A 144179-nucleotide genomic window follows, 5' to 3' on the forward strand; every position below is an offset into this window, starting at 1 on the left:
TGGTAAAGAGTGGTTTTACTCTTTTTATTCTTTAAGTGCCACTTCATTGTAATTATTGCTGCTGGTGTAAGTTGCATTTTAACCACAAGAGGCTGCAATTCGGTCACAAATGAGCCAGGGGGTGTCTTTTTATTCTGCAGAGAGTTCAGTTGTTATTCTTTTTCATTGAATGGTCGACCCTTTACACTAATTCAAACACAAACTCACAATAAAATAGAACAAACACGCACATAAACATACATAAACTGGTTCGGTTGTTAAGTATGTGTCATCTTTAGTGGACCTTAATAATCCAGTTTTATATATAACCCTTTACTTTTCTGTTATTGAAGTTTAGAGATCACTTTAATACATGTTTAATAAACTTGTAGGGCTTTTGGGTCTTACTTCCTGTGGAATTTACTTCCTCTATTACTCTCCTGTGGTGTCATTAAATGTTCTTATAGGATACAGGTATTAATCATTTTCTCTGGTATTTATAGAGTTTGCTTTGAAAAGGTATAATGAGATCACTATGGACTCTGCTCACTGGGGCTCATAACAGCATGCGCAAGTGGGGTGAGTAAGCAGCAAAGGCAGCATGTTAAATGAGACAAAGTTTGACTCGTTTCAAGTGGTTTATGGCAGCGGGATGGACCATAAAGATGGAAACATAACATAGCAGTATAAGTAAATACAATAATGTATATTAATGATAAGCAATGCTGCCTCTGTAGAAACTAAGCCACAATGACACAGAGGCCATGTCTGATGTTGACATTTGACATTATACTTACACATGATAATACAAATATCATGTAGTGAGATAATAAGTATAGAAAATCTGACTAATAAATATTAAAATGCAGATCACAAAATGGCATTGTATGTCAGGTTTAAACTAGATTTAACTTTCTGGCTACTGACTACTACTACCAGCTATTTTATTTATGCTATTTTTTTATTTAAATAGATATTTCCTTAATCATTCAAACCACCACAAACTATCCTTCTTATGTTTTTACAATGTGCTTTAAATTAACATAACACATGTCTGTTTTAATAATTACAAATACATTAATTGAAAATGATTTGGTTTGGGACAAGCTCATATATAAGCTCATATATCAAAACATGCTCTAAACTGTGTGAAATCATGTCCAAAGTTGCCTATACATAGCCTAAAGCCTACATGTTGTAAAAATGTAGCTTATGCAAATAAATTGCCCCACCGGGGCTCTAACTCATCCCCAGCCAAAAGGCAAAAAGGGGGGACATAAACATGCGAGGGGACCTCCTTTGTTCGACGTTTAGTCACCTCTGTGGCCCCTGGAAAACCATTAAACGAGGAGGACTTCTCCCAGGAGCCCGGCATTCTTCAGATTCCTCCGGTCTGATGTCAGAGCAGGGGACGGCGCTCCAGAGGCATCTGGACCCGCTGATGCCTTCGCGGTCCCCGTCACGGCTACGATATCTGAGCTCTGTTTGCATGTAAGCACACTCCCACTATTAAATCATTTAATTATCAAGTTTATATTCCCTTAGTTAAAAAAAAGAAGCTATGTTTTGTTTATGTGTAATTGTGTAACAGTACAAATATGTATTCAATTAATAATTAGACATTTCAGTGAACATGTTTATTGCCAAGAGTTAGATGAATTAATTGAGACAACTTTAATTCATGTCTGACAGCCAGCAACCAGTAACCCTTTAGTCTAATATAACAGCTAGTGTGGCTCTTTAGGAAACAATATCTGCTGACCAGCACCTGTAAATCTTAAACATGAACACATAATGTCTTTATATCTTTATTGTTAAAGGCAATTTGCACAGAAAAAAAAATCCAAAATATGAACTGAGAGCTGACTTCTATTTGTTTTATTTAAATAATCTGTGGACTTGAAAATCAGCTAACAAAAATTTAATGCAGACTAAACTACCCTTTCAATAATGTCATGACCCCTTAGACCCCTTAGATTTTTTAATCATAATCCAGTGATTCGTTTAATGTTTTAAATTGTTTTCAAATTTGCTGTTTTAATGATTTTAAATGACATTCTGATGTTTTTAATTAAATTTACTTCTCTTTTTCATTTTTTATTTCTATTGCTATTGCTTGTCTTAATGTCAAATGTTTTTCCTTGCCTCTGTAAAGCACTATGAATTGCCTTGTGTACGAATTGTGCTATACAAATAAACTTGCCTTGCCTAGATTCATCTTTCGAACCATTTTGACGGCCCCCGAACCATCGCTTTACACCTCCTAGTTGGAGGAGGCGGGGGGGGGGAGTTCAACATAAAACTCGTGATTCCAATATTTTGCGCAGCTTGTGAATGCATCATGTGCTCCTCTCTCCCCCTGTCCTGAACGGCTCCATTGGACTAGAGGGACCACTACTATAAACATACCAAGAGTCCCTGCGAGGGAGAGGGAGACAGAGAGAGAGAGAGGGAGAGGACCACGTCGTTGTTAATCACGGCCAAGTTTGCGAACTTTTTCTGACTGTTTTTATGTTTTTTGGTTCTGCGTGAAAAACTAAAAAAAAAAACACAAAATCTGGGACTTTAAGCAGCTCCAGGACTTTTTCTTTTTTTTGTTGGGAGTTTTGCGGCTGCTTTTTTTTTTTTTTTGCGACTTTTTGTCCTCAAAGTTGCGCTCATATGATTCAAGTCTCTCTCTTGAAGAGTCTTAAATTAATTTACAGAAATATTCACATATATATAAATAAATAAAACTCCATGAGGATTATCGATTCGCTGTGAGGTTCAACGCCGTCGAGTAAAGAAGAGTTTCTCCGGCGGGGAGCAGAAAAAAACGGCATGTAGCGCAGGAACAAGGGTGAGTTATCCTTACAAAGAAAAAAAAAAAAAAGAAATCATCGCAAGGGGAGTTTTTGCTTTTGCTTTTTGTTGTTTCCAAAACGTCTGTGCGCTCTTAAAGCAGAGAGGGGAAACTCTTTTAGACTCCCAGGCAGCAAGCAGTGAGCAAATGTAGGCCAAATGGCTTGGCCACGTAGGGCAGGCAGGGGATCCCAATATGTTCACCACCACCTCCCCCTCCATCCAACACAACCACCACCACCATAAACATACATTAAAACACAGACAGAGACCTTAAATCCTCCTCTACACCTGATAACATGTGGACTACTTCTCTGGGAGTGATTATATAAGGAGCTGGAGATAACTGCAAACACCTCTAATCTCCACACTTAATGAGGTTATATTGAATTTATATGAATACATATAGCTGAAATGACTTTATGGAGCCATCTGCAGGACCTCCTCCTCCACTTTGGACATGTTTCTGGGAGGCAAAATGGCACATGGCAGACAGGAGTTTTACACCACCTGGATCATCCAGATCCTACTCTGTTATCACACCAAGGAAAGTCATTTTTACACTGAAAACAGCCTGCATTAACAGACCTGTTGACTTTAGTGGACATTTCATGGAGTCATCCAGCAGACATGGGTTAAATGAGCTTGGATGACATGCTATTGTGTGTGTTTTTGTGTGTGTGTGTGTGTACGTCCCTTCTTTAACCCCGGCGATGATGACATTATCACTTTGTTGTCGAACGCCGTGTCACTGTGCATACATGTTTGTGTGAGAGTGTGTTAAATGATGTGTTTGGACACGCACTTTGGATTACCAACGTTACTGTAAAAAAAAAAGGGGAGAGTTCTGTTAAAGGCAAATATAGCATAGCTGCAGGAGGCGTAGGCCGCACACACACACACACAGACACACACACACACACACACACATCTGGCTGTCTTTATAAGCTCAAAGGCATGCTGTGTAAATTATATGGTGCCAGAGCAAGTGGCTTGGGAGTACACAGCACTTTTAAAACACTGGTGGAGAATTTAAAGGACCAAAAGTCAGAGTAGTAGCCTCCATCCATGCATCTCATCACTTTATGATCAAGCTTGTTTAGAAACACAATATCTACATTTAATATCTAATATATGTGTTCATGATTACTTCCATAAAGGCACTTTTTGTATGCCCTTCCTCTGCATCCTTCCTCATATTTCAAAACAAAAAGTTTCAAGGTGCTGCTTGAAATGTTAAATTCCAAAGGCATGTTTTGTTTAAGGTCAGCGTGCCATCATAATAGGTGTTTACTGCACAATGTGAGCCTGCATGTCAAAAGGAAAAGTGGCCATTGTTTGTGTAGCCAGTGGTCATTTGAGTCTAAAGGCCATTTGATTGCTATGTGGGGCGAACATACCTGTAATTTTGGTCAAGCGCTCATGCTGTAGCGCAGCGAGAGAGAAAGATATTGTTGTTGTTGTAAAGGCAAAGAAATGCAAAGACGCATTCCTTCAGACTCATCTTGTGGTTCGCTTGTTATTCCGCAAGAAGTGGCCAAAATGAAAACAGTGGAAGAGGCTGTGACCTCTTTCTATTTCTCAGAAATTGAATGACCGCGTGAAGACGCTGTGATGGAGGTTGAGGCTTTCTGAATTAATGATTTATTTCTCATACTTTATATCCTAAAATCTCTCTGTTAACACGTGCTTTGGCAGGATAAGAGATGTGGTTTGCTTGCTTTTTTTTTTTTTACCAATACTAGATTAAGTCATTTATCAAACAAAAGTGCCCAAATATGAGTATTTTCTTCTCTTATCATCAAACATGAAATATGTTTTGGTTTTTGACTGTTAGTCAGACAAAACAAGCAACTTAAAGATCTCATCTTTGGTTGTAGGAAATCATGACGTCTCTATCTATGGACATTTTATAGACTAACTGATCAGTCAAGTGGATCATCAGTGGACCTGAGGCAGACTGAACGAAGCCTCGTGGCTCAATGTCAATCAAAGTGGCCACGCTGTTAATCCTGCATAACTTTAAGCCTTAATATAATTTGAACAGGTGACTTGTATATAAATTCACCCTCAGTACAGTTGTCATGCCAAAACAGTTTTTTGTACCAGGCTGTAAACATGTTTATTTCTGCTGTGAAGTTGAACATTTTAACATGGGGAAATTACATTGTTCTGTAGCCAGCCTCAAGTGGACGTTTGAGGAACTGCAGTTTTTGGCACATCCACATTGATTTCATTTCACAGCCAGAGGTTGCTGTTTGGTTTATGAATTATGATGAATTATGAGTTATTATGATGTAAGCTTTAGTCTCATGTAAATAAAACAAAATAAGACAGTTCATAAAAAGACTATTATTATTATAATATTATGTTCATGTATGTGACTGTGAGCAGTAACTTGTATGTGTGTGTGTGTGTGGTGAGTGTATTCAGACTTGCAGAGATGCTTTTGAGGATCTGTGTGTTGTGTAAGTGCTGCGCTCTCTGGCAGACAACAACAGAGCAGAGAGCGTGCTCCGACCTGCCCAACTCTCCCACACTCCACCTTAGGCACCTTCCAGGTGCTACGGGTGAAGCTGTCAATCACTACTGCTGGCCTCGCCCCCCACCACCAGGGCAGGTCATAGCCCCTCTCTGCATGATCATCCCGACAGTTTACAAAGTTGGACTTTTCTACATAGTTTTTAAGGGTAATTTGTGAGGAAGTGTGCATGTAATTTAGCCCGCTTCTAACTGAGCATCAAGCGGGGATGTTTTCCATTTGATCTCACGTGTAAAAACCTGTGAATTTTCCTTTCCTCTGAGCCGTTATGCGTGTTAGATACAACCGGATGTGAGCAGTAGCAGACCCCAAAGTGTTGCTGCTTTCATAGGCCTGTAAACTCAGTGCTGCTGAGTTAGTCCCTGTTAGTGTTAGTGCCTTCGGGTTCAGCTGTGAGAAAAAACAAAGTGGTGGCTTTCTGGTGATTGAGCATGTGTGTATGTGTGTGTGTGTGTGTGTGTGTGCTGTTGTATTTGTGTGTGAGTGTGATGTGGTTCCCAGGAGGAGGAGGAGGAGGGGGAGGAGGAGGAGGGGGGTGGACATGGAAAATGTGAACAGCACCGTGGTTTGCCTGGAACAGACATGGTGGCTGATGGTCCCATGTTTCTGTTGTTGAGGTGGAGGGCCGCCTGCTATCAGCTTCACTGTCCGTGTTTACTCACTCCTTCCCTCATCTCCTGACCAACTGTACCAACATGATAAGAGCCTGAGAGCGGGGTCACATCTCCTTTTGTCTTTTTTTTAAATGTCCTGTTCTCTGTATCCTCACTTATCTTTACTTTCTCATTCAGGTCTGGCAGTCACAGATGCTTTGTGCAGCATTTACAAGACACTTGCAGCACTCTTTCTCTCAGTCCTATCTCCGAACTCAACCCCCAGATATTACTGCCACAGGATGAGTCTGCAGAGCTACGTCATTGTTGGTTTGGAAAACCAGTCTCTGGCCAGTGTTAGGCTGCATCTCTCTTTGATCCTCCCCCCTCTTCATGTTCTAGTGACAGTGTTTAGATGGCTATGCCAGCGCAAAACACTGGACATTCCCGATCTATTACTGTCAACTGTGGCACAGTGCTGCACGTTTCTTCTGTTTTTCATCTTTAGGTGTACATGTGCCGTCAGTGATTCGCTATCAATAATGTGGTGGTGGAAAATCACATGATTTGAGTGGAGTTTGTTCTTTTGCTAATCCTCCAAAATTCATACGTCTACAGTCTGAAATACAAAATGTGTCTTGTGGTCCAAAGCAGCTTATTTTTTATAGATTTTTTCGGTGATTTGCAGTGATTTTTCTGTGGTGACAGTCGTCCTCGCTCATTATCATGTCTCCTCCTCCTGTCTACATTCATAACTCAGAAACTACAAAGTTGTACAAGTTGAAAGTAGGTGCCGTTGTGAAATATCTGGATGCACGGACTCAGACACTAAAAATGTGGCCGGATGCCTCTTATTGCACAGGATGGTACAAGGAATTTGCACACATGCACAAAGACTTGAATCTGGATTTCAGGCCATCTTAATGTCTGTAAATGGAAGATATTATCTGCGTTTTCAGAGCTGTGAAAGCAATTTTCAAATTGGACCTGGTGTTGCACTGCCTGATGAAATGCTCTTAAACTCAGCTGCTAAATTCCCCAGAACTGAACTCCCAAATTTTTTTGAAGTTCTGAAGTTTTTGAAATCACCTTTAGGATTTTCATCCTTTCATCTATGCACAAGTGTGTGATAGAGTGAGAGGGAAGGAAAGAGAGTGTGTGTGTGATCGCGCAAGGCTACAGATGAGACTCCATCGCCGTCTGGATGTCACCTCTGTGCGAACGCTCTTTGCTCTGTATGTTTGTCACCGTCGCTGTGCTCTCATGTAGTAGAAAGAATGTGTGTCTGTGTCTTTGTCTCAGAAATGGAGCTCGAGAGCGAGAGGAAAAAAAAAAGAGAGCTAGAAAGTGAAAAAGCAGATGTGCTTGTTAGAAACACACTGTCTGGCCGCCTGTTTGCAGCTGCTAATGTTTGTGTGTGACAGACAGTATATTTGTGTGTGTGTGAGTGTGAGTGTGTGTGTGTGCAAGCAAGCATACAGTATAAATTGTTGAATGTATTTTACTTAAATTCTTTTAAAGGTGAGAAAACGTAACAGCCAATGTTCTGCGTTGTTTTTTACGTATGAAAGTACACACACACACACACACACACACACACACACACAGTCCTCTTGGTCAGACAGAAACACACATGGCCAAAGTGTCAGATAACAAAGAAGGCCTTGGTGGTGTGTCCCTGCTGTCCCTCAGGCATGCTGGGAGAACAATTGCTGCGTAGTGTGCGTGCTCCTTCACTGTATCTGCCTTTGTTTTTCATACAGCAAAAGACGACACAGTTTAACTGCCAGAAGGATAAAGTCTGATCCGGGGTCAGCCATCCAGTAGCTGCTGTTACTCAGATAAACTTGAGTAAAGCGTCCAGGAATGTGTGTTTCCCCAAAACATCTCACTACTGTGCTTGTCTTAGCTCCACGGTGAGCCAGTGGGCCAAAAGAGAATCAGAGTCCTGAAAAGATTTTGAGAAACATCAGACCGAATCGGGCTGTTTTGGAGCAGACGCTGGAATATTACTATTTTACAAATTGTTATGTGTTACTCATGCTTGGAGTAGCAGATGGCTTAGTTACCAGATAGGACAATACAGCAAGTTGTTAGACAGATTGCTCTGCTGACTTCCGGCTCTCTGATTTGACACGATTATTCAGTGAATTGATTAAACAAGAATTTTGATAGTGGATTAAATGTTCAAGTCACCACATTCTGTGGTTCCTGTTTCTTAAATGTACTTTGCACTTTAATAATGTTATTTTAACTCATTTTAAACATGTTATAGACTAAAATGACTGATCTAGGAAATAAATATTGAAAACTGGCAGAAAATGTACCGGTTCCAGTCTTTCAGATGTCAGCAGTTGCTTGTTTTCTTAGCTTTCTATGATTTCTTCTTGTCCTTAGAGACTTTTAAACAATTAAACAGTACTAAATATAATAATTTGTTGCAGCTAGGGCTGAACTAAATTCAAATTGCAGTAGCTACAGATAAAATTATCATTCCAACTAAACGTGCAGGCCAGGACTAATCGATTCATCATTGTAGTCGAGATTATTCCAAATATAACAGAAGCAGGAGTATCCAGATAAAGCAAAAAACACACTATATGGGGATATTTTTCTCATCCTGTGTAAATATGTCTTGATTTGTCCTGCACCTCTGCATCATCCAGACCTGTCTCAGGCTCATAGACCAAACTGTAAAAAGAGTACGCTGGAGGAAGAGCAGTTACGAGCTGTGAAGCACTTAACCTGTTTGTTTTGGTACAGTGCTCATGTGTAGCAGGAGGGGTGGAGAGGGGAGGTGGGTGGCGTTGGTATTTCAGACAGAGACAAACAACAGAGATCAGATTGATTGAGTTACACACGCTACACTTGCATCCTCGGCTCTTGGCGGCCTGCGTCTAATGGTCTTAGCAGTAGGCTACAAAGTGCTGTTTTGTTCACGCTATTGTGTGGATGTGAATGGAGCAAAGCGACAGACGGGTCTGCTCCGAGACAGAGGGGAGACGGATCACACACTGCACCCAGCGCAGCAGATGCTTGGGGATTTTCTCTTTGTGTTAATAATAAAAGTAATTATTAAAGTAAAATCTAATAGTGTAATTGTTCCCTATGACTTCCTGTGGTGCTTTTGGCCTGCAGATGAGCAATAGCCTGGCTGTGGCTTGGTTGTGTAATGCTGCCTGGCAGGCTGTGGTGTTTGTCGCGGCTTGTTTCTCAGGTGGCCTCCATGTGCTGAATCAACACCTGAGAAATGACTGGCAGCAAAACATCCCGCCCCGAGGGGGAATCCCGTGTCAGCATTGTGTTTTTGAACAGACTTTATATCTTTCTTTTGTCAGCTGTTCACACATATTATCATCTGACTGTTCCCAGTAAATCCTGCCCACGTTAGTTACTGTTGTTACAGTTCATAATAATAACAAGGGGAAGAATTACCATTCACACCACGCAGGCTTCTCTTTTCCAGCCAGTCGCTGTCTGAAATGACAACTGGTGCAGATGGTCTTTATAATCACTTGACAGATACATAGGCCTACATGATCTAATACTGAGGGACTGAGGTTAAAGCTAAATGTTCCAGGCAAAAAGAAGATCTGGGAATAAAGACACAGCTATATGATTGAGGATTGAAGATAAACTCATTTTTGCTCTTGTATGTTTGGTTTTTCTATATTGGTCTCAGAACAAAACAAGAAATGCAAACAAGCTTGACAGGCCTCAAAAGTTAAGATATGATTAAACAGCTGCTGTTTGGGGTAAGGGTCAGTCATGGATAACATTTTGCAGGGGTTGTAACGTTTAAGAAATCTTTTTAGCTCCCATTTTATAGATGTTTCTTTCACAATGTAGGTCTATGGGGAAAAGTATTTTTGGAGTCGTCATTACACGTTTAGGCCAAACTTGCTTCAAAGCTCAGCACGCTACTCCATTTCTCTGACGACTGACTTCTCTTTGTGGCATTTCAGATCGCCAACTACGACATTGTTGGTATAATCAGTCAGCCATCTTTGTTAAAATTTCTCTTGTTGACTTTTCGTGACGCGCAAGCACAAAAATGCTTGATAAAATGAATCTGACGCCAGCTCGAAGGAGCACACGGCGCCGTTTGACTGTCTGACTGCATATGGGAGCACACAGAACTTTATTAATGTAGTGTTCGGTTAAAAAGGTTGCATCTCGATCTCATATTTTCTAACTTGCTCTTTTTTATCTTGACTGATTCATAAAAAAAAAAAGCATCTGCAAACAGAGCTTAAGAAAGGATATACTTGTGGTTATGTGGTTTTAAACACACACAGAAGAGAGAAAAAAAAGAAGATTTTTTTCACCTTTTTGCCCCTCACCACACCAGTCTAAGGGGATAAAGAAAAAACACAACAAAAGATGGGAATGGTTTCATATATATTTAGCCAAAGCTTGCTACCCTGAAAAAGAAAAACAACCCTCTTCCCTCAGTTTTCCCTCTCGTTTTCTCCACGCCACAAAATTACAATGTGCAAATTCATAAACGTATACGCTGTTTTTGCACGCTGGAAATAAACACGACGGTCGGGAGAGAATGTTGCTGCAGCGCTGTAGCGGCGTTGAAGCAGCGTTTTTTTGTGTCGAGGAGTGGGTTCGGTCCCAAGCTATTGTCTGTCTGTCTGTCTGGCTTTACTCAACCACACACTCCCAACCATGCCACTGATTACTAGTTTAGAGTTGCACTAACTGCTGTCTGGTCCTTTGGCTAACCTCTGAAGAACCTGGTGTGTGTGTGTGTGTGTGTGTGTGTGTGTGTGTGTGTGTGTGTGTGTGTGTGTGTGTGTGTATGTGATCCTATGTGTGTGTTTGTGGTATTCCCTGTTCATGCATGTCTATGTTTGTACACTACACAGTGAAAGTATGTGTCTTTATTTGTGTCTTTGTGTGTTTATCTGCGTCTGTATACTTGTTGACAGTGATCTTGCATGGCCTTGTGTGCTCGGGAATATTTCTTGAGGCATTTTGGGGAGGTTTTACCGTCAACCTGTGATGTCACTTCCCCTAAGCTCAAGTCAGGGGAAGCGAGGGGGGGGGGCGTCAGAGGGGCTGCGGTTCAGGTCGGGTCACAGTGGCCCACATATCCCAAAGCAAAGCTGATTTACCCACCCATTGTAGCCTAATTATCCACTCGCTTGGTGCATGTTGGCAATACAAAAAAGATGATGCCAAACTATAGTGAGCTGCCTCAGATGGATTCAGGGGTAAGGAATGTGTTATGGCTCCCAGAGAGGTATGGCTGTTACAAAAGCGTGAAGCGAGGGTGATTCAATTCGTACTAAACAACACAGCTATAAGTCAGCAGTTTGTAGCTTACCGGCCTCTCTCATTCAAGACTCCCTTCCCACTTGTGTCTTTCTCTCCTGCTCACTCAGCCTTGTCTCACACACACACACACACATGCACACACACACTTTCCTTCCTTGTGGTGCATACTTGTGTCAGGTGTGCTCTGTTTTTCCAGTCAGGGTAAAGAGGAATCTGGGCCGGGGTCCAAGCTGACTATCAACAGCACATTGCCAGAGCCCGGGACAAGAAGCAACACATCCACTCCATCTTTTTACTCCTCCTCCTCCTCCCTCTCCCTCTCTGCTCTTCCTCCTCCTCCTCCTCCCTCTCCCTCTCTCTGCTCTTCCTCCTCCTCCTACCTCTCCTCTCCTGATCGCATGCCGTATTTTGGTCTTTTAATTCTTCTGTTTGTGTGTTTTTACATCCAATCTTTAAATTTTAATTAATTCATCTGTCTCTCTGTTTTCATGCACAAGTCAAGTGTTTGAAATGCCGGTTTTGTCAGTGTTTTGTATGGAGGAGAAGTTGTTACTTCCCCTGTTTAGAAGGTGTGGAGTATTTTTTTTTTTTGTGGTCTGGTTCCAGTCTAACAAGGCTGCAAAGTGGCCACCACCCTTGAAATGACACCTCTTTTAGCTATTGGAATTAATTCCTGTTGACAACACCGGCATTATCCTATAAAAGAAATCACTTGGTGACTACATCGCCCAAGTTAAAGCGTTTTTTTTTTTTTTTTTTGTAGTTTTGCCTCCCACTGTCACATACAGCATGGTGTGAATATTCAGTATGTATATGTATTTAAGTAAATACACTTGTGTTTGTGTGTGCTGTGCGCTACTTCAAAGCTCTTTTCTCGTCACAGACATGAAAGCTAAGAATGATGATTAACTCAAAGATTTGTTCCCCAAAGACCCGTCTCAACCTTGAAACCACAAGTGGTTGTGTGTGTGTGTGTGTGTGTGTGTGTGTGCGCGCGTTTGCTTGTCTTCCTCACAATAATGCAGTTTTATGAGTTTCTTATTGACAACATGGATTCATGTTTTCTGTTTTGTGGCCATAGCTGATAAAAAAGTTAGTCTGTGGAAGCACATCTGCCACCACCGCATGTGTGTGATCTTAACACTCTACTACACTGTACGCTACAATGTCTGGCACTGTACAGCAGCCGGGCAGAGAGGGAGAGAGAGAGAGAGAGAGAGAGAGAACGAGGGGAGATAAAAAGGAAAGGAAAGGCCTCCCACACAGCCAGATATGAGACTTAGAAGCTCCATTAGTTCCTCAAAGCCAGCTGCCGGCTTCAGATGGATGTCTGCGCTCGGCTGTTTGATGTCCATTCAGCCGTAGCCTTACATCTCTGCCTCTGTCTCCCAGCTTTGCCCGACGCTGGGCCTCATGGGACTGGAGAAAGCGCAGCTGCCATAACTATAGGATAAAGCCGCCCGCTACCGTGCGATTCCTGCCTCTGCTAACATCGTGGCACTGCTGCTGCTGCTGCTGCTGCTGGTGCTGCTGTTATCGCTGGTGATTCTGCTTGGCTCATCTGTTTTTTGTTTCTGGGAGGCTGATAATACGGGGAAATATGGCGTGGGGGTGTTTGATAGGACCAATGTTTACTGTTTGGAGTACCATGTAGTTTTTGCATTCCTGTGACCTCAAAAGTTTGAAAAAATCCACAAATCATCTCTGTAAATATTTCTCAAGAGTTTCTTGTTATTGACAAATTTTTTTCATGTCTCCCTACAGCACCCCCGTTCACCCTTCTCCTCCTCATCGTCCTCCTCCACCTCTCCAGACATCTTTGGGAATGGGCCAGCGCCTTGCCAGGGTGCATCTTTCCACCCTGTGGTGTGGCTGGCGTCGTGCGAGAGTGAGGAGGGCAGCGGCCAGGTCATAGAGCCCGCCCAACTCTCCTCTCTCCGCTTGCTTGCTCCCAACTGACTTTTGACCTTTCGACTCACTCGTGACCTCCAGCCAGCCATGCCCTTCCGGCTGAAGCTGCGGCGTACGCGGCGCTACAACGTCCTGAGCAAGAACTACTTTGTGACACGGATTCGTCTGCTGGACAGCAATGCGATTGAATGCACTCTGTCGGTGGAGAGTACGGGACAGGAATGTCTGGAGGCGGTGGCCCAAAGGCTGGAGCTACGAGAGGTGAATAGAAGTCTTTATTTTGTGACTCGAGTACATGCTCGTGCTCGACTCATGTCAGCTGAGATTTGGCTTTTTAGAGGTTTGACCTCAATCTCACCAAAAAACAATCATGTGGATTTTTCTCTCTCATGTTTTGCAGCTTCATTTAAATGTTCTTTTTTAATGTCGCAGATGCATTCATCAAAGTTTTAATGCTTTTTCGGAGGTTACCAAGAATCTTGTGTCATTCTGAGGGCATACAATCATAGTCATGTAATCGTATAGGTATTGGATATCGAGATAAAATTAGCTCTCATCAGTTTTCAAACCTAAATATTAGCATTAGTATAGGTTGGCAATATGGAAATCACTTTATATGTAGGTTTATATCACAATATTTTGACACATTGTTCTGGAAAATCAGTTGATATTGATCACAAACAGATCACATAGTTAACACCAATATTGCCAGATAGTTAATGTTTTGTTGTGCAACACTAATGCTCTCTGATAATTGATAGTTCATCTTCGTTCTTCCGTCTACTATTGTCACACATATCAAACTAAAACATAGACTCGCACACTCTCCCACTTTTATGAATGCATCATCAGATTGTGTGTGTGCGCGTGTGTGTGATTGCCACGTGTCTCTCCCCACACCCTGTGCGTGTCTCCCTGCCCTCTGTTGTCTCTCTCCTGCAGGGTCCTTGTCTGTCTCTAACGAAGCGTGGCTACCTCTGTCCTCTTTTCACGGCAGAAGAAAGAGATACAGCCCCGTCCCCCCCTGTCCCACTTCACCCCTCCTGTCCACACTTTCTCTCTGCGTTGTCCCTCCTCTTCTTCTTCTTCTTCTTCTTCTTCTGCTCCCCAATTTTTATTACATTTCCCTTCATCCAGACTCTCACTAGGGAGCTGAATCCCACCCTCTTCCCTTGTGACCAGCATTGTTTCTAACGTGGAGTTGTTTTGTGTGTGACAGGGCAGTCTGTTTCGCAGATCAGAGAAAGAATGTGTCTGTTTGGCTGACAACTGATTGAGTTTGATGAATACGTGTGTTGGGACTGTGTGTGTGTGTGCGCCCGCTGGAGCTGCTGACAAAGTGAGAGAGAGAGGGGTGGTGTACTTGTGCGTACTCACATAGTGTTGTGGTATTTGCCAGGTGTCAGCGATGTTATAAATAAGGCGGTGTGACGCCTGAGCTTCAGCCACAGTCTGCCCCCGTGCATGCACGCTATCCCAGGACTCTGTATGTATGTGCGTGTCCGTCTGGATGTGTTGTTTTTTACCTGAGGCCTTCAGAGTGCGTTTGCACGTGAGGAAGGAGAGTTTGCAGCTGCAGCTTTACGACGTCCTTACAGTACAGTACACGCAGAGGAAACAGGTGTGCTTACCTGTTGTGATATGAATGACACACGCACGAAACCAATGAAACATGGGTGTGTTTTTCTGAATTGCATTACTCAAACGGCGGTCAAGACTGTGAGAAACCCAGTGAGATCTTTATTTAGACTGATGCAGGTCATGAGCCCGTTAAAGCCATTTGTCAGCGCTGCGTACACACAGATTGCAAATGGTAGCTGCATCATGTTTCACAAATGACACTCTCCTCCATGTTGCCTTACGGGGAAATGTTTATTTTGATTAGCCAAAACGTGACAGGAAATTATCTGCAAATATCAGCATGTTGAAACCTGCCCCAGATCTTCTATAGGATTTATTACATGTGTCAGGTATATGAGAAACATCAATTGTCAAGAAGCCATCCCAAAGATATATTCAAAGTTGAGATAATGGCTGGATGTTTTGCAGTCTGAACTGGTCTGCTGCACGACCGAGCTCATCTGCTTAACCACTCACTCTTGTCTGGAGCACATGTTTTAGATGAAAGTTCGCCAGCTTTAATGAGTTGATCACATCACTTGGAAAAAAAAAGACCCCTTTGTCGTTATTTCTGAATGCTGCTTTTTCTGTTTGCACAGCTGGATTGTGTTTCATTTTCACATAGCATATGAATCTCCAGATAAAATAATGGGAAAGAGACTTAGTTTTCATTTTGATTTAGCCAGATAGGATCGTTGCCTATTTCTTTTCTCCCAGGACAATCTTAACTGGCAGTGGGCCTGGTTTATTATGTATGTTTAATAGAGTTACGCTGCTGACGTCAAAGGTTTGATCAGATTTGAAGGAGAAATATGTGCTTGTTGTATTTCATCTGCGTATTAATCTTCTCTCTGCTCTTCTCAGTTGTCCCCAAAGCATTTCTCAACTAATTTACAATCTCCCTCCTAAACCAATCCCAACAAACCCCTATTTCCCTTCCTAATATTTTGTCTCTTTCATTTAGCACCATTTCCTCAATCACCCCCCAGGCTGTCAGAGTCATTTCCTCCCCCTCTTTCTCCCTCTCTCTCTCTTCATCCAGCTTACACAACTCATCTTTGACTTCCTCCACTCTTTTCTTTCCTTTATTTTGTCCTGCTTCCATTCCCTTCGTCTCCATCCCTTGACCTCATGCTCCACACTGACCCTTTTTAACCGTCTCTCTCTCTCCGGTTTCAGACCCATTATTTTGGGCTGTGGTTCCAAGGGAAGACCCAGGCCCCGGCCCATCGCTGGGTGGAGCTGGAGAAACCCCTCAAGAAGCAGCTGGACAAGTTTGGCAATGAGCCACTTCTCTTCTTCGGAGTCATGTTCTACGTGCCCAGTGTTTCCCGACTGGAGCAAGAAGCCACCAGGTAAAGAATCACCAAACACCACTTACACATCAGACTCTCACATGTGAAGCTACATCTTCTTCTATGTGACTGACTGTACATCAAAAATAGTCACTGTCATGTGTGCTCCTTGATAAACTCGTAACATTAGTCTGTCTACAAAGAAGCCAGATACAGTGAGTCTCCAAATGCAACATCTTTCCTATTATTTACTTTAATAGATAATCTGACAGTTTGAAGCATGTTGAATTATTTAAGTGCACCTTGTTGTAGCCAAAGCCAATATGTCCCAGCTGTAAATTACACTGTGCACCTTCTGAATTCAAGTTTTTTCTTTCACCAAACTAACATTAGCTTAATCGCCTTGTTAATTAATTGTAAAACACACTTTATTCAAACTCAACTAAAACAAACTAAAACTAAAAAAAAAACCATCTTGGGTAGTCTTTGTCTCATCAATCATCTTCTCTGGTTTGGTTGAAATAAACTCTTAATTTATAGACACACTGTTTTTCTCTGCTGTTGCTGGCCTCTTTGTGTTCGATAGCTCAGCGAAGAACAGTCAAGTGCTGCCGGTCTCACTTGTTCTTTAAAGAAGCAAAATAAAATGACAAAAAAATCCCCCCAGGAAACTACCGGCGATGAACTTGAAAGCCGATATATTCGTCCAGTCACTCAATCCTGTATATTTGCATCATAAACAGTCACTATTTTCGCTGTAAAATAGCACAGTGTGTGTGTGTGTGTGTGACTATTTTCGCTGTAAAATAGCACAGTGTGTGTGTGTGTGTGTGTACATGTACATGTGTGTGAGAGAGAGAGAGTGTGTGAATGAGCACCTTCAGCTAGCTGTGAAAAGGGCATTCAGGGGTCACTGTGTAGTGGACAGTCTGACATCTCAGATTCCTTCTCACACACACACACACACACACACACTCGGCAGGTCTGCCTCGCACTGAGCTGGTGAATTTGCGGCTTCTGCTTCGCTGGATGTGGGAAAGGTCGATTTCAGGTCACAGCTTGACGCTGTGATGCTCCAGTTACTTTTAAGATGTGTGTGTGTGTGTGTGTGTGTGTGTGCATGTGTGTGTGTGTGTGAACCATTTATGATGTTGAATTTCCTGGGAATTTTTGGTGAGGCAGGATTAGACATCTAAAATAATGAAATCATCATGTATCACTGATCGGCCTGATACACTTGCTGTGTGTGTGTTGTGCAGGAGCTGCTCTGGTGAAGGGATGGTATTCCAGGAAACTCCTGCAGGCTTTTATGGTGTGTGTGTGTGTGTGTGTGTGTGTGTGTGTGTGTGTGTGTGTGTGTGTGTATGGGGGTTATGGGGTTGAAGGGGTTATGATGGGGCCTGAGGGGCAATTTAGGGAACAATGGCCGCCTCTTTTTCTCAAGCCTCCTCTCTTTCTCTGACAATTCCTGTACATAGTGTCACCCCTACTCCTTTTTTTATCAAGAGCAGATCTCCACATCACTCTAGTCCTACATTTTTAATCTCTTTCTCTCGGTCCCTTCGTCCTCCTTTTTTTTTTTCTTTCTCCCCCCCTCTTTCTCCTTTTCTGTTCAGCCAGGAATGTTGGCAAAGCCATCCAGCGTAGGAGGCGGACCACACATTCCTCCCAGCAGAAGTGCTGGGGGTAAAAGGGGAGGGTGGTGGGGGATGTCTGGTTTACAAAACACACACACACACACACACACACATATGCTCACACACACACACTCTCACCTCGCACACCTCGCACACTCCCCCAAGAATCCTCTCAGAAGCCAGCTGCAGCCCTGTCAGAAGAGTTAGTCACAATACAGCACATTGTAAGAACATACACGCTCCTCCAGGCGAGCTTTTCTAAAAGCCCCGTCCCATTTTTCTTTTTTCTTCATGTCGAGTTGAAAACAATCTTCACAACTTTTTTTTTTTCCAACTTCAAAACACTTTTTAAAAATTTTTTATTACCAAGACTTAATCAAGGGTTTACCAAATGTTTAAACGCATGTTTTGTTCTCATAACTGTCTGTACTTTCCTTTGAGGTCTCCATCAATCAGTGTGAGCATGAACAGTTACAGCCCTCTTTTTAAAAAAATGTCGATAATTTATTGACTTACACTTGATTTGGGTCGATCCAGTGAGAAGAAAAAAGTCTTTGTTGTGTGTGTGTGTGTGTGTGTGTGTTTTTTTTTCTCCACACCTGGTCTGATGATGGAGGGGGGAGGGCAGGATTGAAAAGAATGACAGAGGCAAAGAGGAAGACAAGTGGGGACAGAGAAAGTAAAATCTTGGCGGCGAGCCTTTGGCTTTGGGTTTGTACCTTGTTATTTATGTGGTTTTAGCTCGCAAGCCTGCGTGTGCTTTTGCTGGAACATATACATATTTATGTGTCCACATAGACACACATGGTTTGTGCTTGTGTGTAAAAACAGAGTAGGAGTGAGTGGATTTGGTTTTTGGGACATTGCTGCTTTGATTTACAGTTGTACTTTTTTTTTTTTTTTTTTTTTTTGGAGGAAAGCTGCTTTAAAATGTTAGAATATTACATCCAACTTTGTGACCTTAAAATATATGCAGTTAAATTTGAGATGTAGGTCATTTTTCTAAAATTCTCTGTTCATTTAAGCAGCAGCATTTAGCCTGCGAGAGAATAACAGATTACAATGTTTTCAAGAGACACGGAGTGTTGAGTCTCTGTCTCGTCTGAGTAAATAAGATTTACTGACAAAGTAATGTGAGTTTTATAATGTGGTCAGGTCTTTGAAGTTCAGCGTTTGACTGATGTGTAACCTGATGCTTGATCTCCCTCTCTTCCCGTCCATCCATTCATCTGTTTCTCCTTCCCTCTCTCTTCCTCCCTCCATGCAGCTGTGAAAATTACCCAGAGCAGGAGGCTAAAGTATGCATGCACATGTGTGTGTGTGTGTGTGTGTGTGTGTATGTGCATATTCACACTAATAATTAAATTATGAAGCAATTAAAGCAGCAATGCAAGAAAGGTGGAGCCCGTGTAAACATTCCCTCTTATTTATGCTCATCGTTTCCGTTATTGCTGTAAGATGCCATTTACAGTCAGATTATGTAATTGTAAAAACCTTTTTTAAAGCCATGTTTTGTAACACTTTGCATGCCAAAGTCAAGACTCTTTCCATGTTTCGTCATCTCCAAACACTCAACACAACTCTCCGCGTTTGAAGTAGCGATCCTCGCCAATTTTGGCAAAAAAAACCCATCTTTTGCATGCTCATGTTGAAGCTAATAAAAACAAAACAACAATGCGTACAGAGCAGCATTCACACCAAGATGGCCACAGGGAGAAACCACAGTAGCAGTAGAAGATTTGGTTTGAAGTCGAACACTGGAGGATTATTAGTCAGAATGGCCCATGTAAACAGATAAATCAAAGTAATGCCTTACTCACATTACTGGTCAGAGCCAAGTGTTTTAGAGTGTTTTGTTGTCGGCGAATACCTTGTTTCATTTGTGAAGAGACAGTGTGTGTGTGTGTGTGTGTGTGTTCAACCCCTGAACAGCTTCTTGCACTAATCCCAAACTACCTACTATATATTACTCACTTGTAACTAGATATCTCGTGCCACCTCTTTCTGTTTTTTTTTTACTTTTCTTCCTGGAAAACACACATCTTGCAGAAGGTGTGTGTGGTTAAAGCCGTCTGTCTCCTCACTGATATGAAGTGTGGAGTAGAGAGCGAGAGAGAGAGAGAGAGAAGAGAGAGAAAGTGTGGAACCTAAACAGAGAGCTGTTGACCGGAGCGAGGCCAGCTGGCCCCCAACAGCCCCCAAGGCTAACAGCACCAACAGCCTTGAAATCCTAGCTTTGTTCAGCTAGTTATCTCTAACACACACACACACACACACACACACACACACACACACACACACACACACACACAGCTGTACTCTGTTGTGCCCCCTTGCTGATTCAACACATTTCAAAGTGAAGTGACCTCCCACACAAGCCGTCTGGACCCATCCAGGGTTGAGGGGGTGGTCAGGGTCATACCACTGCAGAGGTGGAGGGGGTAGAGGAGGCATATGTACGCACACATACACACACACACACATTCATGCATGCATGCACATATGCTCGCGGGCTTGTTGTCCAGGCTGCTTGGACATCTGGCAGCATGTCTTGAGCGAGGCTTGAACATGCGTGGGCATATAAAGGGCTCTTTGTGCCTGTGTGGCTGCCTGGAGTGCCAGCAGAGCACTCTGCCATGGTGGAAGTCACAAGTAACTCTTAGTGAGGAAAGCTCTACCTCACGTCTAAGTATGTATGTTCACCTGTTATTACAGTGCAGTGATGTCATTCTGACATACGTGCCAGGTGTGTGCCGCCATAATGACAAACTTTGTGGACATACGAGTAACAACACGAATGCACTGTAACATGTATTATGAGTGTTTTCACTTCATAATATTTTATTTACTTTAACTTGGGATGGATTCACCCAGATTACATATAACACATGTTGGAGCTTTCCCATCCTAATACAATTAAGGCAAATGGAATTTCGTTTGTGGTGCTCGCAGCACTGAAAAATGGCTTATGGAAATCTGTCTTTCCAGAAACAACATTGCTCTGGATACTCTACAGACCTCAATGTGACAGTTTTCAGTGTAACTGCTTCCTGCGGATGAAATAGTCCCATAAAAACTTTTGACATTGTGTTCTGTGGATCATACAGAGTAATGGGGACACTGTTTCTGAAGAAATAAGTAATTGTGTATTAAATAACTAAAATTTAAACGAGACAGTACACCCCGCTAGAGAATAGCAGCTTTAACTTTACAAGCAGAACTTGTGATCATCGTCTACAAAGTATGAACATATTTGAGGACAGGATTATCCTGTTAATGTTGAGTGGTTTCTCTTCAAATGTTGGATCTGTTCGTCGTCGTATCGTTCAGTGTGCAGCATGTTTGATTTATATGTGAGGATGATTTTAAACACAAACATTTTCCAGAAGTCTGACAGTGTTGTTTTACGTCTCACTCTCTACTCAAAGATCACATGGCTTTACGTCGAACTTAAACAGAACGTATTATTAGGACCGAACACTATGAATCTACTAATGATCTGAAGAACTTCCTCATTTTGCAGTCTGTGAACTGACAGGTGCTACAGCAAATAATGGCGTCTAACCAGAAGCTCAACCAATAAAATCAACCAACAGCCCTGTATATATAATTGTCATTTAATTTATAGTTTTATTAAATAGTAAATTTGATCATTCATCTTGCCAATAAACCAGATAAATGGCAACAGAATCGAGTGTTGTTAAATGCTTTAGTTAAGATACATGTTCAAGATTTTGAGACTTATACAAATATCTTAGAGAGGCAACTATTTCAAGTATTTTAACTGTATTAACACACCTTATTTATGACAAAGGGAGTGCTCTTCAACACTTCATGTAATCTTCGAGACTCCTCAGTCACCTTTGAGTTTGTTAAACTTAACTTTGAGTTTGTTAGGAACTGTGATATCTTCAAATAGATTCCTTAGTCCTAGTCCGATACAAAGAAGTGAAATTTTGGCAGGTTTTTCTTGTGAAGTATTGGATAATTTTGATCTCTTTGGCCTGAAAGGTGTTCAGATAAAACAAACTGAGATATAATAATCACCTTTTGGCTGAACTGGTCACAACCTGCAGCTTGTTGTACAGCGTTCACAAGCAGACGCAGGTTTGTTTAAAGGATCGAAAAGGTTTTGAACCACTGTTCTGTGATGAGATGTTGTGTGGCTCGCTCTGAGACTTCCCTTCACTGCCTCTCACTGTCACGCTTTCACTTGTTCATACTTATTTCAACAGTTTACCGTCCGCCTCTCCACCGCTGGCCTCGCATATGTATAAACACCATCATGTTACCATTGAACCTCAGAATGAGAACCAACCACTGTCAACCTCAACATTTCCCAGAGACCCCATACGGAGAGCGCTGGGAAAACATGGAGAGTCTGTAAAAACAAAGTCCACAATCATTTGAAGGGTTTTGTGTCCCGCGAGGCTCCTCCCCTCCAGACCGCATCAAGCTCCTCCCCCTCCTCCACCTCCTCCTCCTCCGATGCAGCCACGGCGGTTGGGGTTGGCTAATTAGAGGGTTGCCACGGGAACGGAATGGCAGCTTAGCCAACGGGTGTAATGACAGGGTGAGGGAGGAGGGCGGGGTCAGATTATAGGCCCGGGAGTATGCTGAGTGGAGCTCAAAAAAGAAAAGGACGACAAGAAGAAGAAGAAGAAGTGGGGGGGGAGAATGTGAAGAATATGAAAGATGTGCGGAGGTAAAGGAGCTGAAACTGTGAGGGTGGATTCAGAGTACAGATCAAGGCGGGGACGAAAGCAATTAAAGAATCAACTAAGTGACTAAGCATGTATCGCTCAGCGGTTTCCACATAGACGTTTGTCTACTCTGGCATAGACTGTCACATGTACGCTTCCACTGAGGGCCCTTTCCTGTGTGTGTGTTTGTGTGTGTGTGTGTGTGTGTGTGCACATCAGAAAAAGGTGTCTCACAGCAGCCCACATTGGAAAGACTCCTCTCTGCTCTCGCAGGTCACCATGGCAACAAACAGGAAACGGCATTGCGAGTTTTTATGCAGCCGAGCCCGGTCACCCTGACAGTTCTCTCTCTCTCTTTTTCCTCCTGTGTGGCCACTCCATTCTTCAAAAGACAAACATCCAGTTGGACCACAGCTAAAAGTGGACAAAAGGAGCTCAGGAAACTTAAGGAGCTCAGTGTATTTCGGCTTCTCTTGTTTTTTTTTTTTTTGGGGGGGGGGGGACTTTTACCACATTATGTGAAGCGGTGTCATCATATCAGCTTACATTTGGCAAAACCACAACTGCCTAAAACCACAGTGCAGTCACAAGTTTGCCTCACATTCACACAGCGATCACAATTCTCCTCTTTTGTCCAGCTTGTGTTACTTCAGATTAAACTTATTAGCGCCAGCTCCGTGTTAAGCTGAAGATTTACAGACCTATAACGCATAATGTTTGGCCCCTACTGGTATACATTTGGCATTCCTCTAAAGTCAGAAATGAGTCACTTGGTATTTGAAATAGAGGTGATTCACTCATTCCTCACTTGGATTCTGTAACAGCCTTCTCTGGCATTGTTTTAACCAGCTAATGCTGTTGCCAATACTGTCTTGACGCATACTTTCTGTTGCACAAACCAGAAGCAGAAGAATACGTCTCTCTGTGGTGTCTCAGTGGATGTTTGCAATCCTTTCGGTTGCTAAAGTGCAACACCGTGAGCGCGGCTCTACTTCTCCTTTCTTTGGAGGAACGTGTCGAACTGAAACCCTTCCATGTTTTCCAACTCGAAGAGACAGCGTGGCTAGTTGGAAAAAATAACATTAACCACCGACAAAATTCTGGTGAAATTTCTGAAAACTAATATGCTACCACCCACTTAGTCGGATTCTTTTTTGCACTGTTTAACTGCTAGAAAGGCTGTGCTGTGCAATTTTGACCTGACCTACAATTAATCCAGATGGGGGGACATGGATGTCTGCACCAAACAGCACAGCAATCCCTCCAAATAGTTGAGGCTGTTCACTAAGGAACAAAAATGTCAACTTCAAGGTGGTGCTAGAGGGAAAAAAAAAATAACCTCCATACTCTGGACACCACAAATGTCTACACAAAATGACATCCAATAATTGTTGAGATATTTCCAACCAACTTATGGACAAATATTTCCATCCCTAGAGCCTTCTAGTTACTAGTGTGTGCTAAATATATTAATTTCTTAGTTTCCAACACTCTTGATATCAAAGAATAACGGTTTCTTTCTCCATCCCTTCCTTATTTTGTCCGTTCCAGGTATCAGTATTACCTGCAGGTGAAGAAGGAGGTGTTGGATGGACGTCTCCACTGCACAGTAGAGCAGGGCATCAGACTAGCTGGCCTAGCAGTGCAAGGTAAGACACACACACACACACACACACACACACACACACACACACACACACACACACATGCATGCACAAACATCCCGTGTGAATAATTGACCTGGAGGGATACAGGCAAGCACAAGAGAGAAAGAGTGAGCACAAACTCACACTTTCTCAGGTCATCTTGACTTCACTACCTAATATGGCTGCATACCACTGGGAGAGCCCAGTCCACTTGAGTTCCTATGGTATCAGTCTTAAAACACACACACACACACACACACACACACACACACACACACACACACACACACACACACACACACACACACACACACACACAAGCTCACTCCATCTCCTTGGTCTTGTTACTGGGTGCTGTCTCTGTCTCAGGGGGGAATGTAAACAGACAGTTAGCCTATCACTAGTTCCAAGGTTAGTCTTAGTAGCATCAGGAAGAGCCTTATCTGTTCGGGAGACGAGGATCCTGCTCTGCGCTTCCTTTCCAGACAGCAGAGCAGCACTAAGTATGCTCTCAGAGGCCCTATCAGGAGGCCTGAACACGGAGATGGTGTGCAGGTGCGCTGTTATTTCTGCAACATTTAACAATAAGGTGTGGGAAATTCCTGTGTAGTTACAAGGAACGAGGAATTAGGGAGTAACTAATTAGTTAGCTGTGAAATGTCTTCTGGTTACTTTGAAGGTTATTAGCAGAAGTATTCTGCATGTTGTCTTTAGCTACATAAAACAAAAAACAGTTTAACAACAGATTTGATATCAAAATATGTTTTTTTTATTATTATTTTCTGCTGGAATACAGGCACGTTTTGTTATTTTATGGTAAAATGTGTTAAATGGAAAAACTGTTTTTATCCAGACATGTTATCTTATTGTGTTGGCATCTTTGGCATACAGATTCCTCTGGCAATTAATCTGGTTTTGCCTTAAACCTTTTCAGATCAACTAACAAATGCATCGTCTGTTCGTCCCATCTGGACTGTGAATGTCAAGTTTTGACACCTAAAAACACTACGTCATTCAAGGATTCAAGGAGTTTTATTGTCATTACAGCACATGTAAAAACATGGGATGAAATGAAATTGGTTTCCCCTGGTCCCGGAGCAGCCTGATATCAAATATAAAATATAAAAAATCTCATATGTAATGTCATTGTAAATAAGCATGAAAAGGGCCTCACATTGTTGTTTAAGGTTATGCATTTCTGTGTTTTCTAGCTGACTTTGGAAACTTCACTCAGTTCATGTCTCAGGACTTCCTCAGGGAGTATGTGCTCTTCCCGGTGGTAAGTCCTCAAACCTTCACTGTTCAAATATGTGTGTGTGTGTGTGTGTGTGTGAGCCTCTGTTTGTTGCCTGAAGGCGCACATTCTTGTGTTACCTGTGTACCTCCTCCCTCTGCATACCTGATTGACAGACAGAAAACAGAAAAAGAACAAGCAAGATAAAGATGTAGTGAATAACTGTATCACATTAACGAAACATTCAATGTGTGTGTGTGACACTCTGGGTCAGCTGTAATACTGTTTGACAGCGTGTTGGAGAAAGAGCAAGTGTTTGCCATCTCTCTTGTCATTAATCCTCCATCACATTCTCCTCCACCTCCTTTTTACTCTCAGAACTGGCCTAATGGAGAGGAGGTGCTGGAGGACTGGACCCAGAAAGTCGCTGAGGAGCACAAGAGTCACTGGTACTGTCGGCTTTGTTTTAAACTGTTTTACACATGTGTGCATGTGTGAAAAAGAGACAGTGAGATACCTAATACTCAATACTCTGTCTTTACCTTCCAGTGGAATGCAGATTGCTGAAGCAGAGCTGCTGTACATCAAGGAGGTGGAGAAACTGGACGGCTTTGGCCAGGAGAGCTTTCCTGCTAAGGTAGATGAATTATACACACACACACACACACACACACACACACACACACACACACCTATATTTAAGATACTATGAGAAGATTGTACATATAATAATAATTCTTCTTTCGCAGGACAACTACACCAACGATATTTTCATTGGTGTGTCCTTCATTGGGGTGTTTGTCAAACACAGAAATGGCAGATCTATCATGCTGCACAAGTAAGACCCCCCCCCCCCTCGAATCTTTATCTATTTGTGTAGCATGTATGATCTGTGGTCATGAGGTAGTGAGAATAATACAAATGCGAGTAAATATTGTGAATTTTGTGTGGGAAAAATAACCCCTTGCATTCATTTGTGTACGCGTGTTTCCGTGCGACAGGTGGAAGGACATTGGCACCATAGCACACAACAAGTCAGCCATCACAGTGGAGATAACGAGCAGAGACGACACCATCATTTTTCACATGGTGAGTGTTGTGTCTGCAGGTGGTCTCAGCACACACACACACAAATGCACACACACACACACGCACACACACACACACATATGCTTCATACAAGGTTTCGAGTGGGAAGTTAAACAAAAACCTGCAAAAAACACATTCCCACATATCTCTGCACAAAGACAAACAAAGGGGCAAATTCCTTCTTGATTTTTCTATAAATACGACCGTGTTAATTTGAAGTATCAATGTTTTTCTCTCTATGTTTGTATCTACAAGGAGGATATGGAAATGGCCAAGTACATCGCTCGTCTTTTCACGGCCAGACACAAATTCTACAAACAGAACAAGATCTGTGCAGAGTGAGTCTGGAGGCCAGCCGAAGGCCGTTAAAACACCAGTTTTATCTGTCATTCAAGTTTTTAAATAGAGAGTTCACTGACCTTTTTCAAGGTTATGTAAAAAAAAATGAAACACCAGAACAAATTGTGTAACGCTGATCTTAAAATGGTGATATAGATGTTCTGGTACTTTTACATTGTCAATGATCACCCAGCCTGCTGATGAATCATCTCCTGTGCTGGCACCTAATGCTCTTCTTTCTCTTTAGGCCCACTCACTCACCTGCACCGATCAGGAGGAGACCCACCTGGAGCCACCGCCCATCTCTGGTACCATCAGATGCACTTGCTTGTTTTTGTTCTGTATAATATTGCTCAGTGTTTTTTTTTTTTTACACAATCTTGTGTATTATTGCCTCTTATAAAGAAGAAGAAGCCAGGAGACAGAGGGAGAATTTGGTAGGGAAGACAGAAACGGCCGTGGTTAGAGATTTGACCCTGCTCTCCCACTCAGGCCAGCTCTTAATTGTGCCATGGAGCCTTGGTTTTAACATGCGTTGGTGGTGTGGTGGGTGTTGTTGGAAAGTTTGCAAGGGTGTTGCTTGGTCTGATTTCCGGTGCGACAATGAAGGCAGTGATTTGTGCGTCTCCCTCCCTGCTGGCCAGACAATGGCTCGGCTAAATGTGGCACAATAGCTGTTCAGTCAGTTCACTGGAGTGCTCGGATGTCTGTATGGGGAACCGCAGGCATTGGTGTTTGACAGCTCCAGGCCATAAAGTAGATCTGAGTCGGTCACAGTCACCTGTTGTACCATAGTTATTATAACTTATTTCCATTAATATTATGTTTTACTTGCTTACATGCTAATTTACTTATATAAAACTATTATTATTTATACAGCTTATCACTATCCTTTTACACCTTTATATGGATATTATTATACAAAATTGAATTGATATGTAAGGCGGAAAGAAAGTGAAGTAATGGTTTTACTTTGAAATGCAAAGAATTATGAAGGATTGCAGTCTAAAATTTTAATGTTGTTTAATTGTGTGCAGATCATGATAAAGTGCATAACTTATAACAATTAAATGCATCTTCTTTACTGTTTTTCTTCATTCAGCCGCGGCCTCAGTCCTGTAACTTCAAGTCAATGCATTCCCAGTATGGAGAGCATTACCAGGACACACAGAGCTCTCAAGGTAAAAATACACACAAACACATTCAGAGTAAATTTCAAACCCTTTCAGCCTCACTGCTTTGACCACAGCGGGATTTAAGATTTTTAGCCACCCTGATAATAACTGAAGCATTTGAATGGAGCTAATTGTGTCTTTCCCATCAGGCGTGTGACTCACAGCCCGCTTTGTATTTTAACAATCTCCCAGCCAATTAGAGCCCAACGTTTGGGGTGCCGAGCGGTGACCTCATTTGTGTGCTTCACTCTTTCATTGACTTGTTCGCACACTCGGTCCGCCTTATAATCCAAAAGAGCTTCACTCGCCTCGCCACGACAGTAAAACGGAGCGAGTGGAAAAAACATTTTGGGTGTGCTACTATGCGTGGGTGTGAGATCATTCTGTAGTGTGACCTCAGGCAGCACACGCCGTTTGTGTGGATGGAGATTATGTATGTCTGCCTGCTCGTGGGTTTGAGATAGTTTCACACGAGAGAACGCTCTGTTTGTTGAATAAAGAGGAATAACATGCATACCGCTGTCTCCTTCATTATGGTGGGAAGAAAATATTCCAAATGTATGCTGTTCCAAGTTGGTACTACTACTACTACTACTACTACTGGGAGGATATTTTCAGGATTTTTTCCATGGTGCTTGGTACTGCAGTGCAACCGGACCTATACAATTGTAATGCTGGTGACTCTTAGTTAGTTTCAGGCTGTGGGTCATGAGCTCACCACTGACCAACAATGTGATACATCACACCAAAGTTTAACTTCATATCACTCTGCCAATCTTAACAATCAATTATATTACTTATATTACGGGCAAGGGACACCATTAAATATAGTTCCTTTTCTAAATAATACTCTGTTGATCATTAAGTTGTAATCAAATATTTACATTACCTCTTCTCATAAAATGATTGTGACAGTGTGATTTATTCTTGATAGATAAAGTGTATCTTCCCAAAACTTTATTGATCAATCTCTTCCAAACACATCACAGTAAAAATTAAACTACGACTAACCTGATGTGTATAAATAGGAATAAATAGAGAAATGTGTCTGACTTCATGGCGCAACAGTGTGTCACAAAATACAAATAGTTATCATTAATTAATTAATTATATCAATTATCTAACTAAACCTAATATGGTAATGTGTAAAATAAATCTAATCTTACACAATGATCATTGTTGGACCATCAAAAACATTTTGTTGCATCATAGAATTTATTTATTTAATTTATGTACTTTCCTATTGATTATTAGTTGAGAGGTGTGTAATGATAACCTTTTCTATCCTCTTTCAATCTTTAGACAGTATCTTCCATGACGACCAGTACTACAAGTCGGAGACCAGTCTGGATCGCTGCCCGGTGGACTTTCCTTTCCGTAATGGTACTGTGCCCAATGGGAGCATGTACAGCAGCCCCAGCCTGAGCTCCCTCAATCATTCCCAGACTTTCGTCCCGCCCTCACCCATGTCCTCCAACCTCAGCATCCCTGGCAGTGAGCTCATGCGCCCTGACTACATCCCCAGCCACCGCCACAGCGCCATCATCGCTCCGTCCTACCGGCCCACGCCTGAGTATGATGCTGTCATGAGGCAGAAGCGGCGCATGCTCCCCGCTCACCATGACCTCCACAGCCAATCGTTGCGCAGTCTGAACATCAGTAATGCGTGTGCTTATCGACAGCCTGAGGCCTTGGTGTACAGCCAGCCAGAGATGAGGGAGAGGGGCCCTTATCATGGCCTGGGGCCTAGCCCGGGACAGTACACACCACAGGTAGAGGTGGATGCTTTATGTTTGAATTAACTTTTTTTTGTTATTTTTTACATCTCACACTGTTTTTCTGTGAATGTTCACCTTGCAGATCAGTTACAGTAAGCCTGTGTCACATGGACCTCATCAGGGAGGACCAGCCAGCAACCAGGGCCCTTGTCATTCACCCTGCGTTAATGGAGGCGGAGGCAGTGGCGGGGTTGGAGGTGTAGGAAGCTCTATTTCTCACACTGTCAGCACACCTGAGCTGGCAAATACTAAACAACAGGGGAACAATGCAGGAAGCTATGCAGCTACAGCGAACATGCTGAGAAACCACATGTCGCGACCTCCTCCGCCTTACCCTTCCAGCTCCTTCCGCCCGGCAACCAGCACCCCGGACCTGGCAAGCCACCGTCACCGCTGCATCGGGGGCAGCAGTCCAGAGTTGGTCACCCGCATGGTGCAGCTGTCGGTCAAGACCTTCCAACCGGACAGCTCGGCTGTGGTGCACCAGTCCCTGCAGGAGGTTAGTGAACCATTAATAGCAGCTGCTAAGCACCGCTCCACCCTTGGCAAAAGACACAGCATGGAGGTGATCAGCAGCATGAGAGGAGGTGGAGGAGGAGGCATGGAGGGCATGGTGATGAAGGGCATGAATGCTCCCCTTCATCGGAGGAATACACTCAGAGAACACGTAATGCCCCCTCAGCCCCAGTCCATTCCTCAGCCCCAAACTCCTCAGCCACAACCCCAGCCGCAGCCTCAGCCTCAGCCTCCACCTCCACCTCCACCTCAGCAGTCGCAGGAGTTGCCCAAGCAGATACCTGTCCAGAAATCTCCTGAGCCATCTGTGGCACAAACTGGCCCAGTGGCCTACCAGCATCAAAAGACTCTCTCCAATGCTACGATGCTCATACACAGTAGTGAGAGTGAAGAAGAGGAGGAAGAGGAAGAGGAGAGGCCTGAGCTGGATGTTCAGATCCCAGGTCTCAACGAGGACATCAGCATCAGCGCCCAGCTCCAGGCTGCTCTGGCCAAGCTGCCCAACAAACCCCCTCCAGAGTACCCTGGTCCTCCAAGACCTCCTAGCAATGCTCAAATTCGCACCCACACCCACAATCACAACCACACACACCACCACAACCATAATCAAGGACCCCAGAGCAACCAGGGACCAATGGACTCAAACCAAGCCCAGGGCCGAGCACTCAAAACTGGGCAGAGCCCTAATGGGCCTGGAGGTGGTGGTAGTGGAAGTGGTGGCAGTGGTGCAGGTGGTGGTGGTGGTGGCGGTGGTGGGACACTGACCCGAGGGGACCAGAGTGGGGTGAACGGAGCGGTTTTAGGTCCGTCCATTTCAGAACCGGACCTGACCAGCGTGAAGGAGAGGGTGAGGAAGGAGCCGGTCAAAGAGAGGCCGGTGTCGGAGATGTTCTCCTTAGAAGACAGCATCGTGGAGAGAGAGATCGCTCAGAGGGTAAGACATCTGTCATTTAGTGCCTTCATAAACCTGATGAATGTTTGATTAGATGATTAAATTGATATATTGATTAGTCAATCAGCAGCTATGTCGACAGTTATTTATCAAACTGGCAAACATGGGTGCTTTTTAGATGCGAAGATTTGCTGCTTCTCTCTGTAGTACACGATTTAGATTATGCACTTTTGTAAATGTCTTAGTGTTTCTGACCGAATTTGAAGATATCAGCTCATTTTCATAGACTTAATAATTGATCATGTTTAGTTAAAAGTCATTTAATTTAATCGAGTAAAAATAATCAACAGGTTAATTGATACAATTCATTAAAATAACTGTTAGTTCCATCTTTTTTATATGAAAATATTACAGTCTATAAGCATTAATTCAATTTATTAATCAGCATAAACAAAGTATCAATAACAGGCTTGATCATGTCATAATCATGGAGTGTCAAATAGCTTTAAATAAGATGTCAAATCGTGACATATAAAAGTGAAAACAGAAAGACAACATGGTATCTAGTACTGGACAAAACACGCTCGCCATACTGGTACTGTTTTAAATATTTCAGTCCGTTGTTTGCTAGCTAGTTTCATAGCTCCTGATTAGTAGTAATCCGGGGTTCAGCACCTGAGAGGGTAGCACTAGGCTCTGAGTTCCCCCAGGCAGCTAAAACCTTTATAAATCCCTCAGATTATTCTGGAGGTTAGGGTGTTTTCTGTGTAGGTCGGCTCTCTTGTTAAGACACAAACATTTGACACAACACCAGAATCCAGTTGTAAGTTAAATCATATAATCGCCTCACTTGCGATAAACCTCTCTGTTTAAGTGTGACCCGGAGTGGCCGGCAATGAAAATTCATACTATTTTAGCGATACGTCCTTTCATCTCAAACACCAGAGCTGGTGTCCGTTATTTAAACCATCTGGTTTATCTCATACCTAGAAGGGACCCCTAGTGACCCCCAAGCTGTTGTTTTGACTGTCCCGCTGGGGGATGAAGGAGGAGGAAGGGTGAAGGGTGGAGCTGTCTTAAAGGTTTAATAGCATCAGCGATTAGGAGAGGTAATCCATGGAGGAAGGAGGGACCGCGCAATGTGGGTCAGAGTTTGGCTAGTGTGCTAGAGAGGGGAAAAAAAAGACAGAGTGACACAGCGAGTGTGTGTTCTGTAAGGAAAAGGAGGCCAAAGAGGTAGGTGGGAATAAACAAAGGACTGAAAGAATGAAAAATATGTGAGGAAGGACACAACGAGGATGAAAGCATCGAAACAAGTGAGATGGATAAGAAGCTGCAAGCCTACTCTTAATCGGCTTTGCATACGGGGCTTGTTAGTTCACACCTTTGGACCGAATACAAGGGGACTGGTACGGCCAGGTTTTGCCCTGCAAACAGGAAACACATGACACAGATTCTCCCCGCCCACTTCCACACACTTCTGCACATGTGCACGCTCACTGTTTTGAGGCCAGTGCGGGTCAGCCAGTTTTGCAATGCTGCCGGTACCTGTTACCATGACACCGGGATTTTCCTCTCTCTTGAAGACGCTGGAAAGACAAAAGATGTCCGTGGACTCCATGAAGAGGCCGCTGATGATGGCCGCCCTCAATGGGCTCTACGTGGCCCGGATGCCTGTCCCAGAGAGTCCCGCGGAAGATGGTGCCAAGGCTGCCACCGATGAACGGGTAAGATGTTCTCTCCTGATATATGAGTGGAGTTTTTTACGAATTTCTACCTTTAACTGGGTATCGGGGAGTATTTCTGAAAGATCTAGCAGATGTAGGGTTAGGGTTTGCTGCTGCTTACTCTATTCAGATCTTCTCAGATGCACTATGATGTGAAAATGATCGATTTATTTGATTAAATTCTTACATGAATTTTGTGGTACAGATACTAAAAAAGCTTTTTAAAGCTTCCTTTTCATTTATAATTGCTCATATGTATAGAAAATATAGTCACAGCACAATTATACTCCTACTATCCTGGATTAAGACTTGTTTATTCAAGAGAAATAAAAAAAACAAGTACATTTTACAATGATAGGGCGATTATAATGTCTAACTTACAGGTTGGTCAAGTGACAGTCTGTGATAATCACACTATTTCATGCATTTCATGGCACAAATACTGTCCGTTGGCTTCTTTTTTGAGTGTAGAGGTGTGAAACCCAGCCTTTGTCCCCGACTGTTGCTAAGCTAACGGGGGCAAGCCCTAAGTGGGCTGTGGAACGCGTGGCATGATGGTGCTTATCGCCTCTAGGCCTGTTGGTATGTTAAGAATGTGACCCGAGAGCAAGCAAGCGAGCCACACAGAAAGAGTGATAGAAAGAGAGAGGGCCAGAGACAGAGATGCTGCCCTCTCAAACATGACTTGCCTAATAAACATGAACCCCCACCAGGATAAATACCACCACTGCATACTCTGCTCTTCTGCAGCTGTGTTGATGCATTATGCATACTTTTAAGTTGTTTGATATTGAAGTCCGTATTCAGCTGTGAGTGATGACGAGCGTTTAGAAATGTGGACGTATATTATAATGAGATTTCTGGATTCTCCTGCACTGAATAGTCTCTTAGGTATGGTGGAATGTAAACGATTAAAAGCCTTTTGGGGACTGAAAGAGAAACCACTGAATAATGTGCTGCTTGGAATTGAATGACTAACACCTCCCCCCCTCCCCTCTCCCTCTCTCTCTCTTTCTTTCTCTCCCTGTCTTTTCAGTGTAAGACCTTGGAGTTGAAGCTGGAAGAGGAGCGGGTCTTCACTGAGTATGAACAGGTTCCCAAGAAGAGGGCAGACTGTGTTCTCACCACAGCAACTCTGCCTGAAAACACAGAGCGCAACCGTTTCCGTGACGTCGTTCCGTACGAAGAGAATCGGGTCGAGCTTGTACCAAACAAGGAGAACAACACGGGCTACATCAATGCCTCACATATCAAGGTACACTCGAGGTGGTCGAGAGTGAAAGTGTAAAAGGAATGAGACACATTTAGCACCAGAAAGGAGAATCTATGTTTTACACAATCATCAGTGAACAGTTGAATATTTTAAATTGGATTGTAAGAGAAAGTAGATATGCAGATAAAAAATAAAAACATGCATTTTTATTTACCCACCACTGACATAGACATGCACATTTAAATTTCTAAACAGTTCTAATGACGAACCTCTATTCCTATTCATGTCCACCTCAGCTGGTAAACCATCAATAGCAAGGCTAGTCGCCATCTGATACTGTCCTTGAATCAAAACTCAAAACATTATTTATACAAACCTATCCTTTTTCCTCCTTCCTACATACATGATGTAACAAAACATGTAAAAACATCTTTTCATTGGTCAGTCTGACCCTGTATCTACAGGACTGTTCATGAGCTAGATAAAAAGCCTTTTACTTGTCTTTGTGATGATACATTTTTCAGGAAATCTGTTTTAAATGGTTTATTTAGCTTCAGTGGGCTAAATCTATGAAGAAACGCTTGATGGTTCAGTGTTTCTGAAAATGTATAAATCACCAACATATGATATATATATATAGTGTACTAGTATATATTCATTATGTTGGTTTCCAACCAAATGTAACGGAAATTTTAACCCAATATCTAGAAAATTTGTGAAAAGAAAATGAGAATGGATGTGCTTTTTTACCCACCACTGAGATAAATAATTGGTTGCCATTAAACAACTGCAGAAGAAGAGAGGCAAATGAAATTACGTAATTAAAAAAGCTGAAACAACATGATGGAAATATGGCGTTTATGTTTCATGTGGAACATTAGTTTTCTCTTCACTCCACGCAGAGCCGGTATTTTCGTCTGCCATTATTTCTCCTCTCATCCGTGAGATGTTAATCTGAGGCAAGGCACTTCGGTCGCTTTATGGGCATTATAATTTTATTAACTATCTCATTTTCATTTTGTCGGATTTTGCTTTTAGCCACAACATTTCCACCTCAGCCACGGTAATAAAAAGAGTCAGATGGGACGGCACCTATAGGTTGAAAACATCACACAACAGTGGATGTTAGTGTCAGACAGACAGATCATCTGTCAGTTCATTGAGTGTGAACTCATTTAGAAGGGAAGAATGATTCTGACTGGTAAAGCAGTCAAATTAAGTAACAGAATATTTCATAAAGTGCTTTATAAGATTTAAGTTTATGTGTATGGCTCTTAATCACAGTTGCAGTCTCAAAGTCCTTTGCAACACCCACATCATACAACATCATTTCAAACAAAGAGCATAAACTTGATACATTCAGCTCTCTGCTAGTCTTTGTTGTGGTCATTCCTAAAGCAGCGGAGGAAAGGATGAAAGGCAGCTGTTGAAGGCTGTTTGGGCCTTAAAGCTCACAGAGCTTGTGGAATTCCCAAAGAATGTGCTCCAAACTCCAAACCCTCTTAAGTCAACCTGAGCTGCTCTCACTAGCCCCTCTATTCACGCTCAGTGTGCGCGCACAAGCTTGTGTGTGTATGCATGAGTTTGCATTTTCGTGCGTACGCTTAATTGCGGGCTGGCGCGCGAGTGTGTGCACGATCTGAGTCGCTGCCTATCACGGTGTAACCCTCTTACTTCCCCTGTCATTTAAGGTAGCTGCCGCAGAACAAAAGGCCTTGTTTGTTCCCCCATCCATCTCTTAATACAGTGTTTACAGTCACAAGGTGGCCTGAGGAATTAGCTGCGCGTTATGTAATGGCACTCTGAAGTCTGGAGTGGCTTGAAGATGAGAGGTTTTTCAGTGCTGTGTGATGCTTTATGATTATTAATGAGGGAAAGCAAAGGAAAACTAAAGAAGAGGGCTTGATAGTTTTATAAATGAGAAAAAGGACTCAAACTGTGGATGTAAACGTTGTTTATACTGCCCTCCGGTGGTGGATAAGATGACTGTGAATGTGTGTAAATTAGATGTTCACATTTAATATATTCCTTTAGTATGTATTCATCAATTTCTGGCTTACATGTGAGTCTTTATTTCATCAGATTGTAGTTGTTGGTAACTTGTTTATTTACCCACGTATAGGCTGATCCTTGTTTGTAATCTCCATGTGCACTAATTGATTCTTTGTGTGTGTTTTCCCAGGTGATGATCAGAGGGGAGGAGTGGCACTACATTGCCACCCAGGGCCCGCTAGCCAACACCTGTGCCGACTTCTGGCAGATGGTCTGGGAGCAGGGGGTCAACGTCATCGCCATGGTTACAGCCGAGGAGGTACACTCACACACATATGCACACACATGGCGCACGCAGATGTGGATATTTTTCAACGCCCGACAGCTGGCGTCTGTCTGTGTGTGTGTGAGAAATAGGACGGTAGTGAGAGTGTGCGCGCGTGTGTGTGTAGGAGCTCATGGTGTATGTCTTATTTTCCCTCATCCCCTTCTTCTCTTTTTTCCCCCCCTCCTCCAATCACCAAATCCATCGTCATCCTCTAAATCAGGAGGGCGGCAGGTCCAAGAGTCACCGCTACTGGCCCAAACTGGGCTCCAAACACAACTCAGCCACTCACGGCAAGTTCAAGGTGACCACCAAATTCCGCACCGACTCCGGCTGCTACGCCACCACGGGGTTAAAGGTCAAACACCTGCTGTCTGGCCAGGAGAGGACGGTCTGGCACCTGCAGTACACCGACTGGCCTGAGCAGGGCTGTCCCGAATATGTCCAGGGATTCCTCTGTGAGTGTGTCGTCATAATCAGTTTGCGTGATCCTGATATCCCACCCATGTCTGTATGCTAAACATAAAGCCAGAGCCAGGAAGTGCTTAGCTTAGCATAAAGGCTGGGAGCAGGGGTGATATACTATCCTGACTTTCCAGTGGTTACAAAAATACTACCAGCATCAGCAGTTAACATGTTTTTTAGGTTGTTTAATCCATACAGAAACCAAAATATAAGATACAAATGTAAGACCAGCTGTTTCCCTTTCCCTAGCTTAATATTTATCTGAAATATATATGAAAGGGAGTGAAATTCTTATCTAACTTTTGGCAAGAAAGCAAAAAATTGTGATTGTGATTCCTGCAAAAGAAGCCACACACTCTGAAAAGATGTTATATCAAGCCCACATCATTTTACTCCTTCTTCCCTGCAGCCTACCTAGAGGAGATCCAGTCTGTGAGGAGACACACTAACTCCATGCTGGACACCTCAAAGAGCCTCAACCCGCCTGTGGTGGTGCACTGTAGTGCCGGCGTGGGTCGCACCGGAGTGGTCATCCTCACTGAGCTCATGATCAGCTGCCTGGAGCACAATGAGGTGTGTGAACACTGGGCTTTGCAGGGTCAGGGAGTCTGACTGTGACACGGGGTGTAATTAAGTTTTTGTCATTTTTAGGATCACAGTTTGTTTTTGACCAAATTAGAATATGTGTATCACAAATACAAACGTTAATTGATGCACAGCTCAATTGTTTGAATGAAAAACATTTATACAGGTGTTTTATTTAGTAAAACAGGCCGTGTGGGCTTTAAAAGAACAAACTGCATTTGCAAAACATCACGTACACTTTCTCATCGAATTATGCAGGCCACGTAATTGGTATCACCTCTTTATTATTTCATGCAGAATTATTTCTGTAGTGAGAAAATGCAAATACGTGTGGTGGGAGAGGAGGCACCGTAATGCACTTTTAATGTAACTTTACTTTCTTTTTTGTCTCTTCAGCCAGTGGAGGTTCCCGCCATGTTGTCAGGGCTGAGGCAGCAGAGGATGCTGATGGTGCAGACCATTTCCCAGTACAAGTTTGTCTACCAGGTCCTCATCCAGTTCCTCAAGAACTCCCGCCTCATCTGAGCCTGGGATCTTGACTTTTGACCTTACATGACGTTGGCACCAGATAACGGTACTTCAAGTTAGCACGAGGACTGTAAAGCAGATACATTATAACTGATAGCTGGTTGGAAGCAGATGCAGAGATTCATGTTGAGTTTTCTAAGTGGCAGTTTATGGAAATTCTAGTGGATTTTCATACAAACTCACCTCAAGGGAGGAAAGGAGTCGTGTGGGCCTGTATAGAAATTGACCATTTCTACTAATCATGTTGTTCTTTTTCCTCCCCCTTGGGTTTTACTCCTGGTCCATGTGTGAAGAATGCATTTTCTTCATGCTGGTCAGGTGAATAAGCAGCTTATGTTACCTGCAGGTGTGAATGTGTTTGTCTGTCCCCGCGTGTTCTTGAGATTCCTTAAGAAAATACCTTGAGAAATCAAAATCTTGAGTTTGGATAGATCGCCTGCCTGCTACATTTCTCATTCATTATTTAGCCGTTACTAGAAATGGCACTATGCTGCATGAACAGTAGGTGGCAGCAGTATTATTATTATTTTCTGTACTCTGAAAGAGTTTGCCAAACAAAAGTATTCTTTAAAAATCACTGTTCTAAAATGTTCCTTTATTTTTAACAGAGTATTGATTAATACAGCAGATATTTACTTCAACATTTTAACAAATGTTTTTATTTATTTCTATCAAGATTGTGGCCACCTTTGCCTTTTTTTTTTTTCAACTTTTGAACTTGTCTTAATTTTTCTGTACGTTTCAAAAAGCCTTCCTTGTCATTGTCAAAAAGAATGGCTCCCATTTTGGGAAAATAGGACTCAAAGAGACACAAATTACATTTGTCTCATCACATTTCTTGTCTAAAAGCATTTCAAAAGTCTAAAAATTGTTTGTCCAATTAATTTGAGATAATCAATGAATATCATTTCAGTGTTTATTTTACATACGCAGTGTCCTTATACAGCAAATACTGTATATACTGTATCATTGTGCCTTATTGAAGCGTGACACAAGGAGAAGCCGCCTGTCCTTGTTGAAGGATGGGTGTGATAAACTAAATTCCCCTTTTTCTTTCCTGCAAAGATTAAATCTATATCAGTATTTAATAGTTTATGTTTTGTTATAAGAACAACTTTAACATTTCATATCATTTACCTAACTCTCAGGTAAGAATTTGGCAGTAGGATAATGCTGATGTCTTGGTTTATTTTTGAAGGATAATAGTGACATAACTGACTTTGCCAAAAAAAAAAAAAAAACAGGCAGTCATTTCTAATAATCTGATCCGAACCCAATAGATGAACATGTTCCTGGTAAATTACATCCTGAAGAATTTCATTTTACATGTTACATTAGATATACTTTTTTATTTTTCTGAATCGTAATGAAAAAGCCAGTCATGTCCAAAGTAACTTTGTACATAATGGGCATGCAAGAGAAGATTTTTACAAATGTTTTATATAGTTTTCTTTCTTTTTTTTTTCTTTTTTTTGACTTGGTACCCTAAAAATACCGCAACATAATAAACTATGCATGCGTTTTTATATTTCAATGTATATATTCTCAAGTAAGTATAAGCTGTATGCTCTCTTGACATATAAGTGTTTTGTTGCACTTCTGTTCTCTTTGTGACAGTATTTTCTCACACGGCATTCCACTCTTTGTTTATATTTAATTTTTCCCCTTCATTTTATTTTTTTTGGCAAAACTCCCAAATACCTTTCAAAGTATGTGTACATATGTTTTGTACATGCGTTTTCAGTGCATCAAGTCTTTTGTTTTTCTCTCCCCAGACATGTATGAAGCTGTCGTACTTGCTTATTATGCAATAAAGCCTTATTTTCTTTAAGACTGTGGCCACAAATTTATTTATTTGGAATTTTCATTTAGCTTGGTAACACTGTACATGTGTTGGAGAGTGTCTCTCACAAAGTCCCGGAGACATTAATCACAGCAGAACACTCATGCAAGATGTTAAAGCAAAACACAGTCCTCCCTCCATTGTGACTCAGACACATTCTGCAGTATTAATAAGCCCCTTGTGGCGAGGCGGCTTTCCTGATTGGTTGACGGGCATTTTGTTGCATTGACCTCCTACACACATATGTAAACAACTTGACTGATGGATGTCCAGCTGATGTCGGTCACAAGCCAAAACAAATATGAAATCATTATCAAACACATTATGGTAGATGAGTTAAAAAGCAGCTTTACTCTATAACTGATTATCAAATACATGTGTTGTACAAAAGTATCCCGCATTCAACAAACTAACAGGTTATTGCATACACAACACTGATGTAAAAAGTTCCAAAAATATTTTATTTTCCATAAAAACACCTTCCATAAAATACCTTCAGTTCTGTAAAGCCTCAATCAAAGGAGTGTATGCAGTCCTCAGGGATCATCCGTTTTATGTCATTTCTTTCCTTTCTCTTTATTTTTTCTTTATCTCTTTGCGCAACTCTGTCAAGTACAAGTGATTCTTCCCATGAGCCACCTCCATTATGGCCATTGCCTGTGAAAACAAATATAATGTTACAACATTTTCCAGCATGCAAGTATGTACATGATTTCTAGGTCTGGGTTTATTAAACTTTTTTTGGTAACAACTGAAATGTGTCTGTAGTATTGCTCGGTCCAGTGCATGGTCAAACTTGTATTCATTACGTATTAGATAGTTTCCATTAAAGTTATTGAATGGCTCCTTGTGTTTAGACAACAGAGACTTTTTTGTTCAATGTAAGCATCTTAATATACCTCTAAGAAATGTACTGTAAGAGTTTGCTGTTGTTCACTTGGTTAAAAATACACTGAAGCTGCTGTGTTTCAGTATGAGAGCCTGATGTAAAAGCTCAGCAGGTCATGTTACCTTCTTGAGAGTGCTGATGCCCGCTGAGTGCTTCTCTAGCCCCATGTACAGCCTGCCCAACTTCAGGTACATGGAGGACACATTCAAAGAGTAGGGTGGATACAGCTTGCTACAATGGAAAGAGAATTACCCATTTTAGAAACTAATAAAAACAATACATGAAAAACCTACTCATTTGTGCTGCTACGATCTATAGTTTCTGATCTTGATCAAGAGTATAACATGATTTTGAGGTCTTGGTACCTGTAAGGTTTGATAATCTTCTCGCCATAACTGATGGCTCCCTCTGGGTCCTCCATGTAGAGACAAATCCCCATGGCCTGGTACATCATGTGGAGCATGTAGATGTTGGAGTCGTCAAAGACAGCTCCCATATGATCCAGGCTCTGTTCACACATCTCCAGCAACTCACTAGGGGGTGCCACAGAGTCAAGGCTGCATCACTACAAGTGACTGGAATGTCACTCTGATCATATAATCAGATGTTTTTAGAGAATCTGGAAAAGTACTTAGTCTGAAATGAGTAAGTTAGTTCTGTTGTTCCAGAATCAAAAATCACAACTTTGCATTGTGCAACACAGGAGAGAGTGTTATTTATTGACATTAAAGGATATTTTTTATATTTTTATGGGCCCGGAACTCTCTGATGGTTTTCCTGGCATAGCGCACCATGTTGTTGATGACCTCTGGCTCGAAGGGGTCACTCTGCTTACGCACTTTCAACTTTGCCTTATCCTGAAAGGTGGAGACAGGACACACAAGCATGATAGCCAATTAAACCATAAAGTGCAGTTTCTTACTTTATATATGAATTACAATGGCAGTAGAATGACCAAGCAGCAACTTTTGTGGCTGCGAAGTAAAACCAAAGCCCAAATGCCAAAAACTACGGTCCCCTGAACAATCACATGAGGCTGGCTACAAAAAGAGTCTAAATATTAAAATGCCCAACTGCACAGCAGAAAAAAACATGTTTACAGCCTGGTACAAAAACACTTTTGGTCTCTATAACTACTACTACTTCTTTTTTTACGCGCCTGTTAAAAATTATATTAAGCCTTAAAAGTATGCATAATTAAGAGCGTGGGCATTTTGACTGACAGGTGGGTGGCATCACAGGTGGCTTGTTTGAGCAACCAGGCTTCATTAAGCCCACCTCAGCTCCACCCATGATCCATGTCTTTGCCCATTTTTTGGATTAGTGTAGAGGCAGATGCAGGAAAGCCAAGGTGGTGAATATCAGAACCACCACACTCTGACCAGCTCCTCAGAAACCAACAGGTGTTGTCATGGATACTACGTCCACGTATGACTTATGTGACATACAGTGTTTCACAAAAATGATCCCTGCTGGTGTTTAATTAATCCACTTCATTTCATTAATTTGCTCTTTTTTTAGCTCAGTTTTCTTACGGTGTCTTACCATGGACCTGCTTTTACATTCCTGGCACTCACAGGTGAAGTAATAGGACTCTCTCAGCCTGTTGTTGCGGTCGTCTGTTGGATAGAGGAGGTCTATGTAGCTGATTAGCACCTGGAGGTGGAAATAACATACAGCACATGACAATCCTAAAAATGTGCACCCGCCATCCTTTTTCCTTTTCTTTGAATGCCTCAACTGGCTTGCCAGAGAGCTCCTAAACTGCAGGTCAGGTCGTTCTAAAAATAGCCCCAACAGCCTCTTTAATCAGCTGCTGCATCCCTTTAACCACAGACACTCTTCTTCAACAGCGCTGCCTTGACACACTGACAAGTAAACTGTGACCGGGCCTGCTTTTCTTATGCCAAAGCCTTCACACTTTACACACTTTAATCTCACGATGTCTCAAGGGTTATTCCATTTTCAAGACACCTTGATTTTTACTTTATTATATTTTGTAAGGATAAAACAATTCTTGGCTTAAAAAAAAAAAAACAAGCTGATCAATTCCTATATGTTATGTTTTTGTTTATGTGTAACATGTCATATCATTTACAGGTCTTTACTACTGTAACTCTTCCTTTGGTTTCGGTGCAGATTGATCCATCAAAGTGAACTCACAGATGGACAAATGCTTCACACACTCTGCCCTCTCGTAATAAACATGGCTGCCTTCTCACCTCACACAACCACACACACACACGCACACGCACACACGCACACACACACACACACACACACACACACACACACACACACAGGAAAAAAAAGAAAACTGAACAGGACCCCAACCCCCTCTAATGGCAGCTGTCGCATTTCCTCACTTCATCTCCAGGCTTCATGTCCTTCACTGCACGAATGTCTGCTGACGTCCCGTCATATGTGACTATAACGCTGGGAAGACAGCTGTGGTTTATCAGTGCCACACTGTGGAGAGATAAACAGAAAGGAAAAGAAAACAGATGAGAATAAATAAAGCTCTCTACTTTCTTGGAACGGGTGAAGCGGGAACAAAAGAGCCACCTTATTATTGCTCATACTGTAGCAATGACATAACAGTGACATAAACCCTTTATTTTAGGAGGTATCAGCACTGTGCTACAACTGTGCATACACAGAGGTCTTGAGTGTCCCTGAAATATGTTAGTGACCTTGCTATTACCTGGGTGGCAGCCTGGAAATAGCTAAAAAAGGAGCTGAGAGGGCAAATTCACCTTCACACAATCAGCCAACTTAACAGCCTCAGCCACAGCAGGGAGAGGATTTTACCACCAAATGACCAACTGGAGAAGGAAAGTTGCCTTGCTAGGAAAATGTCTGGCCTCTTTGGATATCTGTTACATGCTGCTCTGAATACTAACCTTTAAAACATAAACAAATACTGCTGATTGTAGCATTCAGCATGGCATGCCCGTGCGGTTGGTTATGTCTTTGTTTGTTACTGTGTACTGCATTATATACTCTACCTTTACATGTGTACAGAATGAAAATGAGATTGTAGGTATGCATGTGAGTTTTCCTTCTTACTCTGGGTAGATTGCAGTACCAATGTGGGACAGTTCATCATCCTCTATAGTGAAACCATTACAGGCAACCTGTTGAATAAAAGACAAAGACATAAATGTCTTGATAAAAACAGCAATAATCTATACGTAGTCATTTTCTGTGTGTGTGTGTGTACCTGGGAGAACAGTGTGAGCAGGTCTTTATGGTCGGGTATTTCCAAATGTTTGGAGTAAAAACGATGCAGTCCGGCAACATCAACCTCAGTCATCTCCCTTTTCTCATTATCTACATCTTCCACGTCTGTTATAGGAAGAAGGAAAAATGCATCTGATTGATAAAGTGTGTATTTCATAATCTGTATTTAGCCAGGGCAGCATGCAAACTCTTGTGTGTCTGGTGTTTATTTTAAGCTATGATTTATGATATCGTTTAATATATAACTAGAGGGACACTGTGTCAAGGCTGTGTCTCAGCTTTTTCACAACTATCTCTCTACCTGCTTCTTATTAATCATTTCCTCTTTAAGTTAAACCGACCAAATTTTGCGGCAATTTCCATCAGTCAATCATGTTGCAACAAAGGGAAGTCCACTAAGCTGTTATTGCAGAGCAACCCTTCTTCACCCCATTCACCGCCTGTTCATCATATCCAGTGCTCAGGTTACGCTCATGAGAAGTCCACTCTCCGTCACACTCTCAGATCTTTAGCGTTCTCTTCATTCACCATCACTCTCAGGGGGGTCTCCTGTACTAATTACAGCTTCACCAACTCTTCTAAACATGATAATGTTACGATGAGACTTTCACATTTCTCATGTTTATTATGCAAATAGATCATAATGACCATTCAAAATGCTTTCTGTGGCCTAAAAAACTAAAAAAGAAAAGTTGTGTTCTACAGTGTTTTTGGGACAAGACTGTCAGTATGTGTAGGTACAATTGTTTCTGTCTAATGATTTCTATTATCAAGAGAGTGTATTTTTCCAACTGATTTTGAACTTAACTCTTCATATAATTCTCTTAAACAACAACACAATTAACGCAATCTGATACAACTGAACGTTTAGTGACACTGATATGTTAGTCTAAAGTGCTCCTGCTTCCCATTGAAGTTGTTACACTTGTTAAGTTGTCTAATGGCCATATGGCCAACATCTATAGGATATATATAGGTGTGTTTCTCTTCGTCTAATCTGAATGAGTTGTGCTTTTTTAAGAGGGATATCTCTAGACACTTAGGACTGAAGTACAGACTCTATAGAGTCTATATATGAACAGACATTGTCCAGGAGTTATAAGGGTTATCTCTAAAGAGCAATCAATGTCACACAAAAATCATGTGTGTTGTTTCACACAAGTGTTAAATGAGCGAATACTCACGCGATTGCACGTCACCTATGAGCAAGATCTTCTCTGAAACACATCTTTCTTTCTGTGTTTTCTGTGGAAAACAAGCATAATGAACAAAAATGACCTCAATGAACTGCAGCATGTGCCAGACAACACTCCAAAAAGGACACTGTGTCTTTTATTAACTGTCCAACCTTCTTGGCGAGGATCCGGGCCACCAGGCGGGACATCTCTGATGGGCACCAGTTCTCTCCAAATGCAGTCATTGCAGAGCACTCCAGCTTGTGCATGGCCCAGTCCGCTTTCTCCACACACACACACACACACACACACACACACACACACACACACACACACACACACACACACACAAATATTATAGTAGCTTGCAAAAGAGCAACCCTGTTGTTTAAAGTCGATTCATCTATTTAGGTCCCACCACAACAAAAGGCCTAACAGTTAGCATGTATGGCCCCTGAGTTACACTATCAGCTGAAGCATTACGCAGCATGGTGGAATGTGACTTCACACTGTGTTAATGCAATGTTACCCATTTACCCCTCCGTATGCAAACTGACCCATTCATTGACTCTGTATTCCTCTCTGATTATTATTATAATCAAGTCAGGGCAGGTTTATCACACATATTGCTTTACTGTATATATCTCATCATGTACATACTTTACTATGCCATGTTATACAGACATATGCAGGTACATAACATACATGTCATATACATCCTGAACTACACTCTCAACTGCGGCAACAGCAGAAATTCCTATCCACTATGCTGCAGTTATTCAACCCAGATATAATGAAAATAACTCCCATTAAAATGCATTTAAAGTGACACTTTAAAAACTAAAAAGATAGTCCATTATCTCACACCACATCCCTATACAGTAACCACTTATACAGGAATCATTACAGAGTAACTGTGTCCCCAAACTGTTTCCTACCTGGCATTTCACGTTGCAGTAGAAGGCTTTCTTGCACTTCCCACATTTTGCCAAGCCTTCTTTCCTATAAATGACAAAAAATCAGGGGTCTCTTAGCTTTTAGTATAGTTACTGAAAGAGCCTCACACATCTGTGTATGATGCACTTTCCCAGACACACAAACAAACAGACATCAGAGCTCAGAGGATAGTGGAATCCCTTATTATATGTCTAGTGGAGTATCTAGTTGTACGTGAGTATCTAGCTGCATCAGTATGTGAAGAAACAGCAGTGGCTAGTGGCCTGTTGTAACTGATAGGAACGAAGGGCTTTAAAATATTCTGTGGTATTAATAGAGATGACCTTGTTGACAGACCAGCTGTCTCTCTACAACACTGAAAAGTAGCCCCACTCACATTTTTTGAAGACACTTACAATTGGTAGTGATGCCATGTACAACGAGCTCAAGGCGAATATGACAGGCTGAAGCTGGGAACACACAGCCTGATGTAAAGTACAGGTGTAACCCTCAGTTTCACCATGATGACTGATTTTTACAGTCATACAGAGTCTGCACTCTACTCTGCACATACAGTGGCCAATTAAAGTGAGTTAAAGTGAGCTATGTCAAACATATTCTATGATCCAATGATGTCTGTCTTGTCTGTAAAAGTCTTCTTGGCTCCCAGCTCCCTCTACACTTGGCAAGGAGCAATGTCCGATATTAATAAAGTCAAGGTCTATTTATGTGAGACTAAGATTACATTTAAGGTAGGTTAGCATGGATTGCTTCAGGATAAAAAGGAGGTCACAACTAGTTTGGATTGGGGGAAGAACATCATCTAAGATTTCCAAAATAAATAAAAAAAACCCACTAACTTCACAATATTGTGAAGTCACAAGCTGATTGACTTTGTGGATGATAAAGAATGCATGTTGGAAAACATGATTTATGATTAAACTATTGATGCTGCTGTGTCAAAAGAACAATATGCACTTATATTTATGATTACCTTACTCGGTGATTATGATCAAATGGTATGTGTCTGTGCAGTAGATGATACATTATACATTAAAACACTGTAATATTTAATGGCATATTTTACGGTCTTTTACTGATGTGGTTTGGCAGTTTTTCACCGTAAAATCTACAGACCTTTTAAAATATGGAATAAAACACCAAACATGAAATCAATAATACTCATATCTAATATAATATAATATTAGAATATTATTATTTTTACCCACAGTGTGATATTATAAGGTGTCGAACGATTAATGGTATTTTTTAACAGTTCAGAGAAGTTGCTGCATAACAGAAGTTACCTGGCTAACTGACTAATCCTGCTTGTTGCAAGACCCCCACCTGGACTCTCTGGTTCCTGAAAGGTCTGAACTGATGGACATTGTAAATCAAAGTTGACATTAACTGCACGTTCCCATGGATCGTGGAGTATTATGTATGACCTGTGGACAAATGGGCACTTCTTCCAGTGTGAAGTAATTGGTGGCTTGCAAAGCTATGCTTCGAAAGTACACTGAGAACATATTGTTCAGCATTCATGTGTGGGACAAAGATGGTATGTGGAACAGGACATGCAGAAATCACCATTCAGGAAGATGAGCCACAAAACCAAAATAGATTTTATGAAGTGGCATTTATATGACAAATTGATGGTATGTGGTGGTCAAGACTGATCAGTAAAGAGCTGATTAGGTAAAGAGATTACCATCTTATTTCTTATATTGTATATAGATCTAATATTGGATCTTATCCAGATCCAATAAGAAATAAATCATATGAAATGAGGTCAGACACATCATGTCAGACATCATCACACAGATTATTACACAGGCTTAAGTGCTCAAAGGAGATTATTTATTAACTGTATCATGTATCACATAGCCAGTCACTTGCCTGGTAAAGCAGCACTCACAGAAGCAGCCTCTCTCCTTCACTGTCAGTACATAAGAGTAAGCCGGGCAGGAAAACAGCAGCTCCCCAACTTTAAAGGGTTTGGTAACGCGGAGACCTCGTCCTTTTCCCGGACTGTCAAACCTCTCAACTCCCTTGATGCTTTCGGTCATCGTGCCTCCTTTTTCCAAAAATGACTGACGAGGACAAGGGAGAGAAGAGAAGTGGGATGTGGCACCCCGGCTTTAACCTTTGGGGCGTCACCCTCACCCTGCCCTAATAATAGTTCACGGTGGCAGCCAAAACACGGTGCGAGCCCATACACACATAAAATAAACATTATAAAGATTTTTTTTATTGTATTGGACGAACTTTAATAACTAATTTAAATCCTTTTAGGGTGATTTTATTAAATATTAAATAACATAACTGTTGTGGCGGTTGGTTGGTTGGTTGGAGGCTCTAAAGGTGGCTCGTGTTTCCATGGCAACAAAACTAGGACGTCTCAAAAGTGCAGTGGCGACTCTGTAACTGTGCAAAATACCTCGCGTTATCACTGTAACTCAAACATTATTTTTTAATTTTTTATTATTATTTTTTTAATTGTTTTACTTTTGTCACGTGAGTAGCAATTCTTATTTGTTGTCTTCTCAAACACAGGTTGAGTTTCCTTAACTGCGCCGCTAGCGGCTGGTGAAAGTTAGCAACTTCATGTGGTCAGAAAGTCAACAAACAAACAAAAAGTATTATCAGACAGTTGAATGCCACTGCGAGACAGTGAACACGTGGATGGAAAATAAACCCTTCAGTGAACTGTGAGGCCGGTCATAGTCTGGTTTTCACAGCAAAACAATTGTAGTTTACCGTGTTGCTGTTGCTAAGGACTTCAGCTACGTCTTAGCTAGCTGGCAGTGATGGAGAGACAACCACAGCAACAAGTGCAGTTCACCACCACGTCACCCACTGAAAGGAGCTGCGAATAATGTGAGTCAGATAAAAACACCTGCTTTCTACCTACTGCTACATCTGTATGTCTCTGACTGTGTGTGTATTTAACTATATTTTGTGCAAAGTTAGTTGTTATATGTCTTTTTTTAAATAGACAGCTGTAGGGGGCTTTGAGTAATTTCCCCAATTTTGCATTGGTGTTCAGTCACCTGCTGTTGATGTTTTTGTAAATGAGCCTGTGGAGATCTGACAGTTGCTTGTGAGAGCTTTATCTGTGCTGTGTATTGAGTCATTATACTGTAGGTAATAGAGGTTATTTGTATGCCAATAAGAAAAGTGTGCAAGGCATATGGTTGTTATGCTTTGATACCTTTGGATGTGAACAAAGGCTTTTTAATCTGTGTGTTGTCTTCTGTGTCTGTTTCAAGTTGATAAATGACTCACGCACTGTTGTATATTTATGATGAGTACATTGCTTCTTTTCTGAGGTTATTGTTGAATTTCAGCACACTTGAAGAATACTACAAATCTGACTTTGGTCACTTTATCAAACAAAATGAAAAGATTTTTGCACAGATTTGACTTTGAGGGTGCTTTTTTCATTTTGTTTGATAGCTCCAGCGCCTCTACTAAGTCTGATCCTGGGTCAGCTGTGTGTTTTTTTTTCTCTGTTTTTAGTACCACATGGTGCGACTTAATTGTATCTCTGTGCTTTCTGAAGCACTCCACTTCTTTTAAGAGTTAATTCAAATTGCCACTCTCCAAGAAAGGCCCCAGTCTGGCCCCTGTGATTTAAATAGTTCAGAACCGCTGCTGTATGGACATGACAGACTTTAGATGTGCTATTTCACAGGAAATGTAACTTTATATCATGATATTGATATATATCATGATTGTGATATTGTCTGGAAAATCTTTGGTTAATGTAATGGATTAAATACCCGACAAATCACAGCGTTTCATCACATTGATGATGATTTTTGAGGCTATTAAAAATTCAATATAATCCAGATATATAGACATGGATATTTTTTATGCGCAGCTTGTGTCAAAAACCAACCAACAAAAAACCATAAACATACATGGCATAGCATGAATAGCACACAGTTCATCTCCATAGTGATGGTACTTTTTTTTTTTTTTTTTTACTGCAGTTCAATAAGGCCACCTGGTGGTGAAGGCCAAGAATTTCTTGCCTGCTGTATTGTACAATTTCACCTTCGTGTTGAGGCAGCTGTGTGTTCGTAGATACGTTCAATAAATACATTCATAAAGTTGAATATTAAACTGTAACAACTGGCCTTGATTGCATTATGCATTATATACTTAAATCATCATGGAAAACAGAGCAAGCCAGATTAATAGAAAGTGCCTTCAGGTTCCCAGCTGGTGTCCACTTTTGTCATATTGTGCCATCATGTGGGTGTTAATTGCAAGTGCAGATCATAACAGTTCACCAGCCACCTTAGATACAGACAGATAATCCAGCAACACTGAGTGAGTTCTAGTTGTACACAGAGGTAGACAGGAAGAGCTCAGGTCAGGGACGTGATCTTGAGTAAATTGAAATATTTCATAAGCAACCATTCAAACATATTACACGAACACGCACTTGCTCTCTCTCTCTCACACACACACACATAAACGCACGAACCGCTGTGAAGATTTGTCCCTCATCTGTATCTGAAGGATTTATCCAACCTTGCCCCAGTTTCCCCCGATTTATTATAATTCCATTTTTCCAGTCTTTCAATCTAAAGATTTGTTTCTCCTCATTTTTTAATAATGCACAAGCAAGTGAGGCATGTCCCTGGGAGATTATCGTCGTCTTTGGCGTCTCGTCTTGATTACATCAGAGGAACCTGATTTGATTAGGAAGAAACCCCCTGTTTCACCACACGTTCTCTGTAGACCTTTAGACTGATTTCTTGCTTTGTCAGAGGGGATGATCTTGATGAATATGATCTGAAATAGAGGGAGGGAAAGGGGGGATTAGGTGAGAGGATTATAATTTCCAGTGATGAGAAATAATAAGAAACAATAAATCCTAAGTAGATTTAGTTCTCAAGGAAACCCTGTTAGGGGAAAATGAACAGAATAAGAGACAGGGCAGAAAAGAAACAGGACAGAGGTATTAAATAGATACAGTCGGCCTGACCTGGACTTCTTTTTGTCTTACAAAGTCAGATTTAATGGATCCTGCCATGACATTTGTATCAGTTCGAAATAAAATGTTTTAAACACCAGTTATTGATTTTAGATTTCAACAAGAATTCATTCAACACTGATAGTTTGAACATATTGGCTTATGTTCTTAGTATGACTGCTCTTATTGTGTTGATTAGCTGATTGGAAAATTAATCAACAGCTTTTTTGATGATGCAATAATTGGTTCAGCAGTTTCAGCACTGAGGATTCAGCTCTGAGGATTAGTGGCGTTTCACATTATGTCAATATGTTTTAGACTTTTGATCAGACAGCATACGATGTGTGAGGCCTTCACCTCAGGCCATGGGTAAATGTGATGAACACTTTCTCCCAGCATGGACATTTCAACAGACCAAACAGATGACAAAAAAAATGCAGATAATTCAACAGTTTAAATAAACACAAGATAGATGAAGCCAAGTCCTTTACCCCAAATAAGTTTGATTTGTCAATTGACAGAATAATAATTAGCAATTATTTTAATAATCCATTAATCATGACTTTACAATTTTCAATTTTACACTCAGCTCAGTTGTGAAAAATGCTTTTCTTTGTTTTATTTGTTTGTAAACTTCAAGAAGAAACATGTCACCTTGGGCTGTCAATAATTGTGATGATTTTTCTGACATTTCATAGAGCAGATTCATTGATTATTCTAGAAAAAAAATCAGCAGACTAACAGGTAATGTAAATATAGGTTGTTGGTTCCTTAACAGGTTACTCTGCATGCAGAGATAAGGACACATTTTAAGTTTAAACATGTGTATTGTGTATGCCTCTTATGCATGAAGGTTTCTCTCTTTTCTTCATAACTGAACTGTGAGAATCTTGAATCTACAAATTCAATTTCATGTGTTCAAGGGTTAATGTAATGTAGTGGTGTTTTCTTGTCTTGTTCCCTGAGCATGGTGGGAAAGGCCGCAGGTGACCAAGACAACAGTGAATCAGATCAATCAATCAAAATTATTTCAATTCTAAATTATTATATTTTCAGTCCTTGTATAAAAGATCAATGAAAATGTCTTCATATTTAGTACATAATGCTGAAAACAAAAGCAGATGTGGCTGTCAGACCCAGAACCATAGTACTTCAATAGGGGGCACCATACTGTACAGACTGGGTCATTAAACTTATGACAGTAGAGTGGTGTGCTTCTGCTCTTTGTACAGATTGAGGTGGGAAGACTGTTTATCATTAAAAATCAGTGGAAACATGTAATGGTTTACTGTGGCAGTTTTCCACTCATTAAAGGGATTTCTGATCCAAACAGAGCATATTTAAAGAGAATAATTAAGTACAACGCTGCATCACTGGCACAGTACAACCACAGTCACAATCAATGAAACAATGAGAGGTGGATGACATTTGATGGATTTCATTGTCGGTCAGGATCAGTGTCATATTTAGCAATATATCCATATGACATATATCATAAAATTATAGGAATGTAGGAATACAGAAGTTCTACGGTGAGTGCCAAAGAAAAAAAGCACTCTGCTTCTGTGCTGAGATCCCTGCCTGCTTCTTCAAACCGTGGGCGTGCTCACCGCTGTCTACTGTTTGTAGTACACTGACTGTGCATAAGTACCTTAAACAACCCCACTTGAAAATATCCAAGCTATCCCTTTAAACCTGTCATTTGAGATACCTGTCATTCCCCACCTGCCCTGTAGTTGCCCTCGGCGCATTATCATCATTCCCAGTCACCTGATCCTCTCACTCACCAGCACAACTGTTCTCCATTCCCTCATCAGTCCTCTTCCCCTCTGTCATTTGCCAGACTGTCTTATGAACTACCCAGTCTTAGTGTTTCACCTTCATTCCTGCCACTTTGCCCGCTTTGCTTGCGCTTGCTGACTTTTTTTACCTGTTGCTGTGTTGTAAACAGATTTGATTGGCTTTCAACTGCTCTGGGTCCACATCACTGTGTGCTTCATCGTTACAGTTTTACTATCTCGTAATTTATCTGCACGTCGTCAGAGCTCTCTTCACCCTGTACCTCTTCAAGGATCACACTACATAAGCACTCCTGCTGTTTTTACACCCTTAAACACACTGTATGTATAACTTATGGCCATATTGTTGATGGATATATGCAGTACGTTGTCACATTGGGGACCTCGTAAAATGGCAGCTGTTAATGCCTCTCTACCGCGAGGTCGCGGAAATCCAGTGCAGTTAAAGACCTTTGCTACTCACCGTCCTGTTGCAGTGGTGGACGGAGGCCTCCTAACTTCATACTCATGACCTTGTCATCGCATGTCGTTCGCAGGCTGCTGTGCTAACTAGGGGTCATCAGCAGGGCACAGCTTGGGAGATGGACTGTGCTGTGTGTTGGAGTCCAGTGGCGAGAGTGGGGACAGAGTAATTGGTAATTCTGGGTTGTGCTTAAAGGGGTGAGTACATGCCAAGACCCAATGTAATCGTTCCTTTATTCTCTTGAGCTGAGCCTGGGCAATATACCATAAATCCACATTCCTCCTGATGAACTCAATGACTGAGACAATGTCTAGCATCCTGCCTTGTCCCTTGTCAACCAGTTAGGGAGCAAGCCTTAAGCCTTAACCCCCCCGTCTCTACTCCTGGCTGGAGGGGTGGGTGGATGTGACGCCTGCCTGCCTGCTTGCCTGCTCGTCCGTCTTAGCCCCGTGGGCTTTGCAGGCGCGGAGCCTCATCTCCCACTGTTTATCCATGTGTCTTTACTTTGGCTCAGACCCTACGCTGTAGGCCACTGTGGGCTGAGTGGGGTCCACTGCCCTGTGTCACCCACCTAAGCTCTGCTTTCACTGGAGGGCTTAGCGCCTCACCCCTTGGCTGCTTTATGAGCAGACAGCTGGACTAATCTGTCTCCCTCTTCCCTCCTCTGTCTCTCTCTTTCTTTCTCCTTGGGTCTTTCATCATTTCTTCTTTTGGCTCTTATGATTATCTATTTGTCTGTCTGCTGTTTTTGAAAAAAGCTTGAGAGTATGACAGGAGAAAAGTCAAGGTTTGGTCCTGGACTCATCAGGATACATCTGGTTCCAGCACTTGAGCAACAACTGAAACAACTTTACAGAACTTGCAATTCATCTTCATGGAGTTTAGTTGACTTTGACTCATTAATAATGGATTTAACTCTTTTGAAAAAGACATGGCAACAATTTTGGTTAGTTGTGTTTGTGATAGGTGTGTTGTGTGTACAGTATTTAACATACTATACACCTGCCAGGCTGACAACCTTGGTAGACTTGAGTCAGTCTCAGAGCATCTTCCAAGAGACCGATCAGTTATAAACTTTGAATCTGGGGACTTGTAAGACCTTGAATGAAACAGAATAATGCAGAATTTACATACATTTAAGGGATTTTTCAAGCAAAAATAAGCTTAAGGATGTGACACTTAGCGTGGTCATACATGATGGTGAAGTGAATATGTTTGTGTTTTTGTCAGACAAAGCAAGAAGACGACACTATTAGGCTGTGAAGAATTTAATCTTTTATCTTTAAAAAAAAAAGAATTAATAATGAAAATAATTATTAGTTTCAGCCCTAAAAAACTCATCTTTATAGACTTCTTCATCAGGTCTGTGTTTTCAGGTGTTCAAGAAGGTTATGAGAATAATTAACATACCTTATTAGTCAAACAGACAGTCATAATTGCAGTTTATATATCCTTATTTTTTTCCTTAAGTTTGTAATAGAATACAACTCATCTGCAGTAAATGACTAGAAACATTGAGTTTTTCCTTATTGAAATGACTTCACTCTGCATTCTTTCCATCTTCCATTTGCATCGGTTTTTATCTTCGAGGCTTCATCGTCCCGTCTTCCTCACACCATCTCTCCCTGACCACCCGCCCACTGTCCTCCATCGTTCTCTCCTCCTCCTCGTCCTCCTCCTCCGCCTGCCTTCCCTCCTCCTTCTTCTCTTCACTGTCCTCTTCAGCCGTCCAGCTAAACTTAGAAGTGACAACAGTTGCAGGGTGACACCAAGGGCTAAATAAGACCAGAACAATAGCTTTCCCCCTCGTCTCCTCTTCTCACCCCCTCATCTCCCCCCTTAATAGACTGCCATTGTTCTCTCCCTTCACTGTTGCTCTTTCAGGGAGTTTGTTAGCTATGCTAATGAAGGTTGGGCTTGTGTGGATTTAGCGAGTGGGGATTTGATGCTCTTTAACTGGGCACTTTTAGAAAGGAGAGGCGATCATAAGTGTGGCCGGGCCGCTATTTACCACCAATCAAATGTCACAGGCGTGTGGATGCAGTACGGCAGTGGAAGAGATCTGTTACATTCCTCATGCACTTGCTTCAATTTGATATCTGTACACTGCAACTTTCATAACCAGAGCAGTCAGCAAAATGGATAAAAGAAGGTATTATGCAAGAATATGTACCACTGCCGCTCTAATGCACAATGTACTGTATGTGTCAGCATGTCGGAGTCCTTGCAGAAAAAAGGAGTCGAGTAAGACAAGATGCAGAGACTACAGTAAGTATAGTGCAGTCAGTCATCCAATCAGTCAGTCAGTCTGTAAATAGCCTGGCCGGTGGCTCCTTTGAGCTTTCCTCTAAGAGGAATTCTCTTTCTCCTTGGTGTATTAATAGTGCCTGTGCATTGTTTCCTACAGCAGCACTACTGCAATCAAAGGAAGTTGGCCTGCTAAGTATACAGATATTTTCCTTTGTCCCTATGTTTAGCAGGCATGGAGGAGTCAGATGTGTGTGCGTGTGTTTGTGTGTGTGTGTGTGTGCACAGGCGTGGGTGCGTGTCTGTGTGACTGTACCAACAAGAGTGTGCATGCTCATCGGTATTATGTCAGGTTGTATGTTTATTTATGTGTGTAATCGTATATGTACAGTGATACATCCTTTAATTGTTTGTGTGTGTGTCCCTAAGCCACTTATTGACAATGTGACCTTTTATTCGAGAGGTCATGTGCCTTCACGGGTTGTCGGCGCATTGCTGTTCTTTTTCCATGAACGAATATTAATCTACTGTACAACCTGCTACTGTTGTGGCACATTTAGGATTTATCTTTCTGTTTTTTCTCGTCTAGGTAAATGATTTAAACAAAACTCCTGGTTATAACGCTGTGAGTGTCTTTAATGTGTAAAAAAAGTAACCTCTTGCTATCATTAGAATAATTATTCACGTTTAATCTTCTATTCATTGAACAAGGGCATTATAATCAGATTTGTTTGATTGCTTTATAAATGCTTTTGATGAAAATGAGATATTGGAGCCCACCTTTCACTAAAATAATTAGCTCTGTTTGAATGGAAACCATTACATGTTAATGCTCTCCTTGGCCCAATATTTTTAGCGTAATTGAGGGTGTCAGCCAAAATATGATTGCCTGACATTTTAAATGTCACAAAGACTGATTTAATAGTATGTCAAAGCCTTGACCTGTCATTCTCTGGAGTTACGCTGTGCCTCAAATTCCCCTTAATTGGGAATTCAAAGACCTCGGCCCATGCAGTGTACCGTAATCTCTCTCACACTCTCTCTCTCACACACATACATACACACACACACACACACACACACACACACACGTATACTCACACGAGAGTAAAGCAGGTTGTTTGTCTAGTTGAAATATCATTACAAGCACACACTCGCATGCTCAAAGATATTAAAATACACAAGGTACTCGTCTGACAGACACACACAGATACAATATAAGACACACACAGTTACACTGAGTGAAGCAGGTTGGGCGTCCGGCGACCAAGCGGTGGCGTTGAGGCATCACCGGTCACTTGGAGTCTGCCAGTGACTCACCAAGGGCACAATGGAATTAGTGAGATTCTCCGCAATGTGACAGCTTGCTCTGGCTAAATGGTGTAATAATCTACCCCTCCTCTCACAAACCTCCAGCAGTATGCACACATACCCCCACACACACACACACATACACACACACACACACACACTCTCATTCACACCACCCTCCTCCTCCTCCTCCTCCTCCTCCCGTTTGCCCTCCCCATACCAACTGGCACAGATAACATTGTCTTAAGCTATAAAAAAAAGATTTTTTCCCTCCCTCCATTGCGGTAATTATTGAATTAATGCAGATGGAGAGAGACATCTGCATGTTAAAGTGTTGGCCTCTCTCTTATGCACAGCAGATGTTCCCCTGTCATTTACTCAAATTATGCTGCTTAGATACACGAAGGGAAAGAGAGAGAGAGAGAGAGAGAGAGATAGAAAGAGAGAGAGAGAGAGAGAGAGACAGAGACAGAGAGAGACAGAGACAGAGAGGGGGGAGAAAGAGAAAGTTACTCACCAAGGCGACATTGTCTTACAGCCCTCAGAGTGTCAGCTACCAAATTCAGTTTCTGTCCTTCAAGTAAACCCCTACTTTCTTCCCTTGAGGTGTCCCTCAATGACAGTTATGCTATTTTATTTACTTTATTGTTATTATCTAACTGTTTAATTATAAAGGCAAGGCAAGTTAGTGTGTACCCTTCATATACAGAGGCAACCCTACAGTTTTACGTGGACTAAAGAACAACATTTAAAAGCATAATGACCAGAAAACTCAAAGCATTTAAAAGCAATAAAATGAAATTACATACAAATAGACAAATATAAAAGACAATAAATGCAGTTTCAGTGCAGTTCTAAGTTGCCCATAAATAAAGTATTTAAAGTTGACTTTAATGCTTTGGTTTATTCTTAAAAAGAAAAGCACTGGGTGAGTTATTATTAACTCAGCTGAAATCAAATACTGGATCCTCGCCAACAAATAACCATTCCCTTGTCCAAATAATAATGTAGTATCGTGTCAAAGATATGATGTTAACAACCTGACCTCTCAGTGATATCGCAACCCTGCAGTTGACCTCTAGACCCTTTATGCTGATGGGACGTTACAGTAAAGATGAGACAACATCCTCTTGAAGATTATCTGTCAATTATTTGAAGCAAGGAGGACGAGACACACAGAGAGACACTGTATATGAGTGTCCCAGATGACCGATAACCAGGAGACCGTCTCCTTGGGATTATTTTCCAGGTTGGTTTGTCCTCATCTCTCCGGATTATGTTGATAAAAACATTCTTGTATTATATTTTCGGTGCTTATTGTATTAATACTCTCAGGCGGTTTCCAGAAAAAGCTTTGTGGCGTGCTTGCTTTGAGGTAATCTTCTTCCACTTGAGCTTTTAAAATGTGTTTTTTTTGGGGGGGTTGGCTGTCTTTGTACATATTCTCTCCTACTCTTGAGGCTATATTTAACCCCGTCTTTGACACAATCGCTCTATCATATCATTTCACAAGGTAAATTATATATCTTATGAAAAATATGTGGATCTGGGCTGTGCCAGACTGGACTTGTTCAGTCAGTGTACCCACTAAAGGTTAAGGTTTTGTAGGCACATGGATGCCCTAGAGGTATGATTTACTCTACTGTGAGAAGAAAAAGACATTGCTTTAGATCCAGATGTGTCTCCAGGATGTCTTATTGTAGTACTCTCATGAGGATTTACCTGTGCCTTGACTTTCGCAGCAATAACCTAGTATTGTCACGTGTCGAAGTCTATTATGTTCTTTCACCAAAATGGGACTTTTGTGATTCAACCTGCAGTGTGAGTGCTTGAGTCTGGTATAGGGTGGAAACCAATGAGTTTTTACATTACGGAGTAATCTGCTGATTGTTTTTTCAATTAACTAATTAATTAATTAACTAATTAACTAATTTTATTGTCTATAAAATGTCAGGAAATAGTGGAAAATTCACATCACAATTGAGAGTCAAAACAGAGAAGGTTTAGGATTTTTGAGTGAAACGATCAAATCAAATTGCCAATTCATTATCTGACGATCGATATCGAACCAAGTGAATGTTTCAGCTGGTGTTAGTTTGATCTATCTCTCCTTTAGTGCACAGAAAGTGATACATCTTTCCTCCTACACGGTTGTGTAGCTGCTGCTTGAGATTAAATAGTAAAATGCCACATTCCAGACTATAAAGTTTGAAAATTGACTCTCTCAAATGTGCTGTGACCAAGTTACAACTTGTAAATTTCATGATCCCTAACCCCAAGGCAAGGTGGTCAGTCTTAGACAAACATGGCAGCGTGAAGGGGAAGGTGAACTATCAGAAATAAACAATGATATAAAGACATTTTAAATGCATGAGTCAGACGGCACATTTATAAAACCTTTTTTGCTTAAGGAGGAAGTTGTACACCTACAAAACAAAACAAACCTCATCTCATCTGTTTAAGCCATTTTCTTTGTTTATGCATCATCTCCTATAGCTTGTGGCACTGGAAGGCACTTTTTTTTCCAGCATCAAGTAAAAATTCACATCGGATCTTGGAACGGTCAAAGGAACTTACAGTATATCCACAACAATGGCTTAAAGCAAAATTATGTAACTTTTCTACCTTAAAATAACAGCTTCAAAAATATTTATATACCTACCTGTAATCAGGTGAATGGTGCCTCTTTCATTTCCCCTCATAGCTGGAGCTGTATAACGGGCGGTAGCCTGCACATACTGGCAGAGGTGAAGAGGCTGAAGAGGACGTTGATGAAGGATGAAGGAAGCTAAAAAGAGAAACAGAGACAAGAAGATGTCTGACGAGTAAATCTGGGACTGACTTTTAGTTGTTAGTGAGAACTTTGTGAAATAAAAGGCTGAAAGACGGACAGCCTAGGTGGGCTTCTTGCTGTTGGACTAATGAGTCATATTAGTTGTCTGCTATATCTTGTGTTGTTGGACTTGACTGATGTTTGTCTGTTTAAAGTTGTTTAACAAATGCACATTTACAGCTGTCCATATTTACAACAGCGGAGGATAAGAAAATTGTAATCGGGGATGCCAAATCACAAAAAAATACCAAACCTTCTACAATGTTGCTTTAAAAAGTTCAACTGAACAGAAAATTAAACCTCATCGCCTAAAAAAAAAAACATTACACATTAATGAAGTAATTTAGTCAAACATGCTGAAATAAATTCAAACCACTTTAACAAGCAGTTCCTGTAAAGTCTGAAATGTTTTTGGGCCATTCTTCTCTGGCAGTCACTGCTGTACACCACATTACACATCCTACTGTACAATACACAGAAGTGATAGTGTTGGAGCTGAAACAATTAGTAAATTAATCAATTAGTCATTTGACAGAAGATTAATCAGCAACTATTTTGATAATGGATTAATTGTTTAAGCTACTTACTGAGCACACATGTCAAACATGCTGGCACCAGCTTTTCTTGTTTTATGTTTTTATAAATTGACCGTCTTATGGGATTTAGGCTGCTGGAGTCAAAAAATAAAAATCCAATTTTAAGATGCATTTCGGATTCTGGGAATTTGTAATAGGCAATTTTTCACATTTTATAGTCAAAATGATTAATTAATAAACCTAGCTGCAGCCCTAGAGGATCTGGTTTTGCATGGTCTGCCAGGCTTATTACTCTGTTTTGACCTGGTTGAGCATGAACATCCGACTGCTCGTTCTCCCTGATACAACTTGTACCTCATTTTCCTAAGAAGCATTCTATGATTCAGCCCATCCACACACATTTACCCACACACAAACACACACACACACACACACACACATACACGCACACGCACACATACATGCTTCCTCAACCTCTCCACAAAACCCAACAATCCAGTGAAATCCGTACTGCTTCCTTCTGTTCTCAAACCAAAAGCCTTAAAGCCAACAGATGCTTTCGCGTTATCAATGCCAGTTATCACTCTTAGCTCCCTCTGATAAGACTTTACTTTCTGACCCAGATGTTAAGGAGTTCAATTTACCAGATGCACCAGAAGAGCGGACAGGGAGGTGGAGGGATGAGTGAGCATTGCAAATACCCGCAGGCTTGAGAGATGAGACGTAATATGCCATTTTTTATTTTTTATTTTTTGGCCCGGTGTTGTTTCTGAAGCGGCGTTAGTGCAGTAAGGAGCTCAGTGTCTAAAGAGGCTTTGGTATAGGGGGAAAGATGGGCCATATTACAGCGAGGCCAGAAGCCTGCTTGATTAATGGGCCAGGATAATCACCTCATCAAATCACTCTCACTTATTAAATCTTGTTTAATATCGTAATGAGGGCCCTCCTGATCTGCTTTGGTAAATTCCCCCTGTCTCTCCATCGCACTCGCTTTCCCTCTTCTGCCTTTTCGTTTTAACAGGAAGACTAATGATGCCAAGTTCCTCTCTGTCCTCTTCTTCCTCTCTCTGTCTCTCTTTGCTTTCTCTTTTTCTTTTCTGTCCCTTGCCTTTGCGTTTCACCTTGTTCCATCCTAGAGTCTCATGTCTTTTTAGTTTGTAGACCACACAGCGGCGCAGTAGTTTTGGAGGGTGGAATTACTATATACACAGCCTCTACAGTCTATTCATTTAATCTTCCTTATTTATGATGGATGATGTGCTAGATTGTATCATCATAAATCACTGTGTGTGTGGGTCAGGACCTGCTTGAATAGTGATACCACTTCCCAAGGCTTTGGTACACTGGAGTTTATGGAAACACTTCAGGTGAGGTAATATCTCCCCTGTCTCCTTCTGTATGATTTGTGATCTCTATCTGTAGTATCACGACATACCCGAGTGTTACTTCCCTGTGTGCATGTGTGCTGTGTGTGTGTGTAAGGCTTCTGGGATGGGCTTGCATCTCCTTCACTTGACCTCCAGGCGACTACACAATGTGCCTGAGAAGAAAACAACATGCCATTGTCTTATTTATGGTCTTCCATGTGTCGCTCGGTACCATCTTGGTAGCACAGGCGTGACTGCTCGCTTCTTCCAAGGAAGGGAAAAATATTTCTGCTGTCCCCTTTTGTCACGCGCCTCTCTCTCTGCCTCACCATTTTTATTGTGATTTTATTTCAATGGCCACCCCCTTCCACCACCCTCATCCCAAAGTTGGACCCAATCCTTTGTCGTCTCTGAAGGCAGCCGGGCAGGCAACAACTGGCTCAAGGTGACCAGTTCAGGCTTGAGAGGGAGGTTAGGGCTGCATCTTCCCCCTGAGTGCCTCCCATTTTTTGCCTTTATTGTTAGGGAGCAGCTGTTGTGTACCTGGACCCCATGAGTGGCGCCTATGCTGGGTATCTTGGCAGCCAGGCTCCATAGGCTTTGGATACCAGAGTGAATCAATTCTTAAAGATGACTGTCTGCGTGCCGTGTCACATGGACAGGCCCAGAGTGAAGGGCTTAGGGGGCTCTGGAGCTGGAATGCTCTTTGATGGAGGGGCTGGAGAATGAGGAGGGAGGGGAGGAAAGGAAAATACGGGGGAGGAGATGGTCCTATTGTTGTGCCAAGGAATGCCCTTGACGGAGATAGAGGGGTATTGTTTTTATGCCCGTGAACTCTTTTGGTCTTGAGGACTTAAAGATGATGGAGCCAGAAGGATGATGGACATCTTGGCGTCTTCGCTATTTTCATAAATGCCACGAGATGCTCAGCTGTATGTTGTCAGTTCCTCCTTTATGCTGTTAACTATGTGTTGAAAGTTGCTCTAAGACATGGCATGCGCAAGCAGCTTAGCGTCAAGTAGCTCTGAGAACGTGTAAAGGTTGGGCAATTATTGGGAGGCTGATATAGCCCCTCTGTCGTAATACCCACAAAACCGAACTCATTCCCGGCAGGATTGACAACCGCTGAGCGGGATGTTGATGACCTCCCGGGCTCACAGGCCTAACCTGCCTAATGTCCACTGAGAAACTTGAGAAAATGAAGATCATAAAGGATGACAAAAACAGATTGGCACGTAAGCTAACCTCCCTCCCTCCCACACTCTCTTTCTCGTTCTCTTTTTTTTTCTTACACCCCTTCAGAGAACAATACCCATTGGACCCCCTCCCTACATCTCTACCTTGGAAAAAGCAGGTTTATTAATAGTTAAGAGCAGGGCGCTTGGGGCAAGCTCTATGAGAAGGTTAAGGATGAGAGGAGTTAACAATCTGGGCTCAGCAACCAGCAGCCACAACATCAGCAGTAGCAGCTTCTTTTTTGGAAAAAGAGCCTCATGGTCGTCCCGTGTCCGTATCCATTTCATGACAAATGAAATACCAAAGGCCCTGGCCAGAAACAATAGCTTGTTTGGCTGGCTGGAGGCGGTACGGGAGGTGGTGGTGGTGGGGGCTAAGACTGGCTTCCAGCCCCTGCAGCTGTCCCGGTTGTCACCCCTTGTCTTAAGGCTCACTCCTGGCTCAACGACGCATGTGTTTGTGTGTGCGCGTGAATCCCCAGCCTCGAGAGACAGCGCGAGGCGATTCTCAGTACTCAACGGCGTCTGAAAAACGCTCCAGACACAAAAGGCAAGTTGAACGGTGTTAAGACCCCTTCGGTATGGAGCAGACCCCAGGCATGAGGTCATCATCCTCGGTTTAGCAGCCTTTGTCCTACAGCCTGATTGACGGGAGGGGTGGCTATCAAAGACAATTGTGGGATCAGTTACAGCCATGAATGTCACTCAAGATACAGCAGGTCTCCAATAAAAAACTACTTGTGATAGACTGGAAATACTGATTTTTCAAAAATAAGAACATGGGATCGAAAAACATGTCTGGCACGAATGTAAACTACATACCAATACACAGTGGTATCTAAACTCGGTAATCCTTTCGCACCTTGACTCTGAGGGCCTCACCTTAATATGTCTGTGAATCTTTTAATCTGCGTTGATAACAGGTGATAAACTTTAATACACCACTAATATTCCACAAGTAAGCCTACGTGTGTGTGTGTGTGTTTCAAAGGAGAAAGACTCTTCCCGCCTCTCTCTCTCTCTATCTCTCTCTCTCTCTCTCCCTTATGTCTCAGAGATTAGCCTTTGCTCAAACACCTCCTGTTCATCTAAGTAATTAAAACATTAGAATTACTGGATTATAAACTGCTTTCGATTTAATCCAGCACTCGATGCTCCCACCATCTTGCCAAATGGGTCAATAGGAAATATAATGGGCCTCTGTGATTTCTGATTCAGGGATCTGGAAGAGGCAAAGGATGCCAATAATGGCTATTAAAAGAGATGTGTGTGTGTGTGTGTGTGTGTGTGTGTGTGTGTGTGTGTGTATAAGAGAGACAGAGAGCCCAGACCGGCTTTGCCCTGAGTGCCATCTGTCTTGGACCCACTAGACCCAGTTTAGACTGGAAGAAGCCAAACCAGTTCAGTCTCTATCTCTGCCCCCAATGCACTGTTATGTGCACACGCACACACACACACGCACACACACACTCCCTGTGACTACTTCCTCTCTTGACGTGAGCGTTTTTTTTTTGCGTTGTAGGCTTTGATCTTTCTTTGAGAAATGTACCATGCACAGGCCTCGCTGCAGTGTATTTTCCGTGTGTGTGTGTGTGTGTGTGTGCACTTCATAAGACCCTATAACAGGTGTTTGCCCCTGGGGTCCCTAGTGCACTTTAAAGGCCTTGTATCAATGGGTGTCCTGATATCATTTCTATGATTTATCCTGCCATTGTCTACCTTTAACACAAGTTCTCACATGTGCACACATTCACAAACCTTCACTTTCATTCACTTTTAAGTTCCTCCCTCCTCACTTTGCCCACCCTCTTCACCTTTCTTGGCAGTCAACATGAAGTTGTTCTGTGGGGATCCACTGCTGCCGTCCTCTCACCTATACTGTCCATACTAATTTTGGAGTATCCGTATGTTCTTGGCATGATGTGCTTGTGTACGTGCGTTTACACAGACACACTGCGTGCAGTCTTTTTTTTTTTTTCCTTTTTTACGAGTGTGTGAGCGATGTCCTCTGCAGCATGTGTCTGCCTGTGCGTGTAGGTTTTGTGTGTGTGTGTGTGTGTGTGTGTGTGTGTGTGTGTGTGTTCATTATGGTTTGTGTTTGTGTTACTCGCAACAAGGGGTCCAAGTTGACACAGTGACAGTTCCTCGCAGAGCGACAGAGGGGCCCTGCCATCCAACAACAGAGGCTTTGTCGCTCTGCTCCTCTTGGCTTGTTATGGACTTCCTTCTCTCTCTCTCTCTCTTGCGCGTTCTCTCCCTTTTTTAGTGAGCCCATTTTCTTGTCTGAAGTCTTAATTTGGGGCGATGGCCAGTGGGGAGAGGGAAGAGAGGCGAGGGGACCAAGGGAGGGAAGAACGGCGGGGGTGGGTGGGCGGTTGGGGGTGCAGAGTGGCGATGGCTGCAGACGGACGGCCCTTTGTTCCTCCTTTCCCAGGCTCCTCTCTTGAGCCTCCGAGGCTCCAGTTGCGTTGGAGCCTTCCAGAGAGAGAGGGAGAAAAAGGGGGCACAATGATCTGTCCAAGTGGAATCTTCCAATTTCACAAAACAAATGCACACACACATGCAAGTGATGTGGAGGAAGGAGGGGGGAGTTAGGAAAAAACAACAACAAATTAATCAAAAGATAATGAAGAACTGGACAAACACAAAGATGGCAAAGAATGCATAAGGATGATAAGAAGAAGACACACAGAGTGTGTGTGTGAGCTGCACATACTGACCACTAGGTGTCCCCATCACTGATGCAAAATGTGGGCAACCCAGAGTTAATCCCACACTGTGCCAGTGGCTCTGGAGCATAAGACCAGTGTGTTGCTCCATCCACAATAGATGAAATCCAGTGTTTAATTACGAACACATGCAGGATGAATCCATCAATCTGTGCAATGTGGAAATCTGTTTTCATGGTTTTTTGATTTGAAACTGGAGTCGTTTCTGTGTGAAATGTTTAATTCTATGTGGAATGATGGAATAAATGCACTGTTGAGCAAATAAAAAGCAGATGCACACATACATACAGATTGCCAGTCTTCTGGTGGAGAAAAAACTTCAATAGTAGTATTCTGCTGTTTTAGTTTCAAGCCCACAGTCATTTTGCAGGTGTAGGTGTCAAAACGGTTCAAACAGTGGAACAGCTCATATTGGTCGCTGGTAGGAGGATCGCACAGAGAAGAAATCGAAATGAGGTCCTTGTGTTTCTTCGTCACAGCATGGGGAGTTACATCAGTGCCTGTGTGTGGTGATATTTACCAAAGAATGTTCTGTTTGTTGTTGGGTTGGCGTGCTGTAAATCCTCCACTTCTGCCAAGTCATAAAACACACTTTGCACTCAATGTAATGTGAAAGCTTGAAGAAACAATTATAGCAAAAAGACAACAAAAAAAATCCTACTCTCTCTCTTAACTCTTAATGGAAAATGTTCTTGAACCTGAGCGTGTGATAACAGGCGACCACGAAGGGAGGGAGGGGGGGACTTGGAGAGGGACCTTGGGGACTGTGTCAACGTTTTCTGTGCCGGAGCAGGGACAAACATTAGACAAACATTGGGAAAGGCTGGCAGCCTTTGAGATAGTGGGCCGTTGATCTAAGACTGAGGAACTAAATCCACTATCTCCTGTCTGATACAGCAGCCAAGGTCTTGCTGACATACAGAGCCACAGAACAAACATGGATATACCTGAAGACAATGACCTTTGAACTCCCAGCGGGAGAGGTGGAAAAAACAGGAAGTGGTGAAAGTGACTCCAGAGGACTTCCTTTCTGCAGGCCAAGAATGAATCAGGTGGAATGATTGTAAGTACACGGGTCATTGTACATAAAAAGCGCGCACACACACATTGTTCAAGAGTGGGAGGCACAGATGTGGTGTGTGTGTGTATGTGCATGTGTGTGCCCACATGCATGCATGCGCGCGCGCGCGTGTGTGTGTGTAATGGAGGAAGCGAGAGAGTGAGTCTTCAGATGTAGCGACAGATGGTATTTGATTACAGAGCAGACGGTCGGTGTTGTACAAAGATGCTGTCTCAGCCCAACCTAAGGAGCTGTAGCCTCCGGTTAAGGCAAGCGGAGGGAGGCAGGCGGAGGACGAGAGGGAAAAGGAACACGGGAAAGAGAGAGAGAGAATGAGAGAGAGAGAGAGAGAGAAGAATAAAAGCAAGCAAGCAGGAAAGACACAAAAGAAGCAACTCCAAAAATGAGCATCAAAGCAAAAAAGAGTGAAAAGCAGTCAGGCAAGAACAAAAGGAAGAAAAGGAACAGAGCAATGGGCAGGCGTGGTGGAAAGTACAACAGAGGTCATGATAAGAAAACAGAGCGAGAACACACCAAGCCTTTTAAAACAGTATTTTTCTCAAAAGACTCAAACTCATCAAAGAACATATGTGTACGTATATATCTAAAATATGTGGGAATGTGTCTTTATAAAAATGTTACTACACAACTTCACACACAAAGACATACACAATTTATAGGTTTAAACTTTGGCTGCTTCTGTTAGTTGATGGATAATTAATTATTGTAATCGTAAGTGAAAATGCGAAACATTTTCTGCTTCCAGCTTCTAAATTTTGTTAGAAATCTGATGTAAACAGAATAACTTTGGATTTTGAGCGCTTCATTGAATAAAACAAGCAATCTAAATACATCTACTGAGGTTGTGGGACATTTTAACATTAACAAAACTGTTAATCAAGGAAATTAATCAAGCTGATTAATCATTAATGAAAATAATCGTTAATTGCAGATCTAGTGAGAACAAACCCAAAAATCTTAAGCATTTATTAACTTTTAACTATGAACTTTTTAGTCTGTTTATTTTTTTTTAGCTTTTTGTTTGTAAGTGGATGGGGTTCACGTACGTTTGTGTCCCAGGGTATGGCGATTGTTGCATTTAGCCCGATGAGGCGGCATCTGCAGTCGTCTGTGGAGACAGGCTGAGAGGTTGGTGCTTTGCTGCCAAAGCCCTCATTAGTGCATTGAATCACTCAGAGGGCAAAGCAGCACTGATCCATTCACACAGCACTATACAGTAAATACATACATTGTAGTCAGTGATTATGTAGTGTACTGGTAAATAAAAAAGTTCATAAACAAGATGGGAGATACCCGAGATAAGACCCAGCAATAGACATGGGTCTGATATCTCTAAGTCAAGCATAACTTATAGAATCTATCTGAGGACATCCTGGGCTCTCTTTTGATGCCCCGGTTGTGGGGGTGTGGCCAACATGGCACATACACTGTCTTTTCAAAATAGCATACATTTTAACATCCATGTTTTACAACAACAAGAGAGATAAGTCAACAATTTTTTGCAGTTATCATGTTTCTATTGTTAAAAATCAAGTTTTTTCTTAAATATCAAAGTCTTTACTTCAATTTAGTAAAATTTTTAGAAAGGCACAGTAATTTTAACCCTTTCAAAACACAACTTTTATGTAATGTCCTTTGTAGTGGACATCAGGACTTACTAACCCCCATTTTAATACATCAGGGAGCAGAAGGCTAAGAAAAAGAGAGAATTGTGGAGGGAGATTCAGATTTAGAGCAGCCTGAAGATGAGATGAGTTTAAATTCTTGTTCCAATGTTTACTGTGGGAAGTACCAGTAAGGATATACCAGTAAATATGTGTTTATTTTGGCGCCATGTTTAACTAACCCTGTTTGGTAGTTTGAAGAGTTTGAATGTCAGAATTTGAATTAATTTTGTTAAAAGACAACATGTTCTGTCCTTTAGGATTACATTGTAGCCCTGATTGCTAGCTGGCATCTTTAAATCTTTCATCTTTTCAGAACATTGACAAATTGCGTTAGTAAAGGTCAGACAGAAATGTGCTGATTTCCTCCCTCATGTAAAATGATATCCACAGAATATAATATAAAATAGCCAGAGCATTCAGAAGTGTATTCTAAAAAAGAAATCCACACGAAAATGAATTTAGTATTATAACATTACATCATTACATTCTGTATAAAAAAAACCCCAATGTCCACTACAAGGGACAGTCCATAAAAAATAATGTTTTTGGAAAAAAAAAATAGCTGCAATACGTTTCTTTCAACTACAATACTTAAATTATCATAAAAATATCCAAAAAGCAAAACTTATTTTTCCTCTGGGTCTCAGGAGGATATCTTTTTATAACTAAATCGCTTTCTCCTACCCATCACACACACACACACACACACACACACACACACACACACACACACGGAGGTGATATAAATAAAACAACAGACATTTTCTACTCTCTTTTTCATTTTTATTTCCATTTTTTATTCATTTTGCACAAGCTTGCATATATACTGCACATACATTCAGTTCATAGAGGGTGAAGGCACGAAAGGCAATTTGACTACTGGTTGTTTTTGGGCTGGGCCAAAGCAATACAGGGGAAATAATCTCAAGAGAAAATACAAAACTGCTTCCAACCTAGTTTCAGCTTTCTAGGCAATCCTTGGCCCTGTCCTGGAACAAGAAAACATAACAACCTTTGTTTGTATTTTTAAACTGTCCAGTTCCATTTAGCTGCCAAGGTCTCCATTTTTATCATTTCTCTCAATTGAATGATCACGCTAGAATACAAATTTTTAAAATTCGATTTTTGGATAGATAACGATTAAAATCTTTTAAGTGGGTTCTACTCAATGAAATGCAGTACAGCCTTCCCTGTTTGAAAAACAAAAGAAAATAACATCAAATAAATTAGGATAAATTAAACCAATAAATTACACAAAATCTGCAAGACAAATAGACACCAATAACAGAAAAAAAAGCAGCCATGTCACGAGTTTTATTTTACAACCTGTGTGTAACTATTCAGACTGTATTTGAAACATGGCTGTTCCAGTTGGAATTACTGCACTAGAATCGAATAATAATGTCATACAAAAAGCATCAACAAAACACTATTTACATAACATATTGCTAAGTTACACAAAGGCAGTATTTATCACTGTAAGTCCACATCATTGATATTTACAAAAAAAGAGGAGCAATGTAATAATATTTTTAAAAAAAAGAAAAAAAAAAAAAAAGAATTACTACCGAAAGCATTGAGAAACAAAAACCCCTTTCAAACAGGTCAGAAAACAGATCAGAGGAAATTATCGCAACACACACACACACACACACACACACACACACACCAAACACACGTTGCCAACGCTTAATGAGAATCATTTACATGTCAGGATGGTACTCCCAGGGGTGGGGGAGGGGCCACAGTGTTGAGAATTGTGTCACTCACTGGTTCACAGGTTCTCATAATCGGTCTTTTCTCTCACACAGACATACTCATATACATTCACACACACACACACACACACACAATGCAAAGCCTACAGAAACTCCACAGAGTCCAAACTTTTTCCAACTGTTTGAACCCGGTAAAAAAAGGGTATAAATCGCTTTTTTTTTTTTTTTTTTTTTAAACTGTCTGCAGTCTCTTTTTAAACTGTTACTGTACAACATGTGCCCCCTCCATGACACTACTCCTCTGATGACAATGAGTTCCTGTCTCTCTCTCCCGGGTCATATCTGGAGCTACGTCGGCGGGAGTCTGCCCTTGTTTTTTTGGGACGAGACCAGGTCTAAAGACTGCCAACGGGCCACTCTGTGACATCATCTTTACCCGAACGTTAGCCTAACGCATCGTTCTGTCAGCAAAAATTAAAGAAACGGATGCTGGTGCAACTTCAAGGGCACTGCCGACGGGAAACAGACCCCCGTTAAAGGCATGGCAGGGAAAAAAACAACAAAAAAAAACAACAAAAATCTCTCCTCTGTTTTTTTTTTTTTTTTTTTTTTGGAAGAGTGGTAACAAGTCCAGTTGGAGGGAGCGGGTCATCCCTCTTTTTTTATTTCATCCTTCTTTTTTTAACCACTCTCGCCCCTCTCTAGCACTCTGTGATGATAGAAAAAACTGTACAGCTATTCTTTGTTTCATCCTGACCGTATTTACAGTAGCAACAACAATATTTCATTACTCTGAAAACATATTCCAAGTTTATTTTTCTGATCTCAAGAAGACAGCCATTCAGCACAATACAAAAAGTAAAAGAAACCAAAAAGGAAAAAAGTGGTCACAAAACCTGCAAAAAAAAACTACAACTATTGCTCCTAATCTACCAACAACTCACTTATTCAGAATACAGATTTAAACAAAGCCGTCACTAAAAATACCCTCAAGCTTTCTTTTATGAAACATTTCCTAACAGTGCCTTCCAAAGATCTTCCACTACTGTATATATTTTTTCCCATAGATTTATCCTTTACAACTCTTAAAAAAGGCTATATACTGTATGTATTTCAATAATGTTATCCTTACAATCAAATAACCCCAGAATAGGAAAACTTGACAAAAATATTCTCAACGCTGTATTAAGGTCTTGCTAATTCTTTTTTTTTTTTTTTTTTTTTGTACATAAGTCTTCATTATCCTGAATTAATCTTTTTAGGCGCAGGAACTCTTTAACTTTAGGGCGGGGTTGCAGGAAGGGGGTGGGTGGAGAGCGATAATAATCTGTGCATCAGATAAAAGTGTCCTTTCCTTTCTCCTTTGTTTGTGGCGCTTTAGAGCCCTTAGCTAGTGCTTTGAGACTCTGAGACATGCAGGGCCTAGCCCATCCTTCAGTGAGAAATATGTGCGAGTCGCTCTCTCAGGACTCCGGATCTTAAGAAGAACACTGTCCGGGGAGAAGGGTGGAGGGTGGGGTGGGGGGGACATAATGAAGGGAGTAGCTCTCCGTCTTTCTCTGCCTCCTTTTGTCAGGTGCTTTGTCTCGCTTAGACAAGTCAGCAGGTTAAGCAACCTGCCCCTTTTGATCTTTTGTGACACACACACACACACACACACACACTATAAGCCAATGTCGCCAAGGTGAGATCAACAGCTAGCTCGCACGCACTCGAGAAGGCATTCAAGTCCTCTCATTGCTTCAAACTTACCTCCTCAAAAAAAGGGTAGCTAACACCTAACCACTTCTTTAAAATTCTTTAAAAGCCTGAGAGGGCGGATAAAATTAATAAACCGCTAGATATACATGTACAACTCAAGTGGAAAATCTGGGATTGGTATCTCAGGTAAAAGTGAAAGGAATGGCATTTAACAAACCGGGCACAGTGGCTTCAACAGAATCTCACTTTGGGTCTTTAAAAGCTGCCAGTTTGGGACGGAGGGACAGAGTAGAGGGTTTCAGGTGCGTGTCGCTCTTCGCTCTGTGCCTTTGTCCCCGCTCTTTGTAGTGATGAGAGCTTCTCCGTCTACCCCTGGGGTGAGTGCTCACCTCTGACCTCGTATTGTTGCAGTGAGAGAGGAGCTAGATCACTCAAAGGCAGGTGAACATGGAGGGAAGGAGCGGTGTGTGTGCGTGTGTGCGTGTGTGTGTGTGTGTGTGTGTGTGTGTGTGTGTGTGTGTGCGTGCGCGCTTGTATACGTGTTGTTTGTGGGGGAAGTTCCACTTGAAGCAGAATTAATGAACGCTTGTGTTTCAGCTTATATTCACCTCTCTCCTTGCCCTCCTTGAATTATCTTCCTCTCTGTGATGCTTCTATTCATATGTATTCAATTATCTATTGTTTCAGCGACACTGTACTTTAGATTGCCACAGTATTCTGATATATTCAAGTATCAACTGCTATTGAAATAACTTCATAATGTAATTTACACCTTGTATAGGCTAATCACAATAAAAGCCTGTCATATAAACAGGCCAACTTCATCTCACACATGAGCTATTCAGTGAACACTGCTATAAAAAGACATAAAACTATGCAGTTATTATTGCGTATATTTACCAATCGTGAAGAGATAATTAGATGAATAAGATTTATTTGATAGCTGAACAAATGGCTCGTTTAGTGGGAGCAGTTATCAAAGCTGGAGTGGCTATGGAAATGTAGCCGTTTTAAAAACAGCAAGTCACGCACCAAAAGGCCACACTTCTTCTGCATATTTCTATACGTATGCACCGTTTACTTCATGTGTTTCTGCAGCCTAAACCCCTTTTCCAGCATTGTTGCCAGACTGGTCCTGTGGAGAATAGACTAGTCACTACAGACATATAGAGAAGCCCCACTCTGATGGCCCTCCATTAAAACCTCCCGACCCCGAAGACCCCCCTCCCCACCCCCAAACGAAATAAACAAAACCAAAGTCCACTTCAGAGATGGACAAACAAAAACATAAGTAAGGAGAGGGATGGGAGTGGGGGTAAAATATTTCAGAATCTAAACTCTTGTGGAATAATATTAATAGCAATAATTTATTTTTTTTTCTGCATCGGCATCAAGGGACAAACAAATCTCGAAGTGCCAATCTTCAGCAAGCAGTGATGACAAATAATAATAATCATAAACAACAACAATAATAATAATAATCAAAATAATAATGTACAGCCAATAAACACAATGCCCAATTTGCAGGGAAAACACACTTCAAAACATGGTAGAGCTCAGTAGCTATTTGAAACCAGTCCAAGTCCCACAGACTAGTATAGACCAGTACAATGAGTCCAGTCTTACTCCTGTCATTAACCTCACTAGGCCTTGTTTGTTTGTTTGTGTGTGTGTACATGTGTGTGTGTGTATGTGTGAGTGTCCTGTAGGGGACATCTTCAGTAGCACAGTCTATTGGGCACCCGCCTCGTGGGGACAGTTCATTTGGACACCCACTGGATTGGAGGGACACCCCTGGGTGTCGTGAATAAAGTCTTTAGGGAACCCGGCCTACGTTCTTAGTTGTGTAAAATGGGAATTCCTTCCACACACTGAGGACTTAGTTAATGTTGATCATAAAACAGGCCGAAAAATGGATGAGGGTTCACACGGTCCAAAAAACACCCAGTAAGATTAGAGTCTCTTCAGTTCAGAATCATAGAAAAACAAAACAAATAATAACCATCATGATAATTATCATATAAGAACAACAACACAATAGCTAGGTCATTTAGGAACTGCCACAGAGGCTTCAGATTGGGAATGCTACTTCATAACTTTCATACATTCAAAAAGAAAAAAAAGAAAAACAGGAAATCAAAAGTAAAGTTGGGGAAAATGAAAGAAAACAAAAGAGAATATCATTTTGAAATTCTATGAATTCAGAGAAAATAAAAAATAAAAAAAAGCGCAAAGCGTCGAGCGAGGAGGAGGAGGAGGAGAAATTTACTCGTGTAGAAGCTCTTGGAGACAGTTGGGGGACTTGAAGACCTCGGGGACCTCGCTGTCCAGTTTGCAGATGACCTTGTAGATGGCCTTCTTCCAGGACGGGTCCACGTCTTTTCCAGCCACGATGGCATTGAAAAACTCCCTCAGTGTGATCTCGGCCACCTCCAGGAAGCGATCAGGAACCTTTGCAGACACAGAAGGGAAAGAAGCGGTTACTCATCGATGGACGTAAACTGCAGAGAAAAGATTTGGAGGAGAGCACAACACTCTCTCAACTCTTAGTGCTGCAGTCATGATCACGCGTTCTCTTGCTTCTGAGTCCAATCTCGCAATTTCAGTTTTATTAACGATTATTTTTCCTAGAATGGTTCTGATCATTTTCTCTGTTACAATTATTAATAAAAACAGAAAAAACTCAATCTTCCACTCACTGTTAATGATACAAACATCATAGTTTTAAGCACAAGGATTGGATATTTTTCTGAAATGCTCCTTAGGTGTCTTAATTACCTTCTTATTTTCTTACATACTTCTTACTATACACCTTCAAAATGCTCCATCTGGAACCCTGAATCCCCGAAAGAACTCCTTCCCCTTCACACCTCACTCACTTTGCAGCAGTGTTTGCTTGCATTATGCTCAACGCCGCCATCTTCTCCACTGTAGAATATGTTCATATTTTTACAGTGGATGTAAAACCATAAATCTCTTGAGTATCTACTTCCTTAAAAAGCCAACTGAGGTGTCAGCCTGAGAAAAGTCACTTCTTGTGAATTCTCAGGTTCCTCACATCTCCCACTTCCCTCCCCACAACACGGTGAGCGTGACATCTTTATGAGTCCCACTGTAAATCTGTGACCAAACAAGAAAGCGGAGCTGAGTGAAGAGCAGCAGAGAGGTGCTGGCGAAAGAGGAAGTACTAAATGCTTTGGGAACGGGGAGACACGCCGCCTCTTTAGTGTCCCTGACAGCAGCGCTCACCGACACCATGGAGATGATTAGTCTGGCAAAGATCTGTGACACCTTCCCCCAAGCCAACACTCTGTCACACACACACTCATACAGGCGTGAGCACACACACCAGTGAACACACCTCCTTGTGCCAAGGAGATGACACATCCTGTACTGTTACAGAGCTCTACATAATGCTCGCTACACATACACACACACACATACACTAGCTACCCTGGTGTATTTGGCTGAGTCTCTTTCCTCGACTCAAAGCTCCAGGGCGACGCAGCCTTCAGGGGTCACCTGCTTGGATAATGCTGACTGTCTCCCTGCCCGCCTCCCTTGATGCTTGCATACACACAAACACACACTGTCTCACACACACAGATACACACACACACACACACACACACGTACAGCAGCTTGCCCAAATGCCTGACAGTGCGCACTCCGCTCCGCTCCTCTCCTACAGTGTCCTGCAGATACTCATCAGGAGTGTCAGGACACAGCAAGGTTAGTGGCCACTGGAACACACACACACAGACACACACACACATAGACGGACATGTACACACACACACACAGGCATGCCTCTTCACACACACATATACACACACTTGCACACACGGGACAACCACCCACCCCCCTCGGGGTGATGAATGGAGGCTAAGATGCCTGTGTGTCTGGTGTGTGTGCATATCTCTGTCCAGTGCTCGAGTAAAAAGGTGAGTCGTGAATAAGGAGCTTGTAAGCTGTGTGTGTGTGTGTGTGTGTGTGTGTTTGTGTGTTTGGCAAAGAGAGAGAGAAACACACACAAGCTAACCCAATTCCCCAAATATTGAATTCCCCTCTGGTGCGATATAGAAGTGGATATAATTCATTGTTTGGACTGCTGTCGTCTCTGAAATACTGGCACAATGACCCCGGTGCGAGGGCAACTTTGTGTGTATGCGTTGTAAGTGTGTGTGAGCGGGCATACGCACCCTTTTCCCAAAAGACCTCGCTAAAGGGCCCGGTGCAGCGCAGCGCCCTAGCCCGTTAGACGCAGGGAGTGCCGCATTACTAAGAATATTCCTGCATGGAATTTCTCCTGACGTTTTGACTATAAAAGGACAGCAAAATGCTGACTGCAAGGAGAAAGCAATGTCAAGGAGAAAAGGGTATTGGTATTTCAGATCCTCTTGACTGAGAGAGCGAGAGAGTGAGAACAGGAGGGAGGGAGAGAGATGGCAGGAGAAGGAGGGGCTGAGAAGAGTCTAAGGAGAGGGAGAGCGGAGCGACAGAACAGAACAGAGGGAGTTATTCCTGTCCCACAAGCCTTTGTTTTGCGAGTACGTGTGAGTTGTGTATGTGAGCAAGCTGCCTCCTGACCAGCAGTGAGCCTTAACTGTTTGCAACCCCTCCCTTGTCCCACTCACTCACTCCCCCTCCTCTCTTCATCTCTCTCTCTCTCTCTCTCTCTCTAGGGTCAGCTGTTGGGCCTTTGTTCCAGAGGCATTGTGGGGGATTATCCAGTGTGGCCGTTCATTCGCTCGGCTGTCCGGTAAATGGGGCCAATCGCGTGGCTCACAATCCTTCATACATATTTCATAGGGCTTTTTAACAACTTCTCAGCAGAGCCCAAAATTAAAGGACAGATGTACAAAGAGAGGGAGGAAGGGAGGAAGGGAGGGAGAGAAGCAGGGAAAAAAAATAGTATAGAGAGAAATGGATGAACGATTGTGCGTGTGTATGTGTGTGGAACGACGCCTGGAAAAGGGAAACAAGGTGACAGAAAGTCCATGCTTTGCCGGCTAAATTTAAAAACCGCAACTTTGGTCTTTGGTCCACACTACACTGGAGTTTTTCTCACCTGAAATCAGCTTTTGGCAAACAGAGCTGTTAGGGAAATGATGACTAATAAGCCCGCTCAGTCATGGTCAGCTGCTGCGTGGCAGTAAATTTAAGAAGACTTTCTGTCATTTCCAACTTTATCTGTGATCATTTATTTTTAATGTCTGTATAGATAATCAAATGGCACAGCTGTTGTCATTAATCTGCATTTGTGTTTATTTTGGATGTCACCATCATGACAGAGATTTCATCTGTGTGCTCACACAGGAAACACTGTTCAAACATTGCATTTTCAGAGTCTGAATGAAAGATGACTAGCCCGACCGAGGTTGACCTCTTCACACACTTTCTGCTGATAAAATCATATGGCCTTCTGCAGAATAAAAGATTTTGTTCAGAGAGGAGGTGCGAGTGTGTGTGTGTGTGTTGCGGGGGGTCCAAAAAAAAAAAAAAAAAGCTTTCATGAAAAGGGATATTATTGTTGCTCTACCCCTGTGTAACACAATATGAAAGGAGGAAGACAGAGAGGGGGGAAAGGGAGAAAAGAATCAGCAAAAGGAGAAAAAGCTGGCCTCTAATACGCACACGTTTCCCTAACCTTTGCATTGTGCTGTGTGTTGGGTAAATGCCAATCAGAGAGGAAGGAAGGAATAAAGAAATAGAGGGACTTCTCTGACAAGAGGCAGCGATGAGGCAGTTAATCACTCTTATTCACCGACTCCCCCCTCCTCTCTCCCCTCCACAACTCTCTCCCCCATTCTCTCCATCTCCCTCTCTCGTGACAGGTTGCTTTGAGACAGAAGGATAAGCTCTTTTTCAGAGAGAGGGAATCGGATTTCCTGCTTTTTGATGAGATAATAAAATATGACGGAGGACAATAGGAGCCTGTGGACGGCTTGCTGGGAGCTATTCACTCCAGCAGCGGCCCCTGTCTTAAGACTGCTTAGACAAACGTTTAAAAAGGTAGCCAGAGGCCCAAGCCCTCAAATAAAGGCTACTGTTACACACACTGTGCGCATGTGCATGTGTGTGTGTGTGTGTGTTTTTGGAAAAAGCCTGAGAAATCTCTTCTCTCTCGGTGACTCAGGGTTGGCTGTTTGTTTGGCCAATGTGTTTCTCCCCCTTGCTTTTGGGAACTGTCAGGAGATGTATTGCACCTTCTATTTGCACAGCGTTGGCCAAACAAGACAAGACCCTGGAAGATAAGGCTGTGTGTGTGTGTGTGTGTAAGTGAGCGTGTGTGCTAGTGAGCCTGTAGCCTTGAAGGATGAAATGCAGGGACACAACAGGAGCCCCCGTTGCCAGCCAGGTTAATTCCTAACCCCAGATCAGCCTGGGAATACCAACACTTCCCATGCTTTTCCGTCATTGTATTTGTTTGTGTGAGTGTGTGTGTGTGTGTGGGACAGGAAACGTATGTGCCGACTGCCATATATGGGCTAATCTGGCATTGATGTGTAGTGATACAGTCACCGTATCTTAAGAATATTCTGCTGACAGGCAAACACACATTTAAAAACAAGAGTTGAAACTGAAGTTGAGCAGGCCTGTGACATTTCAGTGAGTCAAGCCAGAGTTTTCCAAACCTCGGACACACACACTCGCACACAGACCCCTGTGCCTCACGTATCTGCTGTGATCAATAATCTACAAAGGCCTTGATAAGCCCTTGGCCTACACTGTCACTTTGGACAAACACAACCCATGTCCCCTTTCTTCCTACCCCTCAGTACGCTTGTCCCCAACCCCCTCCCCCACTGATAAGACTGTGCCATGGCTGAAGAGTCCAAACAACTAGCAAGGAAAGGGTTAGAAGAAGTCATTTCTTTCCCAAGTGCTTCATTTTCTTAATTTTCCTAAACCTTCCACCCTCCATGCATTCCCCCTCAAATCTTCAAATCTCTTACTCATGAAGAGTTCATTTTTCTGCTTACACGACTACTGGGACGGGAAACAGGCCTCAAAGCTGAGCAAACACAAGCCACCCTCTCTCCACTGATAGCCTTGAGAACATGGAGCCTTGAGGGGCTGTTGTGTATACGTGTGTGTGTGTGTGTGTGTGTGTCTTGTCTGGTTTGTTGTACGTATGTTAGCATAAGCACTAGCGTCACATGGGCTCTTCTCAAGGTGCACCTCCGCTAGGGAGTCAAGGACAGGACAGGGTCAAAGACACTGATGAAGTCTCTCTCCTATCACATCTTCCTCGCTCCTCCCTCCATCTTTACTTGCCTCAACCCCCCACCTCAACACACACACACACACAGGCTGAGAAATCATATCATATCAGGGCCTCTGTGACACGTCTTTCCTGCCCTCTTACCGTTCCATCTCTTTCCCTCGCTTTATAGAAATTGGGGGCTGTGGCGAGGGTGCTAGCTTTAGATCAAGCCAAACAACAGACACAGACCACAGACAGAAAAATCATCTGTACTCAGAAGAATTGAAAACAGCAGGGGAGGCCAGAAATCACTGTTCAAGCCCTTGTTTAGAGACTTAAAAATTCATCGTCTGAGCTTTTATGGCGGACATAGGCTGAAAGAAAGCAATCTAAACGAAGGGGGGTCATGGAGCGCTGTAACGGGGCCTCCGGAGGTCAGGAAGTCAACCCGGCTCAGTGAGACCGAGAGAGCAGGAGGCAGAAGGGAAAGAAAGGAGCAAGGGAGTCTGGAAGATAGGAACAGGACATCTGGAGAGGAGGAGAAACAGAGGGAGGGAGGGAGAGGAAGAATAGAAGGGTAGGAGGAAGGAGGGTGCGGGTGTGGGCGGGCAAACAATAAAGGATGGAGGGCAAGGAGCTGCAGCGAAGGAGGGAGGATGGAAGATGGATGGACGGATGGAAGGAGAAAGCAAGGAAGGGCAAGTGAGAGAACAAGATGGCAGGAGAAGAAAGAAAAATAATAAACTGCAGATTGGATTGAAGGAGGGAGAGCTTGGCATCGGCAGGGGAAATGAGTAGTGTGTGTGTGTGCGTGTGTGTGTGTGTGGATGGAGGGTTGGTGGGGAGGGGGGGTTGCTTTGACACATCTGCAGCTCTGATGCACGCCCTGGTCATTTTGGCATGAGTCCCTTTGCCACGCTTCATTAGTCTCTCTCTCTCTTACACACACACACACACACACACACACACACACACACACAGGGAGGGAGACCAAAATGGTCCAGAAATAATGACATAATCAGCAGCTGTGCCACAGAGCAGGCTGCCCCTCACAAGGTGACCAGGGACAGAAGGAGGGAGGAGAGGGGAGAAGAAGGGAGGAGGAGGAGGAGGAGGAGGGGGGACTGGTGGAAAAGCAGGGAGGAGGGAGAGTCAAGTGTTGGATGAGCACAGTGAGAGGATATGTGTGTGTGTGTGTGTGTGTGAGCAGGTGAGAAAAGGAGACTGGGGATCATGTAGTTCTTTATGTTTAAGTGATTCCTTGCCACCCCTGGTGCCCCAGGCTCTACACACAGCTCTGGTCATTTAATCAGCGCACGGAATAAAGTGGCTTATTCTCACATACACATGCACACATATAAACACACACACTCACACACACACACACACACACACCATGCGATGAAGAAAAGACCTGTCAGGCTACGTCAAACGGGGGCCCTCAATAGCCCCCGGCTATTCACTGAGAAGCAGATGATCCTGCTCTTTATTCTTTTCTTTCCACAACTCTTCTCACTAAGAGAACTAAGAAGCCAAGACAAGTCGTAAACGATTCTCACATCACACTTGTAATAACTTACTTTGTTTTTAAGAGATACATTTGCCAGAGATCAACTGAGTACAGTGTTGCTACCGGTGCTACTTTAAAGGGTTGGTTCACCCCTCAAACACTAATTTTTAGAACTAAGTTTTGATTTTTAAATGCTTATTTTTTTAGAGATTATTTCATTGTTAGGAAGTAATTTGAATGAAAACTGTCGACACTCTTTTGTAAAGATGTCGCTGCTGAATTTTGCACCGTAGACAAAATGATATACATGGATATCCCCGAACTGACAAAGTCATGACTTCTCACAGTTTCTCGATGTTTGAATGAAAATTTGAATCAGTTGTTGAACTCTTCGTCTGTCGCATCTGTGATTCAGTTCATGTATAGAGAATGATAAATATGAGCGCCCAACATCAGACGCACCCTTCTTCTCAGGTCATCATTACCGCCTTAATTGTACCATCTCTGTAGAAAACAGAAACTAGCTTGCTCTGGTGGGAAAGGAGTGCAAACATACACACAAACACACGCACACACACACGGGATTACATTTGGGTATACAAGGACGGTTAAGTACTCTACTCATTATTTGTTGCTGTATATGATGCTGTACAGTTGTAATGTGCCGGCATGATGAATGCACATGTCGGGGAGTTTGGTGCAACCTTTTCTCTATGGGAGCGTTAGAGATTAGGGGAATGACAGTAGATACTGTAGATATGAGGGGGAGAAAGCTGGTAAGAAGAGGTGTGTGTGTGTATATGTGTGTGTGTAGTTGACATAAACCCACTGGCACATTGTATTTTTGGCAGCTCTGAACCTAAATCTATACCGCCAGCTTTTCATCTCTCTTCTATCTTCTACCTCTTTTTGTCTTCAATCGCTCTCCAAAGACAACCCTAGAGCCGTTTACTGGAAACACCACACCTGTGTTTGTGTGTGTGTGTGTCTGTGCATGAGTGTGTGTTTTTAGGTACTTATGTATGTTTATACGTGTTTGTATCTGTGTCTTTGCCTGTGCATCCAGTGCAACAGCCGTGACCTCTTCACCTCGAATTCCCTAAGGTCGAACCCCGGTCAAAGACACACCCCACACATACACACAAACACCTACCATGTCCCTGTGTGGTGAGAAAACCCCAAAAAAAGAACAGGAATGAAGGAGTGCAAGACAGGGAGGGGAAAAAGGAGGAGGAGGAGGTGGAGAAAACAGACATTAGCCTCTCTGGGTGGAGAACAAATGGAGCCCCGAGAGGGACGTGAAGAGGAGGAACGAGGGAGTGAGGGGGGAAGGAGAGGTGAAGCACACAATGCTATGGGGCACGGCGGTTGGACAGACAGCATCTGCTCTCAGCTCTCTGTGGCTCTGGTAATGGATGGAGAGTTGGAGAGACACCGAGAGAGTGGGAAGGAGGGAGACCGAGGGACAGCGGGAGGAAAAGCTGTGGATAAAAAAAAAAGGGGAAAAAAAAGAGGGAGGATAATAGAGGGAAAGGCAGAGGGATGGAGAGAGCCGGGAAGCGAAAAAGTCAAAGTTTCTTTCACTGTTTGGCCGCTTTTTGGTCAAAACACAGTGGAATTCAAATAGAGGGATGACAGACGGATGGACAGACAAAAGAGGAAGAGGGACAAAAGGAGTGAGACATCTTTCTAATAGGAGAAAGAGCAGCTGATAAGGGAGGACACACAATACCTGCATGTATGTGTGTGTGTATGTGTGTGTGTGCGGACGAAGGTTTCTCACTGTGTTCACTGGTACCTCCCTCTCACATGGAGATCATAGGGACTTCCTCTTTTAAATGCCGAGGTGGGTGTATGCATGTGTGTTTGAGCGTGTCCTCTGTGGGAGGAGTGGTCACTGACAGAGGAAACTTGGCCTAGTCTGTCTTATGGAAATCTGAGAGTTTCCCAGAGCCATCATAAAACTGCCTCTTTATCAGACCCCACCTTTCTCTCTCTTCCTCTTCCTCTCTCTCTCTCTGTGTCTCTCCCTGTCTCTCTGTCTCTAACCCATTACCAGGTCACACACATTCCTGTCTTATGAAAGATGATGTGTGTTGTCATTGGGAGTTCAAAGACAGACGGAGGGGGCTGCGGAGTAAAAAGAAAAGGACACTAAGTGAGAATTTTCACTTGAGTCCTCACATGAAAGCGCTCGCTCGCTCAAAGTCAAGGCTTTGGGAGGCCGGGTGTGTTTTCGGTAGACTTTGATGGCGATGGACAGAGTGAATGAGAAGCGGAGAAGAAAGAGAAGAAGAGAGGGGATCAGAAGAGAGGGGTGGGGGGGGGGCTGAGAAAAGAGGAAAGTAGAGCCGGGGTCTAGGTAATTAACGGCAAGCTCTTTAATTACCGCTGGTGTTCATTGTGCCAGAAGGAATGTGACAATTATGCCATTAAAACTTCCTAATGGGGGGAAAAAGCGAGGGAGAGGAGGGTGGGGGGGATAACGGAAGACATGCAAAAGAGGAGGATGAAAGAATGAAAGGAGAGAGGCAACAGAAGGAAGAGAGAAACGACGAGAGGGAGTGAGGGAGGAGGGATATGAAAGGAAAAGGGGAAACAATCGCGACAAAAGAGGAGCTGGGAGGGAGATGGGGAGCGTATTAGGCCAGCACAGTGACAGAGCAGATTAGCATCAAACAAGAAAGGCCACAGACGTGTGTGTGTGTGTGTGCATGTGTGTGTGTGTGAGTGTGTGTGATCACTGAAACAGAGGACATATTCATTCCAAAGACGCCACCAAGGTGGATGGAACTTTGATGATGCAGAATCTGGCAAAGGGAAAACTCAGTGTGTGTGTGTGTGTGTGCTTGCTGAATCTGCGTAGGCTCCTGTTTCAAGTGGTGGTGCAGGCAGGTAGGGGAGGAAGAGGAGGAGGAGGAGGAGGTGGTGGTGGTGGAGAAAGGGGAGAGATCCACAGAAAAGGGCCTTGGGGGCATCCTGATACACATCCAGTACATTTCCATCTCCACGTTACCTCTATGACTCACACACACTCACACACACACTCACACACACACACACACACGCACGCACATATAAGACAGAAAAACATAACAAATGTGTCCGCGCACATGTATAATACACGCAACACACCATTCCCACACAAACATCAAACCACGCAAAAACACACAACCCACGCACCTGCACTCATAAACACACACGGCCGTACACACAAATAACACCCACACACACACACTAAAAAGCCACACACAAACACACACAGAGTCTTCGTGCTCACCAAGGCGGTTGGTTTGTCAGGGGGGTTAGAATTTGCATGGCTGGGCAAATTTTCCTTGTGCTGAACTCTAATCAGCTCCTGTATCTCTCAGACACCTGCCCAGCAAAAAAAACCTTAATATGCAAAACACTCTCCCTCCCTCCTCCACTACTGCAGCTCCTCGGCCAACAGAAGACTTATTCACCTGGCCTCTCTCACTCTTTTCCTCTCTGTCTGTCTTCTTGCAAATTTTCACATTTATGTATGCAAATAGGCTGTTCCCCTTAAGCCTGTTTCAACAGTAGCTTCCTGGTGCCAGGAGAAGAATGATAGTTTTGTCTGAGATATGACTCTGAGAGAAGGGGTTTGTCATGGCAAAAAAAAAAAAGATGCCTGACATGGTCGTTGCGTGCAAAGTTTGTTATTTTTTTTATGGGATTTGCACATCCTCTTCCTAGAGGTTGTGTAGTGAGTGAGTGGCTTTACGAGTCACGTAAACCTCCATAATCATTTGGATCGGTTTAGTTAAGTGTTGTTCAAATATATTTACTTTTTAGTTGTGCTAGACAGTTTATATTTGGCCCAGCTGACTTATTTCTAAGGCATAAAGTTTAATTAAATTCCCCCTCTTCTCAAAAATGTGTTTTGCCCAGTGTTTTCGTCACTTGTCTCAGCTTGTGCAGAGTCTGACATTAAACGTCTGAAGGGAGAAGCTTTCTCTTCTGTGCACCTTAAATCTTTTAGTTGAACACGTGTACACACAAGCTTCGATTTGTCACAGCTAGCCTGGAAGCCCATATGAAAACTTACACAAGGAAACTCACACATACACTGAAGAAATAGGTGTGCGTTTAAGAACCAAGCAAAGGGATCTCTAGCTTCATCTCTGGCAAATAACACATGTCCCAAAACAAGGGCATATATATATATATGATAATCAAGTTTTATGAAGCTGTGTGTTTTTTTTAGGATATTATTTCCCATCAGGGACTTCCATTTCCTGTTGTGGGTGTCAGGTGATTTATCATAAGCAGAGCATAATTTGATATGAAAACAGAAACAAGCTTCTGTAGGAAAAGAAGTCCTGATTCCAGGATCAGGAAAAATGAAACCTAAATGATTAGCACAAAAAAATAAATACCGTTATTATCCTTTAACAGCGTCCTCTTTTACTGCGATTCGCTTTTACATGTTGATGGTGTAAAAAATGTAAACTTCGCCGCACCTGTTTAAGGTCACTTCATCTCCTTGATTTAAACTTACACCCCAACTGCTAAACAAATAATTCCTGCCGCCGTCATGAGCAGCTGAACAGGAGGAGGGTCACTTTTCTTTGTGCTTTGTACTGATGGACTTATTGAGACCTCATATATACAAGTGCTTCTGCCTGCCAGAGACTTTCAAAGCCTCCCTTAAGAGGGCTGAAGATGGATGTGGGGAAGTGTGTGTGAGTGAGAGTGTGTTTGAGTATGTGTGTGTGTGTGTGTGTGTGTGTTTGGGTGCACACAGAGGAGCCCCAGTGGACACATAACGGACAGAGAGAGATAGACGTAAACAGAGAGAAAGAGAGTGAAGCACTTTAAATGTGAGCGCTGCAAAACTCCCACTGCTCGCAAGGGCACTTCTCGCCTGCACGTCATCTCTCTTTCCCCCCTCTCTCCTTCTACCCTTCTTTCTCCCCTTTCCATTCCCCTCGATTCCCTTTCTCCTTCCCTCCCTTCATCGCTCTCTCCTTTGTCTCCGAGCTCTCACCCTCTATCCCCTATCTATCCATCTCCCACTTCCCCCTCTCCCCCTCTTTCTCTCCCCTTCCTCTCACTAAAACAGTAGGACGCTTAACCTTGATAACAGTGAGATTTTTTCCCCCCTCAAAGTGACACACACACACACACACACACACACACACACACTGGAGAAGTGCTTTGCCAGCATGCCAGGCCGGTCCAAGGGACGGCTGTACCCTTCGAGGTGAACAGGACACTGGGAAATGCAGCAACAACAAAACACTCACACACATACACGAACACACACATAGACTCTCTCTAACAAATACACACACAGCCCAGATCACTCCAGGTCCTTCTTAACACAAGCCTTTTAAAGGTCTATTGTCAGCTGACATTGAGAGAGCACGGGTGATCCTGAAACGTTTCACACACACACACAGTTTACACACACACACACACACACACGGTGGCGAAAGGAGGAAGTGTGAAAAATGAAACATATTAAAGGTGAAGTTGCCTGCCGAGAATTTATGATTACGATCCACTGGAAGACACACAAACATCTCACCACAAAAGATAGGTAAATGAGGACAGGGAAGTAAAATGTGGTTTCTCAAAAAACACACGCACACACACACCCACACCGAGAACCGCTGAGAGGAAATTAACAGTGAGGTTTCTTCCTCATTGGATGAGAGTTCCTCACATCTCTACATGGCTGAAGCCTCTAATGCGCAAAAATATTCTCCTCATATTCAGTGAATTGTCAATTTAGAATTTAGAATTTTTCCGACGGATTAAATTGAGAAAAATTCTCCTTCGGTATTTCTGAGAAAATGCATCGTCACAAAAGCTGACAATCGGACTATATTCTAGAGATGGTTTTTCACCAGTCAGCGACGACACACATTATAGTGCAGTGTGCCGAGTGCGGCAGGATGTATAAGAGACTTGAACTCAGCATTGAGAACAGTCACAGCAAGGCGGTGTCAGAGAGGACACAGTGAGACGGTGTCACACTACCCGTCTGCATCACGAGGTATCAGGTGAAATTCAACGTTTTTTGATATGGACCGCATTTGCTCTCTGCTCCTCCTCTCCGCTGAGAACATACAGCTTTTTTACGGTTCTGTCTGCATTAAATTGCTGCAAGTGTTGGGGTGTTTACCTCGAAGTCATTGGCCTTGTTGTAGTGCATGTTGAGGGCTCGGAAGAGCTCGCAGTCGCGGCTGACGCTCAGCTCCTCGGTTCCAGTGACTCCGTCGTTGATGGACTGGCGGGCGAACTTCTCCATCTGGATGTAGTAGAACTCCCTGAAGTTGCTGAACCACTTGATCAGCTGGGAGGTTATGCAGCGATTAAACTGGAACGAGAGGAGGAAGAGGAGTTAGCACGGTTTATGGTGCCAGTATTGTGTAAAAAAAAGTCAAACATCTCTTAAAATCCAAAGACACTTTGAGTGAAAATCAACGGGATCTGTAAATATTCTTCATGCAAGCAGTGCGGAGGGAAAACTGTCATGTCTGAACCTTATTAAGCCGTTAAATTTGATTATGAGCAAGTGGTGTAAGAATGACAGTCATTTTAACATCAGGGAGTCGAGACGTGAGGTGATAACATAAACTAAAGACATGAGCAAGAAAGAACACGGGTCGTGGAGTGAGGGAAGATAATAGAGACATTAAATAAGACAGCTAGAAAAGGGGGTGGAGGTGGAGGGGAGTGTGTGTGTGTGTGTGTGTGTGAGAGTGAGGGTGTGTGTGTGCAGTTCATCTTCCCCACTGGGAGCAGACCTCCCCCCTATCATAACCCTGAAAGTGGAGAGACAGAGGTGGGGTGGGATGTTGGGGAGTGGGGGGGGTACGTGAGACCGCAAACACATAATTGACCAGAAAAACGATTAAGTCATCATCTGAAGCGCCCTGGCCCGCAGGGGGCTCAAACATGTACTTAACCCCGTTCACCAATTACACCCTGATTCTCCTCCCCTCTCCGCCACCTCCCAGGCAGAAGGAAAGGAGAAGAAAAAGAGCAAAAAAAGAAAGGAAGAAAGACAGAGATGATAAGCGCTGCGGAGAAGACTGTGGCTATCTGATCTGTGCCACTCGGCTGGATTCAATAGGACGGGGTAAACCTATTAAGAGCCTCGGCTGGTCCCGGCTCTTTTTCCGCCTGGTCTCAGCAGTGAAAACACACTGTCTAAACATCCAAACCACTAGATAAGAACCACAGGGCCTCAGGATAACTGCCTCATCCTCTCATCCTAAAATGCCACACTGAAAGCTTTGACCCTTAAAAACATACAAATAATACTTTCTTTGCTCAGTGACATCTTGTAAATTCAAAATTCTAGCCTGTGAAATACTTGAAAACCCTTAACCATCACCCACACCCTTCATCCACACACACACACACACACACACACACACACAGAGGCCTTGCCTTCAGTCCTCCCTCCCCTCTGCTCTTTTTGTCGTGCTGGAAGAATGGGGGGACAAAACGCTACTAAACGCTGAGCGGACTGCTCGCTGGGGAGGCAGAGCGGTTTTGACATGGAGATTAGGCTCTGGCTATTGTTCGACAACACACAGACACGCACAAACATGCACACACACTCTTCGCGATCTGGGATGGCAGTCAAACACGCGCAAGCACACGAAGATGGGAGGGCGAGGCAGTGGAACGGAAAGACGTGCAAAAAAAAAAAAAAAAAAGTTTCCGAATCAGAAACCGCAAAAAAAGTTGGACCCCAAGGTGTTATGGCGGAGGGGTTAAAGGAGAGCGACATGCCTTTCTGGAATGATCAGCAGATGACATAATGGCAGGGTGGAAAAGAATAAGTCCGCTTGACATTCTTTGGCAGGGGTTTGGGATGGTGCATGTAGGGGGGGGGAGAGGAGGGGTAGCATGGTGGCTGTCGTAAAGTGCAGGGTGAGCATAAATGGGGAAATGAGGGAGGGAGGGGGGGATGGGAGGACGGGTGCAGGTCAGTGCCGTCGGACAATTGTGTTTCGCTGGTGGTGTGGAGGGGGGCAGAGGGTCGGAACGTGAGCAGTCAGCAAGCTGGGGTCGTGACATCGGAGTGTCAAACAAACAAACTACTGACACTTACAAATACATCGGCTGGACGGGGCTATTCTTAAATACACACAATGTAGCAGACCGCTGGAGTGTGACCGAGCACAAAAACACTGCCAAACCTTTCTTCGTGTCTAAGATCAGAACAAGTCTTAGTGGCTATGGTTCTAAGACATTAGTAAATTGGTTGTCGATATATGCAAGCACGTGTGCGTGCACGCAACTGAGGTGCATGCGAGATCGAGCGCTACATACTGAGATTAAAGTCAGTGTAAGAGTTACCATCGCTCATGCAGGAGACCTTTGGTGTCACTGCGGCCGAGTGACGGATAGATTTGTCACTTTGGACAAGGATTACTTTATTATACTGACAGCTCAGGAGAAGATGTATTAGAGGCTGCGCAACTGAACTGAACTGTGGCTCAATCACAGCATGGAGCACACAAAACATACAATATTTACTGTACATGCTGGTAAATGCACTAAATAACATTATATCCGCATCAACTTCTCCCAACACACTCAGGGACTCGATTTTGGCAAGTGCCCCCGCAGCTTCCAGCAGTCTTGGTTCATTAAGTTGCTGGTGGGGGACAGAGGACCCCTGATAGCAGCTAAGGACGAGTGTGTTCAGCGTAAAAAGGGTGGAATTGGTTCAAAGGAGCACATCACTGCAGCTCCTTAATCAGAGCTGTCAGGGGTCAGCCAGCATAGACATGAGATGCAGCGAGGAAAATGTGTGCATATGTGTGTGTGTTTTTGTCGGTGTACTGCCTTTAAGCATATGAGTGTGTGTGTGTGTCTGGCTGAGAGGCAGATGAGAGAGAGACAGCGAGAGCGTGTTTCTCACACTCACACTTAAGAGCCTGTGAAAGGTCAGCGCTTAGTGCTAACAGCACAAGATAGAAAGTAGCACACACACACACACACACACACACACATTCTGGTCATGCACAGGCACATACTTAAGTCCAGAATAGGAAAACACTCAAGTATGCTTGGTCTAAACTATATTAGTCGCCTGCCAAAAGTATTCAGACACTTTGACCGTCTGTCCCAAACGTCTGCACACACACACACACACACACACACACACACACATCCGTTATTTATTAACATAGAGTGAAATTGGTTTTACTGTTGTGTCTTTTGGTTTAGGATGAAAACATTTAGCTGAAAAGCATTTGGATGAAAAGCCAAAGTGTGTCTCTCGCCAACACTTTCTCTGACATAGTGGTCAACAATGGAGCAGAAAGCACACAGATGACCTCACAGTGCTAAGCTACATCCAGAACAACCGGAGAGGAGAGCAGAAAGACACAGAAGCCTGTACGGGCCTCCCTCTGTCTCTCTTTCTCTTTCTCCCTCTCTGCATCTCTCTCTCTCTCTCTCTCTCCCTCTCTCTCGTAAGCCCCTTCACAGTCATCAGGGCTTTCCAACGTTTCCTGTTTTCGCACGGGTGAATTGTGGGAGATAATCTCCGGCTGCCTATTGGCTGACTGCACACAAAAAGCGGCCCTGGAAAGCGGGCTTTTGTTACTGCGGTGACTCAAATCCAGCGGCTGGCTTTTCTTTCTCCCCGGCCCCGCCGAGGCACACATACCATGCCACACCATCAGCGAAAAAAAAGAAAAGAGAAGGAATGACATATAGAAAAGGGAAAACCCTCCTGACCTCGGCTACTCCACAGCACATGACTGGCCCAAATACTGAGGCTTGTCGCTAAAAGAGCCAAAGAGAGACAGACAAAGGAGGCAAGGTGTGTGTGTGTGGGTGTGTGTGTGTCAAGTTGTTTTTGCTTGAAAATGAAAGGAAAATGTACATGTATAATTCATAAAGGTAAGCAGTATATACACACATTCACCCACTGTATCTCTTTACAAAGGCAATGACTTTCTTAATTGACTGAATATCTTAATTTAATCTGTTAATTAATCTGTCATAAGTGTTCACCCTCCATCAAAACAATATATGCATTAATAATGAGGGCTAGCGGGATGATACTATTGGCTGTCATTAGCAGCGGCAACAATGATATTATGACCCATTTGTCTAAACGTTTCAAAAACATCAGAAGTCAAAAAAGTCACAACCATCTTAAAAGGAGTTTAATCAAGTGGAACAGCGTCGCTCAGTTTTTAGGGCAACCCACTTCCCACGTTCATTAGGTCCTTGACAGTCAAGACCTGATTAGTCGAAACCTGATTAGCCTTCAAGACTTATGTCTGAGGACACCCACTCGCTAAGAGGCAGCACTGGCTGAATCTAATTAGATACTCAGTCTCATTCCCATACACATCTACGATTTACAGCTTGAGTCCATTGTCTTCTACTGAAAACAAAAACTATCGTGACTCATAATCCCCTTAACTATCTTGACCTTGTTTAAGTATCTGACAAGGCCATTAATGAGGAGGCCACCTCCCCGGCAGTGATTAGTCAGTGAAACAAATTATTCAAAACTTACATGTTAATTTTTGTTTCAACTGTTCAACCACAAATACCATCGATGTCAAACCAGTGGGATGCTTTAATAAGTTTTGTAACAAATTAACATTCACAGGGGCCTACCCGCTTTACCAACATCTACCCTCCTTTTTTTAACCAGACCAATGAAGTGCTGATAGCAAATTCATGTGACCCACAAGTTATGGTTGGTGGCAACAGCATCCAAGAGAGGGCAGCTGGGAAAAAAGGGACCTTTATCTCCTGATTTGAATAAGATGGCCTGGATATGTCACAGTGTTTACCCCTCCGTATGGTCCGAGAGGGGCACATGCACAAAACAACAACGACACGAAGAAAATCGGTCGCGCACCCTACAACGGCCATTGTGTTACTGTTGGTGTTTTTTTTTTCATGTAGCTTACATATTGTGCTTTGTTTTCCAAATTTTCTTCATTAAACTCCCAGTGGAGCTAACGCTCATCCTTGCCATGTTCCCTAAATCGACTCTTTCTCTTCTCCCCTCCCTCTATCAAAACATCCTCCCTACACCTGCTCAGATAACCACTCCTCCGTCTCTAGGCTCCATCCTCCTCTCTGCCCTCTCCACCCCTCCATTACTCATCCCGCTCTTTATCTTTAGAATACTCATAGGCTCTCCAGCTCCCTCATGTAAACCCATTCAACTTCCTCTTCTTTCATCTTTTGCATAAAACCATAACTTAGCGAGGGAAAGGACCTCATTTCAAGACAGACAGGCATACAGTGTTCTCGACAACTGAACCTTGCACATCACAAATAATAAATCCAACTTCCACTTTTACAACAGGTGCGCTGGCAAATGTACAAGTAAGAAGTGCGACAAAAGCCAGAGTGTTATCTATCTTCTCAAAAGGTACAACATGAGTTTGAATTTGGCAAAGGTTGTTAACTTAAAGAAGGGCTGAAGTGGAAGGGCGTGTTTGGACTTACCTTGACATCAGAGAAGAACATCTTGAGCATATTCGAGCTCGGGTAGCGGGTGTAGAAAAACATGAGCTTGGCTTTCTTCAGATGATTGGGAGAGAGACCCTCTTGGATCTGAAATTGTCTGCCGTTAAGGACATTAACAACTGTTTAGAGGGAAACAACTTATGGTAGATCAAGCAAATGTAGCTTCTGATATTATCACAAATACAATATGTGTGTGCTAATAATTGGCAGTAAGGTTGGCAAGAAATCATCGTTTGGATGATGGATAACCAAATATCCTTCCAGGCGTGAGTGCATGGCATGGGAGGGGGCTGAAGATAGTGCACCAAGGCGAAACCATTTGCTTGCAATTAGCATCGTCCGTATCAGGTGTGAGAGCGTCACGGTAAATAAAGCGCTGGCCAGCACTACAGCCGACGCTTTTACATAAGGAGGCTTATTTCACAGTCAAAGTAAGCAAAGCGCCTTTGCCTACACCCTTTCCTAACCTCCACCCAAAAAAAAAAGGAGGAAGAAAAAAGGAGACATTTGCATATCACAGACAAAGACAGCAGTTAAATGCCAGTGACGGGCAAGAAGGCCTAATGGCTTGGCGACAACACATGCCAAGCCTGAATATGACTGTCTGATGCTGGCTTCATATCAGTGACAAAACAAGGTCTAGGAGACGGTCCCAAACATTGGCCTGAGCGACACAAAAAAAACCTTCTCGCACTCTCAGGCCATATTCAAATACATGTCAGAGGCCTTGTCTTCCTAATGGATCGCCTGGATTGAACAGCAGAGAGGATGGAGATGGGCTGGTGGGGGCACCTTGAGGGATAGTATGGTTCCAACCTTCAATTACATCCCCCTCCTCCTCCCTCTGCTCCACCCCTACCCCCCAGCCTCACTGCCGCTGCCAAACCCTTGGAGGAGCAAAAGAAGAAGGAGGAGGAGGAGGAGAAGGAGAAGAGGGGCTCTGAGGCTTTGGACACAGCCAGTGATGGGGGGACTGAAACACATCTGCGCCACCAAACGGCCCAAGCCATTTCCATGGTGAATTAACGGCCGTATAATGCATCTGATAATATCAATCTGGAGGATAAGACATTGAAAAGAGAACAGGGACGGGGGGGGCGGGCTGAATGTTTAAACCTCAGTCCAGGTTTTCATCAAGCAGAAGCAAGACAGGGCTTTAATTTACACAGAAGATACAGCCCTAAGTTTCCATGAAGACTGTTTACACTTCAGTGGACAAAATACATTGCTTGACGTTATTTATGATCTACAGGGGTGGCTGTGATCGTTAAAATCAGTCAAGTGTCCAGATGTAGCTGTAACTATAGAGTGGGAAGAAGGCATCAGCTGCTAGATTGGATTGCCCTTGGCCTCGGGGTTACACAGCAAAGCCAGCAAATGCTGAACCACACTGGGTTGGCTCCTTAAAGACCGTCTACTTTGTCTGATTCAGTGAGAGAGGGAAAGAGAGAGAGAGTTAGTTGTATACGCAGCGAGGGTCTTGTGGGGGAAACCCTGGCAGACTGGTGTTACTCTGTCAGGCCTGGCCAAAAGAGCAGCACTTCACTCTCCACACCACACCATCTGCTCCAAGTGGAGAGGATACAATGGATCCTCAGACGGAGAGAGAGGGAGAGGGGAGAGACGGAGAAAAAGAGAGCCCTTTTTCCAGCAAGGCAAGGTGGGATTTATTTACTGTGAAAGCTGTGCACTTACACTTGGATTAATTTGTTTTTGCTTTTTCGATTAGGATTAGCCTCACTTTGCCCTTATCACTGAAATTAAAAATTATTTTAAAACAAAGACGTCGAGTTTTTACCTCCCCAGCCATAAACACAATATCACCTCCCTTCAGACGACAATTAAGAAGCGTCATATCTCCTGATGAGGCATTTTCATCTCCAATTCACTCACAGCTTGCAAATGTAATTGTGATTGGACTTAGGGGTGGCGTGCGAGGCTATTATTTTGTCATGATGGTGCACTCATACCAGCTGGCCCACTGTTCGCCTGCCACATCTGACAAGACATCATCATTCTCACAACACTTCCCCAAAGCCCAAAGTCATGAGAGGAAAATAGCTGCTCCACTTCCTAATTCCAGGTGTAAGGACAAGAATATTTGGAGTCGGACTGAGAACAAATGAGGAAACTGATAGTAGCCATCTGCTCTATAACGCTGCCGAGAGCTGGTGAACTTGAACACACCTCGCAAAATGTCTGACAAGCTGTCCCTGCCTTCTGAGGCTCTGTAAAAAAATACATTAAAAAAAGCTAAAGAAATATATTTTTAAAAAAATCTACATATGAAACCAGCTATAAGAGTACAAATAAACTGATTCACAAATGTCAGAGAAATTATCATAAATGTACAAAGCTGAATGCCAAACTTTTTCCTAAACCTGTGGAATAAATGTTCTGCCTTTTCTTTCCATTTAGGGGAGTACATCTGTTAATGCCCTGAATTTATAAATGCTACAATGAAAGCCACAGCATCTGGCATATGTGGTTATTGTTTGATTGTTTTCTACTTTCTCTCAGTCTCTGTATGTTTCTCTCTCCCTTTTCTCTTTTCATCCCTCCATCGGGAGTCCGTAGAAGCAAAGGATTATGGATCTCTGGAAAGCGTTCACCCTTGGGTCAGAAGACAAGACAAGGCGAGGTAATGAAAGATAAACAGCTCGCTGCAAACACCTGTTAACGTCCGCTTCAAAGAAAAGACAGGGAGGAGGGGGGTTTGCAGGGAGGGAAAACAAAAAAAGAAGTATTTGGCTGCCAAGCAACAGCCGAAGGGCCCCCCGGGCTGTTGACAGATCTTTATGAAATGAAAAAAAGAGAAAAGAAACGACAATGATTGTGGGCTTTTTACAACAGCGATGGATGATAAGAGGAACACAAGAGAAAACACAAGCAATCATAAATATACATCTTTACCGAGTCCTCAGGCGAACCTTTTGTGACATGCACACACACACACACACACACACACACACACACACTAAAAAGACACACAAACTCACAAAAAAATGCTCGGCACTCAGGTACACACGAGCTAAAATAAGGCATCCAAAGTGTTAAATATACATATTCACTTCACTAATAAAGTCCCAATAGGTTAATAGCTGTCGTATTAATTTCTTAAGCATGTAATGAATGGTAATGACTCGAGGACAAAGCTTTCGAGGGGCAGCCAGTGTGACACGAATCAAACTTTCATAAGGGTTAAGGGGTGTTGAATACTTACGGACTAAGGAGGTATAGGGGAAACAGAGAAGGGACTGAATGTATCTGGTTAAGCTATTAGTCCTGAGTCTCCAGGGGATTCAATTTGAGCTTCCCATAGGGGATAGCCTCTTTATCCGTATGGCATGACTGGGGCACACTGGGGTTAAACTATAAGGGAGGCTATATAATACCATTGTGTGCCAAGTTTCAGGACGCTATCTACCTTCTTGTTCTTTCAGGACATTTTTTATAAAAGGAATTGGGGCAGTAAATGTCATGGGGTCCTAATCTTTGTGAGTAAGTGATATGTGACAAGAAAGCTTTTAAAGCACTTAGGATTGAAGATGGAAGAAAAGGCTGTACGGTACTGTGAGAAGGAAGAGGTATGAGTATAAAAATAAATACAACAATGCAGTACAATGGAGAAGAGAACAGCAGTGGGAGGAAAAGTGATTCATCAACAATTTCTCAGATTCTTAGGCTAGTTTCAAACAGGCTAAAAAAGATTTGATTTTTTATCACTTTGTGGTTCAGATGCAATGTTTCGCACCTGTGTCTACAGGGAATTACCACCTGAAATCAGATTTTTCCTAGCTTACACAGGCATGAGCTGGACTGAACTGGACCACGTAGTTTAAACATCAGGGTCACTGTCAAACACCTTCAGTTATTCCTCTCACCCCTCTCAAAACACTCTCTCTCTCTCTCACACACACACACACACACCACCTAGATTTTCTCAAAGGATACATTACTGCCTGAGTAGGGTGAGATGTCAGCCATGTCCTGGAGATCACCACACTCGGACTTGATGAGGGACAGGGAGAGTCCCTCGGCTGTGCTACCAGGGTGCGCTGGTGAACATGAGCGATGATGCCCAAGGTGGTGACCTGATGCCATCTTGGTCCTCAGGCTGGTGGTCTCCCGAGACAGGTCCATGGAGTCTGGTGAGGAACGGTCTTTTCCCGGGTAGCCACCTGTGGGTGCACCAAGAGGACTCTGGAAAGGGTAGCCCATGAGAGGCAGTGGAAAGGGGTGTCTAAAGGATGGAGGGCTGAAGCCCATGGAGGCAGAGAGTGAAGAGGGATGAAGGGCGGGGTGGTGGTGCCCACCATGTGCACCCACAGCTGAGGACTGGTGGTGGTGCTCACTGGGTGTCTTCCTCACAACTAAGGGCAGCGCCTCGGTTTGGTCATTGGTGGTGCCTGGCATCCCGGGCATGCTGGCAAAGGAGTCTAGTGGATTGGGAATGATGACATCTCCGAAGCACCCCAGCCTCTGGTTGGTGGTGTGGAAGTTGGGGTTGTCTCCATTGACAACAGTTGGAAATCTTTCTGGAGGTATGGAAAGTGGGGGGAAGGCCTGCTGGGGTGTAGGGCGTGGAGGCTTGGCAAACACCTTAACCACTGTGTCCACTACCTGGGTCATGGCTGAATTGAGTTCCTGCTTCAGTGTTTCTGCCAGCTGTTTACCTTCAGCATGCATGGAGGAGCCTGGACCTCCCTGTGCTTTGCTCCGGCCGAGCCCCTCTCTTCTTGGCTTCTCTCCGTCCGCCAGCAGGGCCTGCTCCTGAAGCAATGCCCGCGCCCTGTCCAGGAAATGGCCCGGGTCCAGGTCAGACATCTCATTGTCAGAGCGCATGTCATCTCCACCCCGGTCATCAGCACCGGTGTCAGACCTGGTTGGGCTGTCCTCAGACATGTTTCCTATGTCGTTGTGGAGGTCATTATGGAGGTCGTTGTGTTCTGAGTCGTCGGTGGAGTCATAGATCTGAAAGAACTTCTCCTGCAGCTGGCGTAACTGTTTCTGCATGTCCTCCAGTTGCAGCTTCAGTTGCCGTCGCTCCTCCTGCTTCTGTTCCTTCCTCTGGCACACCAGCTGGGTGAAGCTCTGCTGTTGCTGCTGAGGCAGACGCTGCTTACGCTTGTTCTCTCGGCTGCTACTGCTGCACACCTCACCTCCCCGTGGGCTGCTGGGGGCCTGCTGCTGAGACTGAGGGGGTGGACAGTCTAGCTCCATCTCCCTTTCTCCATCCATCTCATGGTCACGCTCATGACGGGAAGCAGCAGGTACCACCACACTGGGTGAGTGGCTCATACCACGTATAATGTTCTCTACGCGGGCTCGCTTGGCACGCAGGTGTTCATCATTGAGACGTTCAATGTCAAAGGTAGCAAGACCAGGAGGACGACCAAAGGGCGACAAGCATTCTTGAGGGGTGCTGTCCTGGGAGGAGTTACTGCAGGCATCTTCCTGGGGAGCATCTGAACTTGCATTTGAAAGCCCTGATCCGGGGAAGCCAGCATCCCCTCTATCACCCCTGTCCCCTCTTTCTCCTCTCTCAGGTCCTCCTCCATTTTTAGCCATGTTATTCTTGAGAAGCTGGGAGATAATGGTGGTGCCAGGGAAGGGCATCATGGTGTCCTCGTACGAGTTGGCCCTCTTCAGTAGCTTTCGGAGTACATTGGACTTGGACTCACTATCGCTGGCTGATACAACGCCAGGCCCACCATGTGGCTGCACTACAGAGCACTCCATGGAGTCGGTGTCTGATCCGTGGTGAGAGTGGGAGCTCAGAGAGTTCATGGCACTGAAAATGGCTGCTTTGGCGCGGGCAATGTTATCAGTGGTTGCTGTTGTGGCTGCTGCTGTGGAGGAGGCTGTGCTGCCCACGGTCCTCTTAACACCAATGTCCACACGTCTTCGCTTGGTCTGTCTGTTCAGGAGGGAGTCGCTGTCATGGTCCGGCATCACGGGCTGCTGCTATTGGGCCATATCCCAGAAATCCAGTCCTCTAGGATCAAAACCTTTGTGTACCTGAGGGCGAAAAATTCACAGATGTTTGATTCAATAAAGTGAAAAATATCTTTAGAATCTAAGTCACTCACTCACTCACTCAAGCAGGAGATGTCCTAGAACATTTCAGATTTATAACTAAATCTAAACTGAACAAAAAAGCTGCAGAGCTTTAGATACACAGAAACAATCAAAATATATCAACTTGCACTTCTTAGCCGATATTATAAAATGAAGTAAACAATCCCTCCTAATATGTTTCTACAAGGACAGGAACATCCAAGGTTAGAGTTAGGCAGTAAGGATCAGTGACAGAGGGGCGAAGAGAACAGGCGAGATGGGGTCAGAATTAGGCCTTGGCTCGACATTCCAGGGCAAAGTCCTACATTTTATCCTGTCCCCTGTTACACGCCGCGCGACACTGAACCAGTTCCCACGGAACACAAAGCTGCATAAAATTATGATAATTACTTAAGTACTTGTCCTCATTTCCATTTTTGTGTGGCGTGAGCCAACATAGGAGCGATTAATTCACAAAATAAAAAATAAAAAAATAAGTACAAAAAAAAGAGAAAAAAGTGGTGTACGCATTTTACATGTTTTCAAATACACTTTGATAAATCCTGTTTGGGTAAGCGAGCTATGGTTTGAATATTCTCATTTCAAATCATGTTTACACATTGCATAATTAGAAAATGCAAGTCTTATATCCACATTAATCAATATGGCCGTGATATCTTAAGCAATAGTGAGAGTGACACATAAAAGCAACACAAAATAGGCCTATTGATTTTGGTGCCAGCGTGAGCTCACTTCTGTGTTTTTTGTTTGTCTTTTCATCTGGCAGGGGCAGTTAATTCTGCTCAAATGAACAGGTCACAAGGGTCAACTCTGGCAAGGAGCAACTTTAAGCGCTCTTACAAAAACCCTAATGCCCCTATGAAAGCAAAACGTTTTGTCAGTACAGGCCTGCATCAGTAATGCTATGTAAGCACCGGTGGCAGTTTCTTAGTTAGAGCCATATCAGATGCATCCAATCTTTCAAATGAAGTGACATTATCACAGATAATTTAGGCTTAATCTGTATTCCTCTCTTTAAAAAATTAAAATGTGTCTGAGGTTAGTGAATATATAAATTTGGTAATGTTTTTTTGAACAGCATAATAGTAACCATTTACATTTTTCTTTTTACAGACTTCAAGAAAACACCAGCTCTTAATAACACACACACGCACACAGTGGCTCATTTAAAAAATTAAAAAATAGAACAAATATTCTTTCTTTCTCTTGAATTTTACAGGTTGCAAATTGTTTCAAATGTTACACTGAATTAGGTAGGCTTTAAGATAGATCTGCAAAGTAGCGATAACAATTCTTAATGTTGCGTACAAAAATGTCAAGCAACAGATTCAGATCTAATTTTTCTTTAATATTCTAAGGCAAACACCATTAGAGACATCTAATTTAAGGACTGTTTCAGTGTGAGTGGTGGCAAACAACAGGGAAAACCAAACCCCAGTGAGATTTAAAAACATTTTCTTCATCTGATTATTTGCTTGCTTTAACCAGAAGACACTGTATCACCCTAACATTATCGCTGCGTGTGAAAACAGATTTTTAAAAGAGGAGATACTTGTTTTTCTTATCACCTTTCAGACACATTCACTCACACACACACACACGCACGCACACAACTTTGCTGTTGGCTTTGTTAGACGCTGTGTTTGTGTGATGCAACACACAATGACATTCACTGGCATGATTTTCACTCTGAAAATTGACATTTTATAAACTCACAAGGTAAAACTGTAAAAGTCTAAGTTGGCTCTAACAAGAGGTAAATGTTTCCTCCTAAAAAAAAATTAAAAAAAACGTGCTATTGAAGTAACACCAGCAATCTAAAATACAACCCTTTTGATGAATGGCTTTGGCTCAAGTCTTGACAGCCATATACAGCAGTTCAGACAAGAGGTGATACATCTCAAAGAGAAAAAAAAACTTCACTTGATCGCCCCAGGATCTCAACAATGAGCTTGAAATAGTCACCAGCACCTGTCTTTTCCGACGGCGCACCTGTCTTCCATTGCCCATGCGCACTCTCGCTCTCCCTCTCTGTCTCTCGCTCTCTCTCTCTCTCTCTCTCATTAAAAAAAAAAAAAGCTTTCAATAATTTCAAGCTATGAACAACGAGCTGTACATGTTCGTGCTCTAACTTTTTAATATATCTTCACCCCATCGTTGAGCTGTTTCTTCTCTGGAGACATTGTTTATTTCAATCAGATCAACCTTGAAAGCTGATAAGAAACAGAAATGAGGTTTTGAAACTTTGCCAGAATGAAAATATGATACAGTTTCTGTAACTTTTAAGAGTTAAACTTAAGGTCCAGCAATATTTAAGCAATAAGCGAGACTTGGATGATTTCTTTGCACATGTCAGTGAACAGACTATGAGAGACACCGTTGCGGACACACACAACAACACACCGACAGCGTTTTCTCTCAAATGTCACAGAATATAGACCCCAAATTCACAAAACAGGACAACTGACATGCTCCAAAACTATCCGAATAAGGGTTGTGTGTCAATAAAAAGGCATTCGTGAGGTGTTAAAATAAGATTTAGCCCACAGGACAAAGACGACATGAAATTCTCGGTTTTCTACCGGAGAGATGAAATCCCATGTAAATCTCAGTTTCTGTCTAAAAATCAGCTCATGTTTTAAATAATGTTCCCGGTTCTTTAAAAAAGAAAACAGAAAAACACAAGCTTCTCAAACTTACTTCACAAAGTTGCAAATCAACTTGATCTCCGCTTTGATGAGGAAGGTTGGGCTACCGTCCGCAAATCATCCTCGCGTAATATACGGGCTGCTCACGCAAACTCTTAGCACATATCAAGATGATGGGAACGAAACAGAGCAAATAATGTCCTATAGATATGATTAGCTGTTGATCAGCAGAATAAATTTCCCTTCAACGTTAATGATGTTTGATTTGTTTATTTTTTTTCCGCCCACCGTGCGCAGGCGAGGCAGAACAAGAGAGGGAGGTATCCGAGGACAAGGTTACTTACCCTTTAGATGAAGAGGGGGACAACCTGAACTCCTACGGCAACAAAAAAAGAGACAATATAACGCAGAGCACGGCGGATCGCTGGATGCTGGAATATAAGAAATTTCTCAGAGAAGGGAGAGCTGGAATAAAGTCAGCGACGCGAGTGAAAGGAACAAAATAGGAAAAATATAGAAGATGAAAAGAGCTCTTGCGCGTCGGTCTCTCCCTCTATCCTCTGCTGTGACTAAAAGAGTGAGAGACATAGAGAGAGTGCAAGAGAAAGAGAGACAGAGAGAGAGAGAGAGAGAGAGACTGAGTGTGTGTGCGTCTCCGAGGCGCACTGGATGCAGAGGACTGGATGCTGGAGCGCTCCTCCGCCACTAAGATTCACTTTAAGACGCGGCTGAAGGAAACAGGAAGACGTGCGCGTCATGAGCGGCGTGATGTAACTGTCGCAACCTACCAATAAGAAGCGTCCGTCCGGTCCGGAGAACAACGCACTGAACTTGACCAGAGAATGGGACTTGAGCATGCAACTAAAGAGAGAGAGAGAGGAGAGAGAAAAAAGGAAATACCACTGTTACTAATCTCTTTCTTCCCAAATCACCGACTGCGCGAGTAAGAATCGTTACGCACTTTGACATTACACTACCTGAGCCGCAATAAAACACATAGTCTACACATTATTATGTTATTTATTGTCATATTCAAGTCTTAATGTGAAAGTTTCTATAAACCGGTAACGTGTCAGAGCTGATTTTGAATAAAATGTCATTACTTTTTGAAAGAATCAGAACATGTTTTGTCAGTGATAACAGTAAAGGAAACACTTGAAGTAAGTAGATTTGTTTGCCAACCATCGCCTGGTTGTGGATTTATTCATTATATTTAAAAAATAAAAGCATGTTTTTAAGATGAATGCAACATGAAATTAATTGTTAGAGCAGACAGCTTTGTGCCGTTTTAATGCAAATGTTTTCAGACACCTTTCAGTCTTCCTCCTGACAGTAATATATATATATATATATATATATATATTATATATATATATAGAGATATATATATACTTCTATTTTACAAAACAAACCACTTTTTTAACGCTTGTGTTAATAATACATGTTTCGATAATGTCTGACAGTTTATTACATTAAAAGCACACTCCTTTTTAATGATCACCACCTTTGCAATTTAATCTTTTGATATGTCTTAATAAGGTTTATATTTAAAATATAAGTGTGTATATATATATTTTACCGAAAATACAACTGTTGCACATTTAGACCTCTCAAAGGGAATAACAGTTGTGGGTCACTTGGGTATTGGAGGTTCAAAGTTGCATGTAGAGATATTTAACGTGCGCAGTTTTCTCATTGGTTGCAGGCAAAGTCTGATTTATGAACAGGCAAAGCAGCACAGAGGCTCGAAGCTTTGCTTTGGAATTCAGATTATCCAGGGAAAGCCAATATCTGAGGAGAGCTAAACGTGTCTTTGTGGAAAAATGCTGCAGAGCCGAATATCATCATGAAACCGTCTGTCACTCAGATCCACTAAAATATCCCCGTGCGTAAAGATTGCACCGTCATCAGAAATTCTTATATAAAAAGTAAAAACCGATGGTGAATGAAAACAAAAATCCACGTTTATGTTTTGCAAATGAATTATTTGATTTGTTCTCCCCCCCCACCTCACTTTGAAACTTACACACCTGTAAGGCTGAACCCTGCGGACACTGACATCTGATCCTTTGCACAGAAAAACCCGTTTGACGCTTGTGATATATGAAATGATGACGGATGCTCGCCCTCATCCTCCTGCGTTATTACAAATTGGGCACTCATAATTACACTGCAGTTTTTTTTTTTTGCGCTTCTGCAATATTTTCAACCTTTACAACAGGTGTGTGTGTGTCTACACAAATTGTTTAGTATTATTCAGGACGTAATTGTTAATTTTGTGCCACTGAAATCCATCTTTACACGAGAAAATGATCGATGTTTCTGAATAAATCAGGTCACATTCATTTGGCTCAGGCTGCGTTTCTTCAAACAGAGAAATCGTCAGACTCGTATTAAACAAATTGCCTACACATTTGTTTAATAACGAAAGTATCAAATATATATTATTATTAATATTATTGCCGTCGTTATTATTATTTATGTTGTTTCTAAATCAAGTTCGCGTCTATTTGTTGAAGCCTGTAAAGAAAAAGTTGTCATCAGATCAGCCTGCTTTTTGCCCTTTTCCTCCAGCTTTTTTTTTTTGTGTGTGCTTTGGATTCATTTGAATCTTCTTTTTTTATCCTCTGCACAAACAGGATCCTAAAGTACTTAACGATAAATCTTATTTTCCATATGCTCCTCTGTCAGGTGCCAAAAAGGAAAAGGCGAGTCTCTTTTCCATGTCGCAAGCAAGTGTTTTTTAGGACGAACGAATTGCAACGAAGTCAGCAAAGTTTAGTGTCTGGAGTGTCTTTTCCAAAGCAGGTGTCCCGGCCCCCTTGCTCCCCTCACTGGCCTGTGGCTGATTTGGCCTCGGCTCCCCTGGGTGCCGTCGGTGCGCGTACAGGCTGGAAAAACAGGCCGGGACATTAAAGAAACGCGTGTTTGGAAACGGAAGACTCGGATGAGGTGTAGAGGAAACGTGTCGGTTAACACTGGCTGCTCTTATCGCGGCCCATTCCAGGTGGATCAACCCCGTGTATTTATTTCAAACTCACTTTCCCCCCTCTTCTGGGTCGAGTGCGACACACCTCGATGCCCAAGACTGATAGTGCGCTCTGGTATTGCGCACTGATGGCTGAATTTATTGACGTATTTATTAGAGTAGGGCCCAAAAGCAAAAACGAGGGTGGCGGTGAAAACAATATTTCTCCCAGAGGTGTTATAAAGGTACTTTTTAAACATCACATTCTGACCACAATTAAGTGATAATAAGCGCGGGCACTCGGTGATGGTATGTCGGAGTGGAGACGAGCCAGTGGCCTATTTTCTTTCCTCATTTGGATCAACGACGGGTCAGCTGTCTTTCTGTGATTATTATTATTATTATTATTACCGTTATTATTGTTGTTATTATTTGTATTTTTATTGCATATGGGTTCTTTGTTTTAGCTGAGTGTGAGCAGAAAATGTAACTGAAACATAACTAAACTGAGGTTTCCTGATTTTAACTTATATGAATTATTATTGAAAGAATGAATATTGTCCAGGAGAAGAAGCAATCTCTTGGGCAGCAGCGCTTATAAAATGGTATCAATCAGATAATGACTTGATAGGCTCCTACAGCAGCTCTATTTCTTTTCACGTTTTTAGAGAAATAAGAGAGACAGAGGGACAGAGAGAGAGAGAGAGAGAGAGGGAGAGAGAGAGAGGAAGAGAGAGAGAGAGAGAGAGAGAGAGAGAGAGAGAGAGCTATTTGCGAAAACACAAGCAGAGAGAGAGATGGTAGCGCTAAAAGCTGTTTTGTTCCGGAGAGGTCTCCGGGTCCCTGAATAAAAAGGTTTAGGAGACAGGACAGGAGGAGGAGAGGAGAGGAGAGGAGAGGAGGATACAGGATTTGTCCGAGTAGGCGTTCTGACTCTCAGAGGCTCTACAGTCCTCTTTGGGCCTCATGTCCAGCACTTAATGTATTCAGCTTTCACCATCAAAGATGAGGATGCTGGGGGAAAATATGCATCGCACTTGTTTCTGTTGTCAAGGCAAAAACCTATTTAGAGGAGAAATAAAGGAAAAAAGGGAGATACATAGGGATATTACTTCTTGGGTGCTATGGATGCTGTGATAGCTGGCACAGTGTGGCCCCCGATGACCCACATCCCTCTTTCTAGGCAAGTAGTGGTGATTATGGAAGCGTGTGTGTGTGTGTGTGTGTGTGTGTGTGTGTGTGTGTGTCAGAGAGAGTGGCCTGTTTTAGGCATTCAGAGAGACATACTTCATATAACAAACACACACTCGTTCAAATCTGTTTTATTTGCATGAATGGTTATTGACCATTGTTGCAGAAGAAAAATGAGAGCACACATATTGGATGACCTAATGACAAATAATCAATAACAACACTGCGAAATGGAAGACTTTTATTCCATACATAGGCTATATAAGGAGTTCTATACTTTTATATATATAAGGATTTTACGCACAAACGCTGTCCCTGGATCATCTTTGTGTCCTCACACACTCTCATTGGCTCACAGTCTGAGTGTTGTAAATGCAACATTGCAACACTTCTCTAGGTTTTAACAAACTCTGTTTTCAACATGTGATAAAAAACCTGTTTGTGTGTATATATATATATATATAAAAACATTTGATGTCAGCAGGAATAACACAGTGAGCTCTGCAAAGTCTGAGTTAATTCCACGTGTCTTACGAACAACCTTGAAAGTATACAATTTTTAAAAAATCACTGCCTATGAAAGGGGGTTAGGCTAAAGTAAACGGGAATGAAGGGCACACACACACAGACACACACAGACAGAGCGCCTTGGAGGTGCTTGGGCGGACAGACATGCTGGGAAATCGCCTGGAACTGTATTAAGCCTGACGTCCTTAAAACAAACAATGGCACCATGAAATAAGGGCTTATGCGCTCAAAGTCAAAGAGCCCCTTCAGCAACTCTCCCTGTTTATCTCTCCCTCTGAAACACACACACACACACACACATATGCACACACACACATGCACACCATTTCTTGGGGGTTACACAGTGAGGCTGGCAGCTCCATTGGGAGGGGACCAACTTTGCTCCTATGAACTCTCACCTGTCAACATGGAGCAGAGGACTTTACTTGGTAAACACGAAAGGACTTTAGCTGTTTACTTCTGGCGGTAACTTAGCCTATTTTACACACGGCGAGGCCGCGGTCACAGCACCGGTCCTCCGGGTGCTTTGGAGTGGAGGGCGCGTCAAGGCTGAGGTTAAACCATCCACGCCAAACTCCGCTCAAATAATGTGACGACTTTAACGCTGCCCCTTCTTGGGCTGCAGATTTTGTTAAACGTGACATGAGCTCCATCGGTAGTCTATATCCGGCATACATCCAAGTTAATTTGATTGGATCAATCTGACATGTGGATCAACTTTTAGATTGTGCGCACACTGCTCACTACCGCCCCTCCATGTGGGTTATTTTGACAGACGCTCCAGGGGACTGGCTTACAGTTGGGAAAGTTCTAATTAAATTAAAATAAACGTTATTTTTTAGTGATTAATGACAGCCGAATTTAAGAATATGTTTGGGTGATTCATTTAATATCTTAAGGGTTTATGTGTGACTTATTGATTATTAGTAAATAAGCAAATAATCGTGAATGTCCACATTTTCCAATGGAGTTTGGCTGCAAGTCTTCTGCCATAATGCACGATGCGGATCTTTTTTCTTTTTAGATTTCCACAGCCATCATCCTCCAGTGTGGCTTCAGTGTTAAAAAAAATAAATAAATAACTGCGGCTGTGGCAGATAAGCGGCGGTCTGTTTTCGCTCCTCTGATCAGCGGTAATTATATTTGTTGGCGTGGAGGTAAGTGGTCCTCCCCGGGGGGCGTATTGTACTCGACTCACTCCATGCCATAAAATAAAATTACAAGGAAAGGAGAAGATATCCTACAATAACAGAGGCCAGCCGTAAAATCAAAGAGGAGCTAAATTAAATCTGAAGGGGAAAAAAAACCCTCACGGAAAAAGCATTAGGGTGCATGATGGACGGGGGCAGGGGGCTTCAAATAAAACGCAGGTTAATGAGTTTTTAATAGCTTCTATGACTATATGGTTGTTTAACAGCCACACACACACACACACCAACCTTTATCAAGCTCACTGAGGCAATTAAGAGTAATTAGTGATCAGTTACCTGTGCTTCAGCCTTTCGGCACTTCCCCCAAATACTATAAAGAGAGGCGTCTATAGGGTATGAAGTGACATGTACAAGGCTTAAGTAGCTTTAAAGTGCCTCTCTCACCACACACATTAGTCTCCAGTTATAAGTTTAGCTCTCTGCAACAGTCTGCTCTCCTGTTACACCACTGGACATTCACACATCTTGTACCTGTTGGCACCCTTTTGTCTGGTTTATGTATCTGTGTAACCTTTGACCCTCAGTGTGGATGTTTTAGGCCTGGCACCCAGCAGGCTCCCCCACACAGCAAGAGGGTCCTTTCGCTGGTGACCTCTCTTGACCTTTCACACCAGAGGGGATTCATCAGCCTCTAGAGGAGGTCAGAAGGAGGTCAGGAGGAGGTTAACGCTGTTATAATTGGCCTGTAAACACACAGAGACACAGACAAACACAAACATAGTTTGAGGAAAGTTTTCAGAGTACTTGTTGAATGAAAATGAAAACTCTGAAAGTGAATCGATGTGATGTTATACAACTTTATATATTCATTCCACTACATTTTATAAGGAAATATTGTATTTTACTCCACTCATTGTGCAACAAACAACCCATCTGCCCTCGTTAGTTTAACATCATTTAACAATTTTAAGTGAACTCAACATGACAATTCCTTTTTTAGACATTTAGATATAAATATTCTGACTTGAAGTCTTGAAATGATGAGTTGAATGAATGTACTGTTGAAAGTTCAATTAAATGAACAGGGAAACATGACCAGAATATTAGGAGACTATCACACATTGTCTGATAATTAAACTCCCCAGAGACACCCTGGATGGAAACTTGCATGTGAGTTTGTAAAATAACACAGTTATAAGTTCTCTGTGGCGAATGAAGAACTGACTCTTCAAACTAACACTAACGCTGTTGATTCAACTTAACATCTGAAGTGTGTTGAACTCGTTTCCTCAAGTTTAGATAACTTAACTCACTTGGTTTTACATTTTCAAAATGATTTAGATAATTCACATTTTTAGGCGAGCAAGGAAACTTTTTAAGTTCAACCATCTTAAAATGACTTACACTGTAGTTTACTAACTTTACTAGGTACATTTTAGTTTTAAAACCTTTTGCGTTTTTAAAAAATGCAGGGCCTTTTTATAATAGGTTATTCGACAGGTGTTGCTACGTTTACCTGAAGATCTGAATAATTTTTCCACCGCTGTGTATTTCATTTTTGGTTTTTATTTTCTGTTTTGTTTACATATTACAGGCATTTGTATATAGCTTGTGATGTATGTGTGTCACTTGTAATTAATCAGAGTAGCTTGACCATCTAGCCTTTGTTGGACCATGCATGAACATACTCCAACCACAGGTTAAAAACCATCCGCCTATAAAGTGCTCATGTACAAAAGTGAATGCACAAACACACAGACATTAAAAAAAGCTACACACAAGTGCACACTCAAGTACATACTGTGTATATGCACAGTCCTACATTCATGCAAATTACTCCCGGCATTTTCAAAGACTTCCCCGTGGACGGAGGCGTCTGCCAGCGCTGCTATAAATCACGTTGAGGCTGTAGCTGAGGGCAAGGCACACCTTGTCCACGTCGCCCCCACTCCTGGGCTGAATAAACCATAACATCCTGCCTCTCGTGCTGCCCGACGCCCTCCGAGCACGACCCTAGAGAAGACCATGCCCACATCTCCCCTCCTCCTCCTCCCTTCCTCCATCTCATCTCTCACCCCATCCCTGCCATTGTTCCTCCTCCTCTTCAGACTAACTTGTCTATCTTTAGGAATTTTAGCTGTTGCAGTGGACGTTTTGGGAAGGGCCTCTGCTTGTTTGGAACAACACACAACCCCCCTCCCCATCTTCATTTAATTCTCTTTTCCATTCCAATGACTTCCTGCATGAAGAGCGGGATGAGAGAAAGAAAAAGCAGAAAGAGAACAGCAAAACAGCAGGAAGCAAGCGTTTAACAGGAGGATGCCGACACCCTCATCCTGTCGTGTGCCGGCTTGGTTCAGGTGCTCTGGGCCAATCAGCTCCCCACGCTCCATTTACCTCAGGGTGTGCCGAATTTGGCTGAGAAGGTGCACCTTTCCGTCATGACCCCCTCTGGAGGAAGTATAATGTTTCTGGAAAGAAAAGGAGAGGAGATTTTACTGCCGGCCCAGAGAAGCCAAGTGTACAGGCTCATAATAGAGCATTAAACCCCTTCACCACCCAACAGAGACATAAAAGTGAACAAAGAATAAAGAATGCGTGGAGTGTTGGGTTATCTGCTGATTATTTCCCTTGATTTTTACTGCTGCAGAGGGAGAAGCTAAGCAAACAGCCCAGCCCAGCCTTTGGTTCTTGGCATTCCACTTGAAGGTCTGAACAGACAAAACCCACTTTGGAAAAGAAAACCTCTACTGCGTGTTACCTGGCATGCAACCACAAAAATGATCACTACCTCTCAAATTTAATTTCTTAGTAAAAAGCTTCAGAATTGCCAATAAATTCACTGATATGCAACAGTGTGTTTTAATTTCAAAAGCTGTTTTGTTTGAGAAAGGAGACACGTGTTTTAGATGTCAGAATTCTGGAACAAAACTTCTCCTTCAGTCACCTACAAAACACATTCAGGCACGAGCACACACGGATATGTATTTGCATGTACTCACATGTACACACACACACACACAGACACACACACACACACAGACACACAGATCCAAATCTAACCTAACCCCTTGTATGCCTGGATACGTCCACCAGAACGCCAGAGGAGCCTTGAGAGGACAAGAATAGCGGGGCATGTGCCTATTTGTGGCATCATTGTTGTAGAGATAAAAGATCCCACTGTTACGCTCGCACACACAATCGCACACACACACATGCATGAGTAATCAGGTATTGCATTCATTATACCTATAGACAAGTATTTCTATATACATACTGGTCAGTACTATGAGGTACAACTGCAAAAAACTCAAATATCCTCCCATGCATATATGCACAGAAAGTCTGTCTGTCTGTCTCTCTCTCTCTCACGCACACACACACACACACACACACACACACACAAATGCAGGCTTTAGCCAACAAATACACAGACTCACTGAGCAGTTCTTAGAAGAGACAGTGGAGTAATCTCCTCTTTATACACCCATAGCTCCTTTCACTCGGTTGCATGCAGTGTCTGTGTGTGTGTGTGTGTGTGTGTATGTGCACCACACCACAGCTCCATGCCTTCACCATGGGCTAACCTGACTATAAATGAGCCACAGTGGCACCTGTGCCGGTAGAGATCCAGTGTTAGGGCAGAACAGAGTCCCATAATAGGACTCCGTCTCTTTTGTTCTGTTGAATAACTGCTCTAAGAATAATGTCCCCTCCTCCTCCGTCCTGTAAATCTTCTGAGATGGACTGTTGCTCGAGGTGTGGCTTGTGTTTTACACAGCAGGGAAAGTACCTGTGGGAAACAGGAAGTGGACCCCAGCCAGGGTAGAGGACAATTCTTATAAAATCAAAATACAAAAGGGTTTTTCCCTACCTTTCTAAGTTTACCTGAAGATTTTAGTATATCTGTTATTTGGTTTGAGGTTATCTGCAGTTACTTGTGTTTCTAAAAGTAAAGTCATTGTTTGAGGAAATTAAAATATATACTTGTGTCAGTTTTCCTCCTTTGGTCATGGATAGTGGTAGAATTATTCAGCTAATAAAGGAATCTATTAAATCCTCACTCAACCATGTCAAATTATATTAATATTTGAAAGCACATAGCCTCACAGTTCCTCTGTAAACAATTCAAAATAGAAATAATTGCGTGAAATCAAACCCTGCCTTTTTAATTTAATACTCAATTGATAGGAATTTTCAGCTTTTAAAAACAGACTAAACAAAAACAAAACACACACATGGTAATTACAAGCTCAAAAATAGTTTACACGTTTATATGTGCAAACATAAATAGTGAGATAAAATTAGGTAAAGTCCTGTGCTTGTTGCCTTGTGCTGTTATCTACCCGCTTCCCGAGTTCTAGTATCAGGATATGTTTCTGTTTCCGAGGTGATACGTCCTTCGCTTGAAACTTTGCAGTCTCCTTCCCGAAGTGAAGGGGTTTGAAGAGTGAGCGGTGGGGTGAGAGGGCTCGGCGGTCACCTTCTGCGTCTTGCGTCTGATACGTATGGCACATGTGGAGGAGACAGAGTGAAGGTCACAGCCAGTGATCTTAGTTGCTGTGAATACAACTCTTTTTAACTGTCCCCTCTCAAGGGCGGCCGTGTTGCCAAACCGCACTGTGACTGAGAAGGCGAGGACACTCTCCACAGTAGCTTTGTAAAAGTGCAACATCGCCTCCCCAGACACAGAATTTTTTAAGCCGGCGCAGAAAGTGAAGCCTTTGGTGGGCCTTGCTAATTATGTGGCTGGAGTTGACCTCCCACTTCAGAGTGTGGCATATGGTGGTGCCAAGGATTCTAAAAGTGACAACCTTCTCTACTATCAGGTCATTCATGACCACCTCATCCTTCAGAGTGAGGTGACTTTACGGCGTTCTGTCCCCCATTTGGGTCCAGACTAAAATATCTCAACAACTATTCAGCTTCTAATCCACAAATATTACTTGCCCTTTGGTGAACCCCTGATAATTCATTTAGTGCCAACATGAGGTTGACATTTGTGTTTTTTACTAAAATATCTCCACCATTTGATGGTACGGTCATGAAATTTTGTATATATGTTTGTGTCGCTTTCCAGAAGTGTCCTAACTGATCCCCTAATCATTCATGTAGTGCCATCATCAACATTTTTAATTAATCCTTAGGTCAAATAACTAAATTCTAGCATGATAACAGACTAAACTAATGCTGTGTCTCAGTTCATATACTTCCATACTTACACTTGCAATTTTGAGTATTTATAACAAGTAAAAATGTTGAGTGTGGAACACTTAGGACACTTCTTGTCCTCAGTGGTTGGCTACGTAGCGGAAAACGGCAGCCGAGGAAGCTGCAGGAGCTGGAGCGGTTGCGGTAAATGTAAGAACATTAATGCTCTGCCTGGTTGATATCTGGATAGAGGAAGAGGTAGTAAAATGTTGGAATCGTCATTTTGGTCGTATTCAAATTGAGCAGTAACACTCCCCTGGTAAAATTAGTGCATAAGTACGAGAAGAAGAAGTACACAGTGTACACAGTGTACTGCATAGAAGCGTATAAACAGAAGTATTCAAATTCAGACACAGTGTAAGATATGTAAGATGGTGAACATGGTAAATATTACACCTGCTAAGCGCCTGCATGTTAACATTGTGCTCAAAGCACAAACTCTTATTACCATGTTTGCGTCTCCCTCTGTAAATTTGGTTCAGCATCACTAATTCTGAGTAATAAACTACCGTTCAGAAGAGAACAGGACCGCGAATAAAGAAAGACTGTTGAAGAAGTAGTTTCACTGTGAGCAGAAAGACTCACTGAGTGCTGTCGCAGATTTCAGCTTCTAACCATGAAATAAACTAGTTACTGTATAAAGTCAAAGGGAAACTTGAAACTAGGCAAAATTACTGTAAACCTGCTTTTTCTAGTGTTTCTATGACATGTATTATAAGCCCACCCCTTATTAGTATTAATGTTACAATATAACTTCAAAATGTTTGTTTCACTTCATCTACAAGAGGCCACATTTCTGTTATTCTGGCACAATGATGGTTGTATTACTGACACACATCCCTAACTTCTCTCTCTCTCTCTCTCTCAGTAACACACACACACACACACACACACACACACTGCTGTTGTCAGTGTCTTTAGCTAAGCCAGAGGACAAGTGATGCCCGGGGCCGTTCCTGATCCTCCTGGCCCTTTCCTTGCAGGAATCTCCTCTTCCTGTGCGGAAGTTTATCGTGGTCAGCCTGCCTGTCACTGACGCCTCCCAAAGGAAAGTGACAGCGGCTTTATTCACCCACTGACCCGTAGAGAGGACAGCGGAAGAAAAGCAAAAACAAGTACATGTGTGTGTATGTGTGTGTGTGTGTAACCTGACTAAGGGCTTCTTTTCTCTCCAGTAAGGAGGTGCGCACAAACTCACAAACGTGTGTGTGTGCATCCAGTGTCACGTCCTTTAACTGACCCCGCTGACGTGAATGCATCTTCCCTCCTTCTTTTCAGCCTCTTTTGTGCGTCCACACACACGAAAAACAACAACAAATGTCCAAGTCAGCCAAGTGATGTCCTTTCATCTGAACGCTAAACAGAAAGATCAATTCTTAATTTCTTATTATTTTTGTCTTCCCATCTCAGAGTTGAGGCCCTGCTGCCTTGAAGAGAGAGAACAAGATAGATAGATAAAATGATAGAGAGATGATGTCCATCTGCTCTCATGATCTCTCTCCAACTTTGCTTGGCATCAGCCTTTTCTCCATCCCACTCTGGTCCCATCGGCCCCAGAGGACCCAAGCACTGGCCTTTTCTTGACCCAGTTCAGGAGTTCCATTCTGGGCTTTCTGATCCGTCCACCCTCCCTCTGTGTGCGGCTTCAACAGAGAATCCTGAGATTATCGGATGGTCACTTAAGAGAGAACCAGAGAGAGCGAAGTGCTGTCCACTTAGCTGAAGATTATCCTTTAAAAGGAATGGATGGCGGTGGAGATGGAGGAGAGAAGGAGAAAAAAGGATGTGCTTAAGAGATGGATATAGAGGGGGTGGATGGAGGGAGAGATTGTGAGGACAGTCAGAGTGATAGAGAGAGGTCAAATGAATCATATGAAGATAAAGTGTGTGTGGGAGAGAGGGTTAACAAAAAAAAGCAGGGAGAGAAACATGGCATCGGAGGGAAATGTCTAAATGAAAAGCTGAGATGGAGGTGAGGTGACGGAGCGCGAGGAGAGAGAGAGGAGGAAGGACGACGGAGAGAGGTAGAGATGGAGAGATAAAGAGAGGAGGAAACAGGAAGGATGAGGACAAGAGCTGGATTAAGCAGAAAAAACAGTGACTGTGAAGTGTTCACTAACCAAACCAAGCACCTTCTGCTGCTTTTTATGGGTAATGGGGTCTTTACGCCAACTTGTATTTGTCAAACATCAACAGCAGAAGTGTCAGTCCAGAGGAAGACCTGATCTAATGTTTAATTACAGAATGTTTCAGAGTTTGTGGCTCATAATATGTATTTTAAGACAATTAAATTGAGATATATTTAGTTATTTTTATAGTTTTGCTAACATCATACAGGATGTAAACAAGCCAACAGTTTAAGTTTATTATCATAAAACAGAAAGGTCTTATTAACACATCCATCAGACACGGAGCAACATGAGTACTCATTTGTCATCGTGTTTGTGTTTCACTGACAAACTGAAGTCCTCTGTTTTAGCTCTGTTTTTGGCCTCTACCTATTCCTGAGGGTAGTATTTGTCTTTTAAGCTGCTAAGTGCTCCACTGTGTCCACAAGCTAGTCGTTAACTTTGTGTCTCTGAAACAATGAACTGAAAGAAGCTAAAACGTAGAGGGGAACTGCTGAGTCAAATGATAGTTATCAGTGGCTTTGTCACTACGAGTGACCCTTTGCACATACACTTACTTATTTGAGCCATTGTTAATATCAGGATACTAATTATGGCAACTTTAAAGATAAAAATAAAAGTAAGCACCACCAAAATCTAGATCAATAACCTTCATTGAACAGAGAAACTACAGTATGTGTTCACACACAGCTACACTAACTGAATTTGATATTTAAACTGAGACAGTTTGGGGTATAGTTTTACTGTTCTGCTTCATTTCCTCTTGCAAATAAGTTAAACTAACCTGGGGGTTCATTTACACTTCTCCAATCATTGCACTGCATATGTTCCTGACTTCTTTTTTAGCAATGCTTCTCCCAGATCACAGCAATTAACATGGAGCTCATAATGCTTTTACAACCAATAGGAATGATGTTAAAATTGACAAAAAATACAACCTGCATTGTAGTAAACCTGAATTATTCATGGACATTGTTGGTTCTTGGAGTTAAACTGTGAGTGATTTATTTATTTACATTTATTTATACTGTATATGTGACGAGGCCTGAAGTTCAACTTGCTTGAGGCTGTCTGAATAATTTTTGTGTCTTTTTAAAAAGGCCACAAAATCTCAATCACCAGCATGTTTTTAGTTTTTGAGGTATTTGAACAGAACATATTTTGATTGTGGCTCTCTTCTTTACAGTCTTTACAGTTTCTCCATCCATTACAGTGATTCATCTAATTATAGCTGTTTCCTACATTTCCTATAGTTTTTCTTGTAAATTTCAGCATATACACACAAAGCAAAACGGTTCCTGCTGTCTGTTTCTGTTGTTTTTGCACTGAATTAGATGGATTACCTTTTGACGCGACTCTAATCACAGTGTACCTGCGCTGTCCATTGTATTTAGTTCATTCAAAACATGCTTTATCTGACTACTAAGATTTTTTATATGTTGCAACAGATATATCTTTTTTTTTCATTACAGAGTGATAGAGAAGAAAATTGTGGGTTTACTACAGAATACTAAAACATTCAAACCCATTCATGACTTTATACGTACGAGTGAATGTACTGTCTGTCCAAACATTGTATTCCCCTGGTAGAACACACACACACAGACACACACATACTCATATAAAAGGGGTAAAAGCTCCTCAAGCTCACTATCACTCTCTCACCTCGAGCATGATGGGAAAGAGGACTGTCTCAGTGGTGGAAGCAACAGGGGTTTGCGAGAGAGTGTGAGAGAAGGGTGCCACCCCCCCTTCTCCCTCCATGGTAATCTCCTCATTTTCATTTCTCTTACCATGTGGGATTAGAATGATTTTATTTAAAGTGTCAGCTTGAGCTACCGGATTGAGAAATCTGGATTTCATAGGGATTATTATTACAGAGAAAATGCACACGCACACACACACATAGACACACAGATTTTTTCTTCTCTGTCACTCACTAATGACCTGCTTGACCAACAAATGATATGTATCCTCAAAATTCAGTGCAGGGGAGACGAACAGACATCATGATACACTTTACACTATACACAGGGTGTGTGTTACATCTGCAGTATGACGTTTACGCCGATAACCACTTCGTCACATGTTAAAAACTCCAGTTTTTCTCAGGGAGTGACACTAAGGCACTTTTTGGAAACACAAGCAGAATTAAGAAAAAGAGTTTTCAGTCGTGTTGCTCACTCACAGTTCTTTCTTTCTTTTTGCTTTTTGTCATCATCAGAGCATCATAAAATCTCTCGCTACCCCCAGCAAGGCCAAGTGAAATGAGGTGAACACACTCTAACCAAAGCTTCACCCTTCTGTCAGATTTAACATCTAATCTACATTAGGATAAGGCTTTCACCGCTCAGGGAAAAAAAAGAAGAATAAAAAATGCCATCACCTTTTCATCCTAGGGCCAAGCCTTTTATTCCGCCTCTTCTCATTACATTAAAGGATGAGGGAGGCTGTACAGTGGTTGAGCGGTATTTAAAGACACCATCCCCTTCATCTGTTTAATTTCTCTTTATTTAAGAGACTCCCTCCTCCCTTTGCTGCTCCCTCCCTCTGTTTAATTTCTCTTTATCTAAAGACTCCCTCCCTTCATCTGACTGATTGATCTTTGTCTCACTGCAAATGACGTGGAAGAGTTAGTTACTGCAAGGTCCCTAATCCCAACCTCTGTGACCAGGACACTGTGTCTGAGTGGAGACGGGACGACTTTAGCTTTGCAGATCTAAAGCTTTATTAAAAATGCTTCTACATAGCACAAATCAGACATTTATTTCACAACCCGTGTTACTGCTGACAGGATTTCATTACATTAATTGTTCTTAAATGATATTACTGCTGACAGGATTTCATTACATTAATTGTTCTTAAATGATACTTGACTTCATTATTCTGTTCTTTTTTGCATTTGAACTCCATACACACCCGAATACAGTTGTGAGAAATGAACAGGTATTACTGATTTTTAAAACTTTGTGTGTTCTGTTTGAAGTATTGAAACACTTTCATAGTTCTTTATGTCACATATAACTAAAAATATGCATGTAACATAGAAGAAATGTTTTAAATGCTCCACAAATAGCTTTTAGAGCTTTAAATTGTTTTGCTTTGCACCCCTTTTAAAGTTAAAGACAGAGGAAAAGAGAAGACTTCTAAGTTTTTTATGTGATTTGGACAAAAATAATGACTAGAAAAGATACAATTCAGAGAATAAAAACAGATACTGGTAGTTTTTGCATGATTTTAATATGAATTGACAAATGCCATCAGGGGTGCATCTAACATTTGATTTCAATACCAGACAAACTGATTATTCCCTCATTTAATCATCCTATAAAATGTCAGAAAATGAACCATGAAACCACCTAAAAAATGTGGTCGTTAATGCCGTCTTACTTATCCAAAACTCAAAGATAATAATTTTCTTATGAGGACAAGGAAAAACAGCAGATCCTGACAATGAGCAGCTGGAGTCAGTGACACATTTCTGATTGATAAATTACTTGAATCAACTGCAGATTAATTTAACAATTGAATGGTCAACCAATCTTGTGATCCACTGAGAATCACGTGTGTACTAAAACAATACAGATTTAAGAGAAATTAAATACCAAGATCAAAAACATAAATCATAACATTCACTGAGATCAGTGAGTGGAGCTGACTGCAAGTCCTTTCTGTCACACACTTTGCGTTACACACTGAGATGTTTGTCAGAGTTTTAGATCCCATGATGTCAAAGTGCAGGAGTGACATTTGCATGCAAAAATACAGACATTCAGACAAGTATCGAGAGTTTCTCCTGATAAATAAACACACACACACACACACACATAGACACACACTCGGAGCCATTTTAAGAGCAAGGTCTTGGGAAGTAGGTTAAGCAGGCCGGGATCACCTCTCACTGCTCTCTCCCAGCTTAGAATCACTGAGAGAGGTCGGGTGGGAGGGATGGGCGACGGAGGTGGCGAGGATGGGAGGGAGGGGGGACGAGATGGAGAAATCTTCCAGAGGACATCTGTCACAGTGAGCAACTTACGAGCTGCTTTCTTTCCAGCCCGTTCTGTGACCCACAGATTCTCTTGCATGACTGACTAAGAACTATGAGAGTTTCAGAGGGGGCCTTAGCCCCTGCACACGGCCTGGGAGACCCCATACAGGCCGGGTTAAGTAAAATCTCCATCATATGAAGCGGACATGCAGGATAATGTTGAATAATACTGGATCTGATCAGTCTTTGGACAGTTATGAGTGTATAAGTAGGCTGTGTTAAGAATATTCATGTCAAGACACTCGTATGTGACAACTTTCAGCTCCGTGGTGTCACAAATCATTTTATTAAAACGCCATATGACACTTCTGTTACTGTTTTGCGGCCATGTGCCCACATTTGAGGGCACCGTTGGAGCTGAATAGAGAGCTGCATATTGCAAAACTGCATGCATGAGAACATTTCTCCCCCTCCTGCAGGTGTTTAAGCTGTACAGTAAACAATAACGCTTTACACATTCATATACGCACACACACGCAAACACACAAACACAAAAGACTCATTGTGCATGTGTGTGTGTGTGTCCGCTAACCCATCCTTCTTAATCTGGGATTATGGTATTCCCATCGTGATGGCAACAGAGGAAACAATGCTTTATTTCATGGGAGGAAATGTGCAATAATGATGTTAACACCTCAATCTGCCTTATTTAACCACTACATACGGTCTCTCTCTTTCATATACACAGTGCACACACACACACCCACACACACACACGCGCACATATATACTGAATATATATATATTTATATATGCAGACACACAGTGTTAGTATTTGTCCCTCCCTCTGTGCTGAGTAAACCTCGACACTCACAAACCTAAATCTCTTTAGAAATGAAATCCAATCCAAATTTTTAAAAAATTGCATCCCAGTTTTTTAGCATCCAAATATTTGTATGTGTGTGTGTGTGTGTGGTGAGAGAGTGCCTTTGAGCCTTATTGTGAGAATACACTATAGAGTATAGCTGCTCCCACGGGGTGTAATCTGACACTAAAATCGTCCATTAACACACTATCACATCTATTCTTCTCTGTTGTGTCACACTTCCATGAGCCATTTGTGGCTTTAGTGCTTTGGCTATCCAGACTCTTTAATGTAGTTCACAGTGCGCAGTAATAGGATGCTCTCTTTATGGATAAAGAGTTTTTCAAATCCTTTGCCCTGGAGCCATAACACCGACTGTGTGAGTCTATAACAGAGCGGTAAATTATGTTTAAGATTTTAGATTCTATATTTCTTCAAGTGTGATTTGACTATCTGTGAAGCGCAGATCAGATCAGATGCTGTTTAAATTCAGAGGATCACAGCGAGCGCTCCTTGCGTTTGAGAGGTAACGCTGTGTTGGTCTGTGAATAAGACCTCTGATGATGGCTGTATTTTTATTGTGAGGCCCCAGGTGCTGCCAGCGTCACACATGGACACTCATGGCACCGGCGTCCTGGCACATGCCGGCCAACCAGAGAAGGGCCAAGACGGTGTGTGTATGGCTGTCAACAGAGAGAGAGTGTGTGTAGATGTATGTGTGTATGCTACATTGTTAAAACAAGTTTCGGTGTTGTGGTGTGTGTGTGTGTTTGTGTGTGTGACTCGTCTGCCTGAGAGAAGGCCAGTGTTGGTCTGGAATGCAGATGAGTGTAATGATGATACCCTCATGCTTATGCTAACCCATCTCTTTATATCACAAATCTAATCTTTGCTCTTTGTCACAGCTTTGAGTCGTGCAATGCATTTAATACCCGTTCAAATAAGTAAATCATCTCTACATAGACATGAATCTATTTTACCAGTGTGTGTTATTATGTAAAGAAATAACACAGGAGCTTCTTAAAGCCTCATAAAATTCCTTTTCACCGTTTGTTTCTGACGTTTACATTAGTGCGTCTTAATTTCAGCAGCATTTAATTACGATAATAGCGCAATTGTGAGTGCATGTGCACATGCATGCATGTATGTATGTGTGTGTTTGCACATATGTATGCATGCAGGCAAGTGTGTGTGTGTGTGTGTGTGTGTGTGTGTGTGCACCAGCTGTCTGATCAGTAATCAGTTAGCAGTGGGCTAATGCAGCCTCCTTAACCCAGGGGCCTCATAAGACTGCCTCTGGCCCAGCCCCTCTCTCTGCCAGGGACAAATCCATTACCCGAAACAAGGACATCAAATGTCAACAAACACACACATGCACACACACATGCACACACACACACAGTGTATATACTTGTCCAAAGCGTATTTGATTGATGCCGTGAGAGGCAAGTGTCTCTATGAAATGCTACAATTACTGTACGGGAAGAAAACACTGTGGCTGTAATAAACACGCCTTTGTGATTAGTTTTTACTTTGATGCCATTTGTTAGAGAAAAGCTGCTGGTGTTACGTGTCTCCACACTGCGGATGATTGACTTGTCATTTTTCAGAGGCATCTTAAAACTCTTAATTTAAACTTTAAATAAATAAAAATAGGAAGAGAATAAAAATGATCTGCTAAATGGTTTTTCAAACAAGGGAAGCTGTCTTTAAAGAAAGGCTCTCCAAAGGGATCCTGGGCATTTTGTCAAGGGCTCTGTGACCAAAATGTCGTTCTACAAAGGTTAACATAAATAGCACATAAACTGCACTGAAATCAGCCCCCCTTCAGAAGTGGCACAAAGACTGCGACGGCTCCCCAAGGGGCTGATGGTAAGCAGCAGCGTTTACATATCAGTGGCCCTTGTAGCATGTACAGTGATCTGGCAGGTTGGAGCGCTTTGATGCTCCGTCACCCAGCAGGTCGAGTGTATCGATCCCCAGGGCGGTGCTGCTTTCTGGGCTGCCCTGCCTGGGTGACAGGGCCCCCTCCCGGAAACCTCCCTGGTGCCTGTACCCAACAGATGGCCTCAAAGAGGGACCAGAGACACAGGGCCAACATCCAGCTCTCAAACAGAGGAGCAGAGGAGCAAATGGCCTGTTAATATTTCATACAAACACTCTCACTCATCTCCGAGCAAGGAAACGGACAGGACTGGGAGCGCAGCGTGAGTGTGAGTGTGTGTGTGTGTGAAGGGGCAAGTGTGTGTGTTTGTGTAGCTGGCGGAAATCATTTTGATGAGATATGAATAGTTTTCACACTCAGAGGTGCTTCACAGTTAGACTCCTTGTGCATAGTAATCAGTAATCACACACTTGTTTGTTAAAGGTGAGACTTTGGTCACAGATCCAGGAAGAAATGCAAAAAATATTTTTAAAAAGATGGACACGATTTAAAAACTGCTTTTAAGTGAGAATAATAAACCTTCCCCTTAATGCTTCTCTCCAACACACACACCCACACACACATGCACATCCCCAATTACTCTCAGCACCAGATCCTTCCTTAAGCCTCTGCTGTATCTTTTGAGCGTAACCTGCGCACTAGCCCATAACCCCTGTACAGATCAGTGGAGGTTATGCTATTTGCTGGTTGGTAATTGCCCTCTTCATCAGTACTCTGTCTGCGCAGGCAGCAACGCGGCCAGCCCCGGGGTCCTCCTGATGTCATTAATGTGTGATTAGGGCCGGTGGGGAGCAGCAGTTAGGAGGTTAAAAAGCCCCTGACAGCCCTCATCATCGGCGAGGAAACCCTGAGACTGATGCAGGGGCCGCGCAGATGGGCGAGAGCGTGTGGCTGCCAAAGCTCTAACTTGTTATTCCTCCTCACCTCCAACAATCACGCCATGCTAATAAATGGCACTGACATGGGCATGCACGTGCACAGCCACACTGACACAGGTACGTCCACAAACAAACGCACACAAACGCCTCATCGTAAAAATGTGTTGATCGATGAAGAAATCATATTTTTTTTTAATGTGCTAGGAGAGAGAGTGGGAGGGCTGCCAGCAGAGTTTAATAGACATAAAGTTTTGCCATTCTTTTAAACTTGATGACACTGATTGGACTTGAAATTATGAGTTGATCTTGGGAATAGGGAGCTGACAAGTTAAACTTGACACAAGCAATCTAAACTACAACCGAAAGTGTCTGCCTAAGTGCTCAATCATGTCAGGGTTTTAGGATTCCTTTAAGTTGTCATCTTTAATACATGAGACGATTTCCAGCCCCCGACTGCGCAACAAAGTCATTAGACTGGGAGGAAAGATGAAATATAAATCAAGCGTCTCTCTCTGCCCCCTCCCCTGTGAACAGGTGGCTGAGTTGAATGAGAGGGTGCGCTAACTTGGCTGTCACCGTGTTTTCCAACAGAACCGCTGCCTTCTAAAGCCAAACCACCGTGAATTATACATCTATGGCAGTAATTCTCTCAGAGGAGAGAGAGAGAGAGAGAAAGTGAGAAGGGGGGCTAAGAGAGTTAGAGAGATTAATGGCTGGAGCGGTTGTTTTTGACGCTGCGATCCTTGGCTCCGCTTCCCGCCTGCCGCTTATTGGCTTTTCAGAGCACATTTATTTATTTCGTTAACAAGAGAGAGCGGCCACGTTGCTGTCACTCTTTTGGCTTGCTCAGTGCCACAGCAGACTTGTCATCTCCTACACCGTGGCATGCGCCTTTGAACCCCGCCACGGACTACAGAGTGAGAATATTAATAGTGCAACAAAACAAGACTTTAGAAATAGCGGGGTTCTGTCAGAGGCCAAATGTCACTGGTGCTTTTAGTCTCGTAGAATGACCTGTAGGAGAAAAAGTATCATGTGTTTTATGGCGGGCTTTCCCAGGAGCTCAGAGGTACGCAATCAAACGTCATTATGTCATATACTCATCGAAACAAGTGCTTGTTTTATCAACTAATATCACCAAAGTATCTGCATAAAAACACATCAAATTCAGTTTTTTATCGGTTCAAGAAAACTTTTACATTTCTTTGAACGTGTTTATGTGTGAAGGAAAGATGGCTGCAGTGATGCTGCACCCAGACATGCAGAACATGAGCACTGCTAGAGGACGAGAGTTTCCAACAGGTGCCATCAACTGTAAATCGCAGGAGGTGTTGCAGTTTATAGCTACGATTCTATAGCTGCTACAGGAAACTATGTGTTTGGCATAGCAGAGAATTACTATAATGACGCTTTGATGTCAGTGAAAATGAATTATGAGGTAGAGACACTGAATTTATTCACTTAATTCGATGATCCAGCTAGTAACCGTGGTGAATCAAGCCTCTTTCACATCGCATGCTCTGAAAAAAAAAGACCAGAATGAAAGAAAGCATTCAACAAATGCGATTTGGAGTCATGTCATCCTCTGATTTTATAGCAGGAATTCCTCCAGCTAAAGTAAAGACAGTGAGAAGTGTGGTGCGAGATAAAACTGAGTACAATCTGTTATGAATAGTCAATCCATGGACTAATCTGTATTCAGCCTCCCAAGGGAGTCCGCACAAAGGGCCGTCACAGGCTTAGCCAATAAACTTATTCAAGTCAGTTTCAACACAGCGCGGCATGTTCCAACATAATCTGTCCGGGAGGTCGTGACCTCCACATCCCCTGCCTGTGGAATAAAGAGGACCTCAGGCCGGGATGACAGGAGAAGTCTTCCAAGGAGTTCATGTTACCACATGTCATAATAACAAGAAGCTACTGTTCCCCCTCTGGGCTCCTTCCCCCTTTGTCTTGGAGGGGCTCTGGACAGGGGCAGACAGGACGCGCTGGCAGAGCTGAAACTGAATATTATCATTGGGGGGAATCTTGTTTCATGTTACTGAGCAGCTAGGCCAGCTTGCTGGGTGCACCGTCACTTCACCTGACAGGGAAAGTTCACTTTTCAAAAACTCAGCAACAGGTTTCAGGCACACACACACACACACACACACACACACACACTCGAGCATCTATTCAAATTAACTTCATAGTTTCTTTCCTCGACCGACTTATTTAAAGTCTCTGCACGCCTTCACAGACGCATGCTGTACATTCACACACAAGCGTTGACCGCTTTACTCCCCCGTCTCACCCTCCATGGCGATTGAGAGGTCAATATCTCACTTTACCGCCAGCTACACTTTCCTCTGTCACTCACAGCTCCCGCTCCATTCAAACAGCAGGTTAGCCCAACAAAGGAGACCGCAGGGGAGCTGCCCGAGCCTTCCGCTTACACACACACAACACACGCTTGCAAGCACACAAACACACACACACACATAACGCGGACCGTGTGAGCTGTGGCGCTGCTCGGAGCTTGATGGGTGCTTTGTGCTCATCCGTCAGCCGGCCCCTGGGTCCTGAAGATACCTTCAGTCAGCGAGGCCGGCTCCCTGAAAGGAGGGATTCACACAGCTCTGAAATATTGATACCTGGAGCACGCCGACCTTTTGACCTCTCCTTTACATTCTTAAAGGAGGAGAGGAGGCAGGAGTGATGGGTGTGGCCAGGTGAAACTTCAAGGGGTGTATTTGTTTTGCTTATGTTACACCAATATGTGACAGCCTCTCTGTGCTGCAATTCAATCTGACAAAAAGTATATTCGTGGATTAAAAAATGATTACCTCGATTTAAGAGAAAAACACTCGCCAGGGGATAGATGGCACAGAGTTAGCCTTTGACTAGGACAGAGAAATGGAGTGATGAGAGAGAAAGATGGAGAGGGAGGGAGCGGGGAATGGGTCGGAAGTTTGACATTCCTGTGGGCGATGTGTGTCTCGTCAGTGAACGCGTTTGGATTCTTTTAACGGGAGTCGATACCCCCTTCCGCTTCCCAAGCACTCACTGTGAGCTGAGCCGGGGTAATGCCATTGAACAGGGACAATGGGGCCTCTTAAAAGGCAGCTTTTAACTGGGCGTGTGCACGTGGATATCAATACAGCCGATAGTTTTCCATGTAAGAAGATCAAACGCAGAGACACTGGGTGAATTCTCAGTGAAGAAGCAGACATAAATAAATGAAATGACTGGAGGGAGTTTATTTAAAAGAAAGAAAAGTGTTTCTGTTTTGCTGTTGTACAACACACAGGTGTTCACTTTCTGCCTCCCCCCCCTCACACTTTTTATTTTTATGCCTCTGTCCCCTCTCTTTCTTTTTGCTCAGACACACATGCTCCAGCGTAAGCTCTTCAAGTTTAAAGCATTCTTTTCAAAGGCGCTCGGGTGCCTGTATCACTGCTTTAGACAAAAGGGCCAGCTCTTCGGAGATAGAGGGGACATCTGAGGCAAGAGAGAGAGAGAGAGAGAGAGAGAGAGGGAGACAGGAGCAGAGAGAATGAAAGAGAAAGAACGAACAGGGTTAGAGAGACAGAGGGTGAGAGGGGGAGACAGAGAAGGAGAGAGTGAGGGAGACAAGGGAAGAAGAGAAGGAGGGGGCGCGATTGCACGCTTTCAACTGCCTTTTGTGGGCCTCACTGCAGATGTCACCAGCTGTTCCCCTGCACGGAGGGTTCCAGAGCGTGGAACATCGCCTCCGGCCCCGTCCTCGGCCACCTTTCAAGTGTCAATCAGACAGGAGGGGTTGGAGTTGGCGGGGTGGTGGTGGTGATGACTGAGGGGTGGAGGACTGGTTGTGGGAGGGGGGAGTTTGGTGGAAGGGAGGCAAAGGGGGCCAACAGACTGGGCTTCGGTCACTGTCCTGAGAACAGTGCCAGCGATTCGCCATTGATTAAGCCCCCCCCCCAACCAACCCGCTCAATAACAGAGAGAGGATGGAGCCAGCCGTGTGCGGCGTGCAGACAAAAGAGGCCCGTGGGCAAGGTTAGCTGGAGATCACACGGCTGCAAGGCTACTGCTTCCACAGCGCTACCGTTAACCATAGTGTTAGTGATTAGCGATAGCCGATGCCCCCCAACCCAACCCCTCCTCCCCAACGGCGCTCCTTGGTTCAAACACACGCAGGACCGTGAGGGTGACCTACGATCAGATGTGTACGTTGCAGCGGGGAGGAGGGCCACGCAGCGTTGGGAGCAAGAAAAGTTGTCATTGCGAGTGAACAAGCAAACATAAAAGGGGCTGACATATGGTGCGATTGACACTGAGACAAACAGTGTCTAACGAGAAGGAGAAGGTGTGCTTAACACCGCTTAACCTTGGAGCGTCTAGTCGGCTGACATAACTCCAAGACACTTTTATTGACGACATCAATATCTACTGTACGCGGCTGTGTGTATAACCTTCTGATCCAGTCGGGGATGATGGCGCTGAAACCTGCAGCACAGAGCCATTTAATCACCCCGACAGGGTCAGTCGTAGAAACCCACAGACAGGAACCCAAACAATTCTTCCACGGTTTATATTGGCAGACAAGTCTGCGTCGAAAAAGCGGTGCCGCTGTCACATTGATGTGATATAATTCAAAGCCTGAAAAAACACACCGATTCCCTGCTTTTATTGACAGCCTAAAGTGAGAGCCACAGACTCTCAGTGCATCTTATCAGGCAGTGTAAGTAGGTCTATTATACACACTATTGCCGCTGCCCTGCTGATAACCTCTGTGCCGAGGCCGTAAAACAAAGGCCTTTGAAGAAGAGAGGAACCGTGTGATTTATGTCTTCTAAAAACGAGATGGCCGAGCAGAGGTCCCAGACCACGGTTGAACTTAGTGTTTCCTGTCACCTCGTCCTGTGTCTGCAGGGGGGCATGTACACAAAAACATCCACATAAAACAAGTTCATGAATGATTGCACAGAGTTATGAATGTCTCAATCTGGAGAACAATTACAGGGGGTGAACTTGATCAGAGGAGTTTATAAAAATCCGTACTTAAGCTCTGCCACTACACAGACAGACACATACGTATCGTGATTATCAACACAAGAAATCCTAAGATCTGTTGTATTGTGTGTTTCCAGACTGTCGACTGACTGTCTAGCCCCAGAGCTCTGTGGCAGTGTGAATGAGAGGAAACTGATTATATATAGAAAACATATTATATTTAGCCGTGTGTTAATTTCAATGACAGACTTTCAGTGATACACAACGTATCATTGTAGGGTGCATTTTTAGACAGGTTAAGGCGTTACGTAATTTCCTTTTGACACTAAATTTGATCTCACCAAAACAAAAGTTTTTACCACTGGCGATGGTTACATAGAAACAGACATATTTCTCATCTCGATCAGTAAACTCTTACTGGTTTATGCTCATTATAAATCGCTCAAAAAGATATTTCCTGACCTGAACAAGAGATGACCCTTCTTCACACTGTCGTCACAAAACAAAAGGAGGCCAAATCGCTCTTGCCTGTCAGACATGTAGCAAAACACAACTTCAGTCAAGGGGCCAACACTTTTTCCAAGGGGTAATATCCTTGGGCATTAATCACCCCAGTCATAAATCAAAAGAGCATGACCACCCCCCACCCCCACTTCAACAGCCCACCGCATCCCTCCTTCACTAAACCCCCACCCCCTTCCCCTCCCGTGCCGTGCATACACGCTGCAGTCTCCACAGTTAGAAAAAGTTGCAAAAATCATAAATCAAAAGAACGACCTCAGCTATCCTGCCACACGCCATCGCCCGCTTCCCCCTCCCAGTCCCCCCTCCTGCCACACCGTCACCCTCTCATCCTCCTCGACCTTCTACCCATCAAAGTTCATCAAACGCGTCAGAAATCAAGAGTGACTTCCTCAATATTTCCTCATCATCCAACCCCCCCCCCCCCTCATCTCCCAGATTTGTAGCCACCACTCACTGAACCCTACACCCACAGGGTCACAGGGTCGTCGCAAGGTCTCGTGGCTGAATGTGTCTTTGTCTCACCCCGGTCTGAAGCTTTGCTAACTTTGGGAACCTGCTTACTTGCTTGCGGAGGTGGCCCCCGTGGTCACAGAGTCCCGTGTTTTTCTGATCCCCTCCTGCAGAAGTGAAAAATAGCAGGAAACGTATATCTGTCATTGTCCATTCAGGAGATCACCTGTAAGGAAACGAAGCGGCCAGCAAGTGCTGACACAATCATCCCTGCGCCTAGCAACACATCCTGGTTCCGGCCCAGACGCGAGGGACCGTACAGTACGTCTGAGCTGCTCCACTTCCTGCCCTACAAGGCAGAGGGAGGGGGTGGGGATGGATGACAGGTTATCACAGGCTGAAGGGGGAATTCTGGAGAGAGAAAAATAAAGACTTTTGAGCTCTGAGGTTAGATGACGGATTGAAAATGAGGTCAGACGCACCAAATCAGATCCTATCTTACAGTTTTTCAGTCGTATAGTTTGAAAAGAAACAAGCGCGGAAACATGATGGAAACTCAAAGGAAATGTTATACAGATAAAAAAAATAATTATTCACACGGATACTTATGACACCTTCTTTGCGTGATTGGCTACCTTTTGATGTGTACCCAGTTCTGTTGATGTACCTCCATCAGTCACGCATGTTTTCGAGTCAACTGGTGGTTTTTCTTAACCCTGACTCAGCAATCGACCACCGTTTGATCTTCTCTGCTGTTGTGATGTCGTGTTCCTCCCATTACAAAGACTACCAGGAAATGGTGGCCCCTGGAGAGATGAGAAAGAGACCCTGTTTATCCTGAGTAGAACCCATACTCGTGATTACAACCCAACCCTGCACCTGGCCCCAGTGACATGCCAAGTACACACACGTTGGTACCCTCCCCATCCACACACACATACACACACACGCACACACACACACACACACACACACATGCACACACATGCACACACACACACAGACACACACACATGCACACACACACAAATTAACTTTCTGCATTCACACAAAACGATCCAAAATACACAACGTATGCCACACACACATGCAAGATGACTAGATAGTGAAAAAGTATGCACAAGAATCTGAGCCACAGGGCAGCCACAGTTCTTCTTACATGAGCACCATTCAATAGTTATGTTTGATGTTGATGCTGAAGAACAGATTAGACATTTTGGAATTTCGTAATCATTTCTGATATGTTTTTTTGGAAATAATGATAAAGACAGTGTTCATTTGGTTCACTGCTAATGAGAGTTAGAGTTAGAGTAGAGTTAATTCCTTTAACTTTTAAAGAAAGAAAGACATAGAGAGTCTTCTGGTCAGCTGAACTTACAAAAATCTGAAATTTGTTTTAAAACAAACAAATAAAATATGTCCAACAATGAATGAATAATAAATGGGTATTTATATTTGTTGACTGAAATCCCTATTTGTCCTCAAATATTATAATTAGTCCCAGAGCTCTGTGGTGCTAATGATTCAGAAATTATAGATAATGCATAATGTACAAAATGTTGCAAGTGTTTGTTAAATAAATATTCTTGGAAGCTGTAGCCCTGAAAGAAAATGATAATCACTTTAAATATAGTTGCTTGTATGCTTTACCCTTTTTGTAAACTTCCTTGCTGACCTTCTAACGTCAGGCTGCTGTATAGTTCTTAATAGATGAAGAAGGGAAAAAATAATTTATCTTAATTTATTACTTTCTATTCAGGTTTGCCTGATACCTGAAAAAATACCATTAAAGGTGAATATCTTATTACCAGGATTTCGAATACGACATTGACAATTATTATTTAGCTATTGTAAATGGGAAACAAACAAAGTAGTGTCCATGCTCCCAGGTCTGTATTTGATGGCCTGTAAATGAGACCAAATAATCAATTATCTTTCAGAATGACTGACCCCACATTTAGGCTGGGCATGATTAAAAGAAATTACTTTGTACCAAGCATTAAGGTTAACGTGTTTTTAGCTGTTCGGACTTGAAGGCACCACATTTAATAAGTTGTCCACATGATAAAAGTAGTTGCGCGAAGTATGAAAAAAAAACAAAAATTGGCACTTTGTTTGAAGCACACTGAGGCCTTAAAGGCAAAATCTAGTCACACTTTCTAAGATATGTTTGCTTTATGAGTTAATAAAATAATACCAGTAATGAAAAACCTGGCCTTGAAGCAGGTTAAATGGCTCTCTGTGGGATTCAAATCTGGCACACACACACACACACACACACACACACACACATAGTGCACCATTGCATGGGCAATGCTTTCTAAGAATTTTGAGTAGGGGGGCTTTAAATCGCCATGTGTGTGGTGAACTTTAATCAGAAACAAGCCGGAGGCCAAAGGGAACATTTTATTTGTATATGATCTCACCCAGGACACATACATTACACTTTCTAAAAATACACTGCCAGAAACCACCAAACATGTTGAGTCGGGGCCATAGAATTCAGTTTGGCAACAAGCGTTTGTATTGTGTGCAAAAACAGAAGCGCTCTGACATCTCGTCTTTGTGCTCGTGAGGAGTCACATTGCAAACTGGTGGAATCAAAGACACCCAGAAACGTTTGACAAGCTTTGTAGTCCGTTAACTTTGGCTGAAAGAGCTGTGAGCGTGCTCCTCTTTTAATTTACCCCTTCTCCTCTGAGCAGCACTCGAGTTCAGTCACTCTTTCTCCATTTCTGTTTTCTACAGAATCTCAAACTTCTTGCTTTTTTCAAACCACTTAGTCTCACCTTTGAATTTAGGCAAAACTTGGGAGAAAGAATAGATTTGGAAAGTCTCTCTTTTACTTCTCTCTCATGCACTCACAATTACAAACACCTCTTCTTTCTCTCTCTCTTTATGGTGTGCTGGCTGCCAGCTCTGGAGGAGCTCTATTGTCTCTTGGACCAGCACCTGTCACCACAGTGTTAAAATGCAGAGGAGAGGGGTCGTATGGTGTAGGACGCCCTCAGCAGGCCACTGGAAATGTGTGTAAATGCTTCAGTTTGCATGCACGCAAACACACATAAACACACGCGCATACTCACAAGTTATTCCTTGTTAAATTGGGGAGGGGTGTGTTGGAGGTGTCGTGGAGGTCATTGGAGCTGTGTGTGTGTGTGTGTGTGTGTCTTTAATCCACTGAGCAAAGACAGTTTGAGCTGTTAAACAGCTGAGTGTCAAAGGGCTTTTATCAGGGTGAGTGGCGCCTGGACTGACACACACACACACATATATTTCACACCACTTACACATTCATGTACCATTCAAATGCATTAAATTGGACTGCATCTGTGCACACACACACACACACACACTATGTTGGCACATAAGTAGATGGCACTGGGATCGAGATATCATTATCATAAGCACACACACTTCCAGGTCCGTCTTGCTGTCCAGACGCAGCGGTGGATCCAGCTGTTGCTACTTCTCACTTTCAGAGTACATGACAAGAGCATGTGATGAGGACATGCAACAGCAGTGCATGCATTTATGTTTCGTATTATTATGAACCACTTCATTACTTTCTTTTTTATTTACCAAGATGTCAAGATTATCTTTTAAATTAGATTTTAATTGAATGAACTGGAACAAAAGACATTAAATGATGATGATGGCTAAACTGCGTCTTTCAGTATAAATGTTACTGGACCAGCTTCTGGTGAAAACCCGTGCAGTCCCATGTCACAGTTGCTGGTTTATTTGCCACTGTTCTCGTGAACCGGTGGAAACTTTGTCCAAAGATGCCTTCGTGTTCTCTCCAGACTCGACAGATTAAATCTATTTTTGACCACAGTTCACAAGAGCAATTATATTCACTAATGCTGCCATTACAAAGAGAGAAGCATGCTGCTGTCCTCAGTAACTGCAATATTATCCTCTCACAGAAGATGTAAGTAGCACTGCAATTATAACCTCAGTGAAGGAAAATAGACAGACAACAGGTCGCACTTGACTCACTGCATGCACGACCTCCAAACCTTACCAGATCTAAAGTGGCAGTGTCTAGAATATTACAAAAGTAAAACTTATAGTAATGAGTCAGATCAGAGCGGGGAGGCATAGGAGAACAGGTAGAAAGTTGGAGAAGTGCAAATGTCTGCACATGTTAGCCAGCAAACAACAAAATATTAGAGAAAATGAAAATCACTCCTGTACTACTTGTGTTAGCAGCTAGACTTGAAAAATGTAATTAAACAAAAATCTAAATTGTCTCCAATCACAGGAACTGTTGTCTGTTTGTGTTTTTCACAATGCTGCCTGTGGCTCATGGATTTAGGCATTTTTGTGTTTTATAATCTCACTTTTAAGTGCATTCGTCACATTGCATTACACACTATGACAGCTTTAATCAATCAGTAGGTTCCAAAAAAGACTGTATAACTTCTTCTGAACAGAGGCTGCTGTGGCCACAAGTGGTAATTACAAGATAATAGCACATTGAATTTTGAGTCAGTTGCTTTTAAAGACCTCATTAATAGTAAACTTGAACGACACTCACACACTCACACACTCACAGTAAACATGTCTCCTGGCGGAGGTAATAGACTAGTTTTTGAGTCTTTGCTAAAATTAGCCGCCGTAAGCCAGATGAAGTAAATCTGTAGTGACAAAACTCCTTTACTAAGAGTGTAATAAAGAGTTTTATTGCTTATGAATTAAACTTTTCATTTATAAGTTATAGTCTTGCCATAATCCAGTTTTTGACCACACAGAGGGCATTTTGAGCCAGTCATTGTTTCATAAATGTTAAATGGTGAAACAGTGAGTGATGGAGAGAGACTAGCCTAGAATAATCAGCTTAGCGTGCAGACTTGCTATGTTGTGACTGAAGAGCTTCTTTGTACATCGTCATACATTTCTCATGACTGAAACACACACACACACACACACACACACACACACTTACTCCTCCCCCAGTATAACCTACATCTTTATCTAAATAAAGGCATGTTTCAGATTATCATGCAAATGCGGAGGCATTGTTTACCAAACCACTTTCCCCTGGCCTCCTAGACCCCCCTCCCTCCTTCTCTCCCTCCTGTCCCTCCCCTCATACCCCCATCTCCGTGCGGACCTCCTGATTGTGCATTTGCAGCCTCCAAGTCCTCCATCCAGCCATTATCTCCTCTTATCTCTTTATAAGTCCCCGTTGCCCCTGCCCAGAAAATGTCCTCATATTGTTGCTCTAGAGGACTTAAGACGCTCTTGGCCGCAGTGAAATGTCCTAGCAGATGTTTCAGCACTTGAACGCTTTTTATTGCCTCGGCTTTCTTCCTTTGAGGGGCGGAGGGAGGGAGAAAGAATAGGATAGATGGAGGGGAGCAGGGATGGATGGAGGGGAGGAGGTTTTAAACATTAGAAGGCCAACAGCTGGTTGCTTCTCCCTCCCTGGGTGCATTAACCTCTTTGGCCCTCTTGCAGCAGTGCCAGTACAAGGAGCCTCTCAGCATCTGGAGCTTAAGTAGGGCGAAAATATCACTGTCGCCACAGCGAGGAGACAGTAAATCCTGGAAACAGGCTGGGAGATGGAAGGGCAGGTCATGCCACCACAAATGTAGAAGACGAGCGTCTTACGCAGCATAAGATTACATGCTAAGCCTTTGCTAAACAAAAGCCTCAGAATAATGAAACAGGCTTAAATCATTGTTCTTTTCACATTCCTTTCACTTTGTAAATAAACTCCAGCATCTTACACATTTAAAGAGGTCGTTTTGAGGAATCACACTACACACATCGTTGCATCACTAGTTGTCATTGAGATAAAAGCAGACATATACACATCTTTTGAAGTTTTTAATTCAGCCACTTAAATGGCATTTTTCTCTGTCATGTAATTTGTGTCTTTGTTAGCCAGTGTGACATCAACATCTATGGTGAGAATACTACAAACTACAATGCTTATATGTGCTTTTAGTCTTTATTTTGACCTACATCTGTCACTCTGACAAGTGTTGTGAAGTCAACAATTGAATAAGTCGTCCAGCCTTTTAGTGTGCAGTTGAGAGGATTGATAAATGGTGACACAAGCTGCCAAACAAGTAACCACAGGTTGTACTTTACATTAAGATGTAGAAAGTCACATATTTTACTGTTAAAAAAGGAATATATAAACATTTTGTTAAAGCTGCAATTATCAGTATTTCTATTGATAATTAAGAAAAGAATATATTAACAAAATATTTAATGACTAGATGTAATGTGAAAGTTGTTGCTTGTCAGCAGGAGAAGAGAATTATCACACGACACAGCAGCGAAGAGTCTTTGAGTTCATTGTTTTGGTTTTACAGTACTTTAACTCATTAGTTTCTGGCCCCAGCAGTTTACTGTGAAAAAGCTCTGATGAACTCATTGTACACTACCTGTACCTGTACACTACCAAGTAGCTGGTGAACACAGTGGAGCATTTAGCAGCTAAAAAGTCAGACATTTTCATCAGGAAATCAAAACAGACCTAAAAAAGGGAAGTGTTCTGAAATGAACGCTGAAGTTGCTCCGTGTCCGCTGAAACTGTTTGTGATATTAAAAATTCAACACAATAACTTTCTAAGTTGAAAATATGTTAATGTTCACAGCTTGTTCCACTCCGCTAAAAAACAAATGATTACACCTTTAAGAAGAATTGCAAACTCTGACTGAGCTAAACTTCTAATCTCACCTGTAAACATATCTTTTGATTTGCATGCAAAGACATAACAAAGATGTCCATGTCAAATGACTAATAGTTTCATTCCCTAGAAACTAAGCTATTCCTTTGAGTTATAGATATGTATTGATGTATTTGATCCACTTAGTCCTGTTTACTTGCCGGCTTTCATGTCACAGAGTATTACCTGGATGACATAAAGACCGAAATTAAATGACTAACAGAGAGAAGTGAAGTGAAATCAAGCAGGAACCTGAAGAAATAATTGCAGACTGCGCGAGATGGACCTGAGGGCACTCCTGCTGCACATACACACGCAAGTCAGTCGCCATTCAGCAGCCGTCACTTTGAACATCCAACGTGTACCTTTTCTTGAGTAAACAGGTCGATTGTCTGTGCCTCCCTCAACCCCTCGGCAGCTGCTTCTCCTTAAGCCACTGCTATCGCTGTCATCATCATCATCATCATTATAATCATCAGCCTGCTTAAACACAAGACAACAAAGCTACAGACGCACAATGGACTTCAGTAGCTTTGAGGAACATATCAAGGCTTAATGAAAGAAAAGACATAGGGTTTACCGTCTTTATTTGAATGGGAGGCCTTTGCCTCATGCAGGGCTTGGCCCTTTCTTCATCTTTACTCAGTATTGGGTGTTGTGTGCTCAAGGGAAAGGTGTGTGAGTGTGGGTGGGTGAGAGCATGACAATAGGGGCAGGTGCTCCCGAGTTTACCTTCATACAGTTTGTTAGCTCAGGGAACAGACACGCAAACACACAATGCTCAAGGAGACGCGTTCTCTCCCTGACACTTGCGCACTCATCTATCGTCGTTGTCATCATGATCTCTTCCTTTTTGAAACGAACGTATCATATCACTCGTGTCTGAAAGTGACAGCCCTTTCACGGCGTCGCCATTGGCACAGGTAGATGACAAGCATCCACATCCTGCGTTGAAAATGCACATAACGCACACTGTGCTCCCTGTTTAAACCCAGTTATACCGGACTGGTTGTACATGTCAAAGTAAATGCACCAGTTACAGGGAGAATACACAGGCTGTCAGAACAGCTGCACAAGCTGTGGTTCAGGAGGACGCTTTGAAAAGTCTAACAAAATTTCCAAGTGCTTTGAAAATATACATTTAAAAGACTGTCAGATTTCATCATGGTAGGTTTAAAATCAAGAGTTTTTGGAACTGCTTGCAACTAAAATTCAGCCTTTGGTGCACCTCATCCTAAAGGCAAAAGTGTTTACAGTTGTTATGACTGGCCACATTCAGATGTGGGGTTATTATAAAAAGAGGCTAGATGGAATATTGTTTAAATATGAGTATACTAATGCCCATTTTGCAGATGCACATGCACATGTGCATGTGACTGAAAATGACATATTCGTGTGAAGATATAAAAAAAAGTGAACTTGAGGGAGAAGTTCAACTTCAGCTTTCACACTTCCTCACTGGGCAATTGCTGTGTAAAATTGGGCATGAAGGTCAGATTGTCAAAGTTGCGGAAGTTGTCGAACACATTCTCGGAAAGGTGTAGCAGCAGAGGGTTTCTGAAGCTGTTCAACCGTTTGACAACTTCTGATACTGATACTTCTAATGCAACTGACGCTGACCTCTTCCTCAAGCTGTCTTTTCTGCTTATCACACAACTGCTCCTCTCACATTTATGTGTGACGTACTATCTTAAAATATTTGTTATTCCCATATTTAAAAGATTCTTGCCTCTCTCTATGACGGCAGGCTTTCACCCCTGCTTTGAGTCTGACCTTTCAGAAAAGCTTTTGTCTTTGGGCATAGTCAGACAACGCTTGTGAAAGTACTCTGGCCTTCTCTTAACTTTGAAATGGAAATGTATTACTAATTAAGTTCAGTGTCCAAAAAACAAAAACGAGAGATCTGTTTCTGAACTCTGGCAATAGCTGATTGGAATTGTAGTCTCACAAGTTGAATTCAGTCAACTAAAAATCACTCAGATCACTCACACTGAGCACTTTTCTGAATCATTAAGCCTAATTACTGTGTACAGTTTTCTCGGTGACTTTTTTTTTTTTCCGCTGGCCTTGTTTACCTCCTTGAAACGGAAGGAGCATTGAGTCATTTTCTGGCAGCCGCCGGAGATGAGGGCTGAAATTGCAGGAGCAGACACTTCCATGGCCAAGTCTCATACGGCAGCACAGCTAGAAATTAATTAAAACAGGGGATGAGAGTGAGAGGGAGCAAGAGAGGAAGAGAGGGGGGCAAGAGAGAGAGAGAGGGAGAGACAGAGAGAGAGAGAGGGAGGGACAGGGACAGACGGAAAGGGATCACAAGGAAAACACAGACATGCACAGTAAAAGGATATTGTGCAAAAGCATTGTTACTTGTGTGTGCCTGCTCGCTGGCTCGCATGTGAACACCAGTTGTCCTCTCTTGACTGTGCCACAGACAGACGAGGGGAACAGTGCGATCCTGACACAAATCCTTGGTAAGGGTCCTTTTTCTGCCCTCCCTCCCTCGCCCTTTTCTCTTTGCCATCAGTAAATCCGGGTTTCACTACAACTTAAGCACTTAGCTGTAATCCCCATGAAGAGGCGATAGCCCTGCACAAGTCACTTTTCGACCATTAAAGGCATACAATAGGGGCGTGTTAGGGACTCACTTAAATGGATTGAGCACAAAGCCGGTGCTTGATAAGTTTTTAGCTGGGAAGAATCCGCCGTTTACACCCCTCCTTTTGTGCATTCTCTTAGATGTACTTGTCTCAACAGTCTAAGCCGATTTTATCCCTTTTTTGCGTTTGTTTAATTCCTACAACACAGAAAGGCTTTAGAATATGTCCTATTTCTTTCTTTCTCCCTCTCTCTTTTTTTTCCCAAACAAATGTCACAGTGAAAGATTTACAATGGAGGATATCTCTATCCACTTCCTACAAACTAAACACAGGGGATGATGGCCTCTTCTTGATTTTTTCCAAAGCTCTCCCTTCAAATTAAGCCACTGTTTCTAATCTTTTAACATGCCACATCAGCTGGACTGAGGGGGAAGTAGTTTGATACGCTTGTCTCCCTTGGACTGAGGCTGTAGAGGAAGTGGACTCCAGACTCTTCAGAAAACACTAATACCCATCGTCCTCTGGGGGCATGGAAGAATGCGTTCCGATACTGCTTATCAAAGCAAGAACACTGAAACGCAAGCGGCCAAGAAAAGAGGCCAGGGACAAAACCAGCATTGTCACTGCTCGTCATTCACACACTGGCCATAGAGGAACATTTCGGAAAAGACAATCCACAGATGTCGCATGTGAAATCAATTAAGGACAGAGCCCGTGGAAAAGCAGGGTGGAGGACTGCTCCGAGGGGGACTCACTGTGTGATTGCCGCAAATCTTTGGAGAGTGGGAATTTTGTATATTCAAGGACATGGGAGAAGTTTTTTGGGATACACAGAGGTCATTACTTAGCAAAAGTTCATGAAGGTTTGCATGAAACACCTGCAACGTAGCAAGACTCAAATCTAATTTCCTGGTATGGAAGAAACCATATTTTCTACTAAGTGGTTATAAAGTTTGCGTGCATGTTTTAAATGAAGTGTGCTTGTTGTTGCTATCGACACTCTGCTTGCATTTACCTTGAGACTCTTTTAAAAGGCCTCTGAAGAAAGTGCTTTTAGTCTGACGGACAGATAAAGCCTGACAGAGAGCGGAGAGAGAGAGAGAGAAAGCGAGAGGGACACCGTTAAGTCGTTGAGAGCTGATCTAATCCTGAGGTTTGAGTGTTTGCCACTGCCACCATGTCTTAAAACAGATCTCAGTAGGAGGTGGTGAGATGCTTCTCAGGGCTCAGTCCTCTAATGGTTTGATTAAGCTCATCCAGCCAGGCCTGTGCTGCAGAGACTAAACCTCCATTTAAGGACCAGACAAAGACAGGACCGTCGGGACGGATAAGAGTATTAAATCTGACTGCCAGGCTCACAAACACACAGATGTAGATTGTATAAACACACACACACACACACAGAGCCAGTGATGGTGAGTGTATACGTACATCACACACAGCAGCAGCAGCAGCAGACGTTTGTGAATATGGCATACCTAACTATACCATTAGTTACTTTCAGTTCTGAGTTACTTTATATTAAGGTTTGAATACTTTATGAGGTGTTTAGTTATGGGTAAATGCTGTACCACTATAGTTTGTGCTGTGTGTTGTGGAGTTTTAAAATGCACTGCTGTAGTCTGACAACAGCAAGTTGATCATGTACTGTACAGATCGGTCTTATTTTCTTATTTAAACATGATTTCTAAAGAAATAACTACAAGAAAGACAGAGATAAAGAAGTTTAATGTTAAACAAAATAACAAACAATACAATAAATAAAATCTAAATCTAGTCTAATTTAGTTTCAAGCTGCCACAAAATGCAAAATTACAGCATACACAAGTCAGTGATACATAAAACAGTTGTGTGTTTACACACTTATAAACTGAGCACACACCAGTACGCAGGCATGAAGTATTAATGAGTAAAGTAATACCGACAAGACACATCAGCATGCATAATAATAATGCTACACACACACTAGTGTATTGTCCATGCTCAACATTGTTTCGGAATATAAAGGGTTAAGTCCGCCAGCTCACTCTCCCTGACTTTGCTGGCTGGGCTGTAAGGCTACTAAGTAGCAGCTGTCCACCTGGCGAAGGAAGACCCTTCTACTGACACACACACACACACACACACACACACACACACAAACACACAAACATACACATATATGCCCTCTTGAGGAGAAACTCAAACTCTCACTCACACACGCCTGTCTGTATGTGCACGTATGCACAAACACTTACACCAACACACACATACACACAGTTTCGTGGAGGAGAGGCCCAGATGGTCAGGGAGGGGAGCAGTGCCCAGTGTCAGTGAGAGAGAGAGAGAGAGAGAGAGAGAGAGAGAGAGATAGTTGGAAAGAGAGATGAGGGACGGCAGCCAGGCCCAAGTGGAGGAACTGAAACAGGAAGACAACATCACACCAGTTCAGGCAGCCAGAGCTGCAGACAGACAGAAAAAGGGGCCATCACTGTTACCAAACACACAATCTGTAATCACATGTCTCCACTGAACTGTCGTCTCCACCAGCAATTCAAGGTCTTAATGACAACATTAAATGATTTAAACATTTTGGACTTATTTGTTTTTCTTTCTGACACTCAGATGAGACGTACGTTAAAGGCAGCAATGAAATATAATATTTATAACTATGTTTTCATGAGTGTATGTTCACCTGAAAATAAGAAAAAAAATGTTTTCATGATCTGCCTCACGGTGACAATAAGACTCTGTGAAGTCACTGCACTCGGCTGTTGTTCACCAAAAATAATTAGTACACAACCTAAAATAGCATATTGTGATTTTTACATTAGGGTTTGTAAAACTTGATATTTGTTGAGTTATGTGAGCTTTACAGGGTTTTCAGGGTTTTATTTTGGAGTGAGCCATGATAGATGATTCCTCCTGTTTATAGTCTTTATGTTAAGCTACCCTAGTGGGCTTTACCTCTGTAAGTAACTCACAGAGCTGAGATCCTCTTATGTAACTCTGTAAAAGAAATCAAACTTAACTGCAGAACGAGAGTTTATCATACAGCAGGGGGTAACAGCTTGCCTCACTGTGTTCAGTATCAATGAAATGTTTCCAGGTTTGGTACCATTATACCTTTAGAGAGGCCAGAACCTGTGCTCGTTCAGCAGATCTGGCAACAATGAGGGAGAATGGTACAGAGAAGAGCTGGTTACTGCAAAAAAACAACTAACAAATAATTGCCTTTAAACCAACAAAATGTTCTTTTAGTATTTCTGTTACATACATGACACAGTGTGTACATAAGTCAGCTTTAGAGGTGTTGGCAGACATCAACTTTGGACAAAGCCGCGCTAACTGTTTCCCCCTGCTTCTAGTCTTTATGCTAAGCTAGGCTAATCACATCCCGATTCCAGCTCTATACTTAATGCACAAGAAATTTATTTATCAATTTTCTCATCTAACTAAATTACATAAAATGTTTTTTTTTATCTATGAAATCGACAGGCAGTAAACAATTTCAAACAATGAGAATAATAAAAACGAGCAATTGTTGAATCTAGTTCAGCCTACATACTGTAGAAATATTCAAATGACAAACAGCACAAACAGAAAAAAGGGGAAAAAACAAAGGCAGGCATCTGAGCAGTGAGTTGTTTCTGGGATGTGAAACACTTCGTCCAGATGGCGATATTTTTTTTTCCAGCTTTAATTCATTTATTTCATGTCACAGTTGTGCTTTGATCGCTCCTCTCTAATAATTAATGTGGTTTTGCTGTGCGCTGCTCTTGAAGTCGTTGTTCCAGTCTCCGCTGTACCAACGCAAGCTGGCTTTGACTTCTACACCTGATGGGAAAAGCGTCGCACTCATCCCCCTTCAGCTCACCCTCCTTCCCTCTGTCAATTTATCTATCTCTCTGTTACTTGTTCTCTCTTTCTCTGAGCTTTAATCGTCTCGAAGGGGTCTCACACACACACACACACAAACAGTGGACTGTCTGGTGTCTCTCCAGAGTGGTTGGGATACAGTGGTTGGCATGTGTCACTCATTCATTATTGATCAGATCCAGCTGCCATCTTCTACAGATCACTTAGAGATACACCATTGTCTCGGTCTCACTCACACTCAAGCAAACTTGCTGTTCACTCACTTATCTATTTTATTTCGCTCAGCTTATTAGCTCATTGTCATTTCAAATTCATAATTTGGTTGTTAGAATTATTCCTGCAATTTCTTTACATGAACAAAGCACACTAGATGTTTTTAATTGTGATCATGGCTGCTTTCTTTATTAAAAACAAAGCTTCAGTCACACACAGAAACACACAGCTCCCTCATTACACCTTAAACACAATAAATGAACGATGTGTCTTTATAAAGGATTTATAAATTAGAATTCCGGTGTTATTAATTGTTAATAAATGATTTACTTATGCTTTAAAGGTCAATTCGATGTCACTCAATACATTTTTAGGCTGCCATGTTGTAAAAAATCTCTTTGGCTGGTGTTTAATCCCTGAGCATTTTGTCTTTTTGGCAAGTTGAAGAATCTCTGAATCGCTTATGTTTTTTCAGCATTTTAAAAACAAATGAAATCATTATCAAGCTGGACAGACCCTTGACTACTAACCAAATAAGTGGAAAATTTGGACCATTAATTAACATCTAATTAACATTTTCAAGTGCAGATTTAGTTTAAAAACATTTCATGGTGATGACTTATCAGCATTTATAATCAAGTGTGTTGGGGGAGAATACACCAATTCAAGGTTTCTCACAACCCAAAAGTTACTGCTTGTACAATAACCATCAATAATATATTTATTTACAATATTATAACCCATTTATAGCCAGAGAATTATTAGCAAGTTTATTTGTAAATAAAATAAGTAACATAAGTGTGCATAAGAATTTACTGACGAGTACAGTGGGCCACACTGCTTTGTACAGTTGCCCAAACAGTGAGTGGAGAGGACAGAGAGATGCAACTGTTGGTTGAAGGTTTAGGGGGTAAGAAGAGGGGGTCTGAGAGAGACATGGAGGGAGGAGGGAGAATTTGCCCTCTGCAACATATCCACTCAACCGTGTCTGTTCTCAACACCCCCCTCTCACTCCTCTCTGACTCCCTTTCTTTTTTTTCCAAATGCAAGTCACCGTGAAAAATGTGCTGGTCCAATATTTGCACAGAAGTGGTGCTGGGACAGGCAGATAACCTATCAGTATTTGAGTTTGGCTTCCCATGCTCCAAATAGCCATCCTCCGCCTGTTTAGCTTATTGATTGGCTTGGCAAGAAACTAGGTCCCCTCAGCAGTGACCAAGGTCATACAACACATGGACTCTGTGCCACCCATCCACCCCCTCATCCCTTCAACACCCACCACAATCTCTTCCTCCTCCTCATGTCTCTCTCTCACACACACACATGATGCACACACATGCATGTGATGGATGGATTCACTCTTTCAGACATAGTTGCACGAAGAGAAAGGCATTGACAATGTAGTGAAGTCTTAAGTGTGGGAGCACAAATGAGTCACATTATTGCTCAGGATGGAAACACTCTCAGTGAGATTCAGGGAATCTTCTGGAAAAAAAAAGAGTTAAAAAGAACAAGTATACTGTATGTGTGTGTGTGTGGGTGTGTGTGTGTGTGTGTGTGTGTGTGTGTGTGTGTGTGTGTGTGTGTAATGACTCAGGGTATGGACCAGAGGCAGCGTCCTCCACTCCTCTGTGGGAATCAATGAGATTGAATTCTGAAGGTTTTCTCAGGGGCATCAGTCCAGCTTGTCAATACTGCTCTGTGTCACAAGTGCATTTTGTACACACACGTTGCACACATACACACTTCCAGTTCACTGTCCCAAGCCAGACCTCTCCCTCACCCCTCCTCTTCTCAACATAACCCTCACTACATCTCCCGCTCTTCTACACCTCGATTAAACTTGCCCCATTTTCCCCCTTTTTCACATCCTGTCTGCATCACACCATCTTTCTACTGTCGTTTAACTCAACTCTTTTAGTCTGAGTGTTCTTTCTCTTTCTACATTCTACTTGTAGGAATGTTGTAATCAAACACCAGAGCACACTAATACTGTAAATAAAGTGTCCTTGGTTAAAAATGCACTTATGTGTAAATTATTTTTATTTAATTTCAAAAAATCTTCAACAAGTTGAGTGTATAGTTGTCATTCTTATCCAAATAACACTTGCTTATGTCATGTGAAGATGAATTGTCTCCATGACAACTGAGCAAACTACATACACTGAGAAGGAGTGGTTGAAAGCTCCAGAAAAAGACAGCAAGTTGGTCTTGATTTAAGACTTTTGACATGCTGTTTTCGTTGCATATTTATCAGTATATGCTCTTTGTTGCTCATGTAGACCATTTTTTACCAAGGGACAGACACTGATACTGTAGGAGCCAACAAATCTTTCACTGAGAAATAAGGGGTCAGAGAAAAACTGTAACTTTCTGACTATGAATTATATCTCCTAAAGCTTAAAATAAACTTAATATACTAAAACTTAAACAAAATAATTTTGCACTTTCTCACAAAGTTCAGCGGAAAATAAACACAATAGAAGTAATTTGTAGATTTTGAAATCTACTTTGGGACACTTCCTGGCTAACCAAACTAAAAACACTTTAAGTTTCTTCTTAGTCTTTGGTTCGTTCTTAGTAAAGTCTTTTTTTGCCTGGAGGTCAGAGGTCACTTACAGATCAGCATCTCTGAAAGTACTATGGATTCAGGGCCTTGCTCATGGACAGTTGAACAAAGATTTGTTGATTTGTTACTTCAAGCAACATTGTGTAACTTTTCTACTATAAAATAGATTTTAGGCTGCTGCACAGAGTTTCCTGATGGACAGTAAAATGTTGTCAACTATAGCTGCTGCTGGTTAATGTTCAGTTTGTTAGTGTTTACACCACCAATTTTGGACCACTGGGAAAAGGAAGTAAAAGGAAGCCCGGACATGTTGGAATACAAAAAAGGGAGCGAAGCCAGTGTCATGCCAGAACAGGAGCTGGGTGAGCAGCTTCTATGGACATAGCTAATGGCAAAGAGACTGGAGAGGACTTTGATGGAGAAAGCTAAGAAGAGAAAATGAGAGAGTGACAAAGTGAGAAGCCGCCAGAAAAAAGTAAATCTGGGGCTTACTTAAAAGACTGAAAGACAGACGCCGAGCTGGGCTTCTTGCTGCAGTTAATATAATCAAAATAAATACAGCTGTCGATATTTAATACAGTGGTATTAGATTCTGAAACTGGGGGCGCTAAATAAAAAAAAGAAATAAAAAGAAATCTATGCAGTGTTTCGTTAAACCTAATTGTTCCAGTTTAGAGTTGGTCTCTTTATTCTATCCTGTTCCTGATTTGTAGTCAAGTAAAACTTGACAGTGTAACCTGTGGCCGGCGGATGATGAGCAGGACAAGCTGTGTGATTTATGACCGCTGCTGTGATGTTCTGCTGCGTTTCACTGTGACA

General features: G+C 42.6%; 3 protein-coding genes and 1 long non-coding RNA gene across 8 annotated transcripts; 2 read left to right on the forward strand and 2 right to left on the reverse strand.

The window, feature by feature from the left end:
* The first annotated feature begins 2558 nt into the window (after positions 1 to 2558).
* On the forward strand, positions 2559 to 39155 carry LOC104922013 (protein tyrosine phosphatase non-receptor type 14). The gene is made up of 20 exons (XM_027284172.1): positions 2559 to 2818; positions 13009 to 13416; positions 15955 to 16130; positions 23962 to 24059; positions 25268 to 25335; positions 25669 to 25739; positions 25840 to 25927; positions 26040 to 26128; positions 26292 to 26379; positions 26635 to 26717; positions 26966 to 27026; positions 27821 to 27899; positions 29196 to 29665; positions 29754 to 31121; positions 32666 to 32806; positions 33843 to 34061; positions 36202 to 36330; positions 36560 to 36794; positions 37211 to 37374; positions 37783 to 39155. Exons 2-20 carry the CDS (start codon positions 13243 to 13245, stop codon positions 37909 to 37911), a joined length of 3930 nt encoding a protein of 1309 aa, XP_027139973.1. The 5' UTR covers positions 2559 to 2818; positions 13009 to 13242; the 3' UTR covers positions 37912 to 39155.
* Positions 38962 to 48176, reverse strand: smyd2b (SET and MYND domain containing 2b). The gene is made up of 12 exons (XM_027284173.1): positions 47900 to 48176; positions 46003 to 46066; positions 45238 to 45348; positions 45074 to 45134; positions 43870 to 43994; positions 43716 to 43783; positions 43013 to 43115; positions 42192 to 42302; positions 41383 to 41503; positions 41012 to 41186; positions 40769 to 40877; positions 38962 to 40414 (listed from the first exon to the last, which is right to left on the reverse strand). Exons 1-12 carry the CDS (start codon positions 48067 to 48069, stop codon positions 40334 to 40336), a joined length of 1299 nt encoding a protein of 432 aa, XP_027139974.1. The 5' UTR covers positions 48070 to 48176; the 3' UTR covers positions 38962 to 40333.
* Positions 48177 to 48406: 230 nt separating this feature from the next.
* Positions 48407 to 79689, forward strand: LOC113746846 (uncharacterized). 3 transcript variants are annotated; one of them, XR_003463172.1, is made up of 4 exons: positions 48407 to 48880; positions 53326 to 53449; positions 66408 to 66573; positions 76363 to 79689. It is a non-coding gene; the product is annotated as an uncharacterized LOC113746846 (long non-coding RNA). The 3 variants fall into 3 exon arrangements; XR_003463173.1 differs by lacking the exon at positions 66408 to 66573; XR_003463174.1 differs by lacking the exon at positions 53326 to 53449.
* LOC104921982 (prospero homeobox protein 1) lies at positions 67581 to 101951 on the reverse strand. 3 transcript variants are annotated; one of them, XM_027284049.1, is made up of 5 exons: positions 100973 to 101951; positions 95854 to 97920; positions 91879 to 91986; positions 86552 to 86746; positions 67581 to 74128 (listed from the first exon to the last, which is right to left on the reverse strand). In XM_027284049.1, exons 2-5 carry the CDS (start codon positions 97852 to 97854, stop codon positions 73943 to 73945), a joined length of 2490 nt encoding a protein of 829 aa, XP_027139850.1. In that variant the 5' UTR covers positions 97855 to 97920; positions 100973 to 101951; the 3' UTR covers positions 67581 to 73942. The 3 variants fall into 3 exon arrangements, with proteins under 3 accessions (XP_027139850.1, XP_019128584.2, XP_027139849.1); XM_019273039.2 differs by having other exon boundaries at positions 73943 to 74128; positions 101417 to 101951; XM_027284048.1 differs by having other exon boundaries at positions 73943 to 74128; positions 100681 to 101951.
* Positions 101952 to 144179: the final 42228 nt, after the last annotated feature.

The sequence above is a fragment of the Larimichthys crocea genome, chromosome XI (assembly GCF_000972845.2).
Source record: "Larimichthys crocea isolate SSNF chromosome XI, L_crocea_2.0, whole genome shotgun sequence".
Classification (NCBI taxonomy): Eukaryota; Metazoa; Chordata; class Actinopteri; family Sciaenidae; genus Larimichthys; species Larimichthys crocea.

Excerpts from the sequence above, each read along its gene's own strand:
- LOC104921982 (XM_027284049.1), bottom strand. The coding sequence starts at position 97,854 with ATGCCGGACCATGACAGCGACTCCCTCCTGAACAGACAGACCAAGCGA. Across the intron at positions 86,747-91,878 it reads TGTTCTTCTCTGATGTCAAG|TTTAATCGCTGCATAACCTC; the intron begins GTAAGTCCAAAC and ends CTCTCGTTCCAG. Across the intron at positions 74,129-86,551 it reads ACAAGGCCAATGACTTCGAG|GTTCCTGATCGCTTCCTGGA; the intron begins GTAAACACCCCA and ends GTGTCTGCAAAG.
- smyd2b (XM_027284173.1), bottom strand. The coding sequence starts at position 48,069 with ATGACCGAAAGCATCAAGGGAGTTGAGAGGTTTGACAGTCCGGGAAAA. Across the intron at positions 43,784-43,869 it reads TGCTCACACTGTTCTCCCAG|GTTGCCTGTAATGGTTTCAC; the intron begins GTACACACACAC and ends TTTATTCAACAG. Across the intron at positions 43,116-43,715 it reads GGTACTGCAATCTACCCAGA|TGTGGCACTGATAAACCACA; the intron begins GTAAGAAGGAAA and ends ATCTCTCCACAG.
- LOC104922013 (XM_027284172.1), top strand. The coding sequence starts at position 13,243 with ATGCCCTTCCGGCTGAAGCTGCGGCGTACGCGGCGCTACAACGTCCTG. Across the intron at positions 13,417-15,954 it reads AAAGGCTGGAGCTACGAGAG|ACCCATTATTTTGGGCTGTG; the intron begins GTGAATAGAAGT and ends CTCCGGTTTCAG. Across the intron at positions 26,129-26,291 it reads AGATCTATCATGCTGCACAA|GTGGAAGGACATTGGCACCA; the intron begins GTAAGACCCCCC and ends TCCGTGCGACAG.